Source organism: Astatotilapia calliptera, chromosome 8 (genome assembly GCF_964374335.1).
Source record: "Astatotilapia calliptera chromosome 8, fAstCal68.1, whole genome shotgun sequence".
NCBI classification, from domain to species: domain Eukaryota; kingdom Metazoa; phylum Chordata; class Actinopteri; order Cichliformes; family Cichlidae; genus Astatotilapia; species Astatotilapia calliptera.
In genome coordinates, this window is record NC_137429.1 from 19,929,180 (window position 1) to 20,051,075 (window position 121,896).

At 40.1% G+C, this 121,896-nt stretch overlaps 5 protein-coding genes and 1 long non-coding RNA gene across 9 annotated transcripts; 4 read left to right on the forward strand and 2 right to left on the reverse strand.

The window, feature by feature from the left end:
• The first annotated feature begins 41,454 nt into the window (after window positions 1-41,454).
• LOC145430437 (uncharacterized) lies at window positions 41,455-42,572 on the forward strand. 2 transcript variants are annotated; one of them, XR_013911008.1, is made up of 4 exons: window positions 41,455-41,692; window positions 42,152-42,248; window positions 42,368-42,397; window positions 42,519-42,572. It is a non-coding gene; the product is annotated as an uncharacterized LOC145430437 (long non-coding RNA). The 2 variants fall into 2 exon arrangements; XR_013911009.1 differs by lacking the exon at window positions 42,368-42,397.
• A 30-nt stretch (window positions 42,573-42,602) lies between these two features.
• Window positions 42,603-48,810, reverse strand: kat7b (K(lysine) acetyltransferase 7b). Its single transcript, XM_026178920.2, has 14 exons — window positions 48,613-48,810; window positions 47,528-47,678; window positions 47,169-47,417; window positions 46,976-47,058; window positions 46,488-46,571; window positions 46,257-46,355; window positions 46,046-46,156; window positions 45,603-45,794; window positions 45,292-45,381; window positions 45,049-45,189; window positions 44,850-44,943; window positions 44,567-44,713; window positions 43,888-43,994; window positions 42,603-43,640 (listed from the first exon to the last, which is right to left on the reverse strand). Exons 1-14 carry the CDS (start codon window positions 48,628-48,630, stop codon window positions 43,539-43,541), a joined length of 1,668 nt encoding a protein of 555 aa, XP_026034705.1. The 5' UTR covers window positions 48,631-48,810; the 3' UTR covers window positions 42,603-43,538.
• Window positions 48,811-50,482: 1,672 nt separating this feature from the next.
• LOC113028551 (alanyl-tRNA editing protein Aarsd1-like) lies at window positions 50,483-56,142 on the forward strand. Its single transcript, XM_026178927.2, has 17 exons — window positions 50,483-50,731; window positions 50,841-50,954; window positions 51,057-51,123; window positions 51,209-51,307; window positions 51,696-51,785; window positions 51,909-51,971; window positions 53,642-53,770; window positions 53,922-54,081; window positions 54,174-54,231; window positions 54,311-54,467; window positions 54,553-54,669; window positions 54,755-54,885; window positions 54,973-55,039; window positions 55,210-55,298; window positions 55,457-55,511; window positions 55,592-55,686; window positions 55,769-56,142. Exons 1-17 carry the CDS (start codon window positions 50,697-50,699, stop codon window positions 55,905-55,907), a joined length of 1,665 nt encoding a protein of 554 aa, XP_026034712.1. The 5' UTR covers window positions 50,483-50,696; the 3' UTR covers window positions 55,908-56,142.
• On the reverse strand, window positions 56,137-83,111 carry LOC113028550 (myoferlin-like). Of its 2 annotated transcripts, XM_026178923.2 has the most exons (54): window positions 82,885-83,111; window positions 82,257-82,312; window positions 81,888-81,979; window positions 77,885-77,993; window positions 77,688-77,781; window positions 77,402-77,565; window positions 76,924-77,052; window positions 76,662-76,724; window positions 76,534-76,584; window positions 76,414-76,444; window positions 75,846-75,961; window positions 75,583-75,709; window positions 73,786-73,889; window positions 73,603-73,671; window positions 73,372-73,415; window positions 72,657-72,739; window positions 72,401-72,439; window positions 71,983-72,107; window positions 71,761-71,874; window positions 71,083-71,260; window positions 70,871-70,995; window positions 70,605-70,714; window positions 69,348-69,540; window positions 68,941-69,096; window positions 68,701-68,832; window positions 68,420-68,583; window positions 67,676-67,790; window positions 67,397-67,499; window positions 67,177-67,319; window positions 66,760-66,930; window positions 66,447-66,540; window positions 66,271-66,348; window positions 65,949-66,130; window positions 65,440-65,598; window positions 64,988-65,086; window positions 64,729-64,890; window positions 63,874-64,039; window positions 63,035-63,111; window positions 61,142-61,153; window positions 60,940-61,038; window positions 60,679-60,807; window positions 60,397-60,552; window positions 60,219-60,310; window positions 59,957-60,127; window positions 59,716-59,864; window positions 58,889-59,028; window positions 58,713-58,801; window positions 58,537-58,632; window positions 58,245-58,386; window positions 58,008-58,107; window positions 57,739-57,929; window positions 57,334-57,443; window positions 57,094-57,241; window positions 56,137-56,961 (listed from the first exon to the last, which is right to left on the reverse strand). In XM_026178923.2, exons 1-54 carry the CDS (start codon window positions 82,970-82,972, stop codon window positions 56,923-56,925), a joined length of 6,168 nt encoding a protein of 2,055 aa, XP_026034708.2. In that variant the 5' UTR covers window positions 82,973-83,111; the 3' UTR covers window positions 56,137-56,922. The 2 variants fall into 2 exon arrangements, with proteins under 2 accessions (XP_026034708.2, XP_026034709.2); XM_026178924.2 differs by lacking the exon at window positions 72,401-72,439.
• A 1,661-nt stretch (window positions 83,112-84,772) lies between these two features.
• On the forward strand, window positions 84,773-107,244 carry LOC113028553 (cilia- and flagella-associated protein 337). 2 transcript variants are annotated; one of them, XM_026178928.2, is made up of 19 exons: window positions 84,773-85,146; window positions 86,058-86,295; window positions 86,483-86,629; window positions 89,949-90,071; window positions 90,150-90,321; window positions 90,405-90,451; window positions 90,538-90,690; window positions 90,837-91,025; window positions 91,972-92,163; window positions 92,282-92,749; window positions 92,855-93,004; window positions 95,621-95,805; window positions 96,331-96,470; window positions 97,174-97,322; window positions 97,400-97,614; window positions 101,902-102,032; window positions 102,581-102,633; window positions 102,764-102,894; window positions 105,629-107,244. In XM_026178928.2, the coding sequence occupies exons 1-18, from the start codon at window positions 85,076-85,078 to the stop codon at window positions 102,851-102,853; spliced, it is 2,913 nt and encodes a 970-aa protein (XP_026034713.2). In that variant the 5' UTR covers window positions 84,773-85,075; the 3' UTR covers window positions 102,854-102,894; window positions 105,629-107,244. The 2 variants fall into 2 exon arrangements, with proteins under 2 accessions (XP_026034713.2, XP_080161694.1); XM_080305568.1 differs by having other exon boundaries at window positions 102,764-107,244.
• A 2,482-nt stretch (window positions 107,245-109,726) lies between these two features.
• Window positions 109,727-121,414, forward strand: fam20a (FAM20A golgi associated secretory pathway pseudokinase). The gene is made up of 11 exons (XM_026178963.2): window positions 109,727-110,512; window positions 111,884-112,077; window positions 112,502-112,552; window positions 113,774-113,852; window positions 114,160-114,252; window positions 116,887-117,002; window positions 117,389-117,569; window positions 119,198-119,307; window positions 119,427-119,508; window positions 119,591-119,650; window positions 119,791-121,414. Exons 1-11 carry the CDS (start codon window positions 110,139-110,141, stop codon window positions 120,059-120,061), a joined length of 1,611 nt encoding a protein of 536 aa, XP_026034748.1. The 5' UTR covers window positions 109,727-110,138; the 3' UTR covers window positions 120,062-121,414.
• The last annotated feature ends 482 nt before the right edge of the window (window positions 121,415-121,896 follow it).

Genomic DNA, 121,896 nt, shown 5'->3' on the forward strand with positions numbered 1-121,896 from the left:
TTGAATTTCATGCTGTATTGCAACAACCTTGTAGGCTTTTTTCCGCTTCACTGGTTTGGCGACCATTCAAAAATGCGAAACCAACGCAACTGCAACACAGCAGTTTTCTATTACTGAGCTTTCCATTATGAATAACTGAACACAGCCTCATTAAAGGGGCTTCTCCTCAGTGGCAGCAGACTGTTAGCAAACATAAAAGTGTGATTGCTGATTTTATGGGCTTTGCTTTCAAATTTGGTTTCCCTTGACTTCCGTGTTGGCGTTGGAGCGTTGCTCAAAACCAACGTTCCAGCCGTCTGCCAGACTCCCAGGAGAAAAGAACCACAGGGAGCACCATCAGGTGTGTTCACCGTGCTGAGGCACTCATCAGGTGGCCTGAGGCTCCACAACAGCTGTGTGGGTGGCAACACAGGGCCACCAACTGCTGACATTACATGAGCACTGCTGGTTACACAGGGAGCATGACAGCATATCCTCAGCCCCCGCAGACTGTGTGCTGAGCATGAAATGAGAACACACACACACACAGCGTGTATGGACAGCATGTACAGGAAAGTCAGTGTGTGAGAGTGCGTGGGTGTTTAATTCTTATTAACTTTAAAACCCACTTATATTTCCTTCCTTGTGACTATAAATTTCAAAATGCTCTACTGGATGTCATTGACTAGTAAAGTAAAAATTCTAGTTTGTCGAAAAAATGTTAAAAACAAAATGCCTTAATGTTAAAAGAGCAAAGGGGGGAAAAGTGCTGTAAGGAAATCTGCTTACATCTGCATGGCACATTTAAGGATTACCTCAACCATATAAAGTCTCACCATGTTACACACTGGCGAAAAGACAAACAACAGCAATAGTGGCAAGAAAAGCGAACTGAGCGAACTCCAGATTTTAAGATCGCTGCTACAGCTGGGTGTTACCTCAGCAAACCAAACCAAGGAGCCAAACTTCAGAGTTTTCCACAATTAAACTGCAATGTCTGAAATTCCAGTGCTGAGATAAAAAAGTAATCCACATCCTTCGCTCCCGATAGCAAAAGTGTTACCAGACCAGACAATGTGATCATCTGTTCTCACATCTTTGCACTTTAAGTTTTTTCATCTCACACTTTCCTCAGCAACTGAGTGTTATTCAGTTGGTAGCAGTTTGATCTGAATATGAAACTGGGTTCTGGTATTTCCTAAGCATAGCTTCACATGAATACATTTCAGCTATATAATAATAACACTAAGTACATTTCAGTGATCAAGGGAGAAGCTCTGACTAGTAATTGTGCAATAGTCTGCACTTTTCTCAATCTTTCTGTGAACTGTAGGAAGATTTAAGGAATCTTTTTTAAGCTGAGATATAATCTTGCACTCCTACAAGTGAGCCACTGAACAGCATACATTATAATATAGAACATAAAGCAGTGAGATTCAATTTCACTCATTTGAAGGCTGTATGTGCATAATTATACATTTAAAAATGAGGTAAATAGCTGGAACATCATATACTTATTTTACAATAAAAGCATCAATTTTATTGCCTCTTTCAAGATTAATTGTGTTTCAACTTGTCTGATCATTAATAAAATGTGTCATAAATGTCCATGCTAAATTCCAGTAAGGTGCAGCTAGATTTACAAGCATGAAAAAGTACTTAGACTCAAAGCTTCACTGTACGGTAATAGACTGTAATAGACTTTAAGTCTATTAAAGTGATGCATTCATAACCTGTGTGCCAATAAATCATATCCAAGGGATACAATTTTAAGACCAATTAGTTAGAAAACCCAAACAATCAATAAAGGTTTTTAATTGTTTTCGCCACAAATGATTATACCATACTTGCTGCGTAAACAGATTAGTGATTCCACAGTGTAAAGCTCATCATGCAAATGAATTGCCAGTCAAAATCAATAACTCCTAAAGTTGCCAGATCTTATCCATTTAGACGTCTCTTTTCAGATCTTGACCATGAACACAAGACGGGTTTTGGCTTAGGAAACTTAACATCATAATAGCTACCTTAAAAAGTTTAAGTAGTGTAATGCATTGCTCTCGAGTGGATATCTATTTTCTCCCAGTAAATGATTAATCTCAGCAGGACATAGCAAGTTTGTTTGCATCTAGGTGAAACGGAAACCCAATCCATCAGGGCAGGGTGAGGCCGGTGGGCCTGTGCTGTGTGACATAGTCCAGACTCCTTCCTGACAAATCTGGATTCACAGCTGACACATGTGTTACTAACAGCAGACACTGAGGGAAACAAGGGCACCAAGAAACCATCATAAATCAGGACTGACCATTATCTTACTCTGCTTTATTATAGCTAAAACAAATTAATAGCTAAATTGTTAATTTAGAAATTGAAACAAAGAGGGTATATATAACTATCCCAGCCTCTCATAATGTGTTTTATCATAAAGCTATTTAATAAAACTGGTTGAGAGCAGTTTATTAAAATGCTAATTTAATGACTTACTATTATGATTACTAATTGTAATTTAAAATGTTTGCAACAGCTCTCACTGCCTCTTTATCCAGGCGCTGCTAATCCACAGGATCCTACTGCAATCAATCCTTTGTAAACTTTACAACTTAAGCAAGTTGGTGTCCTCTGCTGTTTTATCTCAACCTCTCTGTGACCACAAATAGGTCTAAATCAACCCAATTACTTACTGCTTCCTTAAATGCTTAAATGTATGCACTTACTTGCCGTAATCTTACATGTTTAATCTATATGCCTTTGTCACAAAACCAGCCATGTCTCCTTTGGCATCTATCCTACACCTCACTTGTCAAGGGTCACATTAAAATGTGTTGAACAAGCCTAATTTTTGAACATACTATTGTGAATGGGTTTGTCAAATTCCAGACCACAACCTTTTTTTAAACTTAACCAATTTGTTTTTGTTACCTACACCCCAAATATAACTAAACACCAACCAAATCAACTCTCAAACTGGAAACTGAACCAAGGTAGCTTAGTTGAAAAAAACGTACTCTAGACTTACTCTACTGTCCTCTCTGCAAATGGACTTTAACTGCATTTAAGCATGGGGATATTGTGTTAGGCCACCAACATAGACGGACACTTGTGCACATCTTTGAGATGCCGGATGTATTAATCTCTCACACAGTAACTCAGAGGTTCTACATTCTTTATAATGTTTATAAGATTCCATTTTCCACAAAACTTTCTATTTAAATCCTCACTGAAGATATTTTAGAACACGCTTGCACATAGTTACACCATGCAGTGCTGCATAAACAGAAAAAAACAGAGAGACAGTGAAGGTGACAGATGAGATTCTCCTCTCTGAGTGGGTTAACATATGGTAGCAATCAGAGAAAGTGAGGGTCTGCCGGCCCAACAGTAATTAGCACACGGCCTCATGTTCATGTTTCTTTTAATAGCTCAACATGGCCCACTGTGGACTAAAAATAAACAGGGCAATTAGAGGCGGCAAGGAAGGCCGTCATTTGAGGGTCTGACCTTTGAACCTGGGTCAGAACCCATATAGAGGTGTCCATGTGGACCACCTGCATCCCCTTGGGTCACTGGGGAAAGGAGCCCTGTAGTGTTTATGTTAAGGGTCAGACACAGAGGTAGGCCTTTGTTGGGTAAACTAGACGTGTGAGTAAATACTGTCTATTTATATCATATGAGGAATCTATAAAGCCTTGTTGTGCTTAGGATCCAAGATGCAACAGTTGCACCAGCTGTCTGCAAGTTCGAACTTGTCCAAGTTGTTTACTAAGTGAAGATATATGAATTATTAAATTAAACTATGCCATGCATTAATTATTTGTCACATGCACACAGGTGTAACTGCTGCACAGCCATCTGAACCACATAACACAGTTAATGTTAGATTGCTTGTGACCCAACAGTAAGAGGGCGTGGTCAACACTTCTGACCGGACTGTGGACCCTATTGCTAGAGGATATTTCACTGTATTAAAATAAAAAACAACAAAAACATTACCACTAGCCATTACATAAAGATCTGTTATAAAAATTCAATGTGTTCTCGTCAATGCAAGTAGTACTAACTCAATGAACACCAGCCTTTGCAGAATTTTGCATACATAAACCTGTACCTTGTTTTGCAAAATAGGTTTAAAGTTACAGTTAAGTAAGTTATTAGTTTGGAGTTTAGTTAGAAGTTTTGTAATGTAACTGCACATATTGTATCCTTTTATGTGATGCTTTTATTCACCCTGTGTGCTCTTTGCCTGTTTGAGGCCACACGTTTGACTGTCATGTGTCCTAGACTTGGTTTCTCTTATAAAGTGACACAGAATGTGAATGAATCCAGGCTCAGTTCATAGGCTATGAAACATCCCTGCAAGTAAGAGAATATGCATGAAGAGGGTGTTGGGCTTGGGTCCAATAATCAACAGAATACAATTCTTTAACAACCAACTATATCTCCTTCTTCCTTTCCAGCTCAGGACATGTCCAGACATTTGAACTAGTTTCACATATGAATTCCAGAAACTGTTCAGAGAATCAGGTCATGACATTGCCAGAAGTTGCCTTTTCTTAAATGCAGCACACAACAGGCAATGGCAAATGTGAGTCAGGTGCATTCACACTTCTGGAACTACTCAGCTTGGTTTGAGCAGCGGTGCTTCCTGGATGGGACGTACAGGAGGCAGCAAGCACGACGCCTGCTTGCACACTTTGAATTCAGAAGACACATATGTGCCCCGTTCTCATGTGGACTCAATCAGATATTACATTTGTACTCTGGAGCTGGCAAGGTAATGAGCGTCTTGTGTCCAGACCTCCTGCATCAGACATTTGCATTTTCACATGAAAGGAGGGAAACTTCTGGGAAAGGTCAGGGCTGCAGAGCATGTGTGAAAACAGCTTGGCAGTCCGGCAAAAGAACTTTAAAACAGATATCCTCGGTTAGAACAATGAGACAGAAAATTAGGAAAATATCAGCCAACATCCACAGCTCCTAGTATCGGCTGTTAAAAACCATGAAGTTGGTTGCTGTGCAAGTATTACTGCAGTAGGTAAATGTTTTTAAACATTAAATCAAATATTAGATTTTCATATTTGATATTTTTACTTGTCAGATTAAAGATCTAACGAGTGAAACACTTTTCTCATTTGGGCCTTAGTATTTGCTTTAGTGTGTATGGCCTCTGACAGTGGACTCATCTCTGTGCTTGTCCTGCTAGACCTTAGCGCAGCATTCGATACTGTTGACCATAATATCCTATTAGAGCGATTAGAACATGCTGTAGGTATTACAGGTACTGCACTGCAGTGGTTTGTATCATATCTATCTAATAGACTCCAGTTTGTGCATGTAAATGGAGAGTCCTCTTCACACACTGAGGTTAATTATGGAGTTCCACGGGGTTCAATGCTAGGACCAATTCTGTTTACATTATACATGCTTCCCATAGGCAGCATCATTAGAAGACATAGCATACATTTTCACTGCTATGCAGATGACACCCAGCTCTATCTGTCCATGAAGCCAGATAACACACACCAATTAGTTAAACTGCAGGAATGTCTTAAAGACATAAAGACCTGGATGGCCGCTAACTTTCTGCTTCTTAATTCAGATAAAACTGAGGTTATTGTACTCGGCCCTGAAACGCTTAGAAATATGGTATCTAACCAGATTCTTACTCTGGATGGCATTACCTTGGCCTCCAGTAACGCTGTGAGGAACCTTGGAGTCATTTTTGACCAGGACATGTCCTTCAACGCACATATTAAACAAATATGTAAGACTGCTTTCTTCCATTTGCGCAACATCTCTAAAGTTAGAAATATCCTGTCTCAGAGTGACGCTGAAAAACTAGTTCATGCATTTATTACTTCCAGGCTGGACTACTGTAATTCATTATTATCAGGATGTCCAAAAAACTCACTGAAAAGCCTTCAGCTAATCCAAAATGCTGCAGCAAGAGTCCTGACAGGGACTAGAAAGAGAGAGCATATTTCTCCTGTTTTGGCTTCCTTTCATTGGCTTCCTGTTAAATCCAGAATTGAATTCAAAATCCTGCTCCTCACATACAAGGTCTTAAATAATCAGGCCCCATCTTATCTCAATGACCTTGTAGTACCATATCACCCTATTATAGCACTTCGCTCTCGCTCTGCAGGCCTACTTGTTGTTCCTAGAGTATTTAAAAGTAGAATGGGAGGGAGAGCCTTCAGTTTTCAGGCCCCTCTTCTGTGGAACCAGCTTCCAGTTTGGATTCGGGAGACAGACACTATCTCTACTTTTAAGATTAGGCTTCAAACTTTCCTTTTTGCTAAAGCATATAGTTAGGGCTGGACCAGGTGACCCTGAATCCTCCCTTAGTTATGCTGCAATAGACGTAGGCTGCCGGGGGATTCCCATGATGCATTGAGTTTTTCCTTTCCAGTCACCTTTCTCACTCACTATGTATTAATAGACCTCTCTGCATTGAATCATATCTGTTATTAACCTCTGTCTCTCTTCCACAGCATGTCTTTATCCTGTCTTCCTTCTCTCACCCCAACCGGTCGCAGCAAATGGCCGCCCCTCCCTGAGCCTGGTTCTGCCGGAGGTTTCTTCCTGTTAAAAGGGAGTTTTTCCATCCCACTGTTGCCAAAGTGCTTGCTCATAGGGGGTCATATGATTGTTGGGTTTTTCTCTGTATCTATGAAGCGCCTTGAGGCGACTTTTGTTGTGATTTGGCGTTATATAAATAAAATTGAATTGAATTGAAATTGTATCATTATGGTTATATCCTTTCAGGATAGGCGTGGACAGTATAAAGCTGACAGCAGATCGTCACACTGTACCCATCACAATTAACCAGTCATTTATCTAATGCCACTGGAGGACACAAACTCCTGTAGCTCACCAAAGGGCATCTCTATGTAGTTTATTCGATGCCTGTGAAGACTGCATTATGTGAAAGTGTCAAAAAGTACTTTAGCGAAGAAATGCAAAGAGGTTTAATTCCCTAGCCATTTCTCCACCCATAAGTGTATTTTCTCAAAATTACTGTGTGTTTAAGGGGATTTCAAAGTCTCGAGCTTCAGCGTGACTCTTATTCTCTGCACTGGCTAGTAGTCCGACGCAGATGTTCATAAAGGCCCAAGAACAACAAGAAAAGCTTCTCACACATGGCAACTCTCAGGCAAAACTTGGCACCAGAGAACATACAAGGTTGTCCCAGATTGACCTTTCACCTCTTGTGATGTCAATGATCCTCTCGACCAATTAGATGCTGGAACCTGCCCTTGGATTTGCCGGCTCCAGACACAAAGACAAATGATTCTATCAGATTAAATGTTTTTTAATGGCAGACAGAGAGGCCAAACGTGGGTCTTTCACTTGAAGCCATATGTGCATTTCTCGGGTTATCATTCAAAATGAGGCTCATTTGTAACCAATATGTGAATGAAAGGCTAAGTTCTGGCAGACATGCAGAGGAAAATTTCTTGTTTGTTAACTCAGAAGGGGACAGCACACAAAAACAGCAATGTAACAATTTATTTCCTTTGGTCAATATTGCTGCCTCATCTGCATGTTCTCAGATTTGATTGACTGTGAGAATAACTGGCAGGCTGTAGTGACACGGAATCATATTATGCAGCTTTGCATATGAAGCGGATTATGGGTAATATGCTCTGACCTCAATCTGCTAAGAGAAACAGTGAGAGCAAGCCACACATCACAGGCCTCTCTATTTTTAAACCCACATTTGGACTTGGCGCTCAGTTCCTACCACAGCAAAGGCTGCTGGAGCCATCATTGAACCCAAGACGAAAACATTGTCCCTGAGGCTGGAGCTTCAAAGGATCAGCAAGGTCAAACACTGTAGTTTTAATTGTTGGTTCTGGGCCGCGCTGTAGGGCCAACTGGACCTCACATTGATTTTCCATGTACACAGACGCAGACCTCTCGTCTCTCACTCATTGCGCTATTATGAGGGAGTAGGATTTGGGGTTCTTTACCTGAAGATGTGGTGACCCAGTCACTCTCATGGTCCTCTGTCAGTAGATTAGCTGCCCCTCCCCCTTTATGAGGAGTTTGTTCTTCCTTGTCAGCCTTCAATTGAGGATAATTGTGTCCTTTAGATCTTGAGCGCCTGTGATCAGCCATCCATTCAGCCCAAAAGGGGGTTATGTTTCACCTCAGGTTGGACAGGGTGCTATTGGAAGGCAGTGATTTCAAATTCAAACAGGAATGCCTTGATATTATTAAGAAAGCAGAGTCAACACCAATATGGCAAACCTGGAATGTTAAGAGAAAAGTTAACATCTGGGACTGATGATCCAAACATTGCACACGATCTTCAGAAGAGGGTGATTCATGGAATTATTCAGGTTGAAAGTCACCGGTACTTAGTAAAATGCACGTTTTATTGAGGTTTTAGTTTTCTTCCTTTTTATATTCTGTTTGTTTTATTGTTGCTCAGACACAGCCATATGCTTGCACACACATACAAACTACTTCCTTTCTACTCCTTCCCCAATCTGAACATGCTCTGCATAGCAGTCAGTTAAAATTTACATTCCATGTCCAGGACTGCTGACATCAGAGAGGGTTTCCTGCTCTTCCTGCCTTTTCTCTTACACCTGCAGCTGCTCGGGTCACATAATCAACTCCCAATGGCAGTCCTGTAGCAGAACAGCTGTGCACCACTGTGGGAAATTAGCATAAGTTGAGCGTCTAAGATCATCTGTGCATCTGCACAACATAATAATTTTCAAACTCCAAGCGCAGCCTGAATGTTGCCTCAGCTGTCGTCATGCATGCACCCACACAACATATAAACACAACACCCCTCCTTTCTCTCTATCTCTCCATCGTCCTCTCTCTCTCTCTCTCTCTCTCTCACACACACACACACACACACACACACACACACACACACACACACACACACACACACACACACACTATCTGAATTGCGGGGCAGTACCTCATGTGGTGACAATGTGTGCACTATGCTGTGGTGGTGGAGGCAGCAGCCAGTCTGCAAAAAGAGGAAGTGGTGCTGTATACCCTGGAGGAGTAGGGTCCTAGGGAAGAATGTTTATCCTGTCCACCTCCTTTGATCTTTTACTGTTAATCACTTCCTGCACACTGTATATGAACTAAACAGCCACCAGTGACAGGAAGTGGAGGATTTTTGGATATTCTCCACACTCACTTGTATACTTTGTTTAATATGTTAATTTTCATGCAGCACACTATGTACACAATGTACTTCCTTACATAGTGAATGAATTTCAACACGGTAGTGTTGTCTCAAATTAGACTTCAGTTTTGCACAATTTTTGACTGGGCCTGTCCCTAGTTGCTAATTTTGTGCAGCAGCTTTGTGAACATTTGGAAATTGAGTATTATGTGAGGTTGGACCACACATAACACTCAACTATTCTGTGGCAAAGATAAGATTTAAACCCTTGTAAATACTAAAAGAAATCCCACAACTAATATAGTCTATAGTTTTATCTGCAAAGCCTGAAAATAAATCTCCGGATGTTTGCTAGCTTGATAAAAGTACACCTAGACGAGCTGCTTGGCCATGACATGAAGCTTCTAGCACAGTGTTTGCGCTGATGTTAATGCCAGAGGAGGTTTGTAATTCTACATTTATTGACTAAGCAAAGTGTTGGTGGCTTTTACTAGCTAGCTAGGCGCCTCAGAACTCAGTGGCTCTTTAACTTTGTGGCTGAGTTACTGGGCTAAATACTTTCATTTTGCAGTAATAACAGTTACAGTTGATCAGGAAATTTTAGAAGACACTTGTTGAATTCAAATTCCATGAGCTCTTTCAACTCATCTGTTCACAAATGTTTCTATTGGTAGACTTTGTTGCACAGTGTCCAATTTTATTATTGGAATTCAGGTGTTTGGGAGTGCAAACACCTGAATTCAAAGATGAAGAGGTGTGGCCCAATTTTCTATATAGTGAAGCATTGGCATCATCATCGGTGCTGAGGATGAATCATCCTCTTTTTCGCCCATGTCGCAAAGATAGCTCTGTTTAGAGGGCAAGAAGTGTATAGTGTTCCTCTTGTAGAATACCTCGTGTAGTTGTACATGTTAGCATGCAGTGAAAATAGCAAACAAAGAAAAATGTCTGACAGCAAAATAGTTAAAAGAGTGAAATATTTCTCTGTGTTGCTTTATAGACCACTAAGAACAAAATATATCAAAGTCCAGAGCTGCACAATTGTCTTTTAACATGTAACAGCACTCTGTGGGAGTTCCAGGAAGAGCAACCATGAAGAGTTACAGTAATTCTGCCGTGCTTGAGACTTACGAGGCCCTTATTTGCATCTACCAAACCGTGTGGTTTGACTGGTGGTGACAGTCTGTGGCAATTATAATCCAAAATCTCTGCCTGTGTTATGAAAGTCTCCAAGCCAATGCCACCAATCGCATGAGGAACAACTCAGACGTTCTCTCATGTACAGACTAGTGGCCTGGATTTTGCTTTCCATCTCTGTCTCTTGCTGTCTCACAGGACCCTGTGCAGCACATCCAACCCCCTGCCCATTTTAACCCCCAAGCATCTGAGAGCATTTATACAGCTTAGGAATTCAGAGGGTCTAAACCCCACACCTGGCAACTAAAATTAGGATCTGCAACCAAGGACATTCAGACTTAAATAACACCTTCCTGACCTCTTCAAAAGCCACAGCTTCATGTCTGACTTAAGCTGGGTAGGGCAGAAAAAGAAAACATTAGTTTGTGACAGGTTGAACAGCACCCATTGCCTGCTATGGCAGTTGCCAGTTGGTTGGCAATTGCCAGTGGGTGGATGCACCGCTGAGAGACAAGGCACGAAAGCCTTTGTCAAGTCGTGACCGCTGTGTATTGTGTGTTGCCATGGCAGACTGCATGTGTCATGAAATGCTGTGAACAAATAATTGTCATCGCAAGACGAGCCGACACCAAACAAGGTTGAACTGAGGTGAAGATTTGTAAGGATTTTGCTCTTATTTATTTTGGATAGCATGTGGCAGTGTATGTATTTATGTTTGTGCAGATGAGCGGGTGTGTCCGTGTAAACTGTGTCTGTGTTAGAGAGTGAGTGTGTGTTTGGAGCTTTGTTTTAAATGTGTCTCCTATCAGTCATTCAGCAATGCCCTGCAGCCTGTTCTGAAGCATGTATCCTGCTAGAACAGTCCCTCCTCTCTCACACTTTGTGCTTCTCACACATTTACTGAAACTATGCAGCACGCTCAGCGACGCTCCACAAGGGAAATCACAGTAGCAGTGTGTCGTTGTTACAGTACTTCCAGTAGATGTGTGAACTCAACTGCTCATGCAAATACACAAATCCTAATTATCCCCACACAGTTCTCACTTCTTCTCTGAGGCTGAGACAGACAAGAAGTTCAGAAATACAAAAATCACGGCCACAGAGAATACGAGAATTTCCAAGAATTCCGCATAACCACACAAGCCACAAATATGGCCTTACACAGCATGTAAAACTACCATTCTGAGGTACTCCTTTGACTCATTTCATTTAAGTGTGAGGTTTTCGTCTGCGAGCTTTCCTGTGACTGTGCAAGTGTGCGTGCATGCACCTATCTCTGACAGGGCTTGCGTGACTAGTGAGGGAGTGTGAGCAGAGAGTGGAAAGGTTCCTCTTCTGCCTAAGGGAAATAGCAGTGTGTTGTGTGCATCTAACCTCATTTAATCCCACAGGAACTTTTAAAAGGCCATGTAAAACAGCGAGCCCCTCAGGTAGCTGCACACACATGCATTACCATAATGTTAACATGCGTGAACACTACAGAACACTACCCACAAAGCCTTTGAGCCACCATGTCACGTAAGTGTAACGGCAGTATTGTTCTTCAGTTTATAGTCTTAAAAACTCTGTTAAAATCCTGCAATTCTGCAAGTAAACTTTTACAGATTTAAAGCGTTGCGTGCAGCTCCGTACTTTTCAATAACAGGTTTCAGCAGCTCTCAGCTGCTTGGCACCGCGGCCGTGAGTCAGAGTCATGCTGTTCACGGTGACTCACTGCTTGTCATTTCTCCACCAAAACATTTATTTCCTTTTAAAAATGGTAGTTACTTAATGAAAATTAACCAAGCATGTTCACTTTTCCTTATTCAAATTATGTAATATTCATACCCTCAGGCCGCTCGCTATGTGACCTTTAGCTGATGCTGAAAGGTAGCATCCATCTACCAGAGCTGGCTGGATAATCTATACCCAACAATATAGGAAAGAGTTGGTTTTGTTATAGAAATAATGTAGAAATGAGTTTTAAAGATGAGGAAAAAACGATATAGAGCGTTTCAGTAGCATGTTTGGTCACTCTGTGCTAAGGAACAGCTTCAGTACTTCTTGGTAATGAGTCTCCAAGTTTCTGGAACTCTATTGGTGAGATCTAACACCCTTCGTCCAAATGACAGTTTTGCATTTGGTGTGTATGGTAGCGAATGCAGTTCAACCCAAAAGCATAATTCATCCATAATTCATCCACTTGCTGCACACAATGCCACTTACTGCACATAGTGTCCCCCATGTATATTCACTTAATGTACATAATGTTCTTCTCTCCCCTTTTGCACATTCGAGGAGCGTGTCAGGATACATTTCACTGCGTGTTATAAAGAATAAAGAATCTTGAATCTTGAAGTTTCCAAAACTGGGTGTAGACTGCGAAGACCATGCATTATGATTCATACAATTTTCATATTGTACTATTTGATGACACCTAATGCCCTTCAGATGATGTCACTGGCATCCTAGAAAGGACTACTCCCATCAGGTTAGGAATATTTCACCATTGGGAAAGGTTATTTTCATTTGCAGTAGCCGTTCCCACCAAGCCAGTGGTTTCTTTCTGGCCCCACTTCAGAAAGCAAAAGAATTCATGCCCCACAATTTACTTTTTAAAAAGTAAATAATATAACGAGAAAAAAAGGTCCAAGATGACCAGCAACCACCTTCTTTGTTTATTTATTCATTCCACTTATTCTCCTGATCCCCTGGTCATCCACATCTAAACTGCAGTAGCTCCATACACCAGCCCTAAAGTTTGCAGAGAAATAATGGACCCAAGCCTTGCCAAACAACCCCCCACACACCACCACCAGCACCTCGACACATACACAAACCCGCACCTCCCTGCAATTAATACTACCACATTTTAGCCCCTGTTGCACTAAGTAGCTGTAGTGTTTGTGTACTGCAGTTACTCAGAGATCACTTGCTAATCAAAGGCTGTGGGCAGGACTGCGGTGTCTTTTTGGGATTTGCTGTTAATGTTGTTTGTGTTTCTTTTATTTGTCTGTCCAAAAGTGGCAGATGTTGCTGCTCACGCTAACTGCACAGATCAAAACACTGCTGCTGCTTCTGGAAAAAGGAAGGAAAATGGTATACTTGCTGAGCAGACCGTGGACAGTTTTCAACAGCAGAAAGAAAACTCTGGGCACCTTCAGAAAGCTCTAAAGCTGGATGTCTGGAAGGCAGTAGTAAACTATAAAATTTACTATTAAATTAAAAGCCTGCAGAAGAACAAATAACAATTTATGGTAAAAAATAAAAATAAAAATTGCAGCGCAGCGAAGCAGTTGGCCTTATATGAGAATGGGTGGGTGTAACAGAGATGGAGTATGTAATAGAGGGTGGAAAGGGTGGAGGGAAGCACCCTGCTGGTTCTTAGTCCAAGTGACAGAGTGACAGGTGGAGCTGTGTGTGTTTGAATGCAACAAAACAAGAGCAGGCAGGGCCTTAGGGACGAGGAGGGGGGGCTCTTACCTGTTCTGCTCGTGTCCTGACAGGTAAGATCCCCTTTCTGCCAAAGACCCCACCCCCAGCTCAACTACTGCCAGACCCCACGGTTTCTTTTATTTCTTCTCAGGGTTCAGTTTGGTCAGCAAAGCCCCCCCTTATGTTCTGGTTCGTGGGCAGATGTTCTGAAGCATGTAGATGGCAGCTTAAGGATTCCCATCTGCTGTCCTTGACGCTGTGCCAGAGGAGCTGGGAATTGGCTGTCTCTGTTGCAGGAGGTACAGGGAATTGTTTTCTTACACAGGGTCAGCAAGGATTTCAGGACATTAATACAGCAGGATGATGAAAAACAAAAAATCAAGATGCTTGGAATATCTGATGTGTCTGTGATGAATGTATTGAGACATTAAAACCTGACAAAGTCAATAACACTTATCATTTTTGTTACAATAAGAAGCCTTTAAACAATGTTGCAAGCACACATAGCCGCATTACCAAAACTACACAGAAATGGCTTTGAGGAACTTGAAACTTAAAAAAGAGCCCAAACCCATGACCCAGCATCCAAACTGCCCAGGTCCATGAGATGCACAGGAATAAGCCTCATCCACCACAGCACCCAAAGGATCTTCCTGGTGCCAGACATCTAAAAAAGGATGTGCCCCAGAGGTCCTGTGTCCATGCCACAATGGGTCTGAGCTGTTTCAGCAGCACAACGGGGACATATTAGACAGATGGTTTTAATGTTTTGTCTATTCTGTCTCCACATCATTTTTTATTTTATTTTTTTAAGAGAGTGAAGGTCTGAAAATGCTGACCCAACCCTTCAGTTTGGATTAATGTCCCTGGGGTTGAAGTTAGATTAAACTTGATATGGTTTGGTTTTGGGTGGTTGTGGAGAGGTTTTGGACACAGTTTCACGTTTGCTCTTAAATGCCACCCTGGTGGAGCTGCTTTTTATATGTCATCCTATGAAAAACTTTCATCTTCTCACAAAGAAACTCTGGGATAGTCCTTGATGATAATAAAACATCCTGACTTCTAGGTTCTCATGCCTTTCGAAGGTTGCTTTTCCCTTTAGTTGTTTTAGCAGTACCATGATACAATGACTGTTTTACTTTAATTGCTCTTAGTAGATACAGCAATTATAAGCAAACATCCAAATGGCATTATGACAAATAACCACAGCTACGTGCTTCTCTGTTATTCTGTCTGTTATATTTCTGTGTGTTCCCCCTGGGGTAGACAGGGAAGTGGTCACTTGGTGCCAGTAAACACAGAGCTTTTGTTTGTGGGAATCGGCCTCAGGTGCAGTTGACCCCTGACCTGTAAGCCTGTAGGTTGAACAAAGGGCCATTAAGGAGCGCTGGGTATGTCTCCACTCCAAAATGACTGAAACAGAGAGGTTTGTGGAGAGCATTCAAAGGGTCAAGGCTTCAGAAAGGCAGGTTAAAGACATTTTGGAATTTACTTTTTTAAGATTACAAAACAGTCATGCAGAGAAAAGGAAATGCCATGCAGAAAAGCCTCCTGTCTTGTTTGTAATATTTATCAGTTTACTGGCATTTTTGAGGGACACCCATCAAAGAAGTGCTGACAGCTGCCATCAACACTTGTGAATCCAGAGCAGGACACTTCATCATCAACCGATCTCTAAAACAAGGTTCCCTTGGAAGTATCTCCTTGTCCTCGTGTCACTGTTATAACAAATTAGAGACAGAGGCCCTCTTCTTAGGGCTATAGCTGGTGACAGGCAAGTCCCTCAGACCCAGCACTCACAATGCCTTCAGTCTCTTGCAGCCCCCGAGGAAACAACTGGGTCACTTAGGAATAAAAAAGTTTTGTGTGTAGGGTGGCCTGTCCTTACACCTGAAAATGAACAGGTGAACTACGGCTGAGAAATCATTTAATGAAAACAGAAAAAAGAAAAATAGGAAATCTAAAACAATTTCTCCCCGTAGAGTTGTTTTAATGAACTTATTGTTGCTTGTCAACATTCACATCTCGCCTTTTGAGAACATACTGTACTGTATGTGCTGTATGTGCATGGAGCCACAGTCCTCCTCTCATCTTTTCCCTCCTCCATCTTTCCCTCCATTTTGGCTCAACACTGCCACCCAGTGATCCAAACCAGCGGGCTTCAGTTCCAAGGTCTGTGGTTAGGCAGACAACATGACCTCACTGTCAGGGAAATACAGAGGACAGGACAGATTGGGATTTTCCATTTCACCCTGAAGGGAGTATGCTCAGACCCCTCTCAATCCTCAAATGATGAGCTAACGCAGAGAAGTGGTTGACACAGCCAGAAAAGTCTGCAGCAGACACCTATGAAGGTCTGAAAATGTGATTTACACCACAGAGCTGCTTTTTGTCTTGAAGCTGCTCTGATTTTCTTTCCCGTCCTTCTATCAGTCTTTAAAAAACAAAAAAAACCTTTCATCACAAAAGCCAAAATCAAGGTAGACATCTCCTTACGCTGCTTTCAGATTTATTCCAAGGCGCAGTGGAAGGTTTGTGTGTCTGTGCCAAGTGTGATATGCAACAAAAAAGTGCATCAGTGGCGCCAGCACCAGAAGGTTGAATGGCACGAAACATATATTTACATCTGTCATGTATACAAACAAACCACTCCAGGAAAATAGGTCATATCTCAGGGATGACTGTGCAAGTGACTGTTCCCTCCGAAGTAGACATACAACTAAATCACGATGATGTGGATGAAAGGTTGTCATTAAAATTAAATATATAACATGCTAAGATGTTACTCCACACTGAAAGGTAATAACAGGCAATCTTCACTTTTAAACAGGCCAGTAAAGTAATTTGCGAGGCATTAACAAACTGTCCCCATACCCAAAGTGCTTTAGATTATCATCTTCTGCTATTATCCTAACAGGGAGCCTTTCAATAGTGGTTCCTCTGAGAAGACAAGGTATACCATGAAAATGTAGATGTAATTAGTGCTGTGGAAACAGGAGCTGACGGGGGGCATCGTACTTCCCGGAGATCAGCGGCAGTGTCTGTAAAGATGTTTAAATAATTCAAAGTACAGCAATAAAGCTGCTGCTCCCCATACCCCTGCCTAACTTGTTAGTCGATGAATGGGGACTCAAGCATGCAGGTCAGAAACGTGCATGCACAAATAGATGGGTGTTCTAACATTCACACGTTAAAGAACTTGACTGAACAGTAAGTTATACACTTTATTAACAATGGCGACATACAAAGTCATAAACTATTCTGAATACCATTGGGACAGCTGTCATTGTTGTTATCGGTAGTGGGAAGGTTGAATTCAAAAACCTACCTGTCGCTTTCTCGCTGTGAGTTTTATTTTCATACACCTACACTATCCTGTAAAGAGCCTTTTTGGATTAGAAAATAAATCCATAATAATTCACACAAATGACTTGGCGAAATAGAAGAAATTGTAAATATATAACTTTGCAATTATTTTGTTGAGTTTTTCTTTGTTATTTTTACTTTTTTTTTTAAACTATCAACCTTTTTCCGCAATTTCCATATGCAATATACACCAAATCTACAGGCCTGCATGCACAGATACTGAATGTTTGCATGTTTTGAACATTTAAAAACACATGAAATTCAGAGCGGCGTCATCCTCCTCCTGCTCGACACCTTGTAGGGATTACAGGTGTTGGTTTTCTTTCCACTGTGCAAGAAGAACCAAGGTCCTACTCCCCATGCACTGGAGGATTTGTATGTATACAAGAGCACCGGAAACCTGATCCTATTTAATAATTCATGACAACTCTGAAACCCCTTCACCTCCATCCATTAGTTCCTCTAAGACCTCTGGCCTAACACTACTTTGTAACTTTTGAGTGTGTCTTCCCACGGCTTTACATTTAGAGTGACTAATATCAGCTGTTGCTTGCAACTCTGGGTCCCACTCATCAGCTGTGTGATCTTGCAATGCACATTTTCAATGATATTTCCAATTAAACATGCACAATGGGGGGTAGAACGCCAGTATAAATCAAGTGCCATGCTGTCCAGCTACACTTTGTCTCCATTTCCCTAATTAATGTGCGCTTCTTGCTCCTGCCATGGACACCGGAGATATAAATCCTAGCTGTCACTGACAGTGCGCATGTGGTGATGCTCGCTAATAAATAATTCACACAGCATACCTAAGAGTGTGACTAATCCAAAGCTCTTGACACGAGATGGCCCAGGCTTAGCCGTGACAGCCGCTGACAACGTCCTGCGCTCTGGCGCCTCTTGGCCTTGGAAGTGCATGCGTATGTGCACCTTGTTCCAGAATAAGCAGAAAGAAAAAGAAAGCATAATAGATGAAATCACAAATCTCATTTTCAACATGGACTGAGTCCATCTGCAGTAACAAGCTGGCAGCACAACAAAGGAGAAGACTGTCACTGGAATTGTGCCCTGAGCGCTCTGTAAACTCACGAGTTCGTCTGAGGTGAATAGCTGATTACATTCATCGGTGCATTCGTTTTAATCCAGAGTGCCACCCTGTTCTTCTACTAACACCCTCAACACACCCTAAACAAACATCTTAAATATTAAATAACTTTCTCATGTAAAATCGACTATTAGAAACTCTTTTTTTTGCTCTAGAAAAAGCGAGAGGCACTTATTTAAATTGTTTTTCAGGGTAATCTAATAAGTGCAGTCATAACAGTCGGCAGATCCAGGCTCACGCTGCACCTGCTGGAATGCAGGTTTCCCTTGATAATTGGAGCAATTAGAGATTCCCCCTGCTTCAACTATCACTGGTCATGGAGGAACCCTGTTATTATTATTATTACACAAGTCAGCTAGGAAAGACCTACCTCAGGGTCTGTTACTAGTTCATGCTAATTATCATATCAGCTTTCCTGTTAGCCAAATGTAAATTATTGACAAAAGGATGTGGGGCCATTACAGCATAATGAGTGCTATTACGAGGTAAATGAGGTTGCAAATGTGTGAAACACTTATCTAATTTTAACTGGCAAGAGACTGGATCAGTGTACGTAACTTTTTCAATGGACTATATATTTTTGTTTTTTATGTTATTTTCACTGTTTAATCACCTTCTCACTGCCAGAGAAACTCTTGAATAAAAGTGTGTAACACTGAAAGTAAAGAACACTTTCGCTGCTGTTCATGAAGCCAAAAAGTGACAACTGAGATCACAAAGAAGGCAGCGTTTAGGTGTGGCTGTCCTAGAAGTGCAACTGTAGGAGTTGCTCTGGCATCTCTCTCTTGAGCAAGTGTTTCTTCTTGTACCTCGTGACAGCTGATGGCAATCATTCACTTTTATTTGCCAGCTATTACTTAAAGACCCCGCAAATTCTCACGCAGGACGGGCCTTTCCTCTCAACTGCCAAGTTAGATTAATATTCTTCACCCACCTTTTTCCACACATTTGAGGCCTTGTTGTTGTTGTGGCTTGGCTTTGGGAACGCTTCACAGAAAAGTCTGGGGGATGATATGGGAGAGAGAAAATACAAGAGGAATATTGTGAGTGATGGAGTTGTCGTTTCAACATGAGCAAAACCAAAAATAAACACGAGATATGTAACGAAAAGCTCAGGCCCAGGTAGGAGACCAGGGCTACCTGTCAGATCCACTGTCTCCACTAAAGCTCTTGTTTTACAATACACAGTGATGGAGACAGCAGACACAGTAAGTAAGTGTTTGTGTCGGGCAAGGCTAAGCCCCTTAGACTCCAATAGTCCCCTGACGTCTACTCAGGTTCCTCAGGTTCTCAGGGTTGGACCTGTGTTCTGTTCCCTGAGTGCTATCATGACACTGGCCCTCAATGCCCACAAACACAAACAGTAATTGTGATAAAGTCACACAAACAGGCACAGTAGCGCGCATGTACACAAACACACTCGGTGTACCACCCCTCCCTTTGGGCAAAAAAAGCATCCCAGTGGAATGTAGTGGTGTGTGCGTCTGACGCCACGCTAAGCCACCTCAGTCCTGCTGAGGAGTCTACTTTTGCAAGCCCTGTCGTCTGCGTCTGGCCATCACAATCATGAGAAAATCACTAGGTGCCTGCAGGGCACATCTCCCTGGTTACAGGTATGCCTGTTGACACATGCCAAATCCCCCTCTTTCTCCCAGCTTGGTGGTGAACGCGCTGGAACGCCCTGTCTAAACCGCAGACATCACATAGGCCGCTAAAGCAGGGCAGGACATGTCGGGTCACGTGATGGAACCGCTGCCTGCGTCGATGCCTTGTAAACATGCATGAGTGTAGACTTGTGTGCTGATCTTTACCTGCACGACAAACACACACACACACACACTTGCGCATGAGCATTCTAGCTGATTAACCAGGTAAGGTGCTGCTGCCCCGAAGGCTCTCTGGGGCCTACAGCGAGCCACGGCTCTGCCTGATCTAGTTGAGCTGCTGATGGATGGGAGTGCTGGCACATTCCTCTGACAGGTGACGGGACCGACTCCTATTTGATCTGCCACCGAGTGCAGAGAGAAGAGGAAGAGGCAGAGAAAATAAAGCTGGCCTGCATGCAAATCTAATGACAAACCTGTTGGGTGGTAGCATGTTGATCTTCAGTAGTTGTCGATGAAAGCTGATATGACATGTGAAATAGAACCCAGTTTTCCCCCCCCCAAAAAATTGGGCTGCTGTATAAAATATTAAGAAAAACACAGCGCAGTGATTTGCAGATCATTTAAAAAGCCTCTGTGTGTTTGAAAATACGTAGCACTTGTTCTCGGAAAATGTCACGTCCTTTTGAAACTGATTCCAGTTGCATACTCGAAAAAAACAAAATAGTTGAAAGAGGAGCATGTTTATTAGAACCTGTTGGGACGCGTATATATATCAGTCAACTTTAGCGGGGCCTTCAAAGAGTTGCACCATTAATGTGCCCGCCCATGCTGTGCCACTCTGGCATCAGATTCAGAGCAAGCATTTATTTTTCAGATGTCTTCGACGTGTGATGTGACATATGCTGTCTAATTCTCTGGATTCCATGAATCTTTTCATCGTATTATGCAATGTAGATGGCCCGGAATGAGTTAAACAAGATATTTTCCCATTTTTGTCTTCAGTTTTAAAAGACCCAGCCTCTCCCCAAAGTTGTTTTTCACTAGCTGGCCTCACGTCCTCATTTTAGTTTTGACAGCGTCTTAGTAGGGAAAGGTGAATGCTTGGACATGCATTGAGCTGCGGTTTGGGGAAGGCCTCAAAAGGGACTGGCGACGGTTCCCGGGCCTGGTTTGGAGGCGTGGCCCCGCTACTGAAATTTTGATACATAATCTCCAATTATATCCAATTCATGCTACAAATCACGCTAAGTGTGAGATGTTTCAATTTTGTTTTGTTTTTTTCTCTGCTATTTTATATTAAAAATTATATCCGTGCATCCATTGTCTTCTGCTTATCCAATTCAGGGTCGAGGCTTGGAGTCTACCCGAGCTGTCATAAAGCAAGAGGCAGAGTACACCCTGCACCAGAAGCCAGTTTTTCAGGGTGAAAACAGTGAGGAAGACAATCATTCAAACTCATGGCCAATTTTAGAATCACCAATTAACCTAACGAGCATGTCTTCGGCCTGTGGAAGAACACCAGAGTGGCTGGAAAGAACCATGCAGGCGCAGGGAGAACATGCAAAACGTCCACAGAAAGGCCTGAACCAGCTGAAACTAAAACCCAGAACCTTCTTGCTCTAAGCATTACTCACCACCACACGTCTGTATCCTGGCATTAAGTCATTAGTGGAGGAAAAAAAACAAAACAAAAAAACCCAAGTACATTCATTTACATATTATACTTTTAAATATGTAAATATATAGATATATAAATGACCTACAGATAAAAATGTGACAATTTATGTGCTATCTTTGTTATTCTAAAATCTTCCTACAGATTACATTACCCTATGAATGTTCCATTATGACCGCTCTGATCCCGTACAACAAAAAAGTCTGCTTACATGGAACAATGGAACAGTTGTAATATATAATAACATACCTAAAATATAACCCAGAACTTGGTCTTTCAACATGAGTGCATTTATTCATTTTGCTGTTTATCTCCAGTTGCATTTTGAATACACCAGTACAATGACTGACTGGACATAAACACTTACAAGGTTGAAAACTGATCTAACAATTATATTTCCTCGTAGCCAGACGTGTGGGTACTTCTAGTCAGCTCACGTTTCAGAAAGTCATTTAACCAACTCTGCCAGCAGCATCTTAACATTTCACCGTGGCCGTGACATCACAAAATTCTCCCATTTATCGTCAGTTGTGCTTGAAACCCCACTGTGTACAGCACAATGCACTCTAAGTCCAACAACCACAAATGCAAGCAGTGCCACAATGCATTCTGTACACCTTAATGCACTATTGTCTCCGCTCGCAAACCATAACATCCTTTAATGTGGGTAAAAGACGCCGCTTTTGTGACTGAAATGCTACCTCTAATGCGAGTATTTGTTTTGCCGCCATAGTGACAGAATCTAGGCGTAGGAGGGAACATGAACAAGCATGGAAACAGGAACAGGGAGACTCAGGTGATCAGTTTGGCATTATATAAAAAACACAGGATCAGACTGTTATCATCACACACTGCAGAATATGCCTGGCACATTATGCCAAAGAGAGAAATGCCTATTTCACAGCACACACTGTCCTGTATGTGTTCCTATCAGCACCAGCTCTACTTGTTGGTTAGCCCCTTGCAGGTATCTGTCATTCTAGCACTAGAGACACAACAAGCTTGTTCACACCCCTGGCGAAGTATTGCATTTCAAAGCCAGGCTTGACATATAGGCAGGCAAGAGCAAGTCTGAAGCAAAATGAAATTCAGTGGTGAGCAAGGGGGGAAAATTTGATTAAAAGTGGATATCATCAAACAACTTATTCTTCTTTGAATGTGAAGTGTTTAATTAAATTTACTCTCTTGTGGCATCGGCCTCTCTGGTGCGTGTAGCTGCTGCCATCACGTGCTATCCTTGTAAATAAGGCTGGCTTGTATTTGCTGCTGCCTGGCTGGCACGCCATCTTTCTGCATCCACTGTGCTGAGGAACTTGTAAGAAGAGAGGAGGAGATGAAGTTGGTGAATTTGTGCAAGTGTGTGTGTACTCATGTGCTTTTCTGTGAAATGCGCTCACTCGTACGTGTGTTTGGGGAGTGGGCTGGATTGCGGAGGGAAGGTGGTTCAGCCACCGCCCTAACTGACTTCCAGGCTCCCGGCAGAACCGCAAAGCCCGCTTCCCCCCTCTCTGCTCACCCCTGCAGAGGCCGCTGCCAGATTCAACACAGCATCCACGAAACAAACACAAACTCCCACTGTTCTCCTCTACGTGGCTTGCAGCGGTTGTGCAAGACGTTTGGTAGAAAATCCTTGTTTATATCTCAACCATAAAACAGTAGATCTACAAAGAGAAACTCCGGCCCACGCCAGAACCACTCAAAACATTACTGACCACCTTTTAAACACTGAAATTGAGCCTCATTGCAATGTAAAGGTTTGGGGCTATGGAGGTTTGGCTCACCCTTGCACAAATTCTGTTCATACTTTTAAATGCGTAAAAATATTAAGACACATATTTTTAAGTTTAAAGTTTTTGAGAAATTTGTTGGAAAATATTAAAAAAGTCTTTGGGTATATGTCATATTTCTGCACCAAAGCGTGACATTTAAGACTATATACATCAGGTTGTAAGAGCCTCAGGAGGGCTGGTTACCTCACGTCCCCGCTCCTCCATGTCCCCCTCTATAAACCTCCAGCACGCCTCTCAGTCTAAGCACTGCCACTCTGTAATTGTGGGGAAACCACAGCACACAGCCCCATATATAAATACTCTATTCTCCCAGCCTTGTCAAAATAAAGGTTATGTGGGGAGAAAGAAATAGGGCTTTTTTGGTGGCCCTCTCCCCCACTTTGGAGCTATTTTGAGTAAACTAACTCTTTACCTTTGGGTGAAGCTGCACAGATTGAATATGATGCTTGAAGACAAAAGTGAGGAGGTTCCTTCCGTGTGTGAGTATTTTTAAAGCATAGCTCAGCATCAAAAGAGCTAAAAATAAAATTGCGTCCCTCTCTTGCAGTCGAGAAATTTTAACAGCTGCACGAGAAAGGTGACTGCATGTAAATATGTTGACACAGGCAGTTCAGAGTACGTGTCATGGTGCTTGTGGGACAACACACAGGTGAGCTGATGTGACAGGTTTATGAAAAAAAGGTATAAATCCTTTGACACAGTGACAAAGAAAGAAATACAGTGATTTGTAAGCCAAGGCCTGAACTATGTACACAGTGCAGCCTGTTGATGTGCAGCCAGCTTTGATCTACGTTTTCAGTGTGCCGAGACTTCCTCATTGTCTTTCCAGCCCACTCACCTGTCTGTGTCTACAGCAGGTCTCGTCTCTTCCAAACACTCTCTCAAAACCAAAACTTCTCCAAGAAACCTGTCCAATGTAGTCTCAGACCAGGTGTCTCAGAACTAAAACCACATTGTTTAACTTCTGCTGTAAAGCAAGTGGGGCGCAAACTTGCAGTCACTGTCTGTCACAAGCAGCAGGGTTCAGATTAAGATCAGAAAATTGCATGTTACACTAACAAGGCATTGTCTACACTGCATGACCTGCCAGCTCAGTATGGAAACCTGTTAACTTAGCACTTAAATGCAGACAGGTTGATGTTAAATGGTTAAAGTAGGCCTTGATAGATTTTAAGCACTTTCTTCCTTCTGTAATACAAACTCACACACTTTGATTAAAATGATAGAAACTGAAAATGTTTAAAAAAAAAAGCTGTAAAATTGATGCTAATCACAATTACAGTTTATAATATGTCAAATATCAACGTACTTTATAGTTCAGCTGCACTCGTTACACTTCTGGAAAAAAGTGGGATGCTAAGTAGTAAATAAAACAGCAAACAAAAAAAATGTATCGTTGTATAAATGATATAAAATTGTGCCAATAAAAAAGAATTTTGAATTTTATGCCAGCAACACATCTCGGAAAAGCTGCAACTGTGCCATATTTAACATCTGTTGCATCACCTTCTCTTTTAACAGCACTCTGTAAGCATTCAACAACTGAGGACATCAAATGTTGGGCGTTCTTGCACAATCTAGGACTTCTAGTCTTAAAGCCTCTATTCTCATATTTTTTATTCCATTTTGATTGAAATCAAGGTCTGGACTGCAGGAAGGCAAGTTTAGTACCCAGTTGAGTACTACTATGAGCCATGCTGTTGGAAGACATACAGAATGTGGTTTTGGCTTTTTTCTTTTCTTTTTTTTCCAAACAAGCAAGGCTTCACCTGGAAAGGCAACATCTGTATGGCAGCTATGCCAAAAACTACAAATGTATATTCATTTGGCCCTTAATATTATTTCCAGTGATTTAAATGATTTGCTGATACTCATATTATATTTATATTTCCATTCAGTGCCTTAATCTTAAGCTATATCATAAAATAAAGCCAAAATGCTATCACCAAGGACAGTTAAAATATAAATTATATGTTATTTACAAACGATTTTAAAAAGTAGGGGGAAAGATGAGGACAATTCTGAAAAGTATTTCAAACAACAGCCTTTCCTGTTCATTTACTTATCTAAGATTTTATATTAAAACTGCAATTTAAAACAAACATATAGGCATGGTGGCAGCAGCATTATGTGAAAGGGGCTTTCCAGATTTAACAATGTGTCTTAGTCTGTTAAATGTTAAATCTGCTAAATTAAAGCCCATGTTTCAGAGGATTCGTGATGCTACAAATTCATGTTTTCTGACTTCTGTCTTTAGCACAGTTTTTCATCCACTAAGAGTGAAACTAAACTGCTTTGCTTTAAATAAGTTGCACAATAATAGACTGCTTGGTCTAGTCAAAAACATTCAAGAGCAACTCATGTAAGTTTTCTAAAGATGTTTGTCTGTACAGTGGCTATTTAATCAAGTTGGTCTTCTCCTTCTCAGCCTCAGATATCACCACAGTTACTGCTTGTTGTCACTGATCTGGCCCTGTTTTTGCCTTTGCTGCACTATCCACTCAGCAAAAGATGTAAAACATGCACACATCCTGTGTACATATGTTTATGAACATGCAAACATATTGGATCTTTCACACATCTCCTTCCCTTGCTCTCTGTCTTATTCATATCCACACATACACATACAGGCAGGCAGGCAGCCATGGGAGGAGGGAATGTGAGGAATGCTCCAAACCCCGGGCTGGTGTTCTGACTCGTCCCAGACTTCATGCCGTCACCGCCGGGGTCTGTGGCCAGACCTCCCTGTGCCAGACCCACTGGCTCCAACACCCGCCCAGGCCAGCCGAGCAGCAGCTCGCGACCCATAATTAACCAGCAAGCCGCACTGCAGAGCATATCCCCGCCCCCTCCCCACACTAGTAAGCCAAGGGCCCCTTGGAAAATCAGAGGAAGACTATATGGACTCATACTGCAAGAAGGGGAGAAGAAGTGGAGGTATCCATAATGCATATATATGTGTATTAACATCCTTACACGGCAACAGTCTCAGTCATTTGCCTTCGGGTGTCACAAATTCCCTGGTTGTAATTTAGCCTCTGCTGCTTAACTCATAATTATAGCCAGCAATCTTGGCAGAGATCAAAGTCGCAAAGCTAAATGGTTTTCTGAAGAGTTTACCAACTGGAATCATGAGAAAACAAGAGTGTAGAACCTTTTGATACAGAAGAAGCAAGTGTGTGTGTATCTTAGCGTGTATTAGAGGTAATGCCAGGGTGCCTGTAATTCTCCTAGACTGGCATAATTATGACTGAGACGTCTGGAGTTGCACTTAAAGAGTAAGCAGTGATCATCTTCATTCTTCTAAAGGCTGATCTCTTGTTCAGGCAGGAAAGACCTTTATTCAGGGTGAGGTTTCTTTAAATCAGGGTTTTATTCACGAATCTCATACCAGCCAAGTTTGGTATGTACGAACATTTGCGCTAAACCGTGACAGAGGTGCTTGACGTGTCTGATTTATCGCTTTTTTTTTCTTTTGAACTCAGAGCCAAACTCAGTACTTTGATTACTTGCTCTGAATCTGATTAATAGACAGTAAAGATTTTTGAAAAGCAACAAGCTAGCTCCATCAAGCGCTAGACATCAAGTCATAAACCTCCATCCATGCCTCCTCTTCCCTGTCAGAGGAGTCTCCTTCCCGCTGATGTGGGGTCATGGCTTGTAAATTTAACAGGGCTTCCTCGAGGAATACCTCATCCTTTGAAAAAGAAACAGGAAAATTACACACTAGACAGCCCACTTGGTTTTTCACCCCCTTTCTTGCACTGTAATTTGCTGCTGGAGCGGGTCGGCCTAAAATAACCTTAACCTAATATTCACAACATAAGAAGACTTTGAGTGATGCTGGAGGTCTCCCCTTGGGTGGCAGTGCACTGTCCTCGTCCTGTGGGCGTCAAGAGATTGTTTACTTGCTTACCTATCTCAGATACATCAAAAGCACAAAGGCAAGGTACTCATTTGAACTACTGATTTATTACAAAAATCAAATGACTTTCCCACTTCTCAGTACAAGTCATGTTTGAAAGAAGTAGGCGTGATGTGATTTACTGCGAATACAGTATATCGCATTCTCTGCATCTCGGTGAATGGCTCCAAGGCTCCGTTTCAGCATTATTTCCCGAGTCTCAACCAGAAAACCACTAAACCAAAGTGATGGGCATCAAAAGAGAATGCCCATGATCTCACTTGAACCAAAGTTTCCTACAGGCAGGTTTCTCATTAATCTGAGGCTCCGCTCTTCTCCATATCCTCATCGTATTTCCATGCTCAGCAACCATGACGCCCCCAGATGTTTATGCAGGAAAGGTTAGAAAAGGATTGGCTCGATTGCAGCTCCAGTATTGTCTCTTTATATACAGTATCCATAAATTTGAGAGGGACTGATGATTTGTCATTCACAAAATACCAACTTGTAGCTCCTATATATTGCGTAGCATGTGCCACATGAATAAGTGAAGGTTACTGTTTTGTTTGTTTCAGGGTATAATTAAAGTGCAACGTAGACAAGGTGTAAAGTTTCTGATTATAGAATAGCATTGTTTTTTAACAACGCTTTAAATATAAATGCTTTTGAATGCTAAGCCACGCCACACATGCCAGCACATATAAGTGTAAAGCTAGCATTTCCTCATAAAAGTATTCACACACACAGGCACATACAAACTTGCCCCACCACCCCCTTCTATTCCTCAACCCCCAACACTCACATGTACCACAAGTCACCACACACACACTGATTCTCATATGGAATATCGTGGGTGGTGCTGGACCGGTAGAGGGCTCTGTAAATAGCTCGGGAGCAACCCCTCCATTTCAGCGACCCAAATTTCCTTTTCTGAGGTCGGCTGCCTGGGCTGGAAGTGCTGTGCAGCAAGCCTCCAGTCGCCACGGGAGACCACAACAGCCACGCTGACAGCACTTCACAGGGACCACGGCATGGCATGGGTGACCAGATGGCCCTCCATGCACATCACATGACAAAGGCGGCCTGAGCCCTCAAACACACCTCATGCGTGCATACGCTCCATGCTCCGGTGCTTTTAGCCATGCACTCATGCACCTTCATGTCTTCAAGTCTTTAAACACTCATTAATTCTGATCTGTTGTTAAGCTTACTGGGAAATATGTGGGACATGCAACAGAGATCCATGCACAAAAGATATGCAACTACATTCTGTCTAAGACACTGTCAAGGAAACAGTGGGTGGGAAGATGGGAGGATGCATGTGGTGCATGTTTGTGTGTTTGGTTTGTATCTGTGAGTGTAGGAGGTGATTAGTTTGCTTTACTTTTTGACTCTAACTATTTTTGACATTGGTTTGTATTATATATGTGTGTTTGTTGTGAGGGTAAATCTCCACAGAGGAGAGATGGAAAAACATTGGAATGGAAGAGGTTCTTTCCACCACCACCACAGATTGCTTCAACTTTACGGTTATATGTTCACATTGCAGGTATGCTGAACACTGGTAAAACTGGTAACTCAACTCATTACTGGCACTTTAACTTTTTAAAGTCTGACAATGTTTTCAATTTTTTCTGGTTTCATATGTTTCATTTACACTGCTACTTTGAGCACTAAGCTTTGATTTGTTTACGCCCACTGGAGGGACTTCATAGTTTGCATTTACATGACCCTGAAAAGCAAAAACACCATTACAGCTAACTGGCCAATGCTGGATAGTAATTTTTCCAGCAGTTTCAAACAAGCATATTTAGACCACGTCTTGAAAGAAGAGCAACATTTAAGTATTTATAATCCACATACTGGATCTTCCAAAGCATTTCCATAGCTAAAAACAAATTTACTGCCAGAGGAGTGAAGAATCCCACTTCTTACACTGTCACTAAGATAAAAACAAAGTACAAACAGTCATGCATATTTTCTGTCAGGATGTGTCAATAATGTAAAAGCTAATTAGCTAAGCATAGCTAGTTATCAAATGTTCATCCATTTGTCATTCAGAGTGCTTGGGGTAGTAGTGACAAGATGCCAATATGACCTACTCCTATAATAATAGGATATGATAATACTTATTTCTTATGTAAGTATGACTCACCATTAACAAACTGGGATTCTCTGGAGAAGGAGAGATTTATGCTAGTATAACAGCATTCCTGCATATAATGTAATACTTGTAAATAAACGGTTTGGCTTATAAATGTATCTTATTGAACAACTATTCACCCATTTGAAAAGAAAGGCAGCAGAAGGAACCCTTGATTTCCTCCTACAGGTAAGTAATCCTATAATAAATCACTGTAACGTAAAATCAAACCATAAACACTGCTTAACACAAACAGTTTTGATTAGGCACAGGTTCCAGTGGTGTTTCTGAGGGATGAAAGATAGTCATGAATTGTTTTACCCTCCATTATGGATGCTACTAAATTGCAATATCTCTCTATAAGAGAAGACAAATACTTGTGTCCTGTTTTTATGGAAAATATTAGTGGTAATTTTACAGAAAGGCAAATAGAGACAATGTCTGCCTTTCTGTAAAAAACAAAATAGAAAAATCTTTGTCACAGAGTACTCATTTACCGCCTAATGCTGGGCCAGTTTCCACACAATGTGCAGATTGTATTGTAACTGATCTCAGAGTGGTGAAAGCTGTGCCAGCAGCAGCTTGTCTAGCACGCTAGTCTCCCATGAATTTCACGTGAAAGACCAGAGGCTTATCCACAAAAACTTGTGTCTCTTTGGTAACCCATCAAATGACAAATATGATAGATTTTAGTGTGTCAGAGTCAAGCTCAGTTCCACAAACATTAGCCAACTACAGTGATACAAAAAATGGCAGTAGTTCAAATAATGAAACTAGAACTTTTATGACCAGATCATGTTTGAGCTCTAAGAAAGGAGATCATTTTTACTTAGGTTTTAATAGGTTTTAATTTGATGCCTTTTAGATTTCACTGGACAAGCACAGCTGACTTTGCTTGCCCTGACACAATGATACTGGTAAATAATATGTAATACTTTTTTGAGTTTGATCATTAGCATTTAACACCTGAAAAGCTTGGCTAAAGGAGCACCACGAAGCTACATCATTAATTTTTCCCAAACACATTTGGCTGTTATGCAAATAGTCTGGGTTTTATCATATACTTTTACTATATTTCCAACTGATATAAAACTGTTTAAAAAAAGCAATCACGTGGATTTCACAGACCAAATTTTATAAGTGATGATATTTCCAATAATTTGAAATCATTACTATACGGAGGTGATACTAAACAGTTAGAAGTACTATTCTTTGGGGTTATTAAACCATATCATGCACAATATCTCTGCAAGAAAGCACAGAGCACTTACTAACAACATAAAATGAACTATGAGAAAAGCAAAACATAAGCGCCTGAGCAGCAAAGGAAGAAAAAATAACAATGACTACCCAGTGTCTGTACTTCAAAAACCCCTTTGTTTGTAGTGGAGAAACTGAATGTTGCCATTCACCTCGGCCATTTTTACCCGGGACAATATTTTATAAGCCCTTCAGAGAGAACCTTTTTGCTTCCTTTTCCTGTGGTTTGGCCTGGGCTGAGCTGTCGGTAGAGGGGAACAGCCAAACCCAAATGTAGATGCTCAACTTGGCAGGCTCTCCATGGAGTGTCCTGACCAGACAAAAGCAGAGAGAGAAATACAGCCATTTATTTATATTCACTGTGGTTTTGCGTGCTGCGTCCTAGACTTCCAGACCCCGGGTGGATATTCTGTCTGAAGACGAAGACAGATGGATAGCTTTCCATTGACATACTTAAAGGAACCTTGAGGATTAATGTCAGATCCATATGTGTTAATCGAGTGTGAGCATTTGATGTGTGGTCCACCCTCATCCACCAATGCCATCCTTTTTTTTCTAAACAGAATGCTGTAGGTCTATCTTTAAGACAAGCTTATGGCTGACGACAGACTATCCTCTTGCTGTATGATGGTCTATAATAACAGCACTGCAAAAAGTATGAAATTTGAGCATTGTCAGAATCACTGGCTCTTTTTTTTCTGTGAGGGATGACCTCATCACTGTCAGCCTGTATGGAAGCAATTTAGAGGAGCTCCCCTGAATTGCCTGTGTTCATATTTGTCAAACTCCAGTACATCTGGGCTCACTTCCACTTAAGTTACATGCATACTTTACTATTGCGGAGACTGTGTGTATGGATTGGGGGTTATAACAAAAACTGAAAATTCTTCCAAAAGAAACTTTACTCGAGCCTCTCTGACTCACACCTGGGTACTGTGTCTATGTGGGAGAGCCCATAAACGAGGCAACCGTAGCTATTTCTATATAGTCTTAGAAGCTGGAAGGGGGAAAGGGTATATATGTTCACACACAAACACACACACATACACACACAGTGGCTGCGGCTAGCTAGACCTCTCTGGTCAGGAGTCGATGCCAAGACCGAGCCGAACAGTGGAACACTGGGAGTCTTGTGACTGATTTTGGAGCCTCTGGCTCTCTCCCGACCTTGCTTCAAAATACACTGCGGCTTCGAGGAACAGCACTCTCAGCAGTAGGGAGGCCAGGCATGGAAAATTTAGACGCAACAAGAAAGAAGGAGAGAAAAAAGAGGCCGGCAAAATTTATGTGCTCATTCACATTTGCGGCCACGGGCATTTTCTTAATGCTTTTAACACACTTACTGTAAAGAGAAAAGCTCACAGAGGAAATTTCAAATCTGAAAGTGAAAGAATAAAAGTGCACTGTAACAGCAGGCTGGTTTGTGACTTTATCCAAACAATCAAGAGACTCTGTATATGCTGCAATGCGATGACAGGTTTCATAACTAGGCATTTCAAAATGTCATTTTGTATGAATTTTGATTTATCTTTGAATGTTTTATTCCAAAACCAACCATATTTTCTCCAGAAAATATCAACTAATCAAGCTATGAAAACAAAACATTACTTTTCATTTAGAAAAGATTTATATATTTGCCTCTTTGTTAATGTATTTCAGAGAGCAGGTTGACTCGTTACTCGTAAGTCTGCTGATCTAGCAATTGTAAGCATGACACACAGCCGCTGCTCTGACATCTCACCTGACACCAGAGGCATAATAACACCTTGTCTTGCTAATAGTGTGTGTTATTGCTGCTCTACCCTGTAATCTCTTCCCTTTCTGACGCTCGCAATGGCTTGAAATATCAAACTGGCCTGCAGTGAAACAATCCATACAAATGCATGTAAACACAAATAGTATGTCATTCAATGATATAAACACACACGCACACACACACACATACATGTGAGTGTTTTAGCAGCAAGTGAGCTCATCTGATGAGAGAAGGCCACATATTTTGGTCAACAAGTGACGCCTATTTTGTTTTGTATCCTCGGGAGTGTTATTGTCGTAATCTAACTCTCAGTAGTTATCTGTTTTTTATTTTATTTCAGTATGTATAAAAGCATGTACTCAGATTTGCATGTTGACTAAAGAATCTGCATTAAAAGCACTTCACTTCAAAAGAATAAAACCAAATTTCAATCTTAGATCCAGTATATCTCAGTCGGTTATCTCAACTCACTTTTAAGATATGCAAATGGAAAATGTAGGGAAACAATGTATTTGTATTTGTTTTTTGAGATAATACTAATAATACGTTCTGTTAACAAGGTTGCCAAATTTGTGTGCACATGCCAGCATTTTGAAGCCATTTTCTTTCTTTGGAGCTCATTTAGATCAGATGAATTGTTATCAGGCTGCATTAGCTAGCTTGGTTAGCAAGCTACATCCATAGAACTGTGGGCTAATGCTAAAAAAACTAAAAATTCACTCACCAAAAGAGTTGCCAGGTACACTTATCAGCTCTAACTAGGGAGAAAACAATTTATTTATACATTTTTTGTGCTAGGTGGTTTAGTTCAATGCTGACGTTAGATATTTTAACACAATAGTCAATATGGATTTTGTAAGCCTCAAGTGGCCACTGGCGGAAATACAGTTTTGCTGCTTGGCATAATATATGGTGTTGCATATGGTCTGCAGAAAAACAGACTGTGAGTCACCACAAAGGAAATGCAGCATGATTTTAGACCTGACAAAATAGATAAAGATGATGCTTAATTTTATGAATGATGAGAGCCAAAAATGAAGCCACTGTAGCTGTCTGCATTATAATTTATCAAAGCATAATAGAGTCAGCTAGGGCTAAAATGTAGTAAGAGCTACACTTAAAAATACAAACATACTAGTGAGTACACTGAGGCTCAACCAAAACACTCAGTAATTTTGGATAAATCTAAAAGCATGTCAGTGTCTCTTTGGGCACTAACCAGTAAATCTTTGATCACAGCTCAGACATTTTAAAACTCTGTCTGTGTTTTCATGTGTGCTTTACATGTGTAACTGATATGTCACTGCTTTGAAAGAGCACAGGTGAGAAGGCAGCCACAAGAGTGGTGGTGTGGTTGTTAGAAGCACATATCAAAGTTAGTGGGATTTTTTTAATGCCACGGTGAAGACTTCTGTCTTCCTTTCATCATTTTATTAGCTTGATTTGGAGAGTCACTGTGAGCGTCTTCTGTTTTCTCTGTGAAACAAACAAAGGCAAGACTACCTCTTTCATTCACCAGAGCATATCTGACAGGATGTTTGATCATTTGTGTGCGGCCCCATCCTGTCTACCTCAGTGCTAATCCCATTGCTCCGATACACATATTAGTACACAAACCCCACATTCCTCCAGTGGGAATATAAACAGTTAAATACCTGAAAGCCCAGATCACATTTGCTGGTATTTTATTAGGATTTTGTTTTATTAGCCTTGCTCTGTGGGAATTTTACAGTTATTTTAATGGCACCGGCTTTGTGAAACATAGCGTATTAAAATGCAGTGTAAGGCATGTATGGTAGCTATGTATTCATGGAAAAAAATACACCTAGATTTTTTTAAAGGAAAGATGAGTAATACCAAAATCAAACATGTTTTGTCTGCTAGTCACTGACAGTTTACACCTCAACACACCTCAACACACCTCAGCACACTTCAACACCAAGTGAGTTATGATGCACAGGCACGCCTGTGGGTGAGGAAGACAGACAAAGCGAAAGAAGGGGATGAAAAGGAAAAAAAAGACAGTTTACGAACAGAAACTTGGCCCTGAGAAGGGAGAGAAGAGGTGCAGAGAGGGAGGTGGAATAGGAAAGAGGAAAAAGGGGTGGCGAAGCGGGGAAGACATGAGGAGTGAGCGGAGAGCTAAAGGAGGGTAGGAGAGGATGAAGGGAGGAAGGAGGAGGGGTTGCTTCCTGTCGCCATTCCTGCCTGCCCACATAGACAGCCCGAGAAGGAGAGAGAGAGGGAGAGAAAGAGAATATCTGGGCGGACTGCAGGCCACATGACATTCTCTCTGGGTCCCTTGCTTTTCCTCCGCGCCGAGTGATGTGCTCCTTCCCTTCCCGTTCCCTCCCCCTCTCCCTCCCTTCCTCTGCCCTTCAAAGCTTCGACATGTCATCTCCCACCACAAAAACAGAGGTGGGAAGACTCGCTGGCGCTACCGCTGCCTCAGGGTGTCTGGCACTAAAGCTGACTGCAAATACAGCAGGGAGAGGAGGAGGAGTGGGAGGAGTGAAGAGACAGAGAAAGACAGAAGGAGGGAGGGAAAGAGGAAGAAGGAGATGGAGACAGAAAGCTAAAGAGAGAGAGAGAGACTGAGGCAGCAAGCAGGACAGTGTGAATTAAGCAGGACTCATAAAGCCGTGGGCATCAAAGTGTGTGTGTGAAGAGGAGCTGTTATTAAGGTGGAAAGACTGACATGAGTCCTGTCTGTTCTTTGTTTTTTAAAGTGACACTGTGACAACCGTGCTGGCTGCATCTTCTGTCTCGCACACAAACAGAGTGAAGTTTATGAAGAGGGATTTAGGGACACATCTCAAACTATGTGGTGGGAAACCTGTCAGACACAGAGCTGGGACACTTTTCTAGCTGTGTGGTCTCTCCCACTATCAGAACCACAAAAACACAATGATGCCCTTAAAGGTTAACAAAAAGGATGAATTGTACTAAGGCTAATATGAAATGCATGGAAACCACAGGCTTATAATTGAATGTATCATCCCCAATTCACATGTAATTTCCTCCAGGACGCTGTAATATTTTCTGCGACTCTAAATGCATACTATGAACAGCTGTTCCTTGTGAATAAACGATTCCAGGCCAACTTGCCGCTCGGATACCACGAAATTTGCAGATTGATTTAAGGAGCAATTATGCACTTGGCTTTTGAACCTCTGAGGCTTTGGGAATGAATTGGTGATTGGCTCCCCGACAAAGTAAGCAGATCTGACCAAAAGAGGCCTTGCCATAGGCTGAGAGTGTCAAAGAAGCCACAAGAGCCCAGCAAACAAGAAGACCAGTAACGTTGTTTATTATGGGCCTCTGGAGACCAGTGGGCACTGACCGACCAACTGATGTTGGAGAATGCTAAAGAGAGGCTGGGAAAAGACAACAAATAATCACACTGAGACAGAGGAATCCAACATATAAATGACACAGACAAGTTCAGTACAAGTCTAAAGCCTTAATACTAAAAATGAAGCTATTCTGCATCCAGTTCATGTCAGAGTTAGCATAATTTCCAGTTCTCCCCACTGGTGAATGGGGAAACAGCTAGCATGCTTCAAGCCAGAGCTATATCATGAGCACACCTCTTTGTTTATATGAGTAAAACATGAAAAACATCAATTTTAGAGGTTCTAACATGTAGATTTAGTTGTCTCGGACCGAGCAGAGCTGAGGCTCAAAAATTAGGCTAATAGATACCAACCCAAATGCTAAAACTGCAGTTCATTGTGTGGCCACTTGGGGCTGGTGTCAAGAGAAGACAAATCTCATAGACTCTCATGTTCAAGTTTTACAGTATTAAAAAGTTAAAATGCTATATACATAGCCTGGTGCAAAGCTGTCACCAAATCTATGGCTCACAAGAAAACTTCATAAAAACTCTTCAGAGGTTAATGTTTTTCTAAAGAGCTGTTTAGATAGCTTTTCAGTGTGAATTAGAAGGTATCTGCATACCTGGGTTTATCTTCCTAATGAAGTGTGTTTATGTTAGCAACATCCCTCTGTTGTAGATAAACAGAACCAAGTAAACTGGTTCCCTTGTGTTTAACTAAGAGCTAAATTATACTTTCCACATCTGCAATTCCAATAAGGTCAGCTTGAGTCCAAGTGACATAAAATGTATTATCAATTAAAATCAATGAAGTATCTGTACTTTCACAATAAGCATACAGATGAGTGTGACATTTATCCTCTCTTCACAGGGCACAATTGACAAAATGTTAGCTTATCCCTTAAGGCAAAGGATGTGTAGTTAAATCCAGTGAACAGAGTAAAACAAACCGATTTTGAATGGAATCTAAATGATTTGACCTACCTCATATGGAAAAGAAATAGTAAAAACTTGTAAGAGACTTGCATAAGATGTGGCCTACTTCATATAGTGAATCATATAAGGCTTATATGATTTACTCATGAAAGTGGCCACTTTCTCATTGCTTTCATATATTGTTTTAGTAAAGTATCCAAAACATACAAGTTTGATTTATATAATTTTTCAAGGGATCTTATATCTGTTTTCACTCTTGTATGCTTTTCATACAAGTTTCACAAAAGACAGATACAAACTTTATAAGATTTATATATATCTTTTCCATATGGGACACAGCTGAAAACTAGTATTAAGAACACTTTGTTTCCAACAAAGGTTAATCATTATAATGATCAGAATAACCCAGTTGTGTAATGTCAAAATCAGCTAACATGGCCCACAGAAGTTAGGGGTGGAACTGGTCTAAACCGGTAAGACAACGGCTATGTTCAAGCTATGCAAAGGAAAATTATTTTTTAAAAATGTGAGGATTTTCATAATACTAAGGGAATGATGATTTCTTTTTTGATGATTTTATGCGGTAACACTGAAACACCTCTAGTTGTGATTTTGAGGAGCTCCAAAGTAAACAATCAGCTGCTTCCAGGACACGCCTCTCAGAGAGAACATGTTTCTGTCTTTGACAAAATTTCTCCACCTGACATCACTTCCAAAAAAGCGTGACCACTGCGATAAGATGTATGTGTGAGGCAGTGGAATGCCTTTATCATCTATCAAACAGGAAACGGCTCTTTATAATCTGTTTACATTGAAGACTGCTTACTTTTTAAGTTGTGTGAAATGCTGCCATCAATCATGGCAAAGGTATCTGTACTTTTATTTTTTTCCAATTTTTTCAAAAGAAAGTTGAGATGACAGTGCTGGAGCAGCTGGTGTGGTAGAATCAAACACATCTTATGCTTCTTTTGGTTCAATCCCATGACACCAGGCTGTCTCACACTACTGGAGAAAGCTAGAGCCACCACGATCAGCCTGAAGCCCCCAGTCTGAACATGCAAAGGCAGACAGTGGTATTTCATTCTCAGAGAGCCTTGAAGATCCAAATTTATGCCTCTCTAGAGAAACCACACTAAAGTGCCACAGGGCACCAAACGAGAAAAACAACTTGGGGAACAAGAGAGTTAAGAGAGGCGTTCAGACTAAGTGAAATAGTGAAATGTTTAATATTATTTATAGTTACGTGTATACTGCTTTGTAATGCCTAACGTATGAGTGGACTCTTTCACACAAAGGTTGTTCCTGTGTGATTCATGAAAATGATGGGCATCAGGTCTGTGTGGGAGTTACTGACAAAACCTGATCTCTCTTATATTTTAACAATATTTTTATATGCACTTGTGTTTTTGCTTTTAGTTGTGCCTTAGTGTGCTCAGAATCTGAGCGAAATATATAGAATAATTAGCATTATTACATAATTTCCTACCGGTGCCAGTTTTGAAACTTTCTGACTTGGAAAGTGTTGAAATGTGTTTCACATTTATCGACACTGCGGCCTGAGCAGATGCCATCACACAAAGTCTCAAGCATTTATTTATGCAAAATGGGTACTTTCGCAGCAGCAAAAGTTTCATGTTTTAATGGATGTGGTTTAATGCCACTTCACAGTGTACAACAACGCACAAGCAGATGTCTTTGTAGTGGTAAAATATTGTTTTCATTAAAAAATGAAAAAGGAAAAAAGACACAAAAAAAGACAAAAAAGAACCACAAAAATTAAAGACAAATCATAACATGTGTGATGATGCCCCTGACCAAAACAATACAATCACATTCTTTCATTTTTGACTATGTCATATAAATAGACAAAAACAAGCCCATGGGGAGGAAAATATACTCATCAAGCCTGGTCTCTCCAGTGAGGTTCTGGTGCTTTGAATTTATGTGTTAGACAACACTGACACCTGCTGGATAAGATGTTCACTGTATACAGGTACACATACGTTTATATAGACGTAACATGACTTCTTCAAATTCATACTTCTGCTTTCTAGTCAAATTGTTCCAAGTCCTAATGTATGATCATGATCATTTTGTAGGAGGTAGTTTGTAATAAACTAACCATCTTAATTCAATGAATTCAGTTTAATTACATCACTTTTTTATGGAGCTACATGCTTCATGAAAAAAATACATTGTGATGTGCAGTACTGTGCAAAAAATTAGAAATAGGTGAAATGATTTATTGAAATATGCAAACATTCATGAAAGTCCAATTTATTTATATAGCACATTTAAAACAATAACTGCCCCTTGAGTTAAGTGCCTTTTTATACTTGAATGAATCATAGATCAGTGTTAAATGGCTTAACAAACAAGCACAAATCATTCCTTTGGAAATGATCAATGCAAGAACTGGACTGAAAATAAGTGAAAAAGCAGCCAAAGTCCAAAGAAAGAGAGAGAGTACCTTTGGAGAAGTCTGAAATGAGGGGCAGCCAAAGACTTTTGCACACTATTGTAGCTCCTACACATATTATACACTATTTTATTCCAGCACAGTGACCATGCTTTGCCACATTTTTTAAAAATGCATTCACTGGTTCATTCAGTTCAACAAAACCCACTTAGTTCCAAATGAATGGACCAACTTGTTAGTATTAAGATGGATTAAGATATGCAGATAAGAACTGTGACAACCATAAAACCACCCCAAGGCAGGAAGAGATAGTATCAGTCCTGATGACTAAAGTTACCACAGCGAGACATCTTACAATACAGTGTCTGTCAGCAGGATATTATGACCCCCAGCTCTAATGAGAGATCCGTAACTGGTGTTGTCAGGTTGCACCACCTTGTTTCATGTATTGGCATTTAGGTATGTGCCTATAGCCTTTTAAAGCCACTTTAAAGTCTATCTGAGCTGTCTCAGAAAGTACCATCCCTATTAAAAGAAGAGCGTGGTGACATGTGAACACCATATGAAACCAGTTATGTAATGGACTCAACAATACAAAAGAGTATGGTTTGCATTAGTTCAGACCACTGATAAATTATCCACAGACACAGCATATTGGTTTCTGTCATGCATAATTTCCCTGCCTGATGTTGATTAGTGTAATACAGTGGATGTGTTTCAGTGCTAATATAAGGAATAGCCCCCTCTGATTACTGCTTGAACTTTTTTGATTATTGAACAATGTTTACACATGTGAGGAAAGTTCTAGCAGTCTTTGTAATGCGGATAAAGAAGTAGATGAAGAGGATTTACTGGGAAATGCTGAATGCACAATTAGAGGCCTGGGTAAACATGACATCAGCACGGTTACTTGCTGTAGAAAGCTCCCACCAGAGACACAGAAGACATTAAAAATGGTTTTCAGAGGCTGCGTAGTACTAACAACAGTGTGTGTGTAAGTTGTAGTTGTATGTCTCTTTTAATATAATGAAAAGATAAGAACAATGAGAACAGTCCTAACCCATATTTCACTTATTTAAAGGTGAAATGGATCACAGGTGAAGTTCAAACTCAGCGCCCCGCAGTGAATCACTGTCAGAGCAGCGCAGATCCTGAAAAGGCCTCTACCACTGCGTCACATGCAGCGTTCTGTCATTACGGGAGCTCTTTGTGACTCAACCATTTCATATGCAAATGCCGTGCCTCTGATTTCTTTTGATTCGCCTCTCCACGTTAGTCGTGGCTTAGACTACGTGCACACGAGGGCTTTTCAGGTGTAATTGCCTTTCAGGGATAATTGTCCTGGGCTCGTCTTCCTACAGAAGCACCTGTGTGTGGATCAAAGCATTTGATGTGTGTGTCAGCTTTGTTTCGAGTGGGTGTCTTTGGAGCACACAGATTGTCAAGTAATTGCCCCTCCAGAAATTTCTATGACCAGAGTGTGTGTGTGTGCGGGAGGGGGGGGGGGGGGGGTCAGCTTTCATTAAAACAGAGCATTTAAATGGCTAAGTAAGTAAAGAGTATCAAAAGGTTTAATAACAGTGTAATTATCTCAGGAGATGGAAAATAAATCACCCTGCTGACATATCGCTTAATGGAAAAGTTACAAATATTGACATTGTCAGCATTTTCCACACATCTGAGGTCACAAATGTCATGTAACACAATTCATACAGTCTTCATTGCGCTTGAATTTCATCTGCGTTTTTGAGATTTCATCCATCACCTTGTCGTGTATGACTTCTGACCATCAGGTGCACTACACAACCTTCAGCGCTTCCACATGTGTTAAATCGTAATAAGTCAACGCACTTTTATTTCAGTCTACTTGACCTTTGAGGTCACCGCTGTGCTCTCCTGCTTAATAAATTCCCAGCTAAACATTCACCAAGTCAACTGGCAACCCAATAAAACCTTCAAAGTAGACGGGTATATTTACAAAGCATCACTCAAAGACCCGACACACCTGCCCTCTTCCTCTGTAATATCAAAGAAGCATGTGAACATCACAAGGTCACAAATGAGCAAGAGGAGAATATTTTTAGACCAACCACAATCTAGACGTCTAATAAAGATGGAAATGAAAGGCGACCTTCTCAAATGTAAATATTTGATATTGAAGAGGTGGGTTTTTTTTCTTAGAATTGACCCCTGCCTGTAAGTTTTTAGATGACGTCTTATAGGTCCAACTATTTCAAAAAAAAAAAAAGTTTAATTGTTAACTCAATCACATTTTCTCCCATTTAATGACTACAAAGTATGAGGGAAAGAATTTAAAAGCTTGATCTTTTACAAATACTCCAATACAATAAATTAGGGAGTTGTAATAAATTGAATTGTGGCAAGTGAATAGTCCTGTTTAGAGGGGAGGGGTCTAGTAGCAGGGGTTTAGAGGTATAAAGGCGCCATGGATGCAGTTCGCACAGACTGAATAATACGAAAACCCATCCTGCCAACATCATCTGTAATGTATTATTAGCTTTGCTGGGATAAACAATATATTTGATTAAAAAGAAGTAGAAGCAGAGCTTTTCTCTTTGAGATAGCAATGGATAACTGGAAGATCCAGCTGGTTATTGTGACTTTTTGTGCTTTGGTGCAAACCTATCAGAGATTCTCGTGCAGTGCAGAAGAGCAGAGAGGACTTCTGAAAAAGTGGAAGGTGAGAAGCACTATTGTTTTTATAATGGGTTGAGCAATGGACAAATTTAAATATCAAAGCATTGAGTTCATTCACTTATTCTGTTCAAGCTTAGGTGAAGAGGAGAAAATCTTAGATGATTGTTGAGATTTCTTGCTTATATACAAGAAAAAAATATACTTTCAAAGAAGTCTGAAAGCTGTGTGTTTTAAAATTCTGCATTTGTTTTTGTTTTTTACAAGAGGCAAAGTTCTGTAAGTAACACATATTATAATGGTGCATAAGTATTTTTAACATTTTTGCAAATAAATCTGTATTTCTTTTTTTTTTTACTAATTTGAAAGAAGATACAGAAAGAAAACTCAAAATGTTAGACGACCATTGCATTAACAATGCGTTTGCTTGTAGACTCTTGTAGATATACTTTTTAAATATAAAAACTGGTTTACTTTAAATAAAATAGTGAAATGTTTCTTGCAGGATGAATCACTGCAGACAAGCCTGACCAGTCCAATGTCCAGTGTAATAAAAAGATCCAAAGCCCTTCGATTCTACGGACTCATGGGGAAACGCTCAGGTAACCTTGAAACATATCCATGCATAACATAATGTCTCATTTTTGTGCTTATCACCATTTTTATGTCTCATAATAAGTATTAAAGCCTGTTGCATGACAATAAATTTATCTCTTCACAGATGCAAAAAAACCCTACCAAGTAAAAAGACGTGAGTGGCTTGACCTTATTGAAGCAGAACTCTTATCATACTAACGGTTTTGAAAACTAGTTCCAGAAATTGGAATCTAATATTTAATCACAGCATCATTGCATATTTCTTATTCTTATAGGAAATAAAGGAGAAATGTTTGTGGGCCTGATGGGAAGAAGCATCTCCAGTGGTGGTAAGCATAAAATCATCAATAGACCGCATGTAAATTGTAGATATTTCAAAATATCAAGGCAGCTTTATTGATATTAAAAATATCAAAGTGCTAATACACATTACACAGCTATGATTCAAAGTACAAACCGAAAACCATCCTAGTCAAACGTTTCCTGTTTATTACAGAATCTCTACCCAAAGTAAATCGTTCTGCAAAGACCACTGCGATCCATGATTCAGAGAACCCATACAAGCAAGGTACGATTGTACCAGTATAAAAACCTGAGGCTGTTTTGTTTCTATGTGCATTCATATAGTGGTGTTACATTTGTATTTTATATCCTCAGCAAATTAAAAATCTCCTCTTTCCCCTCATCATTGGCAGGTTCAGCAAAGGAATGGATCAGAATCCTGTATTGATGGAATTAGAAAAAAAAAAAAAAGGACATTATGACGAAGATCTATACAATTTTATACCAACCAAAGGCGTGTTGCCATAAATCATACTCATTAAAAGTACACCCTGCTCAATTTCATGTTTCGATTCATGCTAACAGTTACTGTATTAACGCTCAAAAAGAATAATCACCATTGTCAAAAAGCACATTTCTCATAGTAAATAAAAATAACCTCTAAATGCACTCAAATGTAGCTATTCTAACATTAATGTTATCCATCACATTGGACCGTTCATCATTTAACATTCAGCACACAAAGGCAGTTTTAAAGCAAATCCTCGACACTCATTTTTCACAATGCTGACAAAAAGCATTTGACTTGGAACGTATGCTGGTTTGGCTAGAAATGACAGTAAAATATAAAAAGGTGTTTAAAAAATTCACATTACAGACAAGAAGAAATAAACAGGGTCAAAGGGATGAAAGAAAAAAAACCACTGATCTTTATTGACAGTTCATAGGTCTAGGCTACTTGTGGCTGGTGAGGCTAGAGGCGAGTGTTTTCAGTAGCCTGAGCTTCTCAGTGTTTATGTCCCTTTGGGAGGGGTCCATTTTAGCGAGCTTGGGTCGATGGTTTTGTTGCTATTGCCTCGCTTGATCTCCTTTGCTTTCCACTCATCAATCAGGTCCTGGGATGAGAAACAGGGTAACGAGCTAGGTTATCACATCTAATTTTTCCAGTAAGATAGAAATAGAAAGAAGGGCCTGGTATAAAACGTGTTTTACAGCATTAACGTAAAATTTTACTTCCAAAATTAATCAAAATATTAGAAATAGACAAGTAAATGATCTCAGTAACCCAAATAATTTGATACAAAAGCAATTATTTCAATAAATAAATACAAGCATAAATAAAATGGAGAGGAGCCAGCTTACCTGACGCTTCAGTACTAAGTGCTTTCCCTTCCAATACTTCAGCATCTGAAGAGACTGCAGGGTGCTCACAATGTCCACCGGGTTGACAGCAGTTTCCTGACTGATCTCTGTGCAGCACGCAAATATTAAAACAAATATTAATTGTATGCATTTGTCTTGTTTATTAAATGCATGAATCTTCTTGTGCGGATTCATTATGCTCTTCCTTTTATCTATCATCGATATACATATTCTGAGATCAGTGTATGTACAAGTAATCTTTAAGGGCCTAAAGCTCAAGCTTCAGACTTCTCTAAACACTCTGGTTTAGGCATTTTTTCCTGCTCTTGACTGTCAATGAGAGGGATTTTCTTTAATATGGTTATCTGAGGCACACAGCTCAGACTTTGAGCGCAGCACTCCCACCCAGCTGCTGCTGCGCAAATCTTTTACTTGCAAGGGACAGCCAAACAGAAAAAAACATAGCTTAAGAGGTGAGCTAAGAGGGAAAGAAGCTAAACTGTCTTGTTACTAGTCAGAAGATGGACTTTGGGACTTCACCAAGGCCAATATAAGCTAAAATTAAGATTATTTTAAACTGGTAATTGGTAACTGGTAACAAAGTACAGAGCCACTTTCAGCTTTTTTTGTAAACATATAATTTAAGCTGCCAAATTATAGGGTTTGTGCTTTCACTTACCTTTGATGGAGATCTCCTTGCCTTGAAAGTTGTACATGTATCTGAGTAATACCTCCTTCCAGTAACTCCTGTAACTGATGAGGCCCAGATCAGAGAGAGGTCTCTCTGGCGAGCCCACCTTCTCCTCAACTTTTGACAACAGATAACCTAAATAAAGCACAGGACAGTCAGTATGAACGCTTTCAGAAGGAAGAGAGAATTATCTGTATTTCATTATGCAAAAAGACTAAAATGCAATTTAATGATTACATTGAGAATAGAATAAATTAACATATATACATACTAAAGTCAATGAGCATCTTTCCAAAGCCTTGTCTCATGTACTGTGGCATTGTCAGGATACAGGATACATTGTAGTTCAGGAAGGAATTTTTCTCCTTAAAGAAATAAATAGAAGGAAAAAACACTTTTTAGACATTTCTGTTCTGGAACATAAATTCAATCATTGTGTGGGTAAAAACAATAACCTTGTTCTTCTTTACCTTTGAAAAATAGCCTACTAAATGGCAGCCAGTGTTGTCAGCTTCAGTCATGACATAGAAGAGAAAAGGCTCCACGTCATAGTAAAGTGTTTTGTGGTCCAGGAAAAGCTTGGCAAGTAAACACAAGTTCTGACAGTAGATCTGGGGATGATATGGCCCTTGATTACTTTAAAAGTGGCTTATATATTTGATTACAATTTAAAAAGAAAAGAAATGCCAGTGTTCACTAAGTAAGACTCTTACCTTATTCTTTTTGCCATCGACTTCAAAAACAGATATAGACCCCTTTCTGTACACCTCATCTCCTGGAGGATGCTTCCACACACATTTGGCCTGAAAAGACAAATTATATACAGTACTTCCAAACCAGTGAGTTCATAAAGATAAGAATTATTCTTATTTAAAGGCCACCGTGCAGTAAAAATATATAATGTAATAAGAGCAACGGCTGTTTGCCAAAACTGAACTTTAAAAAATGAATGTTTAGAATGTTTTTATAAAAATCATTTCTAAGTGTAGCACGACTCCAATGACTTGGGATTAGTCTCTCTCACCATGTGTCGCCTGAGGATGGTCTGGCTCTTCATGTATTTGAGGCAGAATTCACAGACGTACAGACGACCTAGACGCGCATACTCCTCAGGATAGGGCGAGTGGTACCAGGTGTCCAGCTCGTAGCGACCAAACAAGATAGTCTTGATCATGTTACTGCCCTCGGTGATCTGACCCTGGATGCGCAGCTTCTCCTGCAGGCATGAAGATGGGAAACATTAATGTCCAATGTGTGTGATGAGGTTATCAATCAAAAAACTAGAATGCTAACATACTGACAGTTTAAAAAATAAATAAACAAAACAAAATAGTGACAACTCAGTTTTTAAAGAAAAATAATGTACCTGGAACAATGAAAGGCACCAGTTCTAGCTTCATTTCCTTTTATCTTATTCTAAAATGCTAAAAAGAAAGTACTTATGGAGATGTGAAACCCCATCATTACCAGGTCTTCAGATGCTCGGGCCTGTGCTTTCCTGAACAGCTCCAGGTCATATTCACTGGTGATGTTCTCCAGCAGAGGCTCTCTGGTGTTGCCGTGTGTTTGCCGATGCTCCTGTGGGCCACGAGAAAAGGCAAGCAGGAAATGAAGTAACACGCCAGCTATGAGGTGGAATAAGCTTAGAAATAGCAAAACAAAAGTACTGGTGATGTACCACATGCTTTTCTTTCTGCTCCTTCTGCAGGCCAGAGTTTCGACCCTTCCTTATCTCAGCCACTTGCTCCTTGTATCGAATCTGTTTCGGTGTTGGTGTCTACAAATAAGGATAAATAACCAATTCACTTTCCTGGTATGAGAAATTACTGACAGTAGTTAAAATAATAAACAGATAATTAAGCAAAGTGTAAAATTCAATGTCATGCTCTCATTTCTAAAGCAGACCTACCTGGTGACGAGTTGCATGGCGCGAGTTGCTGTCCTCCTGTGCCTTTACCTCCTCCTCTTGTTTCTCACGGCTAATGGCTTTTACCTGACAAATAAATAAATAAATAAATAAATAAATAAATAGATAAATAAATAAAGCATGGATTATATCTCTTCTTGGTCTCTCATTTCTCTCTGATACGGCTCAGGCAGCCAAATACTCATACCAGCCACTTCAACCTACAACATTAATAACATTTGCTGGGAACATCCCTGTTTAAGTGATGCAGTTTGTTACTTGTGGCTGTTTTTACTGATAGCAAAAGACATTGTGTACTTGTACTACAGCTGAAATTGTCATTTACTACACTCAACCTTTGGAGTATCAGTTATGTCCCAAAGAAAGTTGTACAGTCCAGCCACTGCCAGTGTTTCAGGTTAATAACTGTATAGATAAAGTAAATTCACATAATATTGTAAAGTATTCTGAACATGATTTATAATAATCACCTTGCATTCATCAGCAGAAAGATTGTGGTAAAGAGGACAGCCTGACACAGCAAAATGACGTTCATGCTTTCCTGTGAGGTGACCTAAGAAAAAAGAGAAAAATAAGCATGATGTTTGCTGATATGCCATATTTCCCATGTTCAAATTTTTAATAACACTTTTGACGTTTGGCAAAAAAAGTAATATATTTTACCAAGGGAATTGCACCCCGGGGTTGGACATTTCATGTTGAAATTATAGGTTTCGTGACAGCGGCGGCGTTTAGGTCGGTGGGAGAGATCTTTATCCGAATCTCTGTTGGCTTGGTCCTTGGCCTGGCTCTCATCATGTGAGGCATTGGGACTGGAGATGTCCAACTCTGATTCAGAGGAGGGTGCATTTCCAGTGGGCGTCAGTGGTGGAGATTCATCGTGATCCACAGCTCGCTTTAATTCCTGAGTATCTAAGGGAAAATAAAATAAAAGTAATCTTCAAATCACTGTAAAAGTATATATATACATATGTGTGTGTGTGTGTGTGTGTGTGTGCATATGTATAGGCTATGTTGCCAACCCTGAGAGCTTTGGCTAAGGCGAGTAGAGGCTCTGGTGAGGCGCTGTCTCTTGGGCACAGTCCCTTCACTTTCTGAGCTATTGGTCTGTTCTCTTTCAGCAGAGGAGTCAGAGTCTTCAGTTCCATCTGAACCACTCCCAGCCATGTGTCTCTGTCAGGGGAACAAACGGTAAATGAAAGGCACCTTTTACTAAATAATGTCAAATAGAGGTGCGGAAAAAAACAAGCATGGATAACACTGATGGTGTCCACAAGCCAAAAAGACAGAGTTGTTCTGGCGATAGCAACTACAGTTTTACAGAGCAGTTAATTCAGCATTCACAGTATATCTATTCATTGTTGAGTCATAAATCCACCAAATTAAAAGCGTAGCTGAGGTAACACTGTAAAAGTGCTGTTTGTGGACATTTTTCTTTTCGATTTCTGACTGGCTACAATCAAATGATAGCTCTCCATTAGCTGTTTAATTATTATTATCAGCATAAACAGGTCTTAACACCATCTACCCCTTACTAATACCAAAGCAATATATTCCGCCAAACTAGTGTTAAAAACTGGCCAAATACTGTCACACGTGTAGTAATTACCACGACAAAGTAACCAGTCTGCTTAGCACGTCAACTGTTATTGTTGTTAGCTTAGCGTTAACGGTTAGCTCTGCTCTTGGTTTTTAGTATTTGTTTTTTTCCCAGCCAATGTGGCACAACACTGTATTCACAAACAGCAATTTAAGCAGGACTGGTCTTGTTTTAGTCTTAGGGCAAAGCCTACATATACATGAACCGCAAAGCGCCGTTACATTTCACCAAACGTGAAGTAAAAGTTTTAGCTTCTTTTAGCTGCTTTTAACTGTACACTGGGTGTTTAATGAGCTCGAACAATACCGACACAAGCTGAATGTGGCAATGCAGTTAAAGTCAGTATGTTTAAATTATTCTGTGCAGATTTATCAGCTGATGCTAACACCGTGTTTTAGCGCGTTACACTGTCAGAATATTGAATGGAATATGGTGGAACCTCCTGGTTAACCATTAGCGCTAACTTAGCTAACGTTACCCTCTTGTGCGACCTACATGCACTCTTACCTGTCTTCTACGAGGCATGTTCTTCTTGATGGCTACTACTTCACGATGGTCTAAAGCAGCAAATGTAAACGTTACGTTTAAAAAATAAACTGTTTAATGATTTATAGATTTTTTACTTTATTAGTTTATATGTACACAGCGTTTAGTAGCTCGAGCTGCATTCCTCGCTCAGACAGAGCGAAGAAATGAATTTCCGGTAACCAGTAGACCAGCAGGGGGCGACTTCCGGATAAAATAAATGTATTACTAATGCCTGTCTAAAATCTGAAGTGGGCTGGGTGGGGGTTAATTTGAAATGCACTGTCGTAGTATCGTGTCTTTTTTTTCTTTAATAAAAATATGACTCCCAAGGAGCCAATCTTTCTTGCCATTTTGAAAAAAGTGCTCTTGTTCAATAGATCCCAAGGCTTTCTCTGGGACATTTTCAGTTCAGTCCTTGTACCTGACCATTTTCAGAGGAATGCTTTTTTGTTTGTTAAATCACTGAAAATTGAGATTTACAGCAGATGAACAGTATCTGAAAAATCATGTGCTTAAGAAAAAGGGGGGGGGGGGGGGAATCCATCAAGGACCTGACACAAGACCTGATATATCTGTTACTTCAGCGGATCCATTTACTGTTGGCCTCAGAAATTGCTTTAGTGCTGTGGTGGCTGTCAAGAAGTTATTCTTAAGGAATAGTATTGGATAACAGCCTTTATCCAAAGAAGAAGCCTTTAAAAACCCCGGAGAACTCATCCTGAAGGTTACTTTAAGAAGTTACAAGATACAGTAGCTTGACTAGGAGAGTTCAGGCTGTGTTGGAGAATAAAGATGGCCATACCAAATATTGACTTTCAAACTCGTAAAAATTATCCAAGCTGCCTTTTAAACTTGTTGGATTTTTACCAACTCTGTTTTTGGCCTATCTATGTTTACACATGCTCCAGTCAGTTCCTGCACATAGTTCCAATTTCCTTACCAAAATATAAAAAAAGGCTGACTCAAGACTTTTAAATTGTATCTATTAAATTTTGCTTTGTCGAATTTACTGATTTTACTGAGCTGTTTCACTTAGAAGAGCCACGTTCTTGTATATTCATATTTTGTTTGGTTAACTTCAATTTGGTCATATCGTTATTATCATATATTGTATTTTATCAACATGTTTACTTATTGAGCCCTGTTATTTCATTTGACTGTATTTTTCCTTTTTTTTTTTTTTTTTACTTTATTAAGTTATTGTGTATTTGACACATACTTTATTGAAATATTCTACTTTATTTAAACTTATATATATATATATATATATATATATATATATATATATATATATATATATATATATATATATATATATATATATATATATATATATATATATATATACATATATGTAGTGGATGTTCTGGCTGGTCTACCACAGGATTTTTTTTTACTTTTGGAAAATAAATAAAGTATTTTATCTTTATTATATCTACCTTCCTATATATAAAGTTTACATTTACAATTCTACTCTTTAAACAATATTGATGGCCAAAATACTGATTTTAAGTAATTTAATTTTGTTGCATAACTAAGATTTAAACTTAATGAAACGCTGTCAAATGAAATTCACTTGATTATTCATGTATGTGTATGTTGGTAAATGATTCATAAATTCAGCAAAATCAATTTTAAAATTATCAATGTGTCAAGATTTTGTCCAAAATTCTTAAAGTTCCATTGCATCCCTCAGGCAATGTTGGTCAACAACCTCCCAAGTGTTGAAGTGGGTCCCATTAGGTAATTTTCTTGTTGGATTCTTCCTGCCCCCACCTCCATCCTCTTAAACAATCAATTAAAGGTGGCTGAACCACTTTGAGAACCCAGAAAATGCATCTGTTTTCCCGAGTGTTCCACAGTCAGGCTATAAAGGGCACGGAAGGGGCTGTGGCAGGCAAGTCTCCTAGCAGCTGATACCAGATGGTCTATATATAGCTTTTAGGGCCTGGCCGCTGCATCAGGGCACACTACTAACTCAGCTGGACACGTGTGAGTTAGCTTTCTCTTGGTAAAAAGGAATTGTATAGCAACTTCTCTTTTATTTAAAAACAACAACAAGAATGAACAAACCTAAAATTGTCAGACCAGAGGAAAGGTAAGTGCTGCCAAACTCACTGAGCAATAAAGCATGTTTTTTTCCTAAATCTTTCATTATGAAAAGGTTTCAGGTTTGATTCCTAAGCAGTTTCTTGGTGTTTTAACAGCAAGCCAGCACATGCGCTGTGGTTTGACAGGAAGAAATACGTCACCATCAACTTCATGGTTCAGAAACCTAAAGATGTCCAAGTTGATATCCAGCCAGACAAACTGATTCTGTGGTGAGTTTTTAAAGACGTTCCCTCTCTTGAAGTCACATGTGATTCAGTTTAGAAAATGTCTAAAATGGTTTCTTTGACAACCCCATTGCCTCTCTGCAACAGCTGCAAAAACGAAACAGATGATGTGTACTACAACGAGCTGCACTTCTATGACAAAGTCCAGATCCACGTAAGCATCCGCATTATATTCTGTATTCTTCAATGTACAGAAAGCAGGCTGTTAAACGCTCCTTTAACTTGTCATCACTTGAAAGGACTCCAGAGAAAGGGTCTATGACCGCACCATCAATGTCTTGCTAAGGAAGATGAAACCTGATTGTGCTTGGCCTCGTCTTCAGAAAGATCCAGCTAAGGTAAGCACACGTGTTTGTGTCTGTGTCCTTAAACCGATCAGTATCAAGGTATTCTATTCTTCTCATCTGGTATTTACTCAGGTTCATAAAAATAGCATGGCTCATGTTAAGACTGTTTTTATGAGGCTGAAGAATTTTTTTTTTTACCAATGATACTTCCTCACTATTCATTTACCAGTTTCAATCACAAACCCTAAGTTGAAAAAGTCTTAGCTCACTGTTTCCGTCTCATAAAAATGCATTATATAAGCAAAGAGAAGCTTTATATAAGTATTAATAGAGTGCCTGAGGATATTACAACTAACTAAGTAGGATGTTCTGTAATTCTTGCAACTTTACTTTTAGTAAATAATACCTAAAATGGTGCTGTTATGTCTTCATTCCACAGGCCAGTTGGATTTCAGTTGACTTTGATAACTGGAGGGACTGGGAGCACGAAGACGATGAGGGAAAGGAGGAATATGACCGTTATGTGGATGTGAGTGAATTCAGTCTTCTTAGTAATAAGATCAATCAAATTCCAATATTGCTTCTGATCCCAGTGCATGTAATATGCAATACCTTCCATTATTTTTTTGTTTAAATGGCTTTCCTTTTACAGATGATCCGAGAGATGGCTAACAGTGACAAAGGAGAAGCTCCAGATATGGGGGATCTTAGTGATGTAAGTGAAGTGTTCTCCATATAAGTGAGGAGTGTACAATGTAAAATTGGGAATTGCTTCTGCAATAGTCTATATTTAAGTATTCTACAATCAATGCCGACTGAAAATCTGTAACTTATATTGATCATTTTATTGCGGAGACTGACCATTCATCCATTTTTTTCCCTTTCAACAGTCTGACTGATACTTTATCCTCTCTGGTGAAGCCTGCTGTAAATGTATAACTCAGGATACTGAGGACAACAGTTTGTTTACTGAAAGCTGTATTATATGCTAAAAATGGATGTGCTATTGTCCAAAATGCTGTTTTTAAATGTATGATGATATTTTATGTGAGATTATTTATTGCTCTGTAATTGTTTACTGTACACCGGCATGTGATTGATAATAAAAGTTTTATTAAACACAAAATTGCATTATGTTGCTTGAGGTAATAACACTAGCTGAATGAACTGGGGGATATAGAACATGATTGTGTCGGTAACTCCAGAAGATGGCAGTAACGTTGCAGTAAATTTAAAAGTCTCAATCAGTAGCCCAAATTTAGTTTACACTCGTAGTAATGCACTAAAAACACAGCCTCGCTTTTTATACGTAGTCATATTAGTGACCTGTTGCCGGTTAACATAACTAGTTGTAAAAAAAAAAACGTTTCCAGCCTTTTGTTGAAATGCTGTCTAATTTGAAATTACCCAATTTCCTCTTAAATCGGTTCATTTCATCACTTTCAACGTTTGGTATGTTGTCTGCGTTCTACTGAGAATCATTTATAGCTGTATCAGATTTAAAAAATCATTGCATTCTGGTTTTATTTACATTTTACAATTCGGGTTGCAATTTATTCGATTTTATAGAGCACATCCTAAGGTTTTCTCTTCCTCCTGTTAAAAAAAGTGCACTTAAAAGATGATTAAATAATAGTGGCTTAATTAATCTTTTTCGCTTAAGTTAAAAAGTTATGAAGCGAAAGTCGAAGTCATTAAGTTTGGGCTATTATGGTACCCGTAGGCGTCAGCTGACAGCTGTAGGCTTCACCTCCCCGTGCTCGTGCTACCGGCTGGCGCAGTTTTCCTTTCAAAAACAGGACAAAATGGCTTTTCAGTGTCAGCGAGACTGCTATATGAAAGAGGTGCGAAGCTTTTAAAAGCATCCGAAAAGACCTCCCGGAAATTTATCAGCAGTTCGGTGCAGAAGTGATTAGCATGCCTGCTAACTGATGCACCTGCTAGCTACCTTTGTAACCAGAGCAAGGGCTGGCAACTGATTTATAGGTCGTTTATATATAGTCTACGAGTCGCACTTTTATCTTACATAACCTTAGATTTATTCAGTTTTACTTTGTTAGAGGTTGTAATTGTGTAATTTCCACACTCTATATTTCAGATCGTATCATTTTTCTCCTTTAAAACGCCGCTTAAAAGTAATAAATCACCTTAAATGCTATGCATTTAGAGAATTTAGGATACTGTCTCCTTTTTTAAGTCTTCAGTCTTTGTACTTGCTGTCACATAAATTGTCCTTTACAAAGCCAGACCTTTATAAAGTCTTGTATGAGACTGAAATCTTGCACACACTTAAACAACTGCAGTCCTTTAAGAAGCATGTAATGTTTCTGGTTGTAAATTTTATATGACACGATCATTATCGTTATTTCTCTGGTCCCCTTCCAGTTTGTTACCTCTGTAGTCTCCTGCTGCCCGGCGGAACTAAAACAAGAAGTAAATGGAAAGAAAGAAACTATTAAAGGATTCCACATCAAGCTACAAGATACCATCTTGTTTCCTGAGGGAGGTGGCCAGGTAAGCATGTTCATTTTCTTTTTCTTTCAAGCTCTTACTCCATTATTTAAATGTGTACGTCACATGTTCCTTCATTGCAAATGTTTATGCAAATGCGAGACTGTACAATGTCACTTGCAAAATTTGCATACTTTACGTTGTCCTCCTGCAGCCAGATGACCATGGATTCCTTGGAGATGTCCCAGTTTTGAGAGTGACAAGGCAGGGACCGGACGCCCTGCATTTTGTGGCCTCACCTCTGGAGGTGGGTCAGGAGGTTCAAGTGAAGGTAGACTGGGAAAGGAGATTTGATCATATGCAGCAGCACTCGGGTAATAATCACCACAGAGACAGGAAAAAACGCCATCGCGCATTTTGTTTTACCTGTTGCCTAAGCAGTAATTGTTTTCTTCTTGACTCTTAGGTCAGCATTTGATTACAGCTTTGGCAGACACAATGTTTGGATACAAGACCACATCCTGGTACTTTACCACTGCATATGTTCTTTTCCATGTAGCCACTAAGCCTTGTAGGATTACAGATTTTCTGGGTTTTTATCAGGGAACTGGGTCGTCAAAGAAGCACCATTGAGCTGGACACTCCCTGTGTGAAACCTGGCCAGCTTCAGGAACTGGAAGAATGTGTAAATGAGAAGATCAGAGCTCACATTCCTGTCATGGTTCAGCTTCTCTCTATAGATGACCCAGCTGTGGAGAAGGTACAGATATTGCACTTACTGGTTGTAAAAGAGACCTGTTGCCCTGTGTTAAGTGTATTACACAATATGTATTTGTACAAATCAGGTGAGAAGTCGAGGGCTGCCAGAGGACCACGCAGGACCCATTCGGATCATTGATATAGAGGGCATAGATGCCAACATGTGCTGTGGAACCCACGTCTCCAACCTCGGTCACTTACAGGTACAACATTGACACTTTCACAATTATATTTAGTGTTTGTGCCATTAACCGTTGTGTATCTAATTTCTTTGTATTCAAATTTAAGGTAATAAAGCTGCTGGGAACTGAGAAAGGAAAGAAAAACAAAACCAACCTAATTTTCCTGGCAGGAAAAAGGGTACTAAAGTATGCAGAGAAAAGCTACAACACAGAGCGTTCACTGGTGTCACTTCTAAAGTAAGTTCTAAATCTGAATAGTCAAAATTTAACTTTGAATCATTCAGAAATTTGAAGTGAAAACTCCTTTTGGTCATTTATCATCAGAACGGGACCAGATGAGCACGTTGAGGCAGTCGACAAGTTGCAGAAGTCTGTTAAGCTGCTACAGAAAGTAAGAACAGTTTCTTTCTAGATTACTGTTTGACAGATTTGGTAAAAAAAATGGTATGGTAATAATAAATTAATAATAGTAGAATTAGATTTTTTTTACAGGGTAAATATGCTTCAGCTTAAGATATTGCATATAAGGCTCCTCAACTACTACAAAACTGTCTTTGGCAGACTAACCTGGGCCTGCTTCGTGATATGGCGGTTCTCATTGCTCAGAGCTTTAAGAATGATCCTCACAAAGACTTCTTCACCTTCCACAAGTAAGAGGTTCTGCTTAGAGATGTCATTGCACACTGCACTAACCAGTTAACCATTTAAAAAAAACCCTCAGAAATGATCCATTCTTTACAACCTGGTGACGTTTTGGCATCAAGGTGAGTATGTCAATAACAAAACGGTGTTCTTGTTCTTCTTGTAGAAAAGAGGGAGACAATGAGTTTATGAATATCATTGCCAATGAAATAAACACTGAGGTAAGATCACAATTTCACTGCTTTACTGCTAGGCATTACCACGTCAGTATATTTATTTTCAATCCCTACTCTGGTTATAGGAAACACTGGTTTTCCTGACTGTTGGAGAGGAAAAGGGACCTGGTTTGTTTCTGCTGGCTGGACCCAGTGAACTAGTCACTGAGATGGGACCACAGTAAGAGTTTTCATATTTATGTAGCTTCTACTGTTAAAATCTTAATGTAGGTTGGCACTGTATCTGTGTGTTTACTTTCCAGAGTGTTAGAATTGCTCCAAGGGAAGGGAGCAGGGAAGAACGGGCGATTCCAAGGCAAAGCCAACAGCCTGGCACGGAGAGGAGAGGTGGAGGCTTTACTGAAGCAGCGCTGCAATCAACGCAGCTCACAGGAAGAATAAATTTTCATTAGAAAGAAACGTTTTATACTTCCAAAAGGGGAACATTAAGGTTGGCTTACATGGCTGTTTTATACACCCATAATCTGTGGTAATCACTAAATGATGTGTTGGGTTACACATCATGAGAAAGTGACCATTTTGTGAAAATGTATATAATTCAACTTCTGTACAACATGTGCTGTACATATTTCAATATTAAATGTAAAGTGCTGGCTTTATTCAGTCAAAATCCAAATTTTTGAACAATTTATTTTTTTAATCCCATCTTTTATCCAGGAAGGAAATCTCAGAAAGTTGTTTCTGTCTTTGTGGTTGTAGCATTTTCAGTGGGAGAAACGTTTCATCACTTGTTCAAGTGACTTCCAGCTGGACAATTGTCAAAGCTTGGAAGGTACCTAAAGAATGCTCCAGGCGATCCAGGAGGGGAAAAAAGAACAACTGCTGCCTTAGTAAAATCTGTAGTGAGTCCTCAAGTGTGAGGAGTATCAGAACATCTAAGACACATTTTCTCAAAACACAGCATCTCTGTGGCTTTTAAAACCCAAAACACACTACGCCGTAAGGATCAGGTCTCCATTGCGAGATGAGAAAGATGGAATTTTCCACATTGCAATTTTGCAATTTTTGAGCAGTCAAGTAATACAAATACACTTTAAGAAACTTTGAGCTATTAATTGTGATCCCATTTATATATAATATCCACAAATATGGAAACATTTTAATAAAAAGGAATATTCTGTTTAATAAAAGTAATCCCTAAATATCACCCAAACTGGGCTAATGGGAAACACCTTTTCCATATAGTGTCTTAAACAAAACCCTTTCAAAACTAGACTGTAATGGACTGTATTGTCACAGTTCGGTGGTGTAGAAAATGTGTTCATATGTTGAAATAGTGCAAATGTGCAAGCTCCCCTTCCCATTTGTTGAAAAAAACTAAAGTTAAAAAAAGGTACAAGTTGAGATAATCTGGCAGTATCTGTGTGGAGTTCGTTGCTCCTGGTGGTCCTTATTGCTAACTTAAGGGTTTCACGATCTTCATTGAGATGTAGTTCTGTAAAATGCAAGAAAGAACAATCAATCACACATTCACAAGTTTCCTATAAGTACAAAGATGATAAGACTGAACAATTTTATAATATGAGAAAACTTTGTTGTCCAGTGGTTCGCTTTTGTCTGTCCTTACCGGTAAAGAATACAACAGGATGGCGATGAAGAGGACCACTATGATGAGGATGATAAGTCCAATAAAGACCCACTTGAACCTTCTCCACACAATGAACTTCATGGTCTTACATGGGTTGGTGAACCAGAAGAAGGATGTTTCTGGGCGACTAGTAGTTGACAGAAAATGTATTTAGTAGACATCATAGCCTGTATACCTTTCAAAATTCAGCCCAGCTAATCTTGTAAAGCAGGCTCTTACTTTGGAAGGTCCAGTTTTGGATTCATGTTGGGTTCATCCCGACCTTTTCCTGCAGGTCGCTCGTCTGCATCCACTTCACTCACAATCTCCAGTGTCATCTCCACTTTGCCCTGAAAACCCAACACAAACAGAGTGACAAGACGACAAGGACCTGTGATATTTTTGGAATACTTCAACTAAATTAAGACCAATTTATCTGACAATGTTCTGCAAGTAACACATTTCCAATTTAGGAATTTAGGACTAGTCAATAGAAAATAAAGTAGAAGTATAATGGTGTTGTCCAAAGCTCTTAATCTTTTCTCTTCATGGCACTTTGGGAATATTGTATTTTAACTCTACATTTCCAAATGTCTTGTGGTTCCATCTTATCAAATGAAAACTGAAGTTTCTATTCATACTTACACCCAGGACCTTCTTCCCATCTTGTTCAATAGAGCAAGGCCACCAGCCTCTGACTGACTGCTGAGCAAACAGAGACTTGTTCTGCTCTGCCTTGTGTGGACCTATTTCCACATTATCCATCATATTCAGAGAGCATTTCTCTGGGGTCTTCGCAGGAGCAACCAGGTTACGCAAATCCAGCTCCACAGTACCTGGGATCACAGCACATTGTACTCAGGTTTTATAAAGGTTAGGCATAGACACACAGGTTGGACTTGAAAGTTTCTTACCTAGGTAATCATCCAGTGAGAATTTGTCATTATCCCAAATCTGAACAATCAGTTTGGGAGGAATCCGGAACTCTGTTTTATCAAGACTCCAAAAGTGTTCCTGTTATAAAAAAAAAAAGAAGAAGACATTCAAACGTGCTTTAACTTAATTCTACAATACCTGTGTTATTTTTTTAAAATGGTATTAAAATAATCTTTGATCTACAGTATGATAAACCAACTGGCAACAAGCCTCACCTTCTTGGATACAAGGCAGAGTTGTTCAGCTGGCAGGTAGTCAAGCCCAAAGACGAATCGCCAGTTAAAGTTACCATCGCCATCCAGAGACCTGTAGTGGACATCGGTCTTCTGCTTGTCCTCCTCCATTCCTGGCATCCAGCTAGCACATAAACAACAAGCATGAATAATCATTGGCCTTTGACAGTAACCCTCTAACACAAAGTGCTGCTACCTCCTAAAGGAAGATTTTGGAGAAAGTAAACAACAATAGATTTGGACAAACAAGGGCTTTGATGCAGAATTAACACACCCTTTCACATAGATGTCGCTCATGCGCTCTCCAGTGATACTGGTCTCATCCAGAGTCACATCTGTGGTGTTCCAGATGACAGCACGCAGGAAATACCTGAATATTTGAACACAGTCATTGTTAGCTCTCAGTGACATCCGCAGCGATGAAGTACTGAAGAGAAACACAGCACTTACTTCTTTGGTTTGCGTGGTGTGATGTCAAAGGGAGGCTCGGGGAGGCCTAAGCTTTTGGGAAAAACATCCACCCACATCTGAAGTTGTCCCTAAACCAATGCAATATATACATTTTACAAAAATAACTGAGCCTGAGTCATTGCAGCCAGAAACAGGTACAGTATGAGATGTCTAACCTGAGAGAGGTTGGGCTGAAAGGTGCTGTAAAGCGTCCTAGTTTCCACATGTTCAGGGACGAGACCCTGTGTTCTGAGCACGTGCAGACAGAGGCGTTCATAAGGTGGACCCAAGTGCTGATGAATTTCCTTGTTGCTCTCTTAATGTATTAAAAGAAATCGATCACTAGATTGGTATTAAAACAATCTGGTGTTATAGGGGCAAAACAGTTCAGTCACAACAATATTGTATTGTTGTTGCGACCTATGCATCTACTAATCAGAAGGTTGGTGGTTCGATGCCTGCCGTTGCATGGCAAAGTATTCTTGGGCAAGATGATGAACCCCAATTTCCTCCCAGTACATTCATCGGAGTGTGAAAGTTCGATATAAAGCCCTTAAATGTAGAATAAAGTGCTTGTGTGAATGTGTATGTGATTGGATGAATGAGACATACTGTACAAAGCACTTTGGTAGCTGACTAATGTGCTGTATGATGATCAGTCATTTATCATTTAAACAGTAAGAGATTCAAATGAACTGATTCATCTTCTTGAAATCTGAAAGTTGGAGACACATCTGAATTTCAAAATAATTCTGCTGTTTTAGCTGCATTCAAATAAATTTTGTTCAATTAATAAAACATATACGGTAGTATTAGATGTTTTAGGGAATTAAACTATAACAATATGTAGCAATGTGAAATGTGCTAAAGACAAAACGTACTGTTAATCTTTGCCAAACAATGAGGGCATGTAGACGGGCATAATAGGGCTTAATTGTTGCTCATTTTTCAACACAAAACATCTAAATCACTCATTTATACTATTATACTTCTAACCCCTTACCAAACTGAGCCAGTGTGTATTCTTTTCCATTGAAGGTGAGTGAATTTCCATTATCTTCCGTCCTGGGCTTGGAAAGTCCTTTAAGACGAGCCAGATTCTCAAGAATCTGAGATGGCTTCAGCTGGTCCCGCCACTGGTTGATGCCAGAACTAGATGACAGGACAGTTGGAATTAATATTTCCTCAGCTCTGACTCCATGTTTTCCAAAAAATATTAAAAGGTTTCCCATCTGCTTCCTTACATGCAGTAGCTTTGAGGCAAGCCGCAGTATGAATTATATCGAGACAGGAAGCGGTTCTCCAGGTCGATCACTGTCTCGCCGACCTTCTCGTCACGAGTAAGCAGATCATAGTCATAAACAGAGATCTTCAGGTCCTTGTCCTGGGGCAGGAAACACGTCATCTCAAACATCCTAAACAACAAAAAGGACAGTTATAGAAGTCTTAAGATGTAATAAATTTTCTATTTATACCTGTTTGAATCCATTGACACATAAGGTTTACCTTCCAAACACAGGGTTGAGGGTGTTGGGTAGGTAGTGGTCTCTGTCATCGATCGTGTTTTTTCCCAGTGATATCTTTATGTATGGATCGCACTGAGCAGAAAAGACAAGAAATGGTACTGACCGTACTATGTTTGACAAGATTTGTATTACTGTAGGTAATGCAGATTAACACTCACACTGCCATTATTGTCTTTGGGCTGGAGGTCCATGCCCCGAACCACATAAATCCTAACCAGACACTCCTGAGGTCCGCTATCTGGGAGTTCTCTGAACTGACGCGGTGGAGGAGCTACACCTGGGTCATCTGGCAAGGGGTACACTTTGAACGAACCCTGCAGGTACAAGAGTAAACCCCACACTCAAACAAAGAAATCAAGTTCACTGTAGTCCCCCCGTTGTAGTTAATTAACGTTTTTCTCTATCTCCAAATATTATTGTTCTAAATGATGTTAGACAACCTTAAACTCTCCAACCACAGTGGGATCATCATCGCCATTGTCGTTCTTGCCTTGCTGGAGTTTGAAGGTGTCGCAGAAATCAGTAAGCCCTTTGAATTCTGGGACATCTTCCAGTTCGCAGTCATAGATCTGAAAATGAACAACACTCACATTCAAGTTGTCTGTAACAACCAAAGAGGAGCGTACGTACTATTTGAAATACATAGACCAAGATGAATGATTAGTTTATGAGTGTTGTGTGAGGAAATGGAGCTGGCTTACTTTGAGGGTATCGTATCCTTTCTTGAGGTAAGGACCACATTTCTCCTGGTCTCCTAGCGAGACGTAGAATTTACTCCACCAATCAACTGTCTCTTTTTCCTAAAGATGGAATTGTCCTGCATTTTAATCTCACTGCATTTGGGAAAAGAAGTTGATTTGTCTGCTATTAAATCTTATTTCATCAACTACTAATAAGTCTTACCTTCTCAGCAACCTTTGGCGATTGAAGATGCACCAAAAACAAAAATAAAAACAAGTCAAAAATATTTATAACAGTAACAAAAAAAGTAAGAAGACAAACATTAAATGGAACAAAACTGAAAAGATAGCAGAAAATCGAAATGCAAAGAAGTTGATAAAGTGCTTTCAGCCACAGTTTGATGACTGACAGTGATTCTGTGAAAGGGTGTAGCAACAACAATGAGCTTTTAACACAGCAGACATTTTGACATATCAAACTGAGATCTAAATGATTCATTTCATTTAGTGTATACCTTAATATTCGACATTGCTGTTTTAATATCTTGTGTTAACTTACTGAATCAATATTGATTTTATTTTTCATATATGCCCTTCATGCTATGCCAGTTTAAAATGTCTGCTGTGAAAAGGGTGCTAATAGCAGGTAGCGTGGCTCTGGTGGTGAGGCCCATTGCCTGCCATGACTGACATCTGTTTTTAAATAAATCAAAGGACTAAATTTTCACGTCATTCATAGATTTCATTTTTCACTAAGTTTCTTTTGTGGTCAGAACAACAATTTATTTATTGGTCAACTAAAAAAAAGACATTTTGGGAAATACAGTATTGTCTAAATGTCTTGAGCCACCCCTCATTTCTGCATATTTTACTTCCAAGGATAATTGTCTGCGCTGTGTCCTTAAAGAAATTTAAGGACACTGGACGAGTGGAATACAAAACAAAACTAGGTGCAATGCCTCTTCTAGTATCCGAAGCCTCATTAGAAATGGTCTCGATGTAAGGATGGCTGTCAAGAAGCCATTCTTAAGGAAGGGAAACAGGGAGAAAACATTTGGTTCAAATCTTTGTCACCACAAACAAGAGAGAGGTACAACAGTGGCTGTCTACAGCCATCTGTAAAACATGGTTTGGAGCTGCATTTAAGCCAGTCAGGTTGAGCATCCTGTCAAAACTGATGGAATTATAAATGCAGAAATATAGCTTCTGATTTTGCTCCCATATAAAATAGCATGTGGAAAGCACTGAATCAGCAACAGCCTCATATATGAATGAGAGGTGGCTTTTGCACAATACTGTACCTTTATTTTCTTGAGTCACACGATTTAGATGCAAACAATCATTATGATTCCACACACGTCTATGTGCTAAATTTGAGTCTACTGCCACCACCCAGTTATCTCTGCATAAAGACTGCTGTTGTTAGTAGTATTTTTTTACAGATTTAATACTGGCTACTGTTTGAACTGTTGAATGAATTAATAATAGCACTTAGACTGTACCCACGGACAATCCCAGACTAGCTTTTTCTACCTAATTTGAGTCTGAACTTGAGTACTAGCAGTAGCATCACATTTAGCATTTAGAGCAGTTTCATTTTTAAACTCCATGCAGGAAAATATAGGAAAAATAAGGGTATTTCCCAAAGTATCAAACTTTCTTTAAGTAGGAAACTTGTAGGCATGTTCTTTTTGAGGTTTCAGTAGCAGCACTAGCTTCTAAGTTTAGATGCCTGAACATCTATGCTACAATCGATGCTACAATAACAATGTGCTCAATAAAATATGCCAGATAAGACTGCAGTTACTGTGGCAACTCCCCTGTAGCTTCATGGCTTTGTGATAGGATTTTTGTTCAGCTTTCTTTAGCTCTGTGATTGTCAGCCATTCAGCATCATTGGAGCCCCGCCTTATGAATTAGAAAGCCATAATAAGTAACCATACATACAAAATGGGAGGTAGGGGATGCCATTTTGTCGACAGCAGCTGACATGCTGTACATAAACTGTAAGCCAGAGTAATCAGAGTAAGTTTGTCAGATTTGACTTGATAGTCAAATTCTGCTCTTAGGTGAACAGAGGAAACGTCTGAGTGTTAGGAAAGGTGGTGGGGCGTACCTGAGCTTCTAGCAGTGGCCTTGTCTCCTCCATGGTGATAGAGACATGTTTGTGAGGCGACGCCATCATCAGAGCCACTGTTAACATTGAGCAGTTACTTTTATCTCTGTGCATAAACTGTATCAGAGTTTGTACCTAGCGTTTCTCTATTAACATACTACAGGCTGTATAAACAACCCTAATTCAAAAAAGATGGGATGCCGGGAATAAAAAAGGATAAATAAAGATTCAGAAATCTCATAAGCCCAATAAAACATATCAAATGGTATAATTTAAGAAAGAAAATTAGTTCCTTTTGAATTTGGTGGCAGCACTGTTCACCACTGTATAGCATCCCATCTTCTTTTAACAAACAGATTGTAAACATCTGGGAACTAAGGAGACCAGTTGCTGAACTTTTGGGAGGGGAATGTGGTCCCACTCTTGTCTGATGTTAGATTCTAGTTGATCAACAGTTCTCAATCTTCTGTGTGGAATTTTTCATTTCATGATGTGTCAAATGTTTTTAACGTCTGGACTGCAGGCAGGCCACATCCAGACCCCAGATTCTTCTCCTAGGAATCCATGCTGTTGTTATAGCTGCAGAAAATTGCTGCCATCAAAAGTAATTTTTTTCTGATAAACACTTGATAAGTTTTCTATTTTCTGTTGTGATGAGATTTTGAAATCATCACATTATTTTTCTATTACATGGTTGCACAGTGTCCCAGCTTAAGTGCCTTAAACTTAAATTCCTTCTAATGGCCGTAGGGACCAATTCCTCTGGTCGCAAAAGTTAACTGCTAGTTTTTCAACATGACGTTCATTGCAGGTTGCTGCAGTCTATGATCTGCTCTTACTTTTAGATGACATTGCTCCTTCGGCGGTGATGACATATGGATCACATCTGAACTGCTCCAAAGAACTGATAGTGCACTGGCCTACCACGGGCTTCCTGCCAAATGGACGGTGGTCTATTACCTTCAGCACAATTGGAGGCGTGTACATCTCTTCCTTCGGAAGAAGCTGGATGGAGAGTAATGAGGAAATGGAATAAATAATCAGGGTTTAAATCAATAATAAATAATAATTGAATATTAAGTTGAATGATTCGGGTGTTGGTGTTTTTTTAGACTTTTTCAGAGCAAGAGTAAAGTTTCCTTTTTTTGACAAAGCGTATAGTTGGTGCTTGATCGGGTGACCTCCCTTAGTTACACTGCAAGAGGTCTAGGCTGCTACGGGCTACCCATGATGCACTGGTTTTCTTCTTCACTCACTGAGTGTTTATACACAACTCTGCATTTAATCATTATTTACTTTTAATCTCTGGCTCTCTGCCATAGTATGTCTTTGTTTTGTCTTCCTCACCTCACCCACGACACATAATAGCAGATGTGCCTGGTTCTGCCCCAGGTTTCTTCCTGTTAAAAGGGAGTTTTCCCTCTCACGGTTGGAAAAGTGCTTACTAATAGCGGGTCTTCTTATCGTTGGGGTTTTCTCTGTTTTTTCTATTTTATTGTAGGGTCTTTACATTAAAATATAAAGTGTTTTGAAGAAACTGTTGTGCTTTTGGGCTATATAAACAAAACTAAACTGAAATGAATCGAAAAAAGTTTCAAAATTAAAAGTTAATTTAGTTAAATTATTCTTTCTTTCAGACACTTATTTTCCTAATTCTTATGCATAACATAGAGCTTGTGTAGTACTGCCATTACCACTTTGATGAAGAGGACAGAGCTCGGGAAGTTTGGATTCTTCTTCATGTTCTTGATGACGGCCGACTCTACCCTCTGCCCCCCACATTCCACCACGAGGCTGGGTGACGATATTGCTGCCAGTTGGTATGGCTTCATTTTCCTCAGGCCCCATGCAAGAATCTGAAATCAATTATAGATTGGGGAGTTTTAATGAGGTCAAATTCCATGCGTGTCCATCACTTTAGAAGGGAAAGTTATATATAAAGCTGTATTTTACCTCCACAGCAGTCAGCTGCACCACAGGCCGAATGCCCTGAGGTACCATGTAGATGTTCTCTCTCTTTGGGGGAACTAGTGGAAGATCTGAGTCTCCTGACTACAGAGACAGAGGCATTCATTAGGCTTTATTTTTTTCTTGTTATTTTTCCTACAAGATTACACTTGGTTCCATGGGAGTTATAAAGGAATGACGAAAACAACATTACACCTTACATTTCATATAAGAAATGTCAACAGTAATCACCAAAACTACATGGACATGATAAAAGGAGACGAAAAGATGAAAACATTGTTTAAGTTAAGGATTTATTACTCAGTATGTATGTATGACAGACTGCGTGCGACGGAGGTAACACAGTTTTGAGGACGTCTCACAGACCTGAAGGCCCAGAGAACAATTTTTAAACAATGCTATAAAACAGACTATTGTCCACTACTTTCTTTTCAAACCTTGTTTTTAAGAATGAGTTCAGCAGCCACAAGAGCCTCCCCGGCCACCTTCCCCTTCTGGATGATGGGATGCCACAACAGTTTTGGTGTCTGATCCATAGCAGAATTCAGTTTTACTATTGGGGTACAAATACTGCGGCCCAGCATTTCGTCCTTCCCCTGAAACAGAAACTTCCAAGATTACCATGCATATTCTGATATGTGTGCATAATTAAATAAACATGAGTTTTACAGAGGATGTTGTAAGAGTAACAGATGAATGATGTATATTGCTTTAAAGACAATTAAAACTGTGTAAAGGAAGATGTCAAATGTTTTTTCTTATAATTTAAGCTGGAAAAGTAAAAAGTTTCACTGAAGTCAACTTCAGTGTGATTTCAAAATACAGTTTTACTGTAAGTATCTGCACAAAATCATCAATCAGGGATCTTACAACACTGTAAGCACTGAACAAACAGATTCATTGTGCAGAAGACTTCTCTATATACGCTCTATATCCCTCAGCGTACCACTTGGTCACTATCGTAGAACTCCAGGACAACATTGGGAGGGCGGTAAGCAATCTTCTGAGGGTCTCCGTAAATCTCTACATCATTAAAAATCAGAGTCTGGTCCCAGGTTGGGTTCAGAGTTGCTCTTAGCTTCTCTGTTGTCTTACTGACATGCAGGAAGGAGACATGTGCATATGGATCTGTGGTGGAAAAAAAAAGTAGTTTTACCATTTTATTTAACAAAGGGCTTTTGCAGTGATACTTATTTAAGTTCAAATCTAAATCCACTCGAAGTCTTAGGTTTTATATGCATTAAATTTCATTCTTGATTTAATCTTACCAGAGAAACTATCTTTGTCCATGGAGGTCATGTTGCGTGCCTGATGGACGTAGACACGGAGATGGTACATATATGACCCTAAAGAGGAACACAACATGAATGAAGCGGACAGTCAAAAATCCTTCTATGCAAATGCGAAATGCATTCATATGTTCACTTGTATGTGCATCACTCACTGTCAAAGGAGCAGGACACAGTAGGCGTGTTGGCACCAAATAGCTTGGTAGCGTCACCCTTGGAATCTTTCTCGTTCTCCTCTGTGTCAATACCCTGCCAAGAAAACCAGAGAGTTATTACACATTCATATTTCACACGCTCCCAGGAACAAAGAAAACACACACACACATGACAGCTCTGTAGATGGGGTTAATTCATAAGCAAATATTTGGTGACTCAGCAAGATCAGGTTGACTTCCAGCTTTGTATAACATCCCATCCTCTCTGGCTTATTCTCGCACTATTACTACTATGCCATTTTCTCATTCTCACCAATGCTCCCTCCAGCTGGAAGATGGCAGCTGCTCCGAGGCGACTTTCCGGTGCCATTTTTCTCCTCCAGCGCCTTCGCCGAAACGTATCTGATGACCTCTCATTTCTGTGGAATTTCCAGCCAATCAGAGAAGAGAATTCCCAGCCCTCAGGGTTGCCTTGATCCCGTCTCTGCGTGCAAAAAGGGACTTGTAGTTAACAGGTAGAAACATTTGTTCTACCTGGATCTAAGAACTAAATTGAGCATAGCATTAGTTCAGGCAGGCCACCAAGTCAAACACAGCCACAGCCCTGGCAAATTATCTCATGTATGTGTCAATACGCATGGAAGTTGCAACTGTATTTTACAAAATTAGAATCAATTATAAAAGAAATGGCAAAGCAGTACATAGTCCTGCCCTACTGTGCAGTGCTGACCTCCACAGCTGTTCCTCCGGGGACTTTACTCCTCTTGCGGGGTCGAATCAGCCTTCTTCTGCGGTGAACGTGGTACATCTTCTCTGCAGGAACCCAGGACCGAGGCTTGTCATCTGGAGGAATGGTGACTCCATATTCCCAGCCTTTAAACACCAAAAATGTCCTTAGTTATATGGTTTAAATTTTTTTTTAAATTATGCTGTGAGGTGAGTGTCTGCACCTTGATCATCCACAGCTCTGTTGATATCCACAGTCCACTCATCCTCCCAGTTCCAACCTGGGGGACAATCAAACTCTGTAGGGTTGCGACTTTTCTCTCCATTCTGCACAACCAAAAAGAGTCACTTAGTGGTATATATATGCTTATAAATGTATCTATATTAAGAGTGTGGGATTATTATCTATTCCAGGCATTTGGGTGAGTCAGCAGTTAACGTGTATGGTTACATTAATGCCTCGATATTTGTTTATCAAGAAGAAAAGAAAACTGTGTTCTCACCACATCAGTGAAGGGTTCAGAAGCAGCCTTCCAGTCTCCACCTGGGAAGCGGGTCTCATTCTGGAAAACCTCATCCATGAATTCAGTGTGTCCTGCATCAGCTTCTGTTAGCAGACTGAATATGAAATAAGACTAAATATGAAAAGAGAATTCAACAATGAGAATATCTACCGTTGCAAACGTCAGTATCAAAAACACAAAACACGCGGCAACATCAGTGCACTGTAGCGTGTGTGCATGTGGTGTGAAACACAAGGAAGCCTTTACATAGTTTGTCAAGCAGTGTTTACATGTTGGGAGTTTCCTAACCGATAAGTTAGCCTAACAAACCCTGTGCTCATCTTACTGAAAGTATGTGCTCCATATTATTACTGTTAGACTCACGTCTGACACCCTCCATCAAACAATGTTTGGGAGTTCTGTTTTTCCACTTTACTCTGCTTTTTTTGACAGCTAGAAGTTTGGGTATACAGTGAGAGGCAAAAATCGGCTGGTAACACTTGGAGTGCAGAATGAGTTCGCCTCTGAGTTTACAGATAGGTTAAAAAGATTACGTGAATGACTTCCGTCAGTTTGATACATTTCCATTAATTGACTGCTCTGTGGCATGAGGAGAATGTAAACATGAGAGAGTCCATGTGGCTTATTTCCTTCACACTGCACCACTCAGTGTTTACCAAGGTAAGGTAGTGGTGAAAACATCAAACAAATCCTGCTTAGATGACCAATTCCAATTACACTCACGCTTTCTCTGGATCAATGAACCACTCAGACTCCCACTCCCATCCTCTGGGTGGAATGAAGTACTCCTTTTTTAGCTTTAGTTTGCCGGTTACATCAGAAAACTTATGGCGCCCCACCAGTCCCGTAGTCCCCCACTTCCCGAACACCTGAGCCTGATTTTCGTACTGTAATACACAGGAAGACGGGCTTGGTTTTAGGAGCTGAGAACACTTGTAATAAGACACATGTATTACAATGTAATACTTGTGTGTGAATCCCAGGTATGTGTGGGAGAAACATACCAGTTCGGCAAACACACTGAAGCTTCCCTCGGAGTATGAGCTGAACTTTTTCTCATGTGCAGACAGACCCAGCCACATGTTAACTCTAATCTGAACTGGCACCTTTAAGCCCTTGTTCTTGTCCATGGGGTACTGTGGAGATGGAGAATAAAAAGCATAGAAAAGCAGCTGATTACTACATAACATTCAAACATTTCTTTTATTTATTTAATTTGTCTGTTTTTGACAGTTCATGTGTACCTGTAAATACACAGTCTGTGTCTTGCCGCAATGCTGCCCACAGGCCTGCTCACTGAATGTAGAGTAGAGGATCTGATGAGCTGGGATGCGACTGCAGGCCACTCTTTTCTCACCCCGTAGCATCCAGATGATCACATCAGGCATGCTGATCTGGGGCTGGACACAGTTAGAAAAACCATGTGAACTTATGCAGTGCTTATGGAAAGACTGTGTATCATGCCTTAGCACACAGATTTGTCCAATAATTAGGATGAATGTCTTGCATTCTTTTGACATGTTACTGCATCACGAGGCTTTTGCATGACACAGTGTATATAATCAATGCTGTACAGATTCCTACAAATACTATTTTTCCTACTAATGCAATTTTTTTTTAAATCAAAGAAGCATTTTTTCTGTGTTTATACCTCTTCAGCCAGCGTTTTGAGCTTTTCTACCCAGGACTCCAAATCGGACAAAGTGTCACGGATCTCTCCGGCCTCCTCTCTCATGCGTCTGGCTCCATCTTTGATGCTGGTCAAAGCCCTGTCTCGCAGCTTCTTGATTTGGATGTCCAGAGTTGTCAGGTTGGAGTGGCCCTCGAGCTCAGGTGTTGGGAAACTCAAGGAAAGCAGACACAATCTTACTCATTTCAGCGCGGCCAAAAAAGTTAAATAATTAAGCAGTTAACGCTTCATAACTGAAGCCGGTTCTTTCTCAGCCTACTATCATCTTATATACTCAAAATCCTCTCAAGCAAATATGTGGCATATCTCAACTGTTATGAATTGCTGTCAAATTAAGACAGTGTTTTATGTAAAATCCTTTTTCCCCCCCATTTTTACCTAATATATAAATCATGTACTCTCAATAGTTTGTGTACTTCATGTAGGAATCAGGCCGAGTAGTCATTATACACTGCATGTTTCTTAGGCAGTAGGTCACTCTAGAGTTAAAAAAGGACCATGATCTCTAAACAGTTGCTACACATTAGGGATATGACACAGAGAATTCATTCACAAATTAATCTAAGCTAGTGAGTCTAAAGGGAAACTTTTCAAGTGTATGTATCCATAAAATGTTACAATTTTTTTGAACAACCCTCCATGCTTATGTCTTATGACCAGTACTACCACATATCTAAGAGTGGCTATAGTAGAGGATAAATAAGACTTGAACTAAAAAATGCAATTCAAAACAGGTGAGATAAGTCACAGGTCCTTTGATAAATGGATTTTATACATATATATATATATATATATATATATATAGGGAGGGTGAAGGTAACGGTGGTCCCCGTGGTAATCGGAGCACTAGGTGCGGTGACTCCCAAGCTAGGCCAGTGGCTCCAGCAGATCCCGGGAACAACATCGGAGATCTCTGTCCAGAAGAGCACAGTCCTGGGAACAGCTAAGATACTGCGCAGGACCCTCAAGCTCCCAGGCCTCTGGTAGAGGACCCGAGCTTGAAGGATAAACCGCCTGCATGGGCGTGCTGGGTGTTTTTATATATATATATATATATATATATATATATATATATATATATATATATATATATATATATATATATATATATATATATATATTTATTTATTTATTTCTATTCAAGGGATCCATCCCGTGAATCACCAGGATGTACTTGTGCTTCATTTATTTGTATTTCTCACAACGTGCTCCATTTACCTTTCTAGGTCTTCAATCAGCTGATTGAGTAACTTCAGCCACACCTCAGCTAGCTGGTTGTCTGAGACTTTTGCCAAGATTGCCGTTTTAAATTCCTCCAAGTTTGATTGCTGCAACAACAAAACAGTGGTGAGGATTATGTTGGATTATGCTCCCACCTCACGGAGTTACAAACACATGTCAAACATTAGCAGAGCCGTTTCAAAGCAGGCTCTGTACAGGCCATGAATCCTAAACTCAACTGAAAGCATTCATTGCAGTATTACCAAGTGGTGAGTAATGTAGAGGATGATGTTGACGGAGTCCAGACGGTGGCTGATGTCCTCCCAGTATGAGGTAACCACAACCACTGGCTTAGTGTTTGCCCAGGGCAGGTAGTAATAATGATTACCTGGAGAAACATTACATGCCATTAAAAATCATGTGGTCATTCAGTGCTTGAGAACATCATGTATTCAGTGCAGATTTCACCACTCACCATCAAATATAGCACAACTATATTGTGTGGTGGAGGCCAGCGGTTTGCAGGTGGTGTCCAGTTTGTTGCCATAATTACCGATGCTGACCTCAAACTGGATTGGTTCTCCAGGTTCCTGAATCATTGAGGCGCTGTGGAAGACTGCACAGAGGCAGTATTTTCTCCTCCTCTGGTATTTCTGATTAAGGAGGAGACGCAGAACAGAGAAAGAGAGGTAGAAAGTTGTTGACTATAGGCTGTATATAAAAGATGGCCATAGCTTCTGGTCTTAAAAACTGAACCCAGCGCTAAAGGTGCCTTAAAAATGCATTCTTCCTAATGGAAAGCAGGGGGTGACTATTGGTTCCAAAAAGAAACCCAATTCTATGTCCATGAGAAGTCTCTGACCAAATTAGTCAGCCTTCCACACGATTCATTGGCTCATTAAACTTTTTTCTAAAGATCTTATGATTTCAATAACTAGCTTATAATCTTGTTGTTTATTTTCTAACTTATGGGCTCATTCAGAATAACATGGAAGATAAAGCAGGGTACGCCTTAAGCCAAGATTGACAAGTCACTCATATAAGGGTGATATCCAAATATGCATCCATCTTTTATATACAGTCTATGGTTTTGACCTATGAAAAAAGTAACAGGAAAAGTGAAAATTGAAACCAGCCACACGACAGCCAATACCTGTACCACCAGGACGTCATCACTGTGGATTTTGTCTACTGCTTTGTCTGCTTTCCCCTCTAGCTTAGTGGACAGCTCGACCAGAATCCTGCCTCTGTACGCCACGCCTTCTCCCTTTACAAGGACAACATAATGAAATCTTAAAAACCCAACAAAGGCGATTGAAGAAAAAGCATGAAAGAGAAATTCATAAGATAGCAGTTATCGTGTCTTCTCCACTACCTTGCCAAAATTGAGATCCTCATAGGGGTCTGGGAAGCCAGTGAACTCTCTGGGGCTGCCATACAAGTTGATATAACAGGGCCCAAACGCAGGCAGGAAGCCCACCTCAGACTCCCCTGAGTTACCTGGAGAGAGAAAATGGCAAAACAGTCAAGCTGATATAGTGAAGCAAAGTCAAGCTAAAGCGAAAGGTTTGATGCCACTAGGTGTTACTAGGTGACTATTGGAGGTGGCGGCTGGAGGCAGTGAATGGTGGGGCAAGCAGGTGCAGAGACTGTGACAGCAAAACATTCAATATGAAAACAGAGAAACGCACAGTTATATTGGCAACAGGGAACAAAGAAAGTTAGACATAATCAACATTGTAGCACGAGCGTCATGCGCTATGACCCATGCAACACAGAGCAAAAAGAGAAACCTTCATAAGACGCCGTTGCCCCATATTCTGGATGTTCCTCTATTCCAGGAGAAGAAAAGGACAAGTCGAGTACCATTTAGAAGGGAACACAATGAGGCACATTGGTATAATGCATTTTTCATACACTCATACAACAACATCTAGATATGTGAGATGAAGAAAAAATCAACTTCTCTGCTGACGTTTTAATTTAAAGCTAAAATGTTACGTCTTGGTCCTGTTTTCTGGGATAAAGTAGACATAAATAAATGATTACCTTCTATCTCTCCACCAGAGGAGGCTATGTTGGCCAGATTCAGGTACGTGGTGCCGATGGCATCATTTCCTGTCAAACGATCCCTGCAGTCACACATAATAACTTCAGGCCCAGTCCACACAAACATGCACACATAGACACATAGCCCGCACTCGTGCGATTAACTGTAAAATGACATGCAAATGTCACAGTGTATCTGCGGTGCTACGCTCTGCTTTGTCCACTACCACTATGAAGTAGGACATTGAACAATGGCTCACGTTTTATTGCTTTTTGTTGGAAGTTTTGGGATGTTTTCTGTTTTTTCTTCATTTTTTTCACAGTGGACTTTATGGCCCTCTCAGTATATTTTCAACACCTAACAGACTTTTTTCTAACCTTTTCCTCTGGCACTTTTTTTCTATCCAGCCTTCCTGGAGCCGAGTTATCTGACAGTTGCTTTTCTCAGAAACACACAATGATGACCCGAGAGTCAGTGCCAGCCGAGCATGTTATTCAGGGAAGGGTGTGGCTAGCACAGCATTATTCTCTTAAAGCTAGTATTAGGACAAGGATATGCACACACCTGCGTGCACACACACACTGACCACACTACACAAACTTTGTGCAATACTGTTTCAGCCAAAAGCAAGTGCCTCATATTTTCTTTAGTAATAATATAAAAAAAGAAGAAGAACAGAACATTACAGTTAAACCGTAATTGTATTTAACTTACCAATCAAACACCGTTAGTTTGACACGCTCACACATGGAGGGGAACTAGAGACACACGCACACACACACACACACACACACACACACACACACACACACACACACACACACACACACACACACACACACACACACACACACACACACACACACACACACACAAAAAAAAGCTTAAACACAGTAATTTCTCTGTTACTTTCTGCTATTTAGCTTTTATCTTAAGGAGCACTACCTTGACTTGAAGGTTCAGTACTTCGTTCCACTCTGGGTTGGCATTCGTCTCAATGATTTGTGTGCACAACTGGAGAGGCAGAATAACACACATCAGCATTTTTTTCTCTATAGGATAAGAATAAAAAATCTAATTTTCTTAATCTAACATTATAGCCCAAAAAAAAGGAGGAAAATCGAGAACCTTTCTGCCAGCAAAGCTAGCCTCCAAAAAGGGATCCACCAGGTTTTTCCTGTTTGCTTCTCCTCCAAAAAGTTCTTTCAAATTCTGGACAAATGCATCATCCACTGTAGCAAGAAAACAGTTGTTAGGTAATAAATATATAATCTTAAATGCTTATATGCTGATTATTATTGGTTTATATGAGAGAGACCCAGACTTCAGTGTAAAACTAGGTTACAGGCTGACCAGAAACTGCATGTTTTTGTAGAATATGAGCTCCAGACAGAGTGAAACTAAGTTCAGACAGAAGGGTGACAGGTTGCCCTCTCAACAGACTTTAGAAAGAGGAGGTTATTGCAAGCTGCACAGGAAGTTTTAGTGCACAGGCATATCAATAAAATCAGACACAGAAAAGAGGAACTGAATAGAAGAAGTGTTGTGTGTAATGAACAGAGATGGGCAGTAACGCGTTACTGTAATCTGATTACTTTTTTCAGGTAACGAGTAAAGTAAGGGATTACTATTGCAAAAACGGTAATTAGATTACCGTTACTTTCCCGTAGGAACGCTGCATTACTGCGTTACTAAAACCGTGATTTTTTTTGCGAGAATGTCTCATGACAGTGACGTAAGCGAGTGCGATGTTCGTGACAACAGCTGTCTGCAGATCAACAATGGATCATATATCAAGTGCGGGAGAGAGTATGAGCGTGCAGCGTTTAAAGCGTGGAAGTACTGACCTTACTTTAAGTTTGATTCCATAAAAAGTGACAAAAACATTAGTGTCCGTTGTGCGTGGGAAGAAAACTTCTTTTTACAGCGAAAAAAAACCCCTAAACTTCCAAGCAAGCACCGAGTGCGCTACCACGTAATGGGAAATTCACAGAGAAACTCGCGGATTCTTCCACTGACCGCTGCGGCACACCTGCACCAGGGTAAATCTCCGCCTACCTCACTCCTGCTTTACAGGTGAAAATAGAGCAAAAGGACCGCTAGTCTTTGATTTTATTTATTCTCTGCTGTGTTTTACTTGCATCTATTTGAAAGACTGAGTGTAAACACTTTTTATGTGCTGGAATGTGCAGAAAATAGGTTTAAATATTAAACAAATTTCTTCCAGTCAGAGAATGTTGCATATAATTACATTTTTGCTTGATGCATAAAGTTAAAAGATTAAAACTAATAAAACAAGTTTTAAAAAGGGACTTTTCCATTTGATTACATTTTGTATGATGGATTGTAGAAAAAGTAGAATTGGGCTGAGAGATCTATCGCTTTATCACCTATTCAGGTTGTAAATCGTGTTTTTAAAAAGTAACTAAGTAACTAAGTGATTAATTACTTTTGAAAATAAGGAATCAGTAAAGTAACGGGATTACTTTTTTGGGGAAGTAATCAGTAATTAGTTACTGATTACTTTTTTCAAGTAACTTGACCAACACTGGTAATGAAACTGTGTGTGACGTATGTGACGTCGAGAGGTACATAAATAACCTGGCTTCCTGTTTTCTGTTTGAGACTGGCTGATGTGAGCAGGCGTTTCTGTGTGTGCTCAGTCTCCATATCCCGGGATATGTAAATAAAGATCATTTTTTAAAGTAAAAGACCACTTTTGAGCTGTGTCTTTTTGGCCCTAAGAATCAAAAGAACCGTTTTTAACACAGTGCAAGAAAGAATCAGTCTTAATTTATTTAAGACAATAAAAACATCAGTTTAATAGGGTTAACAAGGAGAACTAAACTTCATTTTATTATGATTTAAATGACCAGTCAGTTTGGTATAAATGCAGAGTGAATGCTGATCTAGATCTGCTCTTACTCTGGGGAATGTCCTCAGCTCTGAACACCTTCAGTGACAGCGTGGCCCATCTAAGAGTCACGCCCGCTGGAAGCAGCAGATTACTCTCTATGTCATCATGGTCATCATTGGACTCTCTCTTTTCCACCTGCAGCGTTTGAGGCAGAACAAAGAAAGAATGCATGAGAGAAAGCGAATCGTGTAAGCAGCCTATTTACATTGTGGAGGAGGAAGCAAAGAGCTGCAGTCAAAGTCCTCTGAGAGCTGCAGCTCATCGGTCATACCGGAGGATCATCGCCAGTCCCGACAACAAAGAGGCTGACTTTCAGGTAGCCTTTAGCCCCAGAGCTGGAGTCATCTAGGTCATTCAAAAGGATCCACTTCCTCATGACACAATGGGCTGTAAAAGGACCACACACATAAAAATACCACATAGGATAAACAGACTTTACTAGGGCACCATCAGGGAGAGTGTGTGGAGAAGTTAAAAAGCACTTCAGACTTTGTAACTTTGAAAAAATCTCAGAAAAAGTAAAAGAAAATTAGTTTTCAGCATTTTAGATGTGGAGACATTAAATAACATAGTGGTTACTAAATCTGGCACAAGCTTTTTGGCCCCTTGTTGGCACCAGTAACACAATACTGACATTTTGCCTACAAAGTTGTAATTGGTCTTAGTTTTTTGTCTTGATTTTGACCTTTAAACTGGTCACTTTGTCTAAGATTTTCTCCTCCACCATGCACCATGCGACACTGACAGCAGCCCACTGCATTATGATCTCCACAAAATAAACTAAAGTACCGTCTGTGTGGATGCAAATGACACTCAAATCTGTGGTTGAACCAGCTTACCTGGCTCATCATAAACATAACCAACGTCCACCTGTTTGAGAGAATAAGATGAGATTAGCCAGACTTGTTTGTCATTTTAGATGTTTCAGCATTTTGTATGGAGGAGAGTAGACCGGGTACCTTGAATTCTCCCATAAGACTGTCAGCCCTCAGTGAACAGGAGTTATACACCTGCAGAGAAGAGTGCAACCATCAGCAGGTGATATAAATGCTAACAGAGGACTTCAACATTTCCTATTAATACTAACCCGAAAACTAATGTTCTCATCAAACAGATCGGACGGTAACATGTGGACATTGTAGAAGAATATCTGCAAAAAAGGAAAAAGGAAAAAAACATCATACAAGGTTCAAACAAAGCAAAACATTTCACATCTCTGTAGAATCTGGTGTGGCATGTTTGGATAGACTCGACTTTAATTAGTTATAATGAGATTGATAGAATAAGAAAAATATTTTTATCCATATCTGAGTTTTGTGTAGTCACTCTGTGCAAATAAATGGCAGTACCTCATCGAAGAAGGGGTTGTTTCCCCTCTTAATCCTGGTCCTGTGGGTGTGCCCACAAACGTAAACCTTGACTACTGGTTTGATGTTGTTGCCAGGCAACTGACGGGCCTCGATGACCCGGACTCGAATCTGAGAGACAGAATGAGGGAGGATAAATTTACAGGTACACCACACAAGAAGCCTTTTGACTTCAGACCTGCCTTAATTCTTCGTGGTACAGATTTAACAAGGTGCTGAAAATATTCCTCACAGATTTTTGTCTGAGGAATATATATCTTGTCTATAAACAATCTTCTCCCATGAACATAGAATCAATGCACTGTACAAATTTGTACACCACCAACTACATAAATATTTTAGTAACATCTCACTCATGAAGGGCTTAATTTAAAGTTCACGATCCTCGTGTTCTGATCCTCACCAGCACATCCAAAGTTTTTTTCTGCAGTTATTGATCTTTATTGATAATCAAACTGACCTGAAAGTCCTGAGGTTTATTTGCAAGTCGATATCGACTCTGTGCCCTGGCCACACCCCGACGAAGATTAACCGACTGACCACCGGATGGGGACGTCCCTGCAGGGCCGCTTTGGCTCCCATCTGGAAGAGTTCCATTGCCCTCCTCGCCGCCACCACCACCTCCTAAAAAGCACAAAGACAGGGCGATCACAGGTCAAATACCTGCCAAACCTCTAAAAAAATGTAATACTCTCAGTAGACACATGCTCTATTGTGCAGTATTACTGGAAATTACATAAACATACCAGCATCCACTGTAGTTTCTCCTGACTGAGGATCATTGGGGTTTGGTACAGCGTTTGCTGGAGCATCATAGCCGACCAAAAGATTGATTGTTGCCTGAAAGGAAATTATTGGCTAGTCTTCTATTTTAAATATATATTTTTTATGAAATTATATTTTGCTTATATTTTTGAGTTCATATCAAAGGATGAAAACTTACTCCAATATTCTGTCCACTTTCACTGACCAGGGGAACATTTTTACACGGCAGTGATCTCGCTTGACCTGAAGCGAGGTCTTTCAAATAGATTTTAGCAGACCCGAGGAATCTATTAGAAAAAAACAAACAGTGTCAGACAGCATACTTTTCAATACATACAACACACACACAACTTGGAGGACTTTGCCGGGTGACCATTCTGTTTCAATGTCCTGATTGAATCGGGCAAAACATGTGCTACCATTTTAGTCGGCAAATTTACCAGTAATCAGATTACACAGATTACACAAAAATTAAAAGCTGCATGTGTGCACAGTGAAGTCTACATTCACACAAAAAGCCATGGAGAAGGTCACCACCCAGAGCTAACAAACCATACTTGTTCAGATGCACAAACACAACACTATGAGCTACCACACACTCAATACTACCAGCCTCTGTTTTAAACAGCAACAACTTTCTGCACCGAGGACGGAAATGAATTAACGCTTCCTATTTGGGAGACCTTTAAAAAGTGGGAGTGATAAAGTTTAAACTTCCAAATAATAATAAATGAATAACACAATACAACTCTACAGTATTAAAATGTGCAAAACACCACTGCCATATGTATCATGCAATGATCGAATAAAACAGGTTTTCTGATATATCTCATGCGTCTTTGAAGGCATCAAACATCTACTAAAAGTAATATTACTTACAGCATTACCCAATTATTTCATCTCCAAAGTCAAGTAATTATTAACCCGATTAATGTTCCTTGGGAAAAACAGAATTGTGTTCCTCAGTTAACGTGTCCTTTAATGTTTTAAAGAAAACAAATCAAATGAAACTATGTGAGCTGTGAGCTATGTGAGCTATGCCCAAAACACCAGTGTCACACAGTGTCTCTCAGCATTTCCAGCATTGTCCTTTCATTGCTTATTGTGTCTGTGTCTGCCTTGGCGCGCAGTCAAAAACTACACTGTTTCCTGTTTATCTTGCTTATTCTTTCACAATTACAAGAAATTTGACAGCAACTACTAAAACTGCAAAACTTGCAACTAAATGTATAAAAGGCCAGAATTTCAAACCCATGTTTTCTCCTCCTGATATAGACAGAGAAAACATTACTGTGTCCAAAAGGAATACAGCTAACCCAATGGAGTGTTATGAACACCGTGTAAGTTGTCTCTCTTTGGGTGGACACTCATTTTATTTTGGCAGCATTCCTGGCGGAGGAATTCCTGCAACATAAACTTGCTGCTGACCTACATCTGACACCAAAGGCTACAGCATTTAAACATCTCGTGTGAAAGAGATTTAAATATACTACTATCCATGCACTATAATAGTGTACTCAAAAAACCTCAGCAGTGAGTGTGACATGGTGATACGATGAGCAGTAACTTAACTTGTCGAGATGACTTTAGGACACTGTACAAATACTTGGACAGAATTTATTGTGGGGAGGAGATCCAGTCATTATTCCACATGAGGAAGGAGACCAACACTGGTACTCCCTAGACATTCAGTGACTCATGAAACTGGCATTTAACCTCATATTAAACCAGCCCTTTTTGTGTATTTTATTACACAACAGAATTTAAAGCTCTATCAAATAGTGTTTCCAAGCAGGAAGAGCCTGTGTTAGAGCTATACCTTGCATAGCCTGACCAAAATCTCTCGACAAATGAAGGCCATTCAGCGGAGAGTTTGACATGGTTCAGCACATGACTTTGCATATCTGCTGTTTTTAGAACATTCAAATACTAAGTAGTGCCGTACTAACTGTGTTAGCGTCCTCACTGAGCAGTGGGAAAATCATTAGAGCCCTGGTGTAAGTGCAGAGTAGGGAAATTATACCTGGAGTGCCAACTTCCCATTTAAACAAATAACAACCAGCAGACTTTGTGACCATTGTCGAGGCTTGGTGATGTCATGTTCAAAATATTGCTCTCGCCTACATGCAGGATAAAATCTGAACTCATACTGCGTTATTATTGTAATAACTCAGGGTTTTTTTCCACTTTGTCAGGATGTTAAATTTTTCTAAGAATACAAATATACAAGGGTGCCTCTGACACAATGACGTTCTCACTTATATCAGTTCAATCACTATAATTAACTATGTGTTAACGGGAATGAGTGACTTACAGTACAAATAACCTTGAATGTCTGCCACCCACCCTCTGTCAACATTCATTTCCCTTTGCACGACTGCTCGGCTTTGAAATATTGCGGCTCATCTGAGATACATTTGTGACAAGAGTGTGAAAATCACCCATGTTGCACTTAAAAAGCTTAAAAGCCCAGAAATATCTTTCATCGGCAAGTGAAAAGTGGTTTGAAATATTTGCACAGACCAACAGGAAATGAGACTACTTAAGCGTTTGATATGAAAGAATTCCCTCAGCCAAAAACTGTGACAAACTGGAAATCTCTGCATTTCAAATATACAGTCAAATTTTATACGCTTACATTTTAATTTTTTTATTGTCGAGTCATGAACCATTCAGTGATTTCTAAAAGCCTACAGCTCTATTTGAGCCTCAACTGCATAACAGGGGAAATGAAAAGTTCTATCAGGGATGGATGCAAAGCAGGTAAAGGGAGGATAGTTAAGACCACAAGCTTTCAAATGGACTTCAAAGGTAAGTTATTAACCAGAAGCTGTGGAAAACAGTGTCGCAGTTACAACGAAATATGCTGTAGATATTCATTGTCTGCAGGGTATGAACTATGATGGCTGTTGATACTTGGACTCTTTTTTTCTTCAGTTTCATGTTAAAGACTGCATCGCTGTTTGCACTGGGAGACTTTATCCCACAATCTTCTGATTCCTCACAAAATCAAATTAGTCAGGAAGAATGCGTATTTTCCTCCCTCCTGTTGCTACAGCGACAGGGAATACCCATAACAGTATCTGTAAAGCTATCTGAGAAGGACAAATCCTCCTCTGCTTCCACTCTGTAGCTCTTTAGAGAGTGTGTCAGACGGCCAGCTCAGTGGAAAACTTTACTCTGTATGGAGACACATTTGCAAAGCCCCTCCTTCAGTTATGACTGTCCCATGCACAAGGGAAACTTTTACTCAGTTTAGCACATATGTGTGCATAAATCCACAGGAAATCCATCTCAGGACTGACATGTTTCATACAAAACAAGAACTTTTAGCATCATCGGTTTTCTTAGCATAAAAAAGACCTTGATCGTGATAATTAGTGATGTTGGGGAAACATTCCTTGTGGTTGGCCTGAATCAGTCCCATATGGGATTCTGGCTTTAGCTGGAATTGAAAACCTTTTAGCGTATTTTTGGAGCAGGTTCAGGCTTTTTTTGGCATTACAGCACATCTCACTCAGACAGTATTAAAATAGCTCATACCACTACATCTACTACAACAACTCCACATTAGCTTTGAGAATTTGCTTTGTTCTCTATCACACTGTGCTACACAAATCTCAAAGACGGGGGAAAAAAAGACATCCATTGTTGCACAAGAAGGCATCCCACACAGCTCTGCAAGTCTCAGCATGGCAAGAAGGGTGTAGCAGGCCGAGGGGGTTGGAAAAAACGAACTACATAGCTGCAATATTGAGTTATTATGAACACATCAAACTTCTTTTTGTTTATATTGGTGTGTCCTTGTTCTGACACACACACACACGCACACACAATATGTTGATGCTGTTATGTTGTTCTGATCCTGCTTCTAAGCAACTGGTAGTAGCAGCCTGTGACATGTGCAAATAGCAGGTAGCCCATGCACAGCTCAAGCTATGATGGCTCTGCAGTAAGCGAATAATCAGTTTCTTAAAAGCAACATAAAAGAAAACGGGACACACACCTCTACCTGTGTTGACTAATCTGCTACCTGACTAAACAGGCTCAATTCTTACAAGCTCCTGTTTCAGACAATACTAAGCTTGTATTGTAATTCAGTAAGGTGAGGCAAAGCTTTTCATGACTTGTTGCACAAAGCTGAGAGGGGATCTCAGTTTCCAGGCATGCAGTGTACTTACTTATCTTTCCCAATAGTTTCATAGTCTTTCACAATCACATCGATGAAGGAGCTGGAGTCCAGTGCCTTGCCTTTTAGATCAAATTCAACCAACTACAAGCGAACAAATGTGAGAAAAGCATGCCATCAGATACAGAACCTAAACTGCTGTCATGTCTTAAATAAGCACATTTTATCAAGGAACAACATATATATTACAGATAATCATATATGTGTGTATGTTAGCCATGTGGTGTGTGGGACTGCAATTGCAGTATGGAAAGTTTGCATTAAGTATTGCTACATTCCTGGCAATTCATCTTAAAAAATAATAAAAACAGGTAAAAGGGAGTGAAGTATTGCAGAGTGTTTCTTTGTCTGTGTGATTTACCTCATTCCACACTGGATTCAACTCTTTGTCAATCGATTTTGTTTTCTTCTTGTCATCTGAAAGGGGAACACATTTTTTTTCCTTAATGCTCCCTTTTTATTGAAAAGTTAAGAAAAGTAACATTCACATCTTATTGTTTTAAATCAAATGACACGGTACCTTTATAGCAACAGCAATGCTAGGATCAGTACTGTAAGTCAGTACTGTGTCTGCTCTGTCTTGTGCAGAACTGTCATATATGATTTTAATTCTGTGGCTGAAGCCAACTTTGAGTACAGACTCAAACTTGTCTGTTCACTTCTTTGCCCAAGTTCATTTCACTGTATCACACACATGCAAACAAGTCACTCCCCAGCTATGCGTCAGGAAATTAAATTATTCTTGGATTAAAAAAAAAAAAAAGCACTTTTGTTTTTTAACATTTGTAATCTGGCCAGTTCATCTGATGAGCTCAGCAGCACCTCTGTACCTCAGCTACCACAAACCAGATGAAAGAATATTAAATTAGATGCCTAAAAAACTTCAAGCCCTGCAACAATCACTATTACAAATTATTAGGCAACATTTACTTTTTACTGAAGACAAGAACACACCCAAACTGTTTTACGTGTAGAGAAAAGAGACCTACCTCTAAAAATCACAGTGGTAATTGGATCAGGAACTCCAAGGGTCTTTTTAGGTAGACCCTTAGCCGACTCTACTACAACCCGCAACATGACACCAAATGAGTTTAAATGAAAAGAAAACTAAACTAATCAGTTTAAAAGAAGAAATGTCCACGCAAGACCAACATCCTCACGGCCCCATCACAGAAGCTGTCAGGGCAGGGCTGACAAAGTCTAGCTCCAGGATTCAGGAACAAGGGCGGATCACGGGTCTATAATTATGCTGAGCAACAGCCTTAACTATTGCTGCCTTCTGTTGGTGTGAGTGGAAAAGAGAAAACGCAGCTGGAAAACGGTTCACTGGGAAATAGTTGTTTCATAGGCTACAAAAGTGTATTCACATTCCTGAAAAAGAAACGGATAATAACTTAAAAAATAAATCTTTAAAAACGTTTCGCAAGTGTCTTTTAAAAAATAAAATAAAATAAAAAAATCCAGCTCTTATAGCCAAGATCATCATTGCAACCGTGGTTGGCTCCATCTGGTGGCAGTACCCGGATGCACGACCTGGTCTCTCAGCAGTCCCTGAAATAGTCACGAAATGTCTATTGGACACGAATTTTCATGCATTTATGGATTTTAACCTAACTGAAAAAAATCGGGATCAAACGTGTGAATACGTGAGTAGTTTTCATAGGTCAGTCCATCGTTGTTGTTTTTTTTTCAAATTATGGCTTTAACTACCATATTTGTGTTTTTGAGGTCTAAATTGCTATTTACAAGTTTGTAGTTAATTCTCCATGTCGATGTTTGTGTTAGTTTCAGAATCTTACGTGTGTGTGTGTGTGTGTGTGTGTGTGTGTGTGTGTGTGTGTGTGTGTGTGTGTGTGTGTGTGTGTGTGTGTGTGTGTGTGTGTGTGTGTGAACATCTTGTTGTTTAAGCCTTGTAGATAAAGGAACTACAAGGCGTACAACTGAAAGTTTCGGAGCGTCCAGGTGGTAGTTATGCAGGTATGCAGTTAGTGGGGTTGGGTTAATTGGTGATTCTTAAATTGGTGTGAATGTGTTAAGCTCCAGTCTCCCTGACAGGATGAGTGAGAGACAATGGATGAGTAGTTCTGGGTAGTTTTTAATAATGTCTACTAACAGTATATCATATTTTAAAATATATATAATACATATACATAATGTTTCCTCTAACAGTTTCTGCCTGTGCAGGTTATTCATTCTGGACACACCAAAACCAAAGTGGGGGTACTTAATAATATAATTATTAACATATGTGTTATCATTTCCACTTGTCCCTTTTTATTTTTACTTTTTACGTGCATTATAAAACACTCAGTGGGTCAGTTTGAGCTTATTCATTATTATTGACTTCTTGACTGTTATTGACTCTTTTATCAGATGGATAAAAGAAGGTTGCTTTAAATGACATTGCAAGCCTAAAAGGAGATCAAGTTCAAGGACTTGCTCAGCAGACTGTGAAACACTGGGACTTGAGTATATTCATTAAACATAGTAAGACAGCACTTTTGATAGCTCATTATAAGGAAGAAAACTGCTGCTGGTTGCCTGGCAATGATTAAACTACATCAGTTGAAGAACGGTAAGAATAGCTGAAAATATGCCACCATATCATGACTTTTCGCTTTTACCCTCTCTTAATTTTGAATATAGATGTTCCTGATTTAATATCTAGGATTTCTGGACAGTCCTACTTATGGTAGAAACTATATCCCATATACATAGATTCTTGATAAAGCTCAGAAAGCTCAGCCTTTTCTTGGTGGTGAATAACTTTGCTTCTTTAAATGATTAACCCACAGAGGTCTGTGGGGTTTGTGGCTCTGTTGCCCCAAATAGACTTTGGAAATTCTCAGGTCTCCTTGGCAGTCTCTTCAGAGATGTGTTGACTATCTTTTGTCGGTGTGGTCAAACATTTGCGACCGATAGCTTCTGTGGATGTGGACATTCCTTCCCTGTCTGAAGACAACAGGCTTTGTTTGAGGACTGCATGAAAAGCGAGAGGAGTGGACAGAAACAACGGCTGTGCATGGTTAGGCTCAAGGCACAGCCAGGATCGCGGAGTCGACTCAACTCATTTATACAGAAGTCTTGGCTTCTCTCTTCATTTCTTTTTTCATGCTCACCATAAAAGAAGAGTTTAAGGAGGAGTTCAGACTGTGATAAAGGTAGAATCGGGCTATCACTATGGATACTTTTAGAAACAAAAAAAATTTGTGGACACTTTATGAGAAAGAGGTGCCACACAGCAGGTTTTGGTAAGTTTTTTTCCCCTTGTTTGGTCTTGGCAAACATAAAATATTATTTTTAATTAGGGATTGCTTTATGTAGAAAATCTGTTTTATAAACTTTGCACATTGATATGGATTTTTGTCACCTCTGGATAGTAGTGCCTGCTAACACATTCTTATATCTGATTCTGTCCTATATTTTCTAATAAGCTAAAAAAAAAAAAAAAAAAACATTTTAACTTTCATTATTTGTACTTCATTCCATTTTTCCACCTTAAACAATTCATGAAAAGTCAATAGAAGCTGAACACTGGTATCAAACGTTCAAATAACTTCTTAAATTCACACATTTCTCCATTCATTTCTCTTCCATCCACTCCACACAGTTTAAACTCAGAGACAACAGCTTCTTTATTACTTAATTATTTTATTGTTCCATTTGCTGATTGTAAGTAATGTGTATGATGTAAAGGACCACTCATGCATGCCCCAATGGACCAGGAAAATACCTCACAATGGTAAGACATGTGACTTATTGTTAGTTTCCCTTAGCAACAGGCCCACACCGGAGGTGCTGGTGGCAGGGAGCGCTTTTCTTAAAAACACATCCCCCTAACTTTACATATTCTTTCATTACTTATTCCCTTTATTTGAAAAAAAAAGTGTGTTATATCAAAACTACCACATGGGAGTGCTGCACTCATTCTGCAGTGAGCTTTTTACTAGCTGTCAGTGATGTAATGGCTTCAATAAAGAATCAGAAATAAAAAATAAAATAGGGGTTAGACACTGAACTTAACAGTTCTTTAATGCTTAAGAAATGATCATGTTTTTATGCTCAGTTAAGCTGGGGTGCTGCCTTATTGGCAATGTCCTCCACATTTTATTCTACTTCTGCTCTTTCGTTTCACTGATCATTGATGTGCTGCTTTCTGCAGTGATCCGGCCTGCGGTGTCAGTCCTGCAGAGAAACTGAGCCCAGAGCACCTACAGCTTCTGAGAAATGCTTTTACCTGTTCAAAGGCTGGACTTGAGACACAGGAACACAAGCTGAAGGGAAGCAATAGAGGTACAAGTGAAGAACGTGGATTGACGTTTGAGGAGTTTTGGGATGTTCTGAAGTCTGTCATCGGCCCAAATATTGAGGACACGTGGTGCAAGAGATTCTTTTATGAGGTAAAAAGTAATAAAGTTTTTTTATAAGTCTTGACAAAACTGGATGCGGGTTATATTGTAATCCACGATTTAAAAAAAAGTTTATAAAACAGCATCCTGTCAGTCTATTACTGGTTTGAAGTGACTGTCCTATTAAAAGACAACAGTGGTGTATTGCTGACTTGACTCTTACATTCTTCATGTCTAGGTAGATATCAGCTGCACTGGACAAATAAAATGGCAGCAGCTGTGTTCCTACTTGCTTTTGGAGTACACTGAGCGACAGCGGGCCTCCAATCCCACAGCTGCTCTGCTGGAGGCCCAGCCTCAGATTAGACACTGCTCTCATAACAAGGTAACTCTGGTGCATCGTGGTCAGATGGTCTGATTTTTAGACAGTTTTTTTTTAATTACTTACCAGAATTAGGCAACTACCTAGTCAAAATTAACATTTAGAGAATTCAAGTTTCAAAAACCTCCCAAAAGCTGAGTGCAGCAGAAAAAAAAACTGTCTCAAAGCAAAATTGCTATCCAAATACTAAAATGAACAACATTATAATATGACTTAAACAAACTTGGGGAAAAGAAACTCAAATGGATTAGAGTATTTTGTATCTCTAAAGGAGAAACAGTTATAGAGAGTAAATGGTCAGTGACTCCAAGTTAGTATTTGGAAAAGGACATAAAACTTAAAACAATATGTAATCACTTTTTAAGAGTTTAATGGTATATTACAAAATGGAACATTTATATTTTACTACCCAGTAAAAAGAAATACAGAGGAAATGGAATTAACCATTAATAAATGATTTGTACAGTATAAATATATTAAAATCAATGACAACTTACTTAAATTGTAAATTGTTGTTGTATATTTAGACATTCAAATTATCTATCACTATCAGATATTTTAAAAGAAAAGAAAACATTTTTTACAAAAATATTTATATGATCAATAAATAATTCAAATGGGAAATTGATTTATGGAAATCAATAAACAATAAGCACTCAATAAAAGTCTCTTTTGAAAACATTTTTCAATTAATTAGAAGTAAGATTTTTTTTAAAAGATTTATTTTTGAAAATGTAATTTAAAAGCGGCATACACATATACATTAATAGATATGATACCAAATATACTACTATTATTAATATAGGCTACTTTTTCTAATGTTAATGCTATATTTATTTCCTAAACGTTTGATGCTTTCTAATAGGTTGTTTATACTTTCATGTAAATAAAGTAGAAAATGTATCAAAATATTTTGGCATGCTGTGTATTTGTAGGAGATGAATATACAAGCTTCTTTACAAGAAAATCCAATACAGCAAGTCACTTTTACTTACTTTAAGCTAGTTTAACTAGTTTAGGCAAAATTTATTTGATGAATTAAATTACTACTTTCAATATAAAGATTATCACGCATATAAATAAAAAAAATCAACACTGCAGCACTACAAAGCCTTTGTCTATTTAAAGCTTGTTGGGTTTTTTTGTTTTGTTTTTTAAAAAGGTTTTATGTCCCTTGACAACTGTGTAAACTTTTTCTTCATTTCAGCTAAGCTAACAGTCTCTAGTAAAAATAACAATGGCACAAAGACAAAGTTAGCAACTATAGAGTTAGCAACTATAGAGTTAGCAACGAAAAAAGACAGAGCCATTGTTCATGGAAGATGACCAACAAAGGTAAGAGAATATAATAATGTTGGACTGTATTAATTTATTACCTGACTTCAGAGAAAAGTATTAGGTGGTCATATTTTTTATAGGTTATTTAGCTTGTTAGCCTAGCTTAAAGAGTTCTTCTGTGGCCAAAAATTGTGTCTTAGGGCTCTCTTTGGCTACGTTCACACTGCAGGCGAAAGTACATCAAATCTGACTTTTTTGACCCTATGCGACCCATATCCGATCATGGTATGACAGTGTGAAAAGCACAAATCCGATATTTTTAAAAGTGATCTGGGTCACTTTCGTATGTGGTACTGAATCTGATACATATCTGATGTTTTAGAAAGCCACTGCTGTTTGAACGGTCATGTCGCATTAAATCCGTCTTTTACGTCACCGACACAAGACAGATGTCTTGTTATTATCAGCGCCGGAGAAGACATTGCAAACGTAGATGTTAGTGAAACTGTTGGGAAGACAACGTTGGAGAAACGTGAACATTTTATTTGTACTGTATAATCTGCAGATTCTGACAGAAATCTGCAACTATACTTTGAAGCACCGCTCCTCTCTAAAACCGCAATAAGGATAATTATTAGGCCATTTGTAAATAACAAAATAACTTTATAACTTAAAGCAAAATTGGGAAAAGTAAAGTCTGAAACAAGTCTTTATATTAAGGGCCATCAGTCAAACAATATTGTTTGGTCTGGGTCTAAACAGAGCACGTTGTGTGTGACGCCTTCTTTTGCGCATGCGGGCCGCTTTGTGGGTGTTAGGTGACGGCTGTGTGCAAACAGGAATAGGACCCAAGATGCAGACTCCGGAGACAAACTTAAACCAAAACAGCTTTAATGCTGAACGCAAACATAACATAACTGGGAAAAACTGAAAATAAACTAACACCGGTGGACTGGCAAAACACACAGCAAAATAAACGGTAGATCGCGACACAGAGAAACACAGGGCTTAAATACACAGAGGGAGCAATCAGGGAATGAGTAACAGGAGGGAAACACAGCTGGGACAAATCAGAACTGACGAGACCAAAGAAGCGTAACCTGAACACACTGAGATAAGACAGAGACCTTCAAAGTAAAACAGGAAACACATAACACAGACTCACATGCAGGCACTACAGAGGGAACAGAGACGTGGGACCAGGGCAGACACAAACACTGACTGGATGTGGGGATACAGCAGACAGGGAAGACAGCAACTATGGAACACAGACAGAAAACCAGAACACTAAAACTCTAACCAACCCCACCCAGAGAACCTAAACTAAGAATGATCCTAAAACCCATAAAGCAAAGCTAGAATATAATGAAATAACAAAATCAAAGAACCAAAAACACAAAACACTGGGTCAACGACCCAGGGACCCTAACAGTGGGTTCAAACTAGAGCGCGTTTGCTGTCACATTTTATTTGTAGTGTGAACAAGCAGACAAAAAAATCGGATTTGATCAAAAAATGGGAATTGAGCTTTAAGACCTGCAGTGTGAATGTAGCCTTTGAGACATTTTGACTGGTTACAGTAGTGAAACACATGATTTGTGATGACTTTCTTGCCTCAGCCATAATGGTTACAGGCTAACTGTGCTGCACTAAATGGCTAAAGAAGCTAAACAGACCTTGGAACTCATTATTTTAATTATTTTCACCTGGCCTGTGAAGATATTCTCATATATTATTATAGTATCATTCGCTACTTTTGGATTTCACCCTGCAGGAGTTAAGCAGGGCAGTTTGCCAAACCTTTTTAATAACTCTAGGGTTCATCAGGGTCTGTTAAATCTAACCAATGTAAGTATAAAAGAGTGCACTCAGCTGCTCCTATAAATTATAATGAATAAAGTGTTCCATTACTATAATAGATGAAAGATGAAGCATCTTAATTTTTCTGCCCTGAGTTATATGTTATTTTCGACAACCATTACTTTTTTCCTCCTGTAACCTTTCTCTAATTGATTACACTTGTCTCATACTTATTGCTCTGCAGCGGGAGCCAACAGTTCGTGTGGTTGCTCTTTCCCATCCTCCTCCACTCCGCTATATTAGCGTCAGTAAGGGGGGTCAGATCACCGCCTGGAACAGCAGCCTACACACCCTCAAAACTTTAGGGGTGAGTGACATCATGTTGCTACTTTAATATCCACGTGGAATTACAGCACACTCACTCACGTTTTTCTATTTAAACCAGCTTGCTGGAGACCCAACAGAGGAAGTGGCAAACACAAGGAGATTCAGGGGTTGGACCACCGATGCGGTGTACATGGGCAACGTCCACAAGATTGCCATAGCAACTGACTGCAGGGACTTGCGCTTTGTTACTATTTCTTCAAACTGTTTGTTGGAGGAAATTCACTTATATGGTACTTTTATTCCTAACAAAAACCAACTAAACCACGTGAAGTCCGGAAATATTGTTAACTCTTTGTCCTATAATTGCTCCCAGGGTTTCGCAGTGTGCCGACCTGTCTGTGTTACTGGTATGATGTGCAGGTAGGACAACTGTTTGTGTGAGATGTTACTGTTTTAGCTGGATGTCTCCATTTGGAAAGCACTAAATGCATCACTTCAATCTAAAGGGTTTTCACTCCAAGAGTCTAGAACAGCCTCCTCTGCTGCTACTGGGGGATGAAAAAGGAGGAGTCCACCTGATGTGGTTCCTAAACTCATCCAAGGGACTTTTTAAGAAACCATCAAAGAGAGACAAAGGTCCACAAAGGATCTTTTTCCAAGTAGGTTTTCCCTCCTCTATTTACTGAATTCTGTTACAGAAGCATGGAAGCAAGAAGCTTTGAAGTGTTGCTGCTTACACTACAACTTTTCCTTAAACATCATTTGGACTCACTGTTTTTTCTTGTTTCACCCTCGTTCCTCACAGGATCTTGGTGAACACAGCGACATGGTGTCCTATCAACACATCCCCAGCATCCACCAGGAACCAATTACCAGAGTAATGTTTGAACCCAGTGCCAATGTCATCATGACTTCGTCAGAAAGTAACACCACATCTGTGGTCTTTATGAATGTGTCATTGAAGCAGGAGCCTTACATTTGGAAATTTAACCAGGTAATTAACAAGGTAACAAGGTCAGTTTGATTGATAATACACTCATTGGCCACTTCAAAAATACATTTTTCCAGCACCAGGTTGGACCACTTTTGTGAGCATTATTTATTTATAATATTTCATAATTATTGTAGTACTGAACATGTAATATGTCATCTGCAGTGAAAACAGTTGCTATAGCTTTCATTTTAATGTGGCCTCTACATGCTAGAGTGAGCCAAGCCAGGGTCAACTCCGTTGATGTCAGGAGATAAGCTCATTAACATTACCTGTTTTATTTTGAATACATTTATTTTACCTGAAGAAATTAAATCAAATGTGTTCTTATCCTCCCCTTTGCCTTCTACATTTTAGTTGAATTGTTTTATTTATAAGATCTGGTAACATCACTGACTTCAAATCAACTTCTCATGTTGTGGCTTTTAGACTTTGTTGTGATTTTCATAGTTATCCACTTCTGATCTGGATCAATGTCAGTCAGACCTGTGTGTCACAGCACTGGGGACTGGGTGACACAGACCTACGAGGGCAGGTTGACATGTGAAAATAAACTCTGTTTAAGAGAGAAAGAGTTTTATATAGTATTAAATGTCCTAGTGTGACAGTGTTACAGTGTAGTAAATGCTGTTATAACTGGCCAGTTTTATCTAGAAGAGCAAACACAGCAGTATGCAGAAACAGACAGTGTCACCGGCTGCTGTGAAAGGAGTAAAACTGGGTGGTGATGCTTCCTGTCACTCACAATGGGTTTGTTTGTTTTTTGTTTGTTTTTTTGAAACCCAAGGTTTACTCTCCAAATAACTGTCTGAACATTGTAAAACAAAAATCTCAGTCATGTATCTTTGAAAGGAAAGAAGCATTTACCACCACTTCATTTATATTTTCACCTGCATAAAACACCATCTTCTGTATACTATACGATATTAATGCTTTTGCCTCATGTCAGGGAGCCAAGTGTTTCGACTACAACGCGTCCCTACAGTTGATGGTTACAGGAGGCTCTGACCGAAAAGTCAGACTGTGGTCACAATATGTGACTTCAAGTCCTGTGGCTACACTGCCGGGTCACCACACCACGGTACTAGATGTTGCAATTTACCAACATGTCGGGCAGATCTTCAGCTACTCTAGAGATGCTGTGAGTGAATTAGGATTTACCATAAATGCATACATAATTGTATATTTTATGTGAATATATGCTAGTAGAGCTTGTTTATGTTCGAATTAATGATGATGCATTTGTCTTCTTTTGCCAGGAACTGAGAGTTTGGGACATTTCTACCCATCAGTGTTTGAAAGTTCTCCGTCTGCAGTTTCCCTGTCTGCAACCAGGTCGCATCCCAGAACATGGAAATTTCCCCTTCCTGTTGCTTAGCCCTCCTCTTCCTGATGAGATGCAACCTCATTTAGTGGTGGCCTGCAAAGATTACCTGGCAGTGCTCAATCTGTCAGAAAAGAGAAGAGGAGGAGGTGGTTGGTTGACTGATGAGGAATTCAGGACAGAATTTAAACAGGGTCCATACCTCTCCTGCGCCTTGTACAACCCCACCCTGAGGCAGGTGGTGACTGGACATGCTGACTCATCAGTCTTTCTGTGGGATGTAGAGACAGGAAGGAGGCGGCTTTACATTTTAAATGCTCATGGAGAAGAGGTGCTCTCCTCTATGGCACTGGACTCCTCTCACAGAAGACTAATCACGGGAGCTCGTAATGGCACTATTAAGGTTCAATACATCTTATTACTTATTATTATATAGAGAAAGAAATTTGGCTGTAATGCATCAATGTGTAAAATACTTAAATCAGAGTGTTGGCCACTCCCCAAGCAGGTGTGGAATCTACTAAATGGCCTAAACTTACACAAGCTGGAGCCCGTCACCAACTCTGAAGTCACTGGGTTGACCTGCCTCCATGACAACCATTTACTGGCTGTGGGGTGGAACCAGTGCATCACTCAGTACAGCATTGCAGGAGACAAGGTAAAATCAAGGGTGCGTTAAAGTTATAATCCACACATAAATACAGTTTTAAGGGTTACTGAACACCAGGCTGGAAAACAATGTTTTTCTTCCTGCTCTAGTTTTGCAGAGAAGAAAGAAAACGTATTTTCAGGGAGGATTATAGTTTATCTTTCCATCCTAAAATATCCTAAAATTAAGATTGACTTGGTACTCTGGGTTTTACTATCCTTTTCGGCTCTGTCTTTTATCTAAAAAAAAGCTCCATGGATGCCATTTATACAGTCAACACCCATCCATTCATCCATCCATCCATCCATTTTCTTTACTGTTTCAGGGTCAAAGAGCCTATCTCAGGTGTCATAGGATGAGAGAGGCCAGGTACACCTTGGACAGGTCACCAATCAATCACAAGGCAAACGGCAAAGAGAGACAAGCATTCACAAATGCACCTAAAATTATTATATTCAACGTAACTTATATGTAACGTGTATATTCAACACAGCAAGAAACCAGCTGGCCTGTGGTTTTGACAGGGATAACTGTAAGTTTTCCAAAAGCAGTAATGTCTAATCGTCACAGGAACACGCTGAATTTGTAGGCAAACAGCAGAATGTGAGCTACTGGAACTTTTCTGTTGTGGCTTGCAGTATTGACCAATCAGGTTTGATCAGGCATTGGTTAGGTGCAGATAAACAGTCCTGTAAAGAACAACAAGCACTGAGAGTTTGAAAGAAGAAGGCAGAATGTCCTATATCTTATGCTGCTTGTATGAATATATAGAAACATAGGTAAGGTGTGGTAGATGAAGCACGTAAGACAAACGTCACCCTCATCACCAAAATTCAACTGTACCGCGCACTAGTATTGCCCATTCTCCTCTATGGATCCGAGACCTGGGTCATCCTCAAGCATGACCTCAACAAGCTTGAGGTCTTCCACGTGCGCTGTTTGCATCAGATTATCCGGGTGTCCCCCCGTGACCGTCTCAGCAACAGCACAATGCGTAGTCAATGTCACCATCAGCCCTAGATGGAAGAGCTGATCCAGAAGCGACGACTGCAATGGTTTGGCCACACACTAGGGAATCAAGCATGACGCTCCCAAGAAGACTTGGATCAAGCAAACTGAAGACGATCTTCAACAATGACGTCTAATCCTCAAGCAAGAAAAGGTCAAGGCCAGATCGCAAGTCTTGGAAGTGCATCGCTGACAAAGATGAGAACCCTGCGGCACCCACAGCGACGTATTGGCTTGGTGGACGACCTTCCCTGCCGACCGCCAGCTAGGGACAAAAGAAAAATAGTTGAAGCACGTGAGGGCTTTTCAAGCTCTCAAAACTACTGTGATCTGGATGACTGAGAACCTCCATAGGCAGCAAAAGACACGCTAAAATGTGTTCTCAGAACTATTTTGCTGTAACTTGATAATGATTAACTTTTATATTTGCTTTTTAAATTTACCTGCATTTGTAACACTGACCTTCATCTCCACACTCTTAGTCATCTGACAGTAGCTGCTGGTTCTCAGATTGGAAAGGCAGTGAAAAAAATTCATTAGCTGTGGGTCAAGAAAGAACAACATAAAGTATTAAATGCATTACATAAACTTTTGATTGACAGGGGATTCTGGGTAATGCAGTCCACCCAAGAAGCTCAGATATATTAAGATGCTATAAAATTAGTCTCACAGAGTTTTAGCCTTGACATTTTTTTTTTTCTTGCTACAAGTTCTTTCCCAGATGTTTAAAGCAGCGTGATGAGTCCTACACAAACAGCTGTCACCATAGTGACTAATCTAGTACAGACTCAGAAAACATTTAAGTGTTTTTTTTAAGAATGCCAACAACAACTTGGCCTTAAGAAGACTGTGGTCCAAATTAGGCTCAGAAAATATTTCCTCCAATAGTAACACTAACTTGTCCCATCATATTCAGTATAATAATTCAGAAGTCTTGTGTTTTCCTGTCAGTAGTGAAGAAAGTCTCTAAAGTCTTTTCAGCGCATAAATACAAACCCACATCCACCTACAGCTATGCATGCTGCTGCACAGGTCTCAGTGTATAAATATATAACAGTCTGCATTTGCACATTATTCTCAAGCTTCAAATTCTTGTGTTACATTTTACCTTTCAACCTTCAGCTGCCATCTGCTCTGTGGCTGGAGTCATCTGTTAAAGCGAACAGTAGTATTTATGCTTCTGCAGCAGATTCTTAATGCTGCTTTTTTCCTTTCCTCTGCCCAGTTACATAATGTTTCTCACTGTAAAGTCCCTCGCTTAAGCAGAACTTAGCTTGTCTGTTTCGTTATATATTTTTTTCATTTCCAAAACCTAGAGGGGCAATCACAAATCAGTAAATTGCACTTATATATATGCATACGTTATATACGCCCCTGGTAAGTTCAAATTCTTCACACAGCCATAATTTGTTTAAAAAAGTCTACTGCAACATGGTACACTTTTTTATGAGCAACCTGGGGAAGTAAGTAGAGCTTCTACAGAAGAGACAGATTATTTCACCTCATTTATAAACTGTGTTTATAAATGAGGTATATAGGTATATAGTTATCATCATTTCAACCAAAATGCTTGTGCACTAAGCTGTGCTTTATTTTTCTTTTACTCGTGCACTGAAGGACTTGAAGGTGAGAGCAGACATGTCCTGGAAGTCCAGCGGTGTCCACAAATCAGACATCTTGGCTGTGTGTCAGTGCTCCGCTCTGAGCGTTGTTGCTACAGCCAGTTATGATGGAGAGGTAGTGATCTGGAGCATGGAGACACAAGGACCGATGCTCCACCTGCAGAGAGGGACGCAGGCACGGTAAGGAGATGCAGCTCCGAGTGCTGTCTTGCAGTCAGTGAGGGTTTACTATTAAACTTGATGTGTATGACTTGCAGGTTTTGACACAAAACAAATCAGCATGGATCAGTTTACTAATGATTTATCTACTAATTTACATCGTGTTTCTTGTATCCCAGATCAAATTTTGTTGCTGGCGTGGTAAAAAATTATTTATCTTTGGCTCTCTGCAGTCTTTATTGACGATAACACACAATAAAAGCTTAGATTAACAAATGTTTAAATAACATGCAGATTATTATTGAAATATCAAATAGATGTAAAATGTCAGAACTCAAAAAAGGTATTCCTTTTATCATCATGCATGAATGATAAAGGTATAAAAGAATAAGTAATTAAAGTAACGAAGACATAATCAAACTAATTTCTCATAAATTTTCCTGACAGTTAATTAAATGATGAATAAATGAAGTCAAGTATCTTGCATCCTTAGCTGATAGTGACATATTCATGATTGTGGTTTTCTTTCTGCTTGTGTGCGTCCAGGTCAGCTCTCCCCGTGGATAGCATCTTGTTCCTTCAGCATCGAGCTGGCAGGAAACAATTAAGAAACAAGGGTGTCCTAGTGTCATCCCAGGGTGGTTGGCTGTGTTTTTGGAGCATCACTGATGACAATCACAGTTATGGTGAGTGGGATGCACAAGAAAAAGCTTAAAGAAGAGATTGATGTGAGGTCCTTTAAAAAAAAAAGATGCTGCAGTAGAAAACATTAATCTAAGATAAAAACTCTTAATCATCCGTCACTTCTAATTCTCCTCCTCCCATAAGAAGGATTTACAAACAGCCCTTGCAAGCAGTGACAGTTAGGCTGAACTGTCGACTTGGCTGCCAGCCGGTACCATTCCTGGCAGCCCACAACTATGTCTCTTTCCAGATCCCATCTGTGTTTAGTGGTGTGGGATTCATGCACTGTAACCACTGCATATGGGTACAGGCTTGCATGAGTGCATTTGAGTGAACTGTATGTCTGTATAGATTTATATATGTATCTATGTGTCTGTGCATGCTTCCAGCAGAGAGGGGGATTTGAAATCATGACATAAGAGGAATGCAGGTGACAACTAAAATCTGTTGAAGAGTTTGCAGTTTGTCTCAGAAGTACTTTTGTTATTGAAGTGAAGAAAGAATTCTTGAAAATGGTACAAAAGCAGAATATAAATAGATTTGCTTGCATGCACTTTTGAGTGAACCAGCAGACTTTTTAACTGCCTATAAAGATATATCCAAGCCTATTGTTACAAGAAAATTTCTTTTAGATTGTACTTAGTACTTTATGCTTGGATGAGTTTATGAGCACAAGTCTATTTTTTCTGTGTTTTTTCCCTCCAGGTCATTTCTACGCTCCAGAGCAGCCAGGTGAGCGTGTGCTTAGCCTGAACTCAGATCAGTCTAAAAACACCTTTCTGGTCTCAGGTGACACAACAGGCTCACTTCAGATTTGGGACATTTCTTCCTTTGCAGTGGACATCCAACCTGAGGTGTGCTGGGAATAAGATTGCACCTGGTGCACTGCACCTCATATCCCCATATACTTGACATATTTTTCTTCATACAGGCAACTTGTGAACAACCTCCACTGCTGCTGCAATCTTGGAGGGCTCACAAAAGGGCTTTGATATGTGTGGAAGTCCTTGAAGTGTTTGACAGACTGTTTGTCCTGACAGCATCAGTTGATGGTTCTGCTGGACTATGGACAGAGGACGGCAATCATGTGGGGTTTTTTGGGCAAGAGGTGACGTGGAATATCGCTGACCCAGGAACTTATCATAGGTAGGTAAACTGGCTTGTGTCTTCATTAATTATTAAAAAAAAAACACACACAATTACAGAGAGCATTTTTGGATGATGGTTCTGGATCTGCTATTTGAGTTATTTTGGCTTGCATCCTCTGCAATCTGCCTTGCAACCCACCTCCTCCATTTCATGCTGTTCATGCTGTATCCAACTTAATCAATGTCAGGTCTACCGTGCATTCCCATGCCCCTGCTCATTTCTGCATCTTTCCATGCTTGTGCATGGTATGGTGGAAGGTCCCAGCAGAGGGCCGTACATCCAGATATAAACAGCTGTAGATGGAAATAACATTTTTATTGTGACTAGTGGTCTTGACAGAAATGTGTTTAATACACACAGGGTAAGAGGTCAGTAGAGAGAAAATAAAATTGAGCCAAAACGTCACTCCTTGTTCATTAGAGGCAATAAATGCTAAAAGTGATTGCACACATAATAATTTGAAGCACAATTTTTATTATACATGCCAAGTTTCAAGATGAGGCTTGCAAACATGGCAGTCTTTTGAGATTAGATCATTCAAGAGTATCAACAACTAGAAGAGTGGCAAATTAAAGCTGCCAGTATCAAACAGAAGACAAGTCCAATAAGTGATAATATCAACAGTGCAGGGTTTGTACCAAATCTAATATAAGTATGAAATGTAAGAAATGTACGTCATGATTGAACATGTTCTCCAAAATAAACTTCCCTCACTGTTCCACAAACATTTGAGTCTTTAATAAAAACTTCATTTTGGTTAAAGGTCGTAAACTCTGGCTTGGCTCACATCTTTGCTCTCTGTATTTCTGTCACATGCTGGGTAACATGGACCATGAAGGAGAGAGCTGTCAGGAATAATTTAATTTCAGGGGATGGAAAAAGCACAGTTAAAGTTAAAGACAGAGTCAGCACATGCTTAGAAATATAAATAAATGTCTGCATAAACCTCACGAGGAGCAAAATCATGACAACAGTATTGTTTAACTTATGGAGAGTGTACATTTAATGTCTGTGTGAGGAAGAGAGTGACAGAGCCAAAGTGTAAATAGAGTGCTGCAGGGATGATGTTTTTTTCATTAGTCATTGTTTCATATAAAAAAGGAGACTTTTTTGTAGGTTTTTAAATTTAGAATAAGCTTTATGTGAAGTTTGTGACATTTACAACAAGATCATCTTTATGAATTATCACCAATATTAGGCTATAAATAAGCACATCTGGAGATAAAAAATCTTGGATGCAGTAAAACTTGCAGTTGCTCCAATAGTAGAAACAAACAAGCTCACAGCCTTTTTTTCCACCTTCATAAGATCCAAGGGGTGGGGGTGGGGGGGTTAGGAGTGAGGCCACTTTTAGTGATAAGTAGTGACCACCAGAGATGGGCAGTAACGCGTTACTTGTAACGCGTTACTGTAATCTGATTACTTTTTTCAAGTAACGAGTAAAGTAAGGGATTACTATTGCAAAATCGGTAATTAGATTACCGTTACTTTCCCGTAGGAACGCTGCGTTACTGCGTTACTAAAACCGTGATTTTTTTTGCGAGAATGTCTCATGACAGTGACGTAAGCAAGTGCGACGTTGGTGACAGCAGCTGTGTGCAGATCAACAATGGATAATATATCGAGTGCGGGAGAGAGTATGAGCGTGCAGCGTTTAAAGTGTGGAAGTACTGACCTTACTTTGAGTTTGATTCCATAAAAAGTGACAAAAACATTAGCGTCCATCGTGCGTGGGAAGAAAACTTCTTTTTACAGCGAAAAAAAACCCTAAACTTCCGAGCAAGCACCGAGTAGCTACGACGTGATGGGAAACTCACAGAGACACTCGCGCGGATTCTTCAACTGACCGCAGCACACCTACACCAGGGTAACCCTCCGCCTACCCTGCTCCTGCTTTACAGGTGAAAATAGAGCAAAAGGACCGCTGAGTCTTTGACTTTATTTATTTTCTGCTGTGTTTTACTTGCATCTGTTTGAAAGAGTGAGTGAAAACACAAAAAATATTTTATTTTATGTGCTGGAATGTGTAGAAAATAGGTTTAAATGTTAAACTAATTTATTCAAGTCAGAGAATGTTGCATATAATTAAATGTTTTGCTTGATGCATAAAGTTAAAAGATTAAAACTGATAAAACAAGTTAAAAAAAGAGACTTTTCCATTTGATTACATTTTGTATGATGGATTATGTAGAAAAAGTAGAATTGGGCTGAAAGATCTATCACTTTATCACCTCTTCAGGTTGTAAATCGTGTTTTTAAAAAGTAACTAAGTAACTAAGTAATTAATTACTTTTGAAAATAAGTAATCAGTAAAGTAACGGGATTACTTTTTGGGGGGAGTAATCAGTAATTAGTTACTGATTACTTTTTTCAAGTAACTTGACCAACACTGGTGACCACCGACAATATAAAACCTGGATGTAACTTCCAGGTCTGTCTGAAGACCAACTATTAGATGTGGTTGCAAAAAACAGAATCAATGGGAAAATGGACTATTTTGGACAATTTTCTAGAAAGGTTCAGTCACTAATTTTGGGTCACATTGAATAAAAAAACAAAACAAAACCAAAAAAACTTGCTTTGTAAACACAGTACTAGCTTCTTGCCTGTCAATCGTTGTGATTGACAAGCGAGAAAATGGTACTGTGTTTACAAAGCATGCACAGACACATATACCAGGGCCAATGAGCGTGGAGTTCCACAGTTACACCCGCCCTTTCTAATCACGTGTAGAAAACCAACACGGTGACAGAGGAAATGCTCATTATAGCAGTAATTACTAATAATTATTTGCGTATGTGCATTGTGAAATTTTTGTAGCAGCTTGCTACTATAACATTAAGTAATAACTTACCATGAGGCCATCTTTTATATATAGTCAATGACTGTGATGATGTTTAATAGGCCTAATAACATCCATAACCTCATTTAGCCACTTTTCTTTTTTTTCTTTTTTAGCAAACTACAGGTTTGGGAAGTGTAAAAGATTTAAAATTGTGTTTGTTTTGTTTTTATAGATTTTATATTATAGAACAAAATTGGAAAATCTCCTACATTTTTATTAAAGACAGACCTTATTTCAGACAGAGAAATTAATAATAATAATAATAATAATAATAATAAAATCCCATTAACTTTGATACAACAGAACTTGAAGTGGAAAATAATAACTCAGTTCTGAGTTTTAGCACTCATTCAAGCAGCTTCTTGTCAGTTATACTCTTTATATGGATGGCACTTCACCACTCTCTGCTGCTGCCACTTTGGCTTCAAATTCTGTGGGTGGTTTAATCAGCAACCCACAGAGCACTAGACAACACGCAAGTGTCCTTTAGCATACTCTGGTTGTAAGGGCAGGTTCACAAAGCAGCTTACATGTTTGCTTACCAGGTTTTAACCCAGCAGTATGACCAGGATTTTTCCATTATTCCAGCCCAGCAAGCTCAACGAGGAAGTAATGTAACACACCATACCTCATTCAACCACAGTGCAGGTCATACTATGCATATAGCTGCACAGACTGAGACCTAGGAAACAGTTTTCTTCCATTCGAGTCATCCTAGCTGACTAAACCTTTATAGCCCTAATTAATAGAGTTGGATTTTTAAAATGTAGTTCCCACCTCAGCAATGATTATAAACATGTACAGAAGTGACAACTACTGACATAAGGCACCATCCTTTAGGGCATTTTTACTGTGCAGCCATAAATCAAACACTGGCTCCCTAAATTGTCACTCAGTTATTGTAACTTTGAGAATTCATCTTTTATATCTGACACAGCAAGTGTAAACATCGTAACTTCACAATATAGCAGTTTTTCATGTATGTAACTGCGTCACAGATGGTACCAATTAACTTTTAAAGTATCTTTAGCCTCATTTTACCACTAATGTCAACTGCTTATCACAATAAAAATGCTCTGCCGGCACTTATTAGCTTGTAAAGTTGTGAAGTTGAAATCTTGCATATGTTGAAGTCATTATGTCAGTTTTAACTCATCCACTAAAGCAGCGCACGCACAAACGCACACACAGACACACACACACACAGAAGGAGCACACAGAGTACTCAAATGCTTCACCACAGAGATCGAGAGCAGTAACAGCTCTGGTTTGAATCAAATCTAACAACAAACATCCTCACAGATATCGGCCTCTGTGACAAATCTTCATCCAATAGGATCACTGACCCATGTCTTGTCTATCAGGAGCTTGACGTGCATGAAATTGGCAAACCCATATCTCAAGTAAACACTGGTATTGTTTTGCTCTGACACTCTCAGGAATACACGGAACAATCTGAGAGAAGAGAGGAGGACTGAAGATGAAAATATGGAAGGCAGTGACGTCCAAAATCAAGTACCTGACCCTGCTAGCCGTGATCAGACTTCACAGGAAGAATGGTGTTCTGAAGGTAAACACACACACACATACAATCAAGGCCGTTTCCAGTAACATTTGGCTACCCCTTCCAGTAATTAGCCATTTCATCAGATAACCTTCTGCACACATATGTGAGTTTGCACAGCTGCTGCTGACAATGTTCATAAAAAGGGGTTAAACAGTGCAGGTCAGGATGACCTTCTAAGCTAATCTAACCTGATACTCAGATTCTATCATGTCCAATTTCTGCACATTATGAAGAGAAGAGTCAGAGCATTCTTCACATTCTCCTCCTGCAAAGTTTGGAGCTCGGCTCTGGAACATTTGGGCAATGTTCTCCTTTAGACACACAGGCCAGAATGTTTTTTCTTTAAAAAAACCCACAAATACTCAAGGTTGGTGTGTGAGGGTGTGTATCTGCGAGACGTTTCCTACACTTTCCTCTCACAGTCTGCCATTGCTCAGGACTTGCCAAAATAAGCGATTAGCTGTGCTTTTTCTGCACACACACCCAGGCAGACATACACATGTATGCTTTTACCCACTTTTCTTTGTCTTTTGTCATCCATCCTCTTTCAGCTTCATCCACCCAAGCAGGAGTGAATGACCACGAGCAACCTCAGCAACCTATGGTAACCTGGGAGGACAACATCAGCTGCTGCTGAGTGCATTTGTCATATTTAGCTCTATTGTTTAGCTACCCCTCCCTCATGCAAACACAGTTTTTCATCCTCCATCTGTACCTGTCTATGCGTGTCTCAGTATTCATGTGAGGACCTCTGCCAGACAGTAGCTTTGTGTTACGAGAGGAGAGGACTCTTTGAGGACATCGACCACAGCAATCGCTGCTGATTGGCTGTTTCTTGTCTCTTCAGACTCAGGTGGTCCTGCTGGTGAGATTTGTGCTGATTACTTGATCTTATCCCCTCTCTTCTGCTCCTGCTAGCTTCATGAATACCTTATTTTATGTTCTGTTGGTGTCTTGTGTCTGCAGTAAGAAATAACTCATCTTTTTCATCCTTTTTCTATCCACTCTGTCCCAGACAAATGCCAAAAATTCTGCAAATCGAACTTACAAGAATAGTTCCACATTTTTGGAAATTCATTGTTGCCAAATGTTCCATGAGAAGATTAATATTGTCCATTGCTATTCTAAAAATATTAAGCTACAGCAACCAAATAGCTGAACTTTTCATAAAAGCTGTGTGAATTTGGAAGCTCTCTCCAAAGGTAACAAAATGTGCTCAATGAACCAATAATGCTCACTACTTAACACATCAGCTTGGTGATCTGTACCTTGGTTGGGGAATTACTAGAAAACTGCTGGTGTTTTGTTTGAGGGTTTGTTTGTTTTTTTCCAGTCTTTATGGTAAAAATAGTTTGGTATACTAGACTAGAATGAGGACAAATGATGCCCTGTCCAACCATGTCAAAGTCTGTAGTTCTTCAAAGCAGCCAAACCTCATGGTGTGGTGAAAGGCAGCAGTCATAAACAAGAAAGAATACGTGATATAGTTTAAATGCTGGAAATTTTTAAACACTCTCACCTGGAAAACATTCATAGTACTGCATTTGTTTTTGTTTTTAAATGGGACGATGTTCAAAATACAGATATAAAATATGTTCAAACCCTGGGTTCCTATATTTTACAATTATTTGACCATTCACTAATCACTAATCACGCCTGGCTGTTGCTTCTTGTTGTCATGGCAATATGACCACCACCCTCGCCCATGTCACATGTAGCTTGCTTTTTGGAAAATGAGAATATACACTCATAGGGCATTTTATTAAATACACCTTGCTAGTACTGGGTTGGACCCGTTTTGCCTTCAGAACTGCTGTAATTCAACAGGGTGCTGGAAACATTCCTCTGAGATTTTTGTCCATATCAACATGACAGCATCATGAAAGTGCTGCAGATTTCTTAGCTAAATATCTTTGATGTAAAACTCCTGTTCCACCACATCCTAAAGGTGCTCTGTTGGACTGGATCTGGTAAGTGTGGAAGCCATTTAAGTACAGGGAACTGACTGTCACATTCAAGAAACCAGTTTGAGATGATGTGAACTGACATGACATGTTATCCTGCTGGAAACAGCCTGGAGAAGATGGCTACTCTGTGATCATAAAGAGATGACCGTGTTCAGCAACAATATGGAGGATATTGGACCAAGAGGGACCAAAAATTTGCCAGGAAAATATTAATACGAGGCAGGATGAAGTTCTGACCCCACCATCTGAATGTCACAGCAGAAATCAAGACTCATCAGAGTCTCAGCTTCCTCTTCTGTGGTAACATCAGTGATATTTGGTGTAGTCTTCTGCTGCTGTAGCTCATTATGTCGTGTATTCAGGGACGCTCTTCTTACCTTGGTTGTAACAAGTGTTTTTTTGAGTTACTGTTGCTGTCCTATCAGCTTGAAGAAGTCTGGCTATTGTCCTCTGATCCTGCATCAACAGGACATCAAGTGTCGCTAAATGGATATTTTCTCTTTCTTGAAGCATCCTCTGTAAACCTGAGAGATGGTTGTGTTGGAAACTCCCAGTAGATCAGTAGTTTCTGAAACACTCAGAGCAGCCTGTCTGGCACACACAACCATGCCACGTTTATATTCACTTAAATCACCTTTCCTCTCCAGTCTGATGCTCGGTTTGAATTTCAGTATGTTGTCTTGACCATGTCTACATGCTTAAATGCAAAAAGTTGCTGCCATGTGATGACTAGATATTTGTATTAATTTATATTACAGCAGGTGAACAGACAAGGCTTCCAGATCTGAAAAGTAAGGCCAAAGTGGAAGTGGCATAAACGTGCATTCGTTGTCCAGCAGGGGGCGACTCCTCTTCTTTCTAATTGTCTTGAAGTTTATGAAAAAATGCACCCACTGTTCATGTTTCTCTAATTATGTTGTGCTTTCATTTGCTAGTTTCAAGTTGCATTGAACACGATGTGTAAATTATGGTTCCATGTAGAGCAAAACAGACAATAAAATGGGGTATATTATAGATCACAGCTACTGTAGCTTTGTAGTCTAGGTTTCTGGACAACACAGATATACTGGTCAGCACTGGTCAGCACATGCAGCTATAAAAGACTCGATCAATTTTGCAGGAATGCGACAGCTCGGTTTCACCTCCTTTTTAACCGAAGTCAGTCTAAAGTTTTCCAAAAGAGCTTGATTGATGGGAAAGTAAAATGGGACGGAAACAGAAGCAAGAAATGAGTTCTGCTACTCTGTTTAGGATGCATCTGGTGAGAAATTTGTCTTTTCTGATTTTCTTGCTTTTCTCCCTCTGTTGATCTTCTTCATCCTCTCTCGCCCTCTTCTTCTTCTGCCAGCCCTGTCCCTTTCATAAAACTACCACATTGTGCATTTGTGGCCTAGACATGGAGGATGTTTTTTCCTGTAGCTGCCAGTTCAGTTCATGTGGACTGACCATTGAGAGGTCAAGAAGAAGGAGCCCTGCACTGATTAATCTAACGTCTTTATTTGTGATCTGAATTAAGAATGCTGAAAAATGTCTTCCCGATATCGATCTGTGAAGTCTTATATTTGTGTTTTCTGATATTGAAAAGTCTGGTTTTGATTTTTTCTTCTTTTCTTTCACTCATTCCTTCTCCAGGAGGCTTTATTGAAGATTTGCCCACAATCGGCTGTGTGTTTTATCAAAATTTGACTGGCAGCTCAAAGCTCAGCGTGCAGCGTCTGAAAGAAAAAAGTGAGTCAGATGTAGAAAGAGATTCAAACGTGAACATTGTTCCTTTGTGTTCCTTTTATGAAGTTATTTTGAAACAGCAAATTGAATATGTCCTTTTGAATATGCGATGAACTCACTGTGCTGGAAGGATTTTCAGTGTCACTGCACTGTCTCTTCTGCATTTCATATGCTGTATTATTTTTTTTGCCCTTTGTCCCTCGCTTTCAGCTTTCGTCTTATTCCACTTTAATGTTTGCAAACTAATGTCTGTTGTTTGGCCCATTTATTCATAATATACTTCTTTTATATGCAAAAAGAAAAAAATACACATTGGGAAATATCAACACTGTGATGGTGGTGTGCTAGCCTAGCATAGTAGAGTGTAAATTATGTAAATGGATTGCCTGGCTCTGTGCAACAGTATTGAAATTTGCCTAATCAGCACCTCTAAAAGCTCACAATGTGTAACAATGAGAAATAACTTTATGGAGGTTGGGGTGGGATTGTTCTCTGTGCTATTCTTGTTTTTGTTTTTTGAGTGGGTGCAACTTAGAGTCGTCCTCCCAGGAAATGACTATACTCTATTTCCATTTGTGTTTGTATCTATTTCCCATTTTCCTAGCAAAATATGAAGAAATTATGTGCTTTTGTACAGTATAGTGGGATGCTTAGCATTTTGTTACCTTTGGAAAAAGCTGAGCTGTTTCGCTGTAATTCCCCACTTTATGCTAAGCTATAGCAAAAAGAATGATATATAACTATGGAAGGACAGAGAGCTGAAGTAGTTTTAAATGAAGTCTAGCTGTCTGACTTGTTGCAGCTCTTTGCAGATAATTTGAAGCTTCCTGATATGATACTTCTAGGTCATCCAAACAGTCATCTAGACAGGAAAACATCAGAGCCATCGCATCGCTTTATTTCAACAAAAGCCACCCTGTACTTATCATCACAGTTTGGCTAAATTGCAGAAATTGGTGACACAAGACTCAATGTCCTATTTTCATGTGTTTTCTTCATACATTCGATTTTGAAACATCTTTGCACGCACTTTTCCTGTTATTGAAGAACTGGGTTAGTTTAAGTACCGGTATGGATGTTCAAGCGGGGGTGGAGGCATGCTCAGAGCTTCTTCCCTAGTGTGCTTCCCGGGGATAAATGCGAACAGACACAGCTTGGACAAACAGGGCAAGTCATCCGCAGAGTATTTTGCCCCCTCCAGCATCTTCAAGTCAACAGTGCATGAGTGAACTCCACCAAATGTGTTGTCAGAAATATCTCCAGCCTGCTCATGAACACGGATGGTTTGATTTTAAGTCATTACAACTTAACGTTCCTGTCTTTTTTATGCGTTGGCATAAAAGCATAAATATGGCTTGAATTTCGTTTTGTTGCCTTGAAAGCTTCCAATAAGACTGTTGCCTTAAAAGTTAAGTACAACCAGGAGAAACTTAAATAGATGATTTATTCAGTTATGAAAAATGTGACCTCTCCTTGTACTCTTTACGCAAATACGTAATTTAAAAATACAATACTGTGCAAAAGTCTTGAGCCACTCTCATTTGTTTAGGAGGTGTTGCTTTTAGCAATAGTTCTCCAAATGTTCTGAAAGTCTTTTGAAGGTTTTATTTGGACATTGACTGCTTTTTCACTCATTTTCAGTTGAGTCCTAGTACCTGACCATCTTCAGAGTAACATAAAAAAAACTTTTTTTTCCTGACTCTGTAAAAATTGTCAAAGATAAAAAGAGTTTGATCAGTATAAAATAATATTATTACACCAACAAGATGATTTAAAGCATGGTGTGAAGTGTGTTCTTAAAAAATTTGAGGAGACTGGAGAAATGGAGGGCAAAAGAAGTAGTGGCAGAAAACACAAATGTTGAGTTTTCAGGGCAGTTTCTGTGGTATGAATACAAATAAACCCAGAATCATTTGTCTTATGGAGTCCATGCTTTCCTGGGTCAGGGCTGTTCTGGCAGCACAAGTTCATGTTTCTTGTAATTCTGCATACTACATACTGCATACATCTACTACAGATTAACAGTATCTGAAAGTCATGTTCTTAAAAAATAGAAAAACAAATCCAGCAAATGCCTGACACAGGCCCTGAGACATGCATCTGGTCCTTCAGCTGATCCATCTACTGTTCATTGAAGACTCAGCAGAAATGGTCTCAGTGGAAGGGTGGCTGTCAAGAAGCCATTTTTAAGGAAGGAAAACGGGGAGAAAAGGCTGAGGGATGCCAAATTACACAAGAACAGAGTGTCTGCAGCCATCTCTAAGACACGACGGAGGCTCTGTTGTGGTTTGGGGCTCTATCTCAGGCAGTGGTGGAGATGTTAAAATTGATGGAATTATAGAATCGGAAAAGTACCATCAGATTTTGATCCACCATGCAATACCATTTGACTGGCAATGGCTTCGTTTTTCAGCATGACAATGATGCCAAGCACATCACCAGTGAAGAAAAGAAAAGAAACATGACATAAAATACAAGAACGCTTGCCTGAGAGACTTTAGGCTGTGTTGAAGAATAAATGTAGTCATGCCAAATCTTGGCTTTCAATGTTAGAATTGTACAAACTATATTTTTCCCTTAGATATTGTATTCCCATGCAAGTTTGTGTTGCACCTATTTCTCATTTTCCTTGCAAAACATAAAGGAATGAGTGGTTCTAGAAATGGTGGCACAAAACTTTTGCATAGTATTGTGTCTGCTTTTAGACAACAGCATCCCCTTTTCTTTGACTCGTAAAAAAGACCAAAAAAAAAAGGAAACTGTGGTTGTAGTGGCAAAGCTCATCTACAGTCTGGCTAATTGGCAGGTTAAAGCTTCCTGTCACTGATTTCCAACATCAGCAACAGCTTCTCTCGCCCTGCTTTCTCTTCTGAGAGGGTAAAACACCCTGGAGAGCTGCTCCCAGACATCAACACATCACTTTGCCAGAATTCCACACACACACAAACACATACAGCCAAGCAGACGACAGATGTTCCAAAATACCACAACAGTGCCGATGCAGGCTGGGAAAAGCCCTGTGAGGTTTACATTGCTTCACTATAAAGCTGCCTAGGGCTTTTACGGTTGACGTGAGCGACAAGCAGACTTTGTGAGTCAGGAATCAGGAAGACAAAGAATAAGGAAAAGTGTCCTAACACAGTGAGGTATTTGATTTCTTTTCATTTCCTCATTTCAAGTTGTGCAACAACTTCTTTTTTCCCTCCTGCGCTGCCTTTTATGAACGTTTGTATCAGTGTGGTTCAGGGCAAGAGAGGTGAAGGAGTCGTGTGTGGGAACTACAGCAGGAAGGAAAGCGCAGCTGGGAGTTTTTGCCTGGAGCGAGACAGACTGGAGGTCTGTAGCATAAAAGGAGGCAAAAATAGAGGCAACATAAAGAAGAAAAGGAGAGAGAAAGAAACGAGCAAGGAGCGCAGACGATGAAGAGAAGATGAGAGGACGTAATGAGCTTTGACAAGAAGTGAAAGTGGACTTCATGAGGAGGAGTATGGAGACAAGAAGATAAGATAGGGAAGGGAAACTTTCCTCCACACCCCTCTTGGGGGAAAAAAAGAAAAAGAAAGGATGGCAAGGCAAATAGCACAGTCACGCCACCTTAACTCATTTCTACACCTGTGCATTTTAAACATGTAGATTTAAATCTTCCTGTCAGAAATCACGCAGGAAGGCGGCCAGCTTAAACACACGATAATGAAAACCGGACCTGGACCTGCGCACAAGCGCTGGCACTGCCTTAGACCCGCCACGCCAGCTGGACGGGGTTTTATTCAAATCTGTTGTAATAAGCAGAAGTGCGTTGTGTTGCTTCCGAGGACTTTGCTCTCCAACAGTGTGTGAGAGTTGTGCTTTCTGCACCCCCATCTGCACTCGCCACTCTCTCCCTCTGCTAACCTGTAATTTGATGTTTGTGTACATACCTGCACATGCACACCCACACGCTCTACTCTCTCTCTCTCTCTCTCGCTCTTGCTTATATGTACACTTGCACACGCTCTCTCTCGCTCTTCCTCTGAGCAGCAGGTCCCTGGAAGCAGCCAGACTGTCACTGACTGCTGCTAGCACATGCTCGCTCTCAGCTCGGCACTTTCTTCAGTAGCTGCCAAGAGAGGAGGAGGAGGAGGAGGAAAAGTGAGGCTGGAAGAAACAGACTGAAACACAGATAGAGAACAGAAAGAGAGAGAGAGAGAGACTTGGACCAACCTGTGACTGCTTGCCTCTGCCCGGCTGACTGTGTGTGTGTGTGTGTGTGTGTGTGTGTGTGTGTGTGTGTGTGTGTGTGTGTGTGTGTGTGTGTGTGTGTGTGTGCGCGAGACTGGAGGGAGACTACAAGTGATGCCTCACACAGTCCCGAGCAGCACATAGCCAGGACTTTGCTCAGCTTTCTTTGCCCCCCCTATACCCCCCTCCTTCTGTTTCAATGATGAGAAGAGATCGCATCTTATTAGCTGTGACCCTCACGGCCGTCTTCTCCGCCGACCTCTACTTCATCCTCTTGCCAAAGATGCGGAGCAAGGGCCTGACATCGGGACACTCCTGCTCATGTGGCCCCAACAAACTCACCCTCCCCCCCAGCCAGGGGGGTCTGGCCACGCCGCAGCTCTCCAACTGGACTTCTGCACCACTCCTGGACGGCACCACGTCTGAGCCTGCGTACGGAGGCTCAAAACTGGTGAGGCTTTTCTCTCACCCTCTATACAACATCCAGACTCCGGCTCTGGGGCCAGAAGAGAGACTGCTGCAGGTGGAACAGCTGATTGACTACTATAGGAGGAAGGTGTCGCACTGGGAAAGGTCAGTTTCTGGTGTCATGTTTCATCATTCTAAATTAAGATAATGTTTGTTGTGACAATAATGCCACTGATTTTGCAATGCGTGACTTGACGGAGTTACTTCACTTTATTGTTAAATTGCGTGTTCGTTTTGGCTCAGAGTTCCCACTGTGGTAGCACGTGTTGAGGCTTGACTGTGGTCAGGAGGCAGGGTCAGTGACACTGGGGCCAAACCCACCCGAGGCACACACACAAACACATATCCATGAACTTGGATGCACTTTGTTCGTGGTGACAGGCATACACCCACAGACAGACATCCGGATCTGTAGACAATTCTGTGCGTCATAAAAACTCCAGTGTCATGTGGGCTGGGTCAGAAAACCCTGACAAACACGTCACTTCTGAGAGCCAGCATCTGGAACGGTTTCTTTAAGGTAAACAAGGATTTTTAAAACTGCCGGGGCCCATCTCAATCTTTGGGAGTTGTAGCCGTCTTGGCTTGTGAGGCTGTCTGTCTGTCTCCCTCAGAGAGATATAGATATTGGGCTCTCACAGTGGAAAATAAGAAGAATTATGAGCAATGGATCTCCCCGCTGTGCTGCCTTACAAATGTGCACTAAAAAAAAGGCAGCTCACAGGCTTGTTATTGCAAAATATTGCAACAGCGTCTAAACATCACATCTACTGCATTCGTTGTGTGCATTCGTGACTTATCTGTTTCCCACAGTGTGTGTTTGGATACACGCTCTGCTGTCTGCACTTGTCCAGCGGCCTGATTACTCTGTGTCACGTCAAATTAAATGAATGAGGTGGTAGGAATGACAGAAAAACAAACTTCTATTCTTAGCGCTTTGCTCCATTATCTCATTTTGTTATCCGGTCTGTGATGGAGTTTGTTTGGGTGGAGAAATGGCAATCCCACTCACTGTGGTCAGCCCTTGTCATGTGGTGCCCCTCTTACCACAGACAGTATTTCTTTTGGTATCAGTTTATTCTTATTCCTACTTGGAGGGGAAAGGGGGCTGGGCAGTTTAGATTTGTTAAAACTCAATTTAGAAACAGTAAAAAGCCTGTATATAAGAGACTAATAAAACTTGGCTGACTATAAATGACTAATGGAGGCAGGAGTAAAGTGGTAAATAGAACAACTTTATAACACAACATGTTTTTCTTTCCTTTGCTTTAAGCATGTCATCTTAGGTTCAGTGTAAGCATCTCTTTAAATCAGCTACTCTGTTGTTTTAAATAACATAGGATTAACAATGGCTTTACAGAAAATTGATGTGTTTACATATGTTAACCATTTATTTAGGGCTCTGATAATAGGGAGTTGACAGCATCCTGTATCCCACAGCTAACATCTGTCCTATGTGTTATTCGTCTTCCTCAGACATATGAAGCTCTACAGTCTGGCAGCGGCTCTGGCTAACATCACTGTGACTAATCATGAGGTGACCTACGACCCTGATACCAGCTGGCTGAAGTTCCACCTGGGAATAAACCGCTATGCTCTGTACTCCCGTGATGACCCTACTGTCCTTCAACTTATCAAGGACATGCAGAGCATGACAGTCATCAGTGCAGGTGAAGGTCAGATGGGATTTGGAGCGTCTAGCTCGATGATGTCAGGGAAAGATTATCGGCTTCCTGTGTTTATGCTGTACTGTCATATCCCTCATGGGGTCTAATTTTGTGAACTGGGTGGAATTTTACATGTAGTGCAGTATAATTGAATAAATATGCAATGAAAAACGCTTCTGTTAATATAGGACAGATGTAGGAAAGATATAATATAATATCAGCACAAGAGCAACCAAACAGCTGATTGTATTGTATTGTAAAGCTCCTTTACAGCACAGGACTCTAATGTTTTTTACAGTAAGGACTGTTCAGCTAGCGTTTTATGCAGATGGCAAATCTAGCACCCATTACTTTTCTGGAATTAGACAGGTACATTCCCTGCACTAAGTGTGCTAATTTATTACCTAACAAGTTCATTGTCTTACAGATTACACTCAAGATGAGAAAGCCCTAAAAGGAGCGTGTGATTGCACCCAAGGTATGACAACGTCATCGCCACCTGTAATGAGCCTTTTATCCATTCGGGGATTTGGGCTTTTATTTTCTTTACCTCATATCTCATGTTGTGCAACCGCATGAGTCTGATTTCTCACTAGCCTCTTTGTTTCTCTTTTTGTTTGTCTGCCTCTCTCTCACTCTGCCTTTTCTGCTTGGCAGTACCATGAGAGACAAACACACTGTTGCCTTTGTGATAGTGAGGATTTTTGGTTTTTCTATTGGCACCAAAATCCAGATTTGTCTTTCTGTATAAGACACTTTGCTCTGGGGGCAAATAAAACCCAGGAATTAGTCTGCGTTCAAATGCAGAGCTCCTAATTAAGCGTTTGATGTCTGCACGCGCCGAGGGAAGCCAGCGTTTCTTACCACCTACGCTGCCATCTCCTACTTTACTTCTGAGCAGCACGCAAACCAAAGCTACGGATGGATAATTGAAAGTTAGTGACGTGCCAAACAATAGATGCTACTGAGCTGTTCACTAAGTAAGTGCTGTAAAAGTGTCGCAGGTAGAAATGTAAACATTAAGGGGGAAAAATAGCTCATTATTGGTTTTATATGTTAAATTTTTCTCCCAGCTACGTTTCTTCTTCTTCCACGCTGACTTGTCTGACCTGTCTCGTCTGTGCTTTGTCAGCATCCCTGCGCAGTGAAGTGCATGGCCACACAAACATCACTCACTGCCAAGAAGAAACAAGCAACAAAACAATCGCTACCCCCCACAGTTTAAATTTAACCTTCTCATTATTTCAGTCACCAAAGAGCGACGTAATTCATCGGCCACAGAAGCTGTTTGTGCCAGTTGGATTCGCGTTGAGTCATTTCCAGAAATGGTTTTATATTATAAACCTTGCTTGATTGTTAACTATTAAGAACCTGGAGTTTCACTGAGCACTGTGGGGAGGGGGGTGCTTGTATGTGCTGATCTGGACTACTGCTGTGACACAATATGGAGCCAGTCAGAGAAAGCGCAGGGTGCATCCAATTACCTTATTACTCGGGCGAGGCCAGACAATGATTCACATTTTGCAAATCTAAAATCTTAAAATAATGAGTCAGTTTGCATGCTGCTCACTGTTTGCTTTTCCCTGGCCAAAAACATTGAGATAAGTGTGGAGTGGAAGTCATGTAGGGCAAATGTTGTGGTACAAAAAAACGTCTCGATCTCGCACCACACATCATGTTTCTGTGTGTCTTCCCACAGTGGTGAAGCCCAGCGGACATCACCTGAAACTGGCCCTGAAAATGCGCAACCTAGCTAAAGCCATGTTTAAACCAATGAGGTGAGGAAATCTAGTTGGTTATTTTCAGTTGGTGAAATCAATGAAATCACACAAAAACATGAAATGCTGAGTTAGGTAACATAGACTGTGTACTGTAATAGCATGCTATGTCATGTTCTGTGTGAATTTATGTCAGTCAAAAGCCTCGAGTTGGCCACCTGTAATGTCTTGATTATATATTGCAGAGTGTTGGAACTGACAGTTTGATCGCTCTGTGTGTGTGTGTGTGTGTGTGTGTGTGTGTGTGTGTGTGTGTGTGTGTGTGTGTGTGTGTGTGTGTGTGTGTGTGTGTGTGTGTGTGTGTCAGGCAGCAGAGGGACGAGGAGACTCCAGAAGACGTCTTCTATTTCGTTGACCTCCAGAGACACAATGCAGAGATTGCTGCTTTTCATCTGGACAGGTGCAGCCTCATTATCCCTCACTGTTTTCACGTCTTCTCGGTCATTGCTGTTAGACTGGGTAATTTTAGTGTCCTCTCACTGTGGTTATATGACTGCTTGGCTTGCTGGGGGTAATTTTAGTGTTGATTGCACACATGTTATTTTATTGATCTCAGTTACGTCCTTGTATATATAAAGGTACTATGACTGTTTTTGGAGGGAGGACGAATGCGACCAAATGGGAGGAAAAAAAGCTTATTTATCACTTTGATTCATTTTCTTTTTTTCTTAGTCAATTATCCAATTCATTTCTTGAGGGGAACGATAACATCTGATCCAGATTTCATTATAATCCATAAAAATGACCAAAAGCCAGCCCCAGCTTCCTCCCACAGTCAGAAGACTTGCATGTTAGGTTAATTAGTGAGTCTAAATAGCCAGAAGGTATGAATGTGAGTGACAGCTGTGGACAGATAGCCAGTCTATTGCAGTGCCAATACACTGCAATAGACTGGCTATCTGTCTGTGGTGTACCCTGCCTCTAGCTGTATGCCAGCTAGGCTCTGCCACCTCTGTGCCTCTAAATAACTTCAGTGACTGATGTCATCACAGCAGGCAGCATGGTGGTGCGATGATTTGCACTGTTGCCCCACACCAAGAAGTTCCTGGGTTTTAATCCACCATCTGGCCATGGCCTTTTTTGTGTGGACTTTCCACATTCTCACCATGTCTGTGTGGGTACTTCAGCTTCCTCCCACAGTCCAAAGAACATGCTATTAGTGGGGTTAGGTTAATTTGTGGTTCTAAATTGCCCATAGGTGTAAATGTGAGTGTCTGTGTTGGCCAGGATGTACCCCACCTCTTACCTTAAGACAGCTGGGGTAAGCTCCACCTTGGTTTGTGATTGGTTACACTAAGAATGTGAATATAGTAAACAAACAAGCTTAAAATCCGCATGGTTAGATGACAGTATTTGGACACTCAACGATAGACTGTATATAAAAGATGGATGCATGACATCACATTTTTTAACTTCTATTCTAAAGGCTCAATTTTGTTATTATGAAGCCAGAAAAAAATTGCATTTGAGGGAGGTGACAAAATTCTTAGTTATCCCAAATGCTAGCTAGCTAGGCTAGCAAGCTGCATCCACATACACAAATGTTTGCTAATTAGTGCTAATTAATAAATAGCCTACTTGCATTAAAAATGCTCCAAAAGGTACTGCAAACATGGTCGAGAGATACATTTTAGTTACTTGAATAAGCTAAGAAGCACTTGGCAGATGTGTCTAGCAACTACAACTGCCGGTGTTAACATCAAAGTGTCATGTATCAATTTGTGGCTGGCAGTTTTGCGGACCCAAATTGCAGACATGCAGATGAAAATTAAAGAATTTGCCCCAAGTGACCTTTCACAAAATTCTTATTTTAGATTTTTCCATTTCCATGCTGAAGTTTACATCCTGATGTTAGGATCGGGTCTAAACTTTGTGAAACTCTTTCTAAAATGTATAAAACAAAAATCCTAAAATTGACCAAAAATGAATCCAATTTAATTCAGTTTTTTTCTATAGCGCCAAATCACTACAACAGTCATCTAAAGGCCCTTATGATTTTGTAAGGTCAAGACCCTATAATAATAATCCATTTTTAGATTTATGGATCCATCCATTATGTCTTAGAGAGAAAGTGATGAAATTAAAGAATCCTCAGAGACGATGTGGCAGCATTCTTGTAATAGCGAGATTCAAAAACATCCTTAAAATCCCAAACCGTCTCCAACAATTAAGTCTAAAAAAACAGGTCCCCCTGTGCGAACGAATGTATCATGGAGCCTCGAAAAAGATTGCAACATTTTGGCACACCCTCAGATTTCCCAACTTGCTGATCAGTTCGAACCACAGTGTTTGGACACAGATGAGGACACACTTATCTTTATGCAATTACACATTAGCTGAGGCGAGGTGATTCACTCATCTGAACTAGACGGTATCATTAACAGACCCACACACACACAGTGTTAAGTCACAGACAGAAAACAACTCCAGCACCACGTCAACAGCTCGAACAATTACTGTAATTACTCTCAAACAGTGCCTTTTCTCCTTATCTGCTCATACTTTATCAGTTATTCTTTAAAAAGTGAGAATGTTGTACAACTCCTGTTCCTGTTTTCTTTTTTTAAATTTTAATTTGCTATGTGTGTAATCTGTGGCAGTGTGTTGCCTCTCTCTCTTCGTTGTGTCTCACTTGCCAGAAGCCCTCATCATTATCACTCGCAATCAGGGGCTGGGGAATGCCAACCATTTTAGAAACAGCAATTCGGCATGACACGCTGATTGTTGTTTGATTACTATTTGCGAGACATGACTAAAACTCTGCCTCTGGGGAGTACAAGCTCTCGATAGTTTATATGAACGCAGCCAGCTGGATTACACAGCACGGCGGCTGTCAAGCGGACTCATTCACTGATAAGAATCAGTAAAATCAGTGAAAGTGGAGCGTGGGCTCCTGTGAGATGAGGATTTAAAGTTAGATAAGACTACCATCACCTTTGGAAGGTTTACACTGCATTAATATTTATGCCAGCACGAGCTGTCTCCCTACACGAGTAAAAGGTTTTCCTCTGAATCACATCAATATATTTTCTAGGATCCTAGACTTCCGGAGAGTTCCTCCAGTGGTTGGCAGGCTGGTGAACATCACTAGTGAAGTCCTAAAAGTAACCCAGAATGAAGACCTACGAGCTGTGTTCTTCACCTCCCCGGGTAAAAAAAAAAACCACATCAGTTCCTCAAAGTAATACCTTTAGATTAGACTCAACGGTTATGCCTGTATGTTAAATATAAACTCCTTTACAATAGTTCAAATACTTGATTGACACATGAATAGTGTTTCTCAGTAGCTGTGCATCTGATTGGGAGCTTGTTTATCTCTGCCCTTTGCATATCTTTGCAAACAAGCATGTCTGCGTGAAGCTAAGATGATCCGCGAGTTATTTTTTACTCAGTTTGATGTTTGTTTGTGTTTTTCCTTGCTGTTGATATGGCATCCAGCTAGAGGGAAAGGCAGAGCTGATTGGAAAGCATGTAATCGGAAGTGAACAGAAAAACTCATTTTGCATTCTTCCGTTTTTGTTCTGCTTCCCAAACAGCAAACAACACTTGTTTCTTTGCCAAGTGCCTGTATGTGTGCAAGACAGAATATGCAGCGTGCGGGAGCCCCGACCTGCTGGAGGGCTCCCTGTCCGCCTACCTGCCGGGACTCAGCATTGCTCCCCGCATCTCCATCCCCAGCCCGTGGATCCGTTCCTACACCTTCACCGGACGGGAGGAGTAAGACCTCGTTTTTTTTAATGCAGCACAAAACTGTTTAACTGCCAGCAAGCATTCTGCAAAATGGTGAGCTGGCGGTTGTTGATGGCAGTTGTTCAGCTTGAGGCTGAAGGGATGAATTTTTCAGCAGTTTCAAGACAAGCTGGTTGATGCACGAGCCAAATTCTTAAATGATTTCAGCTTTACTGACACCAGTTATTATGCAGAATGCTTGTAAATTCACTGGTAAACAGTGCATTCAAGTTCATTCTTGGCACACAGTCCACTGTTGCCTGCAAGATTTTAGACTTAAAGTCTGTTTTCCAGTGACCAAGCCTGTCATCAACTTAGGTTAGGCCAAATCTTGCCAACAGAGAACCGGTCCAAACATCACTTTAGTTATGAGAGTCAGTTTCATTTAGTTTATCCAGACAGGAAGCAATAAATTCCACATTTATCAGAAGCTCCTTAACCAACACACTCTTCCTGTCCTGCCTAGATTCCAATCAGTCAGCAATTTTTATGGACGATGATGTACTCTGTCACACTGCAAAGCAGCTAAAACCGCTCCCTTCAACCTGATAACGTTAAAATAATGAGACGCTTGTCTCAGAGTCTTTATCTTAATGCAGTCGAGAATCTGTGGAAGCTCACTGAGGACAAAATTAAGGCTCCATCCTGCAGGAACAGATGTCCTCAAGTCATTCCAAGAAAGTGGTGTCCATCACATCCTGCCGGTTTTTGAAAACTGGAACAATAATAATTTTCTGTATTTTGCTACTAATTGCTGCTGTGGTTACTGTTCTGTGACTCCGATCACAATTCTTTATAAAACTAACCATTTAAGTTTTTAATTCTGATATAAAATATTATAGTTTTGTTCACTTTAAACAGAAATAAGTAGTGGCGGTGGAATTCAGGAAAATATAATAATAATAAGACAACAATATTTCTGCTGTGTATATGCAGTTAATTTAATGGATATTTCTTGCTACTAAAACATGAGTGTCATTTTCCATAAATCAGAGTGCAAGATTTCAAAGACTCTTTTATTTACTATAGCATCCATTATTTTTAAGGCCTCCAAAGTCAGATTGCACAAGTCAAATGAAAACCACTTCCTGTTTTATATCATTAAAACACCTCAGTGACTTTGTCACACAAAATAAATGAGAGGCCTCCTGACTCTGTTATCTGGTTACATCATTGTAATAACATATTAACATTGTACTGTATAATGCATTTTAGAGCATCCTACATCCAGTTGATGCCTTTTAAAGGGAAGATTTTGCTTATTTTTGCAAGACTAACCAGATTCTGCAATTACCACAGGTCTGTAGAGTTATTACCAGTTAATTACATTTGGGGCCTTGTGAAATTAAAAAATGTGGCAAAGCAAGCACTAAACTGTTAAGATGTAAATAAAATAAAATATAGCATCTGTCTACTCAGTTCTGAATGCTTGCAGAGTGTTAAGAAATGAGGGAGGTAACACAGTGTTACACATCAACCCCTTTGTTTTGCTGGAGCATCACATTGAAAGTGAGCAATAAAAAGTTGTGGCTAATTTATTTTAATTGCTTCATTTTCCAAAGAATATTCTCCATCGGCTCCTTTTAATTTCCTCTCGTTTATGCTTCTTTCAAAAGGTGGGAAGTGAATCCTTTCTACTGCGACACAATAAAGCAGCAGTACCCCTATAACTCAGGAAACAGGCTCCTAAACATCATAGACATGTCCATCTTCGACTTTCTCATAGGTATTTCATTACCTCTGCATTATAAACTGTTCATGTAGCGTCAGATATTTTATATTGCGGAAATCTAGCTACACGTGTAGAGATTTGTTCCCCTCGTTAAAGTCACGCCTTCGTTACAGGGAACATGGACAGACACCACTATGAGATTTTTACCAAGTTTGGGGATGAAGGCTTCCTTCTTCACTTGGACAATGCCAGAGGGTGAGACAGAACCGCTGCTGAGCACTAAATGATGCTGCTTTTGTTCGCTGTCGGGGTTTAACGTGTGTTGTTTATGCACCAGGTTTGGGAAGCACGCTAAAGATGAGATGTCCATCCTGTCTCCACTGTCCCAGTGCTGCATGTGAGTATGACTCAGTCTATGGAAGTTGTGTACATAAGGGCATAAGTAAAAAAAATTTAATAAAATCTGTGAAGGAATTAAGGAAACTAATTTCTCTTCTCCTGTTGATCGTGTGTTCTGCCCTGTCCTCTTACCCCCAGGATAAAGCAATCCACACTACTAAGGCTGCAGCTCCTGGCCCAATCAGAGTTCAGGCTCAGTGATGTGATGAGGGAGTCCCTGCAGGAAGACTCTTTAAGGCCCATCCTGACAGAGCCCCACCTGTTGGCCCTGGACCGCAGGTTGCACAAGGTCCTCCGAGTGGTCCACCAGTGCGTCCGGAGGCTGGGCAAAGACGAAGTGATCACTGAGGACTTTTTTAAATCCACAGTGACTCCCGAGGCTGCCACAGACGGGACGATGCAAAGGTAACAGAGGATGCGCTCGGCTTCTGGCTGCTCGGGAAGAGACTCGTATAAATAAGACTCGATAAATTTTTAGGAAAAAGCCGTGAGTCTTCATCACAGAAGGAAGGAATCTCTGACACCTTCACATTTTTAAATAAAGACCCTGTTTTTTTTTTTTTTAAATGAAATAAAATGAAGCTTTGTGAGTGGAAACTTACAGCATCTGATATGTAGAGCCACCACTGGATCAGCTTTTTTTTTTTAATGATTGTTGGTTTACACTGTGGATGTGGAAAGAGAGCTCTGCGTGTCCGTGACATATAATCAGAAAATAAAGTCTTTATGTGATGATTCTGCAAGTTCTGAGGAGAAGTTATCACCTTAGAGCGGCAGACTGTGTGTGTGCGCGCTCAGCCATATGTTTGTGAGAAAAGTGCTACCTATTAAACAGCCACTTAGTTTACTCCACCCTGTTTTCCAGACTTGTAATCCTCCGTCTCATCAGAGTGTTTAAACAGCTTCACAACGTCACCGTCAGCTCCGCCAGGCAAGGATACAGAAACAGCAAACCCAAAACAATTAGCAAATATGCATTTCGTTGCACCACAGTAATAACTCTCACCCAAGCAGACTTGTGTGAGGTTTTCGTCTGAACATGTCAGAGCTTTGACCCGTTCATTCCCTTTGTTCTCCTCCAACTAACCTGATAGTCTGCGTTGCTCTGTGATGTAGAGTAAGATAAATAACCACAACTATTTTTAAGAGACTTTAGAGCCAAGTGGAGTCAGACTTGAGCTTGACAAAGCAGAAAGAGTGGCTGATAAGGATCCTTTACTTAAAACAGGCCCTCGAGCACAGGTAAATCCCTTCATACCGAAGCATTTTTACAATACGCCTTCTCTAAAAGCTTTCAGTGAATGAATGTCTAAAATAAAAGATTTACCAAAGGAAAGCACAGAGAGGATTTGCAAATAACCAGTAGCTAAAGTTTAGAGAAATATAAATGTTGGGTCATAGTGCCAAATACAACAATCTAACTTTAAATGTGCTCAGTTGAATAATATCTGCTAAAGACGGAGTTTTAAAAAGCTTGAGAAAAAAACAAATTTATTATAAACTGGACAAAATTCTCAAATGAGGAATGAAGAATTGTATCTGTTGTTTAAATTGTTTAATTTAGGCTTTTTCTTGTTGAGCAAATCAATGTTGTTTATTTTTCTGTGCAATACCTCCACCTAGTGTGCAAATTTGATATTACATCTTTTTGAAAATACAGGGACATGGCGGGCAGGTGCTTTTCTTAAACTTTACTATTAGATATTTCGAGGTGTTGAACTGCTGGTTGGGTATTTTATGAAATAAAGGACATTCAAAGCTCTTCTTTGACTGGCTTTTGTTCTGTTCTCTGTGTCAACATGATCCCACACTGCTTCAAAAATGTTGCAACCCATGCTTGAAGGAGGCCGGTCCATGACTGATAGTGCTGCACTGTGTGTTTGGTACGTTTTCCCAGCATCGTATGTTTAAAAATTAAACCACTGGCTATCAGATTCTGATATTGAATGGTGGATCAAAATCTGACAGTACTTTTCTAAGGTCATAATTCCATCAGTTTGGATAGGATCTCCCACACCACTGGCTGATAATGCAGCCACAAACCATGACAGCCTCCACTGCGATGGCTGTAGACACTCACTGTAGTACCTCTCTCCTGACTACTTCCAACACCTTTGAGATAATTTGAACCAAAATTTTTAAAGTTGGATTCATCACTCACATCAGAGCTATTGTCACTGATTTTAGTGCAGCACTTGTGTAGTTTGGGATGCCTCGGCTTTTTCTCTCTTTCTTAAGAACACC

Excerpts from the sequence above, each read along its gene's own strand:
- LOC113028553 (XM_080305568.1), top strand. The coding sequence starts at position 85,076 with ATGGATACTTTTAGAAACAAAAAAAATTTGTGGACACTTTATGAGAAA. Across the intron at positions 86,630-89,948 it reads GACACTGCTCTCATAACAAG|CGGGAGCCAACAGTTCGTGT; the intron begins GTAACTCTGGTG and ends ATTGCTCTGCAG. Across the intron at positions 91,026-91,971 it reads ACATTTGGAAATTTAACCAG|GGAGCCAAGTGTTTCGACTA; the intron begins GTAATTAACAAG and ends GCCTCATGTCAG.
- kat7b (XM_026178920.2), bottom strand. Across the intron at positions 47,059-47,168 it reads CCCGGGGTGCAATTCCCTTG|GTCACCTCACAGGAAAGCAT; the intron begins GTAAAATATATT and ends CTTTTTTCTTAG. Across the intron at positions 45,382-45,602 it reads CCATCCTCAGGCGACACATG|GCCAAATGTGTGTGGAAGCA; the intron begins GTGAGAGAGACT and ends TTGTCTTTTCAG.
- LOC113028551 (XM_026178927.2), top strand. The coding sequence starts at position 50,697 with ATGAACAAACCTAAAATTGTCAGACCAGAGGAAAG. Across the intron at positions 54,232-54,310 it reads GGATACAAGACCACATCCTG|GGAACTGGGTCGTCAAAGAA; the intron begins GTACTTTACCAC and ends GGTTTTTATCAG. Across the intron at positions 55,299-55,456 it reads GACTTCTTCACCTTCCACAA|AAAAGAGGGAGACAATGAGT; the intron begins GTAAGAGGTTCT and ends TTCTTCTTGTAG.
- fam20a (XM_026178963.2), top strand. The coding sequence starts at position 110,139 with ATGATGAGAAGAGATCGCATCTTATTAGCTGTGACCCTCACGGCCGTC. Across the intron at positions 112,078-112,501 it reads CATGACAGTCATCAGTGCAG|ATTACACTCAAGATGAGAAA; the intron begins GTGAAGGTCAGA and ends ATTGTCTTACAG. Across the intron at positions 119,509-119,590 it reads CACTTGGACAATGCCAGAGG|GTTTGGGAAGCACGCTAAAG; the intron begins GTGAGACAGAAC and ends TTTATGCACCAG.
- LOC113028550 (XM_026178923.2), bottom strand. The coding sequence starts at position 82,972 with ATGTTGCGGGTTGTAGTAGAGTCGGCTAAGGGTCTACCTAAAAAGACC. Across the intron at positions 72,108-72,400 it reads GGCAACGGCGTCTTATGAAG|GTAACTCAGGGGAGTCTGAG; the intron begins GTTTCTCTTTTT and ends TTCTCTCTCCAG. Across the intron at positions 66,349-66,446 it reads TGTGTCCTGCTCCTTTGACA|GGTCATATATGTACCATCTC; the intron begins GTGAGTGATGCA and ends GTTCCTCTTTAG.